At 40.8% G+C, this 122500-nt stretch overlaps 2 protein-coding genes across 2 annotated transcripts; both read left to right on the top strand.

Moving 5' to 3' along the window:
* The first annotated feature begins 3401 nt into the window (after positions 1 to 3401).
* LOC145408780 (organic cation transporter protein-like) lies at positions 3402 to 58683 on the top strand. The gene is made up of 17 exons (XM_080279430.1): positions 3402 to 3497; positions 4169 to 4256; positions 4524 to 4626; positions 5480 to 5756; positions 6045 to 6193; positions 27614 to 27744; positions 38685 to 38823; positions 41714 to 41825; positions 47057 to 47160; positions 47412 to 47566; positions 49467 to 49635; positions 51327 to 51480; positions 51662 to 51756; positions 52207 to 52466; positions 56687 to 56871; positions 58326 to 58456; positions 58605 to 58683. The coding sequence occupies exons 1-17, from the start codon at positions 3402 to 3404 to the stop codon at positions 58681 to 58683; spliced, it is 2427 nt and encodes an 808-aa protein (XP_080135556.1).
* Positions 58684 to 58964: 281 nt separating this feature from the next.
* On the top strand, positions 58965 to 119968 carry LOC145408779 (uncharacterized). Its single transcript, XM_080279429.1, has 8 exons — positions 58965 to 58995; positions 113737 to 114087; positions 114525 to 114767; positions 114843 to 114917; positions 115014 to 115468; positions 115634 to 115813; positions 117988 to 118747; positions 119913 to 119968. The coding sequence occupies exons 1-8, from the start codon at positions 58965 to 58967 to the stop codon at positions 119966 to 119968; spliced, it is 2151 nt and encodes a 716-aa protein (XP_080135555.1).
* The last annotated feature ends 2532 nt before the right edge of the window (positions 119969 to 122500 follow it).

Raw genomic sequence — 122500 nt, 5'->3', positions numbered from 1 at the left:
CGTTTTTATTTTTTTCCCGGGCGGCAAAGGAGCCTTGAATAAGGACTGAATATTGCCTTCATCAACTTCTTCGCTAAAGGCTCTAGTCAACGGAATAAAATTGTCCGTAAATGTCAAGTCTATTATATAAAAATACGTGGTCGGACTGAAGTGGTTAGAAAAGTAATGCCTTCGGGTCAGAGTCGAACTCACGGCCTTGAGATTATTCTCATGCTCTGCCAACTGCACCACCGAGGCTTGAGAATAAATATTTGATCAGATAATTAATATCTATTCTGGTCACACACATTGATAGTCAAGACTGTATACCGCATAGCAAACCTCACGGAAGTCGGATAATTTCACTTCTTTGAAATAAGTTAGTTTCACTTGTACCACCACTGTCATAACAATACTTCTATTATCATTAGTAAAATCGTTTTCTTTTGCCACTGGGTGTAATAAGTTTAAATGCTGGAGGCAAATATATGCGGCAATTTAAATTCAAATATCGCAATACCTTTACAAGATATTCCCTAGTAATTACTAGCGGTGGAAAAATGTGGATACGTCAGTACAATGATAAATTTATACGGTACGGCTTGTTCTTGGTGCGCTACTGTCCTGTCATCATTATCTAGGTAGCACAGGAGACATCCTAGCAATGTCATCTTAGCGATTTATTATACATTGCACACCTTCTCATTAGCTTTTATATAATCCATGTATTTGTAGTATCGACATAGATTGCCTCAGTAACGTACAGTTGGATAAATGGGTGTAATATGCAAACAATCGCCGAGGAAGAGATGACGCGAAAGGATTTTTTTTTTTTTTAAGTGACATTTTCTAAAACAAAATTGCAAACTATTATTCTGTATGTACTAAATCTCTTTATTTCGCTACTGAATGTTCTCTGTAACGTGAGGCGTAGACTAGTAAGCGCTGGTAACCAAAAGTGAATCAAATGTTCGTTAAAAATTAGAGGCTGGTCAACACCATGTTTCCTGTTAGTTTTACTCTCGGTGGCAGGAAATTTCACAGCCCCACTTTTTCAAATATATTTTATATAATATTATTTGCTTCAGCTTTTTAAAAATCTTACCGTACCTGACAAAAGCATAATATGTCAACATTAGAATTGAATCACAAAAAGTACTTGATGTAGTGTTATAAGCATTCACAAAAGACAAGGTGTTACGAATCTCCAGTGCCAGTTAGATACAGGGTCACGGTGACAGCATATGCCCCCAGAAACGCTCATAAAACAAATATTCTCAGCATATGTGGGAAGTACCTGCGTAAATATTACTGTATGCCCCTCGCTGCAAAACAGCTAACTAAAAAAGACAAACAATATGGGCAACATGGAGGCGATTGTTTGTGGCCACCCCTTACGGGATTAATGGATCCCTCTATAGATGGATAGATGTGTGAGAGGCGGCAACACTGATTCAGCACTAGTAGCAAAGAGGTAAAACTTATTACGGTACTTACCTACCACACACACACACACACACACACACACACACACACACACAAACTGATTACTTTCACTGTACTAATATACAGTATATGCATACAGTTGAGCTTACTTGCTCTTTCGTTCATCAATTAGCAAAGTCCCTCCAGTTCGAGGATGAAAATTTTTATGCTCTTGCTTACTCAGTTTTCTAATACAAACAGCAAGAGGGAAAAAATATACCTATTTCTATCTGATATCAGCTCCACAAAAACTACAAAATGCTAAGTAATTTATCCAGACACGACGCTGGTAACCCAACCTGCTTCTACCGCCCAGTGTTATGTATCATGTAATGTTACCAAGATCAACAGTGCTTTAACCAACTGCCTTATAGGATTTCTCTTGTCGGAACAAAATAATCTGGTTTTGCCTTCATAAAGTTCGTAAAAATGAATAAAGAGATACAAATATGAATAAGCGAGATGTTCTTAGGCACTGTATTATACTTCCTCTAATCAGTACCACAAATACTATTCGTTATTACTGCAAAGTGTTTACCTTACGGCAACCGTAACTGATATTTTATGAAGCGTCTTCCACCCTCTCAAAGACGTAACGAAATGCACCATCGTTCAGGCAGTTGTGTCTTCATTGTACCGTATATAAGTTATACAGTATAGTGGAGTTCTGCTAAGTCATACGTGAATCATTGTTTATATGTGAATCGTAAAACAACTGAAATCGTGTAGTCCCTGACCTTTTATTCGAATCACCCGTGAAGTGTAAGACCTTGCCATTTATGCCTAAGGTGACCAGATTTATTGGAGCTATAAACGGCACACTGTCACGTGTGTGTGTGTATATATATATATATATATATATATATATATATACTCACCCTGAGCTGATTATCAAACACTAATGTCACACGAATTCCGAATATAGGCTACCGTAGGCTACGGTACGGTGAATGGGCCAAACAAAGTTACCGGTTAGTATTACACACTTTATATTAACAATTCGGTATTTCATTTGGTTTGGATTATGCATAGTTTTACTATTTCATCATGATTTCATAAAAGAAGCTCATGTTATATCTAATGTAACAGCAGTTTTCTAAAACCGGGACGTTTAAGATAATTTGCTTAAAAAGCGGGACATTTGAGTCACAATGAAAAAAGCGTGACAGGCGTGAAAAAAGCGGGACTGTCCCGCCTAAAAGCAGGACTCTGGTCACCTTATTTATGCCCCGTGATATCAGTGGAAGTTATTGACACTTTGCTCCCCAAATGTGCGATTATAGCTGCCAGTGTAACAAGAGACACTGTGAGTTTGTACTGCCTCTCCCAGTCATGCGAGGGAATACCATACAGTGTGACACATTGTAAGTCCGGCTTTGGGGTGGGGGTGGACGTTGGGGAGTAAGCCCCTCTCTAACTGTGGTAGACAAATAATTACTTATCTTAGAAGAAAATGGTTATATACCAAAATGTATGCAATAAACATCTTACTGAAGTTGCGTTTTCCATGTAAGTGTACTTCAGTGATTAATGCAAGAAAAATATAAACGCACTCTGATTATTTTCATTGTTTTAATGCACAGTGGTAATTTTACAAAGACTCACCCTCCCCCCCATTTTCATAGTGTTGGATGCGGTCCTGTACTGGCAACAGCAAGGAAGCTTTTACGGCATGTCTGTAGGCGAATGGGGAACCAATGAAACTAGTTACAATCCAAATGACAGTGGATTATCTCCCCTTCACACAGTGGGATTCAAGCTGATGATATTAGGGTAACAATCTCAGTAATACCTCCCAATCCCACATTCTCCAGCAGTTGTAACTGAGAAAGAGAGGCGGAGGTCAGATTTTTCCTTTAAGTTTGATTCGCACTATAACCAGCACATAAACGGACCGTAACCTGACCTTCACCTGATCGTCACCGGACGATAACAACATGTTCATTCAGGCTGCACCGTCTGGGCTCCAGCAGTATGGTCGCAGTACAGTCCTGTTCGTGTACCCGGAAGGATCGTATCTCAATGATGGATATGTTTGAAAATTTTAGTATAAGTGACTTGGCAGTAATGACTTTCCTTTTGGAAGAGGAAGAAGAGGAGAATCAAAGAATCAAAAGAACAAAACAAAAGCGACTCTGGGTGCACAAATCATTAAAGAAATGGAAAACAGAAGGAGAGTATTTTACACTATATAAAGACTTGCATGATGAACTAAAATTTCATCAGTACTTCAGAATGTCGAAGGATCAGTTTAATGAGTTACTAACTATAATTGAGGTGGCTGTCAGTAAAAGGAACACTTCCTTTTGGAAGGCAGTATCACCAAAAGAAAAGTTAGCTGTTTGTTTAAGGTAAGTTTATTATGAAATATTTAGTTCTATGTTTCAAAAGTAATTTTTTAAACAATGACTTATCAGTCAAAAGGAATATTTAGTACACTAGTTTAAGTGATTTTAAAGTAAATTTTATGTTTCATGTAATAAAACAAAATGGCTCATATTCATGTGATAATATGGTTCTTGTACATGCAATAAAATAAACTATGTTTTATGTCATAAAGACACTTGTGTTTCTGCACAAGTGTAATCAATTTTTCCTAGTCCATATCGAAAAAAAAAAGCGCGATCTCAGCCGAGGTAGCTCAGCTGCTGGTGCCGGTAGGCACCCCTGCCGGTTCCATGTTCACACTATCCAACATGTACAGGATCAGGACGTGAACGTTATCGGACAGACACAGCAAAATATTCTCGTCGAGAAACGTGACCGACAACTGCTGGTGACAGCCCATGCAGGTGAGATGCAGGTCCGGTGTAGAGTGAATGCACCAATGGTTATATCATTGAATTATATTTTGTCGGTCCGGTACGGTACGTTACGTGCCGGCAAAGTTACGTATAGTGTGAATCTGCCCTTACTGGCCACTGTTCGGCCACAAATCTGGGAACTGACCATGTGAAACCACTACCTCGACCGAACTGTGTGAGCTTCTTTTCTAGGGAACCAACCACGTGAATGTTGATCTTAGCCGTAACTTATCTTGGCTGACCTCTGTGTTGGAGCTTGGAGAGTCAGAGATGATAAGGATCAGCCAGTGTTGAATCATGAGGACACAAATGAGGTTGAGCTGAACTCAAGTGGTGAGGATCGCCCCCATAGAATGCAGTAGCCAATCCTGTTAGAATGACCTGACATGATTGCCCCGCTTAAAAGTTGATTAGAAATAGATTGAGTGCTGCTGTCAGAGGGGTCAGTGAAGGATTATACCAAGAGTGGTTAGTGGTGGAAGTCACTTCTCTCAATTCCAGACTCCAACAAATCCCTCTTTTAGTTTACAATGTAGTGTATGAAGTACCCCAAGACATCAAGTCCTAAGTTAAGATTTTCTATCTAACCTACAGTAACTGTACATAGCAGATAGCAGCCTCAAAAGTATTTGATTAGCGCTTGTGCAGGATCTGGTTCTCCCTGAATCGTCGCGAGACTTTGAAGCTGGAATAATAATAATAATAATAACAGTGAAAACAGTATTCTCCACCCATGTAGTAGGTGGAGACTAATAATACCAGAGAAAACAGATCCCAACTATGTAGCCTAGTAGGTGAAGAATAATAATGAAATGAAATAAACTCTTAGGAATCACTCCGCCAAGCTTCGTCTACTGTTCTCCAGGCGGTCACTAGACTCCTGTTGCTGTTTCTTGCAATGACCTTGACCAATTGGGGAGATTTGAATTTCTTTCTATCACGAGAGTCTCATTTTGTGGAGAGGCAACATCTCATTCAACAGTATATACCCAGCAAAAGACACCGTTTTGGGTTCAAGATCTTTGCGATGTGTGACTGCAAGACTGGTTATGTGCAGGACTTACTTTTGTACACAGGCACACAGACAGACTTCATAGAAGATCGAAGTATAGGACCTCAGGTGCGGTGGTAAAAACAATGACTGAGGAGTACCTTCATTGTGGTCATGTGTTGTACCTGGACAGTTGGTACACAAGCCCTCTTCTCACTAGGTACCTGCACCAACATGACACTGGACTGTGTGGCACTGTCAAGAAAAACCGTCGCCACATTCCCAAGATAAAGAGGAAGCTTCAGAAACACGAAGTGGTGTTTTTCAGCTCACATAACATCCTCGCCACTGCCTGGTACCACAACCACGAAGTCTTCCTCCTATCGACGGTACATCGGCCCCTGGTGCATCGCACACAGTCAGTAGAATACAGCAGTGAGAGTAGGAGAAATGTCTGGAAACCTGAGCCTGTCATTGTATACATCAACATGCACCAGGTAGACCAATCAGTCTCAGTGATCTCCAGTGTTGATTGTGCAAGGACCGAGATTAAGTGGTACAAAAAACTCTCTTCCACCTCCTGGATATTACCGCACTCAATGCCCACTACCTCCACACCCTTGTGACTGGATCGTCGGAGACTTTCGAGGGGTTTATCAGGGAGTGGGTTCGGGAAAAAATCGCCAAATACGGCGAGGATCAGCCCCATCATCGCCACTGCGCCGCTGCAGTGCACAACCTCCCCTGCGCCTAGCAGGACGGCACTGAACCCCTCTCTCCAACAGCGACCCATGCCAATCCCCAACGCAAGTGCCAAGTGTGCAACCACTCCAGAGTTTGCCCAAAAACTCAGAGGAAGGACAGTAGATATCAGTGTGGGGAATGCAATGTTGGACTGTGCTTACATCCCTGCTTCAAAGAATACCACACCGTTGTAAACTACTCATAATGTGTGTACTTGCGATTTACAGTATGACGCTCTATATAATTGTAAGGCATTGTAAATATGTTGAGACATTAGTGTAAGTTGAGAAAATATTATTTAGTATAAGTAGAAAAGACAAATGCAATCAGTGCAATTTGCGACATATTGGTGCTCTGTCAGTGAACGAATACTTATTTACCTTATATTTGAGTGTGAACACGTGAGATTGTGTGTACTTGCGATAACTGACGCTCTTGCAAGGTCTTGTAAATATGTTTGAACAGTGTTTTTAGTTGAAAAATGAAATACTATAAGCAGAAAAGACACACGCAGTCTGTATACTGTGCGAGAAATCAGCATTCCCCAGGTGGTTTGCATGTGAACTTACGGTTATTTACCCTATTTTTGACTGCGAAAACCATTATTTCCATAATTATAAGAATTATAAATTTATACAAAATGGACCTCTTTATGCCTTCCCGGAGTGAGTTTGGGTGAGTGGCCACTTGGACTGGCGAGTGGGAAAACGTAAGGACGGGGCCTCCGTAGAAAACGATCGTCGCACCTGAGACTCCAGTACACTTGTTTATACTCAAAGGTGAGGTCTTATAAGGTGGTTTTCTATTGTTTCACATCAAAAGCGAACTTTTTAGGCAAAAAATCCGGGGCCGAAAATTTGACAGGATGGAAGTTTAATTCCTGTCAGAATGGGCCGGGACGCGATGGGCTAATTCTGAAGGGTAGAAGTGCCTGTCACAAACAAGAGAGAAAGAATAGAAGAAGAAAGAAAGAAAAAGAAAACATGACTTACAGTAAGGACAGCTTGGAGCTGGCCATTAAACAAGTAATCCGTGATTGGACTTTAAATTTAAAGTTAATTTATTTTACCTTGACGGAAATTTTCGACCTTTTGTACTATATTTCCCGTAGCCCAGTGGCAAATTAAGACAATACTAAGACTCTGCATCCTTTCCATAGCACTTCTTCGTGACCAGCACCGTATTCCAGTGTTAATACTCTATCCACAGCACAGCATTCATGACTGAGGGATGACATTTTTATTCCTCCTTAAAGTGAACAGAGTATAGATAATCTGTAAGCCCTTCAGCCTGATGACTCATGAATATTCTACAGAATATGTCATCTTAGTTAAAATGTGAAAGATATACGGCTTTTTACAGAGAACATAAATTTTATTGTATTATTCATCAAAGAAAATATGAGGATTTAGGGGACACTTGCTGATATCTGCATTTATGTTCCACTTGGTCTCAGTACAAGGTCGCGAAGTATCAGAGACAGTAGAGAGGTGGCTTGCAGTCGTATTGGAACCAGGATCGAATACCGGCTGGGGCAAGGAACATTTTAAGAATTTGAATTTCACAAAGCAGACTTTACTGACCTACAAGAAGACCCACCGACATGTCGCAAAAACACCCTCGCTAATACCAATACACCAGTCCAGTGTGAGGCAGCCCAAACGTGTATTTAATACGGACGGTGGGTGTTAGCGCTGAAGTGTTGACATGTGGAGGTGTATGGTATGTATGACTATTGGTCCTTGGGAACAGGCCATGAAGCCTATGCCCAGAGTCGAACACACACACACACACACACACACACACACACACACACACACAAACTCTTTCCACCAATATTCTTCCTAGCACCCATATTATCGCTTTATCTTTCATCTTCCGTCCTTCATTTAACCCCAGCCTAGATTTCCCTATTCCATTATGTTCTTTACATTTATGTTGGTACATACGACTTCGTAGCACCTCTTCGCAAGTGATTTATTTCTCCTGTTAATATTATTTTGTATGCTTGTTGACATCTTTTAAATATAGACATTAGTCAGCATCCATAACATACAATAGGATATTAAGGGCTACTGAGATGTAACAGGTAAAACAAATTTCTTGAAAAGAGATATAAAACGGAAACTCCTATTCGGGCCACTGTGACTTCTAACTTCAGAATGATCTTTCATCTCCATCGATCTTAACTACAGTATACCCACAAAGCTGTTTGGGGTATGTCTGGGGTGTGTTTGGGGTGTGTCTGGGGTTTGTGTCTGGAGTGTGTCTGGGGTGTTTCTGGGGTGTGTTTGGGGTGTGTCCGGGGTGTGTTTGGGGTGTTTCTGGGGTGTATTTTGAGTGTGTCTGGGGTGTGTTTGGGGTGTATCGGGGTGTGTTTGCGGTGTGTCTGAGGTGTGTCTGAGGTGAGTTTGGAGTGTGTTTAGGGTGTGTCTGGGTGTTTCTGGGGTGTGTTTGGGGTGCATCTGGGGTGTGTCTGTGGTGTGCTTGGGGTGTGTCTGGGGTGTGTTTCGTTTTTTTGGCAGGAGTGTTTTTGGGGTGTGTCTGGGGTGTGTTTGGGGTGTGTTTGAGGTGTGTCTGGGGTATTTCTGGGGTGTGTGGGATGTGTCTAGGGTGTTTCTGGGATGTGTTTGGGGTGTGTCTGGGGTGTGTTTGGGGTTTGTTTGGGGTGTGTCTGGGGAGTGTCTGGGATGTGTCTGGGTTATGTTTTGGGATGTGTCTAGGGTGTAGTGTACATCTGGGGTGTATCTGGGGCATGTCTAGGGTGTACTTTGGGGTGTGTTTGGGGTGTGTCTGGGGTGTTTCTGGGGTGCGTCTGGGGTGTTTGAGGTGTGTCTGGGGTGTGTTTGAGGTGTGTCTGGGGTGTGTTTGAGGTGTCTAGGGTGTGTTTGGGGTGTTTCTGTTGTGTGTTTGGGGTGTGTCTGGGGTGTGCTTTGGGATGTTTCTGGGGTGTGTCTGGGATGTGTTTTGAGGTTAGTCTGGGATGTGTTTTGGGGTGTGCTTTGGATATGTTTTAAGGTGTGAGTGTGGCGTTTCTGAGGTGTGTTTTTGGGGGGGGGTGTTGGGGGTGTGCTTTGGATATATTTTGGGGTGTAGGTGTGGTGTACATCTGTGGTGTGTTTGAGTGTTTTTTGGGGTGTGTCTTGCGTGTGGTTGGGGTGTGTCAGAGCTGTGTTTGCTGTGCATTTGCGGTGTGTCTTGGGTGTATTTGAAGTGTGTTTTGGGGTGTGTCTGGGGTTTGTTTAGGGTGTGTCTGGAGTTTGTTTGGGGTGTGTCTGGGGTTTGTTTGGGGTGTGTCTGGGGTTTGTTTGGGGTGTGTCTGGGGTTTTATCATTCTCTCTGCTTGAAGGTTCTTACATTTTTTTTTCTTTAATTATAGGTGTTTGATTCTACAAGTGTTACCGACTCTACAGGTGTGACTTGCAGAAGGCCACATATAATCTCATCAGATAAACACTAAGTGTTGCAGGGTTATGTTCTGTGTTGAAGGGGAGCCAATGAGAGACTGGCTAATGCAGAGAGGGTCTTTTTGGTTGGCCAGGTGGAGTGGCATTATGAGAGAGAGAGAGAGAGAGAGAGAGAGAGAGAGAGAGAGAGAGAGAGATGCTGGTGCAGTGGAGTGAGTTAGTTCACGTGATCAGTAATCTGGGTGAGTGTGCTGCTGAAGGGGACGTTTTGATTGCCCAGGTGAGGAGGCATTTGATAAAGAAAGAGAGAGAGGAAGACGGATCTGCTGGTGCCAAGATTAATTTAACGTGGTAAGTTGGGTGAGTGCGTTGCTACGTGTACTTTATTTATGCCTGGGTGAAAAGGAAGAAAAAAAAATCGATTTTTAAAATTTTAGTTTTATACTTGTTATTTCCAGATGTTAAAGAAAAAGTTTAGGAAAACCTTTTCATAATGAAAGTGTTGGAAACAGCTACTAGATCCCTGCTCCTAAGCTGAATATAGTCGTCCATCAGCATCAAAAATGTTAAAATTGCATCATGAAATTAGAGGAGACAAGGCGTTGTCTACCTGAATACGTGTATCATAGTGAATTGCTTAACCATTTTACTTCGATGACGTGTTTTTTTTTTTTTCCTGTTATCTGCATACGATTTTATTCCACATGGGAAGGACCTGTATTATTGAAAGGATTAACTAAGGTTATATCTAACACCTTCAGTTCGAAAATTTTCCAAGTAGCGTAAGACCGTCTAGAGGTTGTAGGAACACACACACACACACACACACACACACACACACACACACACACACACACACACACGTCGGAGTGAAGGGGTTAAGCTCCGGATCCATTAAACCTCGGATCAAATGCCTGGATGGAGCAAAACTTCTTTCGCAATATCGATAATCCCGAATTTCGTTTTAATAATGGTTTTACGTTGTTTTTCTTATTGTTACGTGTGTGTGTGTGTGTGTGTGTGTGTGTGTGTGTGTGTGTGTGTGTGTGTGTGTGATTTCTTATGATTGATGTCCACCTACCTACCTGCCATCCTGCCTACCTACGTATATACCTACATTTCTACATACCCTCGTACCTATCTACCTTCCAATCCTACCTACTTACCTACCTACCTATCTCTATATGTCTATCCGCTCTACAGCCTACCTACCTATCTACTGACCTATTTACCTATTAAAGGAGCAATCAATATTCTCTACTTCTATTTACCTATCTATCTATCTGACTGCCAGGTCTATCTCCAAATTTCTCCACTCTGACCTCTTAGCCCGATGTGTGGAATGAGAATGTTGTGTGGTGGTTGTGTGTTTGTGATATTTTGGTGATATGGGATGCTCTCTCTCTCTCTCTCTCTCTCTCTCTATTTTCCGTAACCACTTCCGTGATTATGTGTGTTGACAACGATAATAATGCTCTTTGGTGCCTAGTCATTGTGTGGGTTGTAATTCTAGAGTGTTTTGTGCTGATGGTGTATGATTAGGTATAAATGGTATGTAAATGCTGTTGCTGCATGTTTGTATGTATGTATGTATGTATGTGGATAGACAGATAGACAGAGGGATGGATGGAGACAGACAGACAGATAGACAGAAAGATAGATAGATAGATAGATAGGTAGGTGGGTTAGTAGGTACATTGACAGATGGACGGATGGAGGGATTGATAGATAGATAGACAGACAGACAGACAGACAGACAAATAGACAAACGGACAGATAGACAGAGAAATTAAGCATAATGTTTCTGATACACCAGTTATGCAGTTGTAGTCAGAAACAAAAATTTGACTTCCGTACGGTTCCACAGTATTTGATTCACACTTAGAACAAATTAGCTGCCCCTTTGATCCTATCAGTCTCGTTTAGCTGTCAGTGGTAGACTGAGTTCTTCGTGATACTGACCTGAAAATCACACCAACGTAGTCAATTTCGCCTAAAAAAAATACAGTAAATAAATAAATAAATAACCTCTGTTGTGCTCTTGCTGTGGCTCAACCAGTGATACCCAAATAGTAAACAAAAATACTTTCAACTTTGTCACGGAGATTTTCACCCTACTTTTAATTATACTTTTAAGTGCTTATTTTGTTTTAATCACCTGGCTTGATAACTCTCGCATCTAACTTACTGATTCGATCGACAATGTGCTGCGTGCTACAATAAAGGTGCTCGGGAGGGATGCCTTTATGTGGTGGTACCAATATTACCAGGTTGCTCAGCTGCCTGGTTATACAAACGCGATACGGACATGATACGGATGGTGACCTGGAATGTAAGGGGTGCAAATGATGAGGTGAAAGAGAGCGAGATTGTCCAGGTGGTTGACCCCTCCATGGGCAGCCACCTTGTCGTGGTGGGGGGGCTTGCGTGCCCCTGTGATCCCACAAGCCTGCCCGTGGATGTAAAGACATCTTTCAGGGTCTCCCATGCGGGTAGGGTTGTGGGAGAGGGGTCTGACTAAGCGCTGCCCGAAACGTAGGTTACCTGTATGGGTCATCGGTACCGCCCTCCAGAGGGATCGCCTCGGTGCTGTCATTAGTTGGTTGGTTGGGTGTCTGGGCTGGGAGGTGTTGGGGAAGGGGGTCTTTGCACTGGTGGGAGCAAACTTTCGTAGCACGGGGTGTCCTTTTTGGGACACCTTCTGGGGACGAGGTACCCCACTCCCATCAGACCACGCTTGGTCCCCTCACTCCCTGGTAGGCGGTTTCCCTTGGCTCATGGTGCCATTTTGTCTAAGGCATGTGTGTATGGATACATCCCAAACTTCTTTAACCACTCGTGTGGTCGGTGACAAGCCCCACGAGTTGGCATCACCTGATCACTCTCTGGCCGATGACCCTGTACCCCCATGGTCATCTGCCAAAAATACGAATGAAGATGCCCTTCCTATCGAGGTATTACCTGGTGTTTTTGTTAATAACTCTTACACAAAATACGTAGTCCTTAAAATGGATAATGGTACTTCCTTCCAGAACCTGAATTGTTTTCAGATTCACAGTGGTCTAGTTTCAGCATGTGGATTTACTCCCAAGGTCTCTTTTCAGGGTGATGGTTCTCTATTGCTAGAAGCTAGGAATGAAGAGGAGAGTTCACACATCCAGTCCCTAACTATGGTCGCTGGTTATCCTGTATCTGCCTCTTGTCACTTGGTCCTAAAGCAGTCCCGAGGGGTTGTGTATTCTCGTGACTTGATCTCATATTCTGATTCTTCCCTCTTAGAGGGGCTGGCTCTTCAGGTGTTGTAGCAGTACGGAGAATTATGAAGAAAGTTGATGGGGTTTTAACCCCCACGCCCACTCTTATCTTGACATTTGACCGTCTTACCTTGCCAGAGGTTATCACTGCTGCATGGTGGAAGCTAAAGGTTAAACCTTATGTTCCCCGACCTAGAAGATGCTATTATTGTCAAAGATTTGGTCATGTCCGCCGTTCTTTCAGGCGGGAAGCGTCTGGCCTTCCTGAGGTCTGTGGAAATTGTGGTGGAATTTCTCATGGTATAGATGATTGTTCTCAACCCTCTAAATGTTTGAACTGTGGAGGAGCACATGCAGCCTCCTCAAGTGATTGCGAAGTATACAAATACGAATAAGAGATTATTTTTGTCCGAACGAAGAAGAAAATTTCCTTTTCTGAGGCAAAGGCCAGGGTATGGGAGCGGTTCATTTGCCCTGGGGTTACCTTTGCTGCTGCGTTGTCTCGCCATAAAGCTACCCAGCAGGTGCCCTTGCCATCACACAATGCCCCATCAAATTCTCAGGGTTCTACTTCCCGGCCTTCTCGCCTGGGGGGTTCCACTGAGGGAGTGCAGCCTGGAAGCAGCTGTGCTTCCTCCAGGGAGGTGCCTCCTGTCTCTGGGGGTGTCCCCTCTGCGGTGGTTTTTCCAGCGTCTGAGAGTGCCTCCCCCATCCCAGTTCCTCCGGTTCCTCCTGTGACAAACACCCGTGTCGATGCTACACCTTGCCTTGACACATCCAAAACTCCCGATGTCCTTCCTGTGCATCCTTGTCCTGACATATCCAAAAAAGACAGCGTCTCTCATACTTCTTTATCGGCTGCTACTCCCGTACCGACTGCTGCTCCTGAACCATCTGCCCACTCTGCTACTGTTGCTCACTCTTCTTTACAGTGTGGCACTGTAGTTTCTAATGCTTTGAGTTCTGGTGCAGAGATGGAGGTTGCATCTGCCAACCTCAAACGAGTGAGGAGTGAGGAGTTTTTGGGTGACTCCCCTCCTTCTAAGGTTCAAACTTCTGTACTGCATGAGGATTCTGAGGGGGCTCTTTGCTCGACAACCCAGCCAGTGGTGGTGTCTAAGTCTGTGGGTGTTCATGATGGCCCTTCTAGGATTCCCGTCCTTGCCTCTTCCTCAGGTGTGGTGGGGCCTGGGTCATAGATACTCATAGAGCTCAGTCGCTTGCTCCCTCTGATCTGTCACCCAGCGGCCAACCTTTGGTTGATTTGGTTGGGGGGGGTTCAGTTGGCCCCGAGGTGCCAGCTGAACCCTCACATGGGTGTGCGGATGGGGTACGTGGATCTTCCAAGAAGGTCTCTGTGCTTCGGACTCATTCTGGCGATGGGCGGGACATGTCTCGGGGTAAGGGTACTTCCAACCATGGAAACTAAATCTTCATTGCCTTCTCGGTTGGTGAGGCAGAGCTCCATGCCTAGGAAGAAGAGCTTTCACTCCCTTCCCAACGAGGTTGCTACATAGCTTTCTAAGTTCATAATATTTAATACTAATCACTATGGCTCAATCGGTACCAATCTGTCTTCAGTGGAACTGTAGAGGTGCCATGGCAAATTGGGAGGAATTGCAGTTATTACTCTCTGCTCTGAACCCACTATGTGTGTGTCTTCAGGAGACAATGGTGGGGGACAGACAGTTCCCTTCCATTAGGGGGTATAAGGCCTTCCATGCATCTCCTCCTGGTGGTCACAGCGGTGGATGTGTAATTTTGTGTCGTTCTGATGTCCCCTTTATTTCCTTTGAGATTCAGTCCCCCTTTCCAGTTCTAGCAGTACAGATGCACGTTGGGAGGTGCTATACCATCTGTTGTCTGTACCTTCCACCTTCCATTCCTGTTATACGTGCTGATCAAGAAACCCTTTTCAGCCAACTTCCATCCCCTTTCCTACTCCTTGGTGACCTTAATGGTCGCCATCCTTTGTGGGGTGACTCACTTTCAAATCCCCGGGGTGATCTTCTTGCCTCTGCTTGGGGATTTAGATTTGGTTGTCCTAAATGATGGAAGGCCGACCCATTTTCATGTTCAGACTGGCATGTATTCTGTCATTGACCTTACCATCTCCTCCTCTGACTGTGCCCTTGATTTTTCTTTGGAGGTTTTGGATGATCTACATGGTAGTGACCATTATCCTGTAGTGGTCCAGCCTACTCGCTCTGTTCCTGTAGCCCGTCTGCCACGCTGGTGTCTGGACAGGGCTGATTGGTCTCTGTTTGAGGAACTATGTGTATTTGCCAACAGGGTTACTGATTTTTCAACTATCGATGATGCCGAATGTTATTTTACTAAGACCATTTTCTCAGCAGGGGTTCATTCTATCCCACGGACTTCTGGTGTTTTTTCCCGGAGACCTGTGCCATGGTGGAATGATGACTGCTCCATAGCAAAGGGAACTTACAAAGCAGCTGCTCGTTGGTATTTTGCCAATCGTAATGTTGTTTTTCTAAAAATACAGTTTCGCAAAGCATGTGCTCACTATAGATGGGTCATGAAGAATGCTTGCCGTAACTCGTGGAGGTTGTATGTTTCTACAATTACATCTTCAACTTCAATGTCTGTGGTGTGGAAAAAGGTGCGCAAGATTTCTGGTAGGTTCTCGTCCCCCTCCCCTCCGGTGTTGCGCCTTCACGGAGAACTTGTGTCTGCACCAGATGCAGTAGCCTCTGCTTTTACAGATCAGTTTTATGCTGTCTCCACAAAGGATCCTTACAGCCATTTGCTACCTTTCATAGGAATCAGGAGAGGCTGGGTCTTGACTTCCGCTCTCGTAGCGGAGAGCCGTATAATTTAGATTTCAGCCTCCGTGAGCTGCGTGCTGCCCTTTCAGAGTGTCGTGACACTGCTTCTGGGCCTGACGATACTTCATATACTATGCTGCGTCATCTTCCAACTGATTCACTTCAGTTTTTATTGGACCTTTTTAACAGGGTTTGGAGTGAGGACTCTATTCCGAGGAGTCGAAAGTTGGGTATTGTCCTCCCCTTTCCCAAGCCTGGTAAAGACCATTCCCAAGTCTCCAACTATCGCCCTATCACTTTAACATCATGTGTGTGCAAGCTGTTCAAAAAGATGGTCAATGTCAGGCTTATGTGGTTTCTGGAGAAGGGCTGCTTTCTCTCTCCATTGCAGAGTGGTTTCCATAAATTACGGTGCACTTCAGACAACCTTATCAGGCTCAAGGCATCAATCTGTGAAGCTTTTGCCTCCAAGCAACATCTTGTGGCTGTGTTTTTTGACCTTGAGAAGGCTTATGACACTGCCTGGCACCATGGCATCCTTCAACAATTTCATGCCTTTGGTTTACGTGGTCACCTGCCTTTGATGCTTGGAGACTTCTTGACTGATCGTGTATTTCGGATCCGTGTGGGTTCTACCCTCTCTGCGCCACTGTGCCAGGAGGAAGGTGTCCCACAGGGGAGTGTCTTCAGTGTTTCCCTGTTTGCAGTGGCCATTAATGGTATCATTGACACTGTGCCTGCTGGGGTATCCTCATCCCTTTATGTGGATGACTTAGCTATATGGTTTTCTGGCTCCCGCATGTCTGCTATTGAGCAGCGTATGCAACTTGCCTTGGACAAGATTTCTGCCTGGGCCACTTCCAAGGGTTTTCGGTTTTCCCCTTCAAAGACTATGGCTATGCACTTCTGTAGGATGAGAGAGGTACACCCGGACCCTGATCTCCAGCTTTGTGGCAGGAGACTCCGTTATGTGACAGAGACGAAATTCTTGGGCCTGACTTTTGATTGTCATTTGATATGGGTCTCACACTTGGCAAATCTTAAAACATCATGTATGAAGGCTCTCAATCTATTGAGGGTTCTGTCCCATACCTCTTGGGGTGCTGATCGAAGGACACTCTTGCATTTGTTTCAGGTATTTGCAACCTCTAAGCTGTCATATGGCTGTGAGGTATATTCCTCTGCCACAGAATCAAGACTAAAAACTCTAGATGCTCTCTGTCATGCTGGTCTTCGCCTTGCAACTGGGGCTCTTCGGTCCTCTCCAATTCCCAGCTTATTGGTGGAAACTGGTGTGCCTCCCTTAGATCTACTGCGTCAGTCTGTTGCAGTATGGTGCTGGCTCCGGATTCGTCGCCTTCGAGACTCACTTGTCTGTGAGGGTGTAATGAAACAGTCTTGTCTTTTGTGTTATAGTAGACACCCTCGCATGCCTCGTCCATTTGGCTATAGGGTTCAGGATATAATGGAGGGGTTTGGTTTGTCGGCAGTACTTGTCAGTCCTATTCGGATCCCGAGGGTTGCGCCTTGGATATTGCCCAAGGTAACTTTCTGCAGGCCTATTGCAGGTTCAAAGGATTTTGTCACTCCTCAGTGTCTTTTAAGGTTATTTTTAGAACATTCTTCTAGTCATGGTGATTCTGTGCCTGTGTATACTGATGGCTCTGAATCCGCATCAGGTGTTGGTTTTGGAGTGGTATTTCCCAATTTTAGCCATGGAGGTAGCCTTCCTTTGGTTGCCTCAGTTTTTACTGCAGAGTTGTCAGCCATCATTTTAGCCTTGAAATTGGTGTTTGTTCACCCTGACAATTATTTTACTATTTTTAGCGACTCTTAAGGGGCGCTTTTGTCCCTGGACTCTTTTAACTCTTCCCATCCCTTAGTTTTAGCTATTATGGAGTGGCTGTTCCTCATTCGTCGTCGGGGGAAGAGAGTGGATTTTTGCTGGGTTCCCGCACATGTTGGTGTGGTGGGCAATGAGACTGCAGATGCATTGGGCAAGGCTGCAGCTACTCAACAGCCCCCAACAGAATATCCGCTTCCTGTATCTGATCTAACACCTTACTTGCAGGACAGAATGCATGTGTGTTGGCAGAGATGCTGGGATGGTGTTGCTCATAATAAGCTGAAAGAGGTCTTCCAGAGAGTGGTTGTGCCAAGGGTTCTCCCTTCAGTGCCTCGGCGATTGGAGGTATCCCTTGCTAGGCTTCGCATTGGGCACTCTCGGCTTACACATTGGTTCCTGATGAGTGGCGAGAGACAACCGTACTGTGATGATTGCTTTGTTCCCCTTATTGTCCGTCACTTGCTAGTCAAGTGTCCAAGTTTGGGGGACCTGCGTCGGAGATTCCTCCATAGGTATACAGGGGTGGATGGTGCCTACTGTCTCTCCTCGATGCTTGGTGGAGCCCATAGCGATTTTACTGATGTTTTTGGTTTTCTTCAGGAGGCGGGCCTCCTTCCACTTTTATAAGAAATTGTTTTCTTTTAACTATTCTTTTATTGTTTTCAGTGTTTTATTTCAAGAAAAAGTTATTAATTTTATATCGATTATGCACTATTTATTTGCCATGTGTTTTAGCTTGTTGTCCAGTGCATATGAACTTAGCAGTTGTACTGCCAGTTTCTACTACAATCAATCAATCAATCAGTCCAGGTGCTTGAGGGTGCGAAAGTGGATGTATGTGGATTAACTGAAACTAAATGGAGAGGTGAGAGTGTGAGAGAATGGGATTATGGATGGGGTATATGTACACGAGTAGGTGAGAATGAGAGGGCAAAAGAAGGAGTATATATTGTTGTAAGTAACAGATGGAAGGAGAATATAAGTGAGTATGAATCAGATGGTTCAAGGATTGTGTGGGTAAGACTGAAAGTTGGACTACAAATGTGGGTGATTGTGTGTGTGTACGTGCCAACGCAAGATCGTGCAAGCAGAGTGAGAGAAGAGTTCTGGACAAATGTGGAAGTGTGCATAGAAAAGTTTGAAAGGAATGAGAGAGTATTTTTGATCGGTGATATGAATGGTAAAGTAGGTAATATGAAGGTGGATGGAGTATTTGGTGAGTGGGGTGTACCTGCTGAGATAGATGAGAATGGCAGTGCTTTATTGGATATTTGTGCCTGGAGGGGGTTGATGACACCCAACATCCTCTTCAGGCACAAAATGATCCACAGGTATACATGCCGAGTGATGAGAAGGGTGGATGGAGAACTGAATGAAAGGAAGGCAATGACTGATTATGTATGCGTGGATGAAAGGATGCAAAGATGTGTAATGGATGCAAGTGCATATAGAGGTTGGGGAAGTGGACTTTCTGACCACCACCAAGTGGTGGTCAGAATCGAGGTGCAAGTAAAATGGAGAAATAGAAGAAAGGAAGGATGGGAGGAAGGAGTAGATGTAAAAAGAGTGGAAAGGTTACAAGAGGATGAGAAAAAGGCAGAATATAAGAGAGAAGTGGAGGAATGATTGGGTAAACATGAATTGGTGTAGATGGGGGACGTGGAAGGTGTGTGCAAGATATTCACAGAGGAAATATGTGCAGCATGTGAGGTGGTGTGTGCGGTGAAGAGAAGACGAAAGGGGGTGCAAGGAACAGCATGATGGAATGAAGAGGTGAAACGGGCTGTGGCACAGAAGAACAGAGCATACAATGAATGGATGGGAAATAGGGGCGTGGAAGAAGTTGAGAGAAAAAAGAGAGAGTTATGTGTAGAAAGGAAAAGAGAAGTGAACAGATTAGTAAGAGAGAGTAAGAAGAGAGTGGATGAGGAATTTGGAAGGAATTTGAGTGTCAGGTGGAGGGACTGTACCGGGTAAAAAAATGTTCTGGAAAGAGGGGAAGAGAGTCAGACAGTGTGGCAATGAAGTTAGTAGGAGAGTGAAAGATAAAAATGGTAGATTACTAAATGAGAAGGGAGAAAAAGTGAGCAGATGGAAAGAACACTTCAATGAATTGTTGAACATAGAGAATGAAAGTAATGCGAGTATAAGTGGCTGAGGAGTGGCTGGGAGAAGGAGGGAGGTGAGAAGACAGGAAGAAATCAGTAGGATAGAAGTTGTGAAAGCAATGAAGAAAGTCAAAATGGGGAAAGCCACAGGAATTGATGGAGTGTTTGGTGAAATGCTGAAGCAGGGGGGAGAGATAGTAGTAGAATGGATGTGGACTATGTGCAGATTGGCCTGGGAGGAAGGTAAAGTCCCGGATGATTGGAAGTCAGGTACAATTATTCCCTTGTAGAAAGGGAAATGGGAAAAAGAAGTGTGTGGTAATCACAGGGGCATTTGTCTTCTTAGTGTAATAGGCAAAGAATACGGTAGGATACTTATTGACAGAATTAAGGAAATAACAGAGGAATTAGTTGGAGAACAGGGAGGCTTTAGGAAGGGAAGAGGTTGTGTAGATCAGATATTCATTCTTAGATCTTTAGTGGAAAAGTGTCTAGAGAAGGGAAAGAAGTTGTATGCGGCCTTCATGGATTTGGAGAAAGTATATGACAGGGTGGATAGACAAGGATTGTGGAAAGTATTAAGAATATATGGAGCTGATGGGAAGTTGATGAATGCTGTGAAGAGTATATATGAGGGTGCTAAGGCTGCAGTGCATGTGGATAGCGAACTGAGTGAGTTTTTCTGTTTGAAAGTTCGGTTGAAACAGGGATGTGTCATGTCTCCGTGGTTGTTCAAGCTGTATATGGATGGAGTTATAAAAGAGATACAAGGTAGGGCAGTGGATGTTGGAGTGGCCCTAATGAGAGATAGTGTTTGGAAACTCTCTGTACTGTTGTTTGCTGATGATACTGTATTGTTAAGTGAAGACGAAGGGAGCTGCAAGGTTTGGTGGATGAGTTTGGAAGAGTGTGTAAGAAACGGAATTTAAAGGTGAATGTTGCGAACAGAAAAGTTATGGTCTTCGAGAGAGGTGAAGTCAGTGAATGTACAGTGAGGCTGGATGATAAGGAAATGGAAAATGTGAGTACGTTTAAGTACTTGGGTAGTGTGATGAGTAAGGATGAAAGTTTGGAAGGTGAAGTGCTTGAAATGGTACAACAAGGAAGAAAGGTTGCTGGTTCCTTGAAGGTAGTGATAAGAAACAGCGAAGTTAGCATGGAAGTGAAAAAGTTATTATATGACCGTATTGTGATTTTTTTTTTTTTAATAACAGAACGGAGGAAGGAAAAACAAATAAATAAAAAAATAATAATCCATACACCAGATTACTGGTGTCCTCTGTTCAAAAAATATCTCTAACAGTTATTTGAACAGCTGTGGGTTGAAATTTGGAGGGAAGCAACTCTGGGGAAGCGAGTTCCAGAGAGATGCATTTTGGGGAATGAAAGAATTCTGATAGGCAGAAATTCTGCAATATGGCTGAGTGACATTCCAGTCACGAGCGCTACCAGATGCCCGTGTAGCACGAGGGAAGGCATGGAGAGGAGGCACTATGGACGCAACTTCGTCTGAGCATTTGCCAAGAATATCTGTAAAATAATGCAAAGGAGGCAACATTTCTTCTTGCTTGTATGGGAGGTAGTTTATTTGTAATGGCAGGGTTGTTAATAATTCTAACAGTTTTGTTCTGAATTTTGTCTAGTTGTTTTAATGCAACCTCTCCACATCCATTCCACAAGGGTGAGCAATATTCAAGCTGAGAGCGCACATGACTCTTATACATTATAGCTAACTGCTCATCAGTGAAGATGTTACAGACTCTGTACAATAATCTAAGTTTTTTTGAGGCGGTCTTAGCAAGTGATCTAACATGAGAGGTCCAGTTGAGGGCATTGTTAAGTGAGATGCCAAGAATTTCAATGCTCTTGGAGATGAGAATACTAGTAGCACTGAAGGTAATGTACGAATCTGGCAATATCTGTCTATTAGTAAATTGTATATATTTAGTTATACTAGCATTAAATGAGACAAGTTGTTTTGTCCCCATTCACTGATCGTAGATGGATCTTGATTTATGGAGATGGCTGTACCGAGTTGAGAGGTAGAGATATCAGACTTTGTAAATGGGTGTCTAAGTGTGAATGAACTATGTAGTGTTGAGTCATCTGCATATGAGTGGATGGGATTGTGCGTGACAGATAAGAGATCATTAATATGAACAAGGAATAGGGTTGGCACCTGAACTGATCCCTGCTGTAAGCCGGCGTTATTTGACTGAAAATTGGAATATACATCATCTACTTTTATATTCCTGTCACTAAGCTATGAAGAAATCAAAGGAACAAAATACATTAGTCCATAGCAAGGAGTTTGGACAGCAGGGAACGGTGCCATACTTTGTCGAAAGCTTTAGAAATATCAAAATCTACTGCATGAGTTTCTCCATGTAGATCAATTGATTGATGGATGGTGTGAGTCAGGAGATTGAGTATGTCAGTGGTGGATCTTTCGTGGGGAAAATCATATTGTGTATCACTAATTACGTTGCTGGATTCAAGATGATTAATTATGTGCTTATTAATAAAAGTTTCAAATACCTTATCAAGAGAAGATGTGACAGCTATTGGTCTGTAATCAGAGGGGTCAAAGGAACTTCCGTTCTTCGGAATTGGGTGGATATTGGCTTCTTTCCATGAATTCGGGAATGAAGAAGTACGTATGCATAGTCTGAATAATTTAGCTAGAACAGAGGCAAGTTCACGGGAACACTTTTTCAAAACAATTGGCGGAATTCCATCTGGGCCTGGAGCTTTGTTGGTAGGTAAATTGTCTAGGATGGATTTCATGTATCTTGTCTGTATTTTAAGTGGGGCAATTTCGGGAGAGTCATGTTCTAGTTCTGGGACATTCTGGCTGGCATCGTCTATGGTAGAATTTTAGGCAAATGTACTGGCAAAAATATCCGCTTTCCCACGCGGGTCATTTGTAATGTCACCATCTGAAGATTTTACTGGGGGAATGGATGAGGACTTGTTAAAGTTATTATTGAAAGAATTAGGAGTTGACCGAAATATTCTATTGTCATTAGGGTTGTTAAGCAGTGCTGATGCTTGCTTTTGAAGAAAGTTAGATTTAGCTAGATTTATTACAGCTTTTGCATGATTTCCAGTAATTTTAAATTGAGAGAGTGATTCAGATGTTTTTGATTATAAGTATGAGTTATATGCTAATGACTTATGGGCTGTTGATCTGTCACAGTTGTCATCAATCCATTTTGAAGAGTTCGATCTTCTAGTAAACTGTTGACTTGGTATGAATAAATCCATACCAGGTAGTATTAAGTCGCAAATGTGGGAGTGGGTAGAACTGGGATCACTAGAGACGAAAGACTGCCATGGAATGTCACCAAGATAATTTCTAAATCCATTCCAGTTTGCCCTATCAAAGTGCCATCGGGTCACCCTGACAGGTTCAGAACGGGGAGGTGTGGGAGGGTTAACTAATGAGGCTTTGATGAGATTGTGGTCAGAGGATCCAAGTGGTGACAGTACCTCAATCCCAAATTGATCTGGATTATTTGTCAAGAATAAATCCAAGAGATGGGCATTATGGTCAGGATTATCAGGTATTCTGGTCAGTTGCATTACCAGCTGGGTGAGATTAAACGATTCTGCAAACAGCTCACACTCTAGACCAGCGTCGACAGTCCTGGCAGAATGCAATAACCATTCAACATTATGTATGTTAAAATCACCCAAAATGGTAATTTCGGTGCTAAGGGCAAGGGTAAGGTTACCCAACTATGTGCATGTGGAATCAAATACACTGGGTTCCGAAGAAGCATTGGGGGAGCGATAAACTACAAATATAAATTTGGTAATATTTTGACAATTTAGTTTATACAATAAGTAATCAAAACTGGATGAAGTGAAGTTTAAAATAGTGTCAACTGTATATTGGGATTTAATATAACAGGTGCTGCCCTTGTTAGGGAACTTTGTAAGGAGTTGGTAACCGGGAAAACAAAATGGAGATATATCAGTAGAGGGTGAGATTTGAGGTTCTGTGAGGAAAAGGACCAGAGGGGATATGGACGGAAGGAAAAAATGAAATGAGTTTAAATTTGTGCTAAGGCTGCAGATGTTGGTGAAGAATAAGGTCGCACTCTCACTTCTTCTATGACGAGCATTACTGGAAATTGTAACAGTCGCTGCTGGCACAGTGGCTTGATGGTGACCGGGAGGACCCTGTGCCACCAACCCTACCCTGCCGGTGGTGGCAATCCGAGGTACCACCTCATTTCATAGTAACATTGCAACGGCCATTACTAAAGAGATTTAATATTAGGTGTGGTATATCATGTGCACGTAGTGTGGTGTAGACAGTTGAAGATAGAGGTATTAAGAGAGCATGCTGGCCTACTCTCTGTGTAAGTGAATGCACTGAAAATGTTCAGCAAAGGGGGATGGTCAGGATCAAGTCCTGAGGGCTGGTGAAACGGGAGCTCCAGCTCTCCCTATCACCAGCTTGCCATCCACCTCGGGAGTACTGCCCTGTTCGACTGGTGCTACAGTCTACTCCTCACACAGGAGTACCACCTCTGACGTATGGAAGTGAAACTTGGACCTTGTTTGAGGGACACAAGTCAAGAGTGAGAGACGTGGAAATGAGTTATTTGAGAGGAGCCTGTGGAGTCACATGGAGAGACAGACTGACAAATGAGGATGTGAAGGAGCGTTGTGGTGTGGATGTAGATGTGATAGGAAGCATTAGGAGAAATGCACTGAGGTGGATGGCCATGTGGAGAGGAAGGAGAGTGAGAAACTAACGAGGAGAGAGTATGTGAGTGAGATGGAGAGGGAGAGAGGGAGGGGAAGGTCAAGGATGAGATGGAGGGATGGAGTGGAGAGGTATATGAGAGAGGAGGGTGTGAATTGGGAGCGGGGCAGTGAAATGGCGGGGGACAGGGTGACGTGGAAGCGATTTTTTTTTGGCCACCCCGTATAAGAGATTAAGGCGTCTGGCAATAGATAGGTAGATAGACTGGCCTCAGTACTAACAAGGCATACGGGCCTGATGGGGTCCCTCATTGTCCTCAAGCACTGAGTTTCTGTGCTTACACCCTGCCTAGGTAAACTCTTTCTCCTTTGTCTGTCAACTTGTACCTTTTCGTCTTGCTGGAAATTTGCTCTCATTCAGCCAGTCCCAAAGAAGGGTGACCATTCCCAACTCTCTAACTATCACCCAGTTACTTTAACATGTTGTATCTCAAAAGTTTTAGAGTCTATTCTTATCAGAAAAATTTAAAAGGATCTTTCCTATGACAACCTTCTTTCTGATCATCAGTATGGGTTCCGTCAGTAATGCTCCACTGGCAATCTTCTCACCTACCTTTCAGACTCCTGGTCATCCTTCTTTCGGGACATTGGCGAAAGCTTTGCCATTACACTTAACATCTCAAAGGCTATCGATCGAGTCTGGCATAAATCTTTAATTTCCAAACTGCTCTCTTACTGTTTCTATCCCTCTATCTGTGTCTTCATCTATAACTTCCTTTCTGGTCGTTCTATAGCTGCTGTTGTAGACGGCCATCGTTCTTCTAGATGTATTAATAGTGGTGTTACTCAGGGCTCTGTCCTATCACCAACTCTCTTCCTTTCATTCATCAGTGTTCTTCTAAGCTGGACATCCAATCTTATCCACTCATATGCTGATGATTCCACCCTTCACCTTTCCATTCGCTTCCTGCAGCGTCCATCTCAGCAGTTACTTCAACAAACAAAGGAAGAAGCTATGGCACACCTAATGTCTGACTTGGCTCTTATCTCTGACTGGGGTAAGAGTAATGTTGTTTTTAATGCATTAAAGACTCAGTTCTTATACCTATCAACCCGACATAATCTTCTTCAGGAGTACCCACTAATGTTTACTAATATCCAGCTCAATCCTGCATCACCCTTAAACACACTTGGGGTTTCATTCTCTCGGGATTTATCTTTAGAATGATCGTATTACATCCCTTGTAAAATCTGCCTCCAAGAGATTAGGTGTGCTAAGCCAACTCTGCACCTTCTTTACCCCTGCACAGTTTTGTTCACCCCTGTGTAGAATACAAATTTCATGTGTAGGGAGGCTCCCCACATACAGCTCTTCTCAATTGGGTGGAGTCAAATCTTTACGCCTCATTAACTTTCCTTCTCTTAGTGGCTTCCTTCAGCCTCTGTCTCTTTGCTGCACTGTTGGATCTTTATCTCTTTTCTATCGCTACTTCAATGGTTACTGCCCCTCTGAAGTGTCTGCTTGCATCCCTTCATCCCTACGACGGGCGCATTGCACCCATCTAGCAACAAACTCTCGTCCCTTCTCTGTCCAACTCTTTAATGCAATAGTTAACCATTACTTCCATTCCTTCATTTTTGAAACAGATCAGCTCTGGAACTGTCTCCCTCTGTCTGTATTTCCTACATCCTACGATCTCCAGTCTTTCAAATACAGTGTGTCAAGGCATCTCGAAATGAACGGATGTTGAATTTGACTCTGTCGTACTGTTTTTGTTTTTTGTTTTCTTGGAAGGAACAGTTTGTGGGCTCCTGGCCTTTGGTGCCTACCTCCTTGCATAACATATATATATATATATATATATATATATATATATATATGTATATACACATATATATATATATATATATATATAGATAGATAGATAGATAGATAGATAGATATAAATATATATATATATATATATATATATATATATATATATACAGAGAGAGAGAGAGAGAGAGAGAGAGAGAGATATGAGGTCCCATATCAGTTTTTAATTGGTACCATGACCTTTGACCCTAAGTGACCTTGAAAGGTCAAACTCAAGGTCATCGATATTCAGGGGATTGTAACTAGAAACTCGTTGAAGACAGAGATATTTACTCTTATCAAGGTATTGGAAGTCTCATATGGACTTTCATTTGGCTGCATGACCTTTGACCTTGATGGACTTTGAAAGGTCAAGTGCAAGCTCATGAATTCTGAGATGGCATAACTTGAAAACATGTGCTCCATTATTTTAGACTTTAATTGTATACTGACACCAAATGGTAGTAACGATTAAGTATTTAATAGTAATAAAATAACTGTTGTCGGGCAAGGTTTGTTGTGCCTGGTACCACTTGTTGTTTTGGTGGTTATTATTGTACTGGAGGTTTTTCTTGTTTTGGTGGTGGTTTTTGTTGTTTTGATGGTTATTATTGTCTTGGTGAATATTCTTGTTGTTTTAGTGGTTTATATTGTTGTTTTGGTTTATGTTATTGTTGTATTGGTGGTATTGGTAGGTGGGGGTGCTCACCATCCACTCACTCACTGTCGTGCTGCTCTCGGTTGACTCCCCCTTCCTATCTTCCTTCCTTCATTCCTTCCTCGCTCTTCTGTCTTTCTTTCCTTCTTTTTTTCCTCTTCCTTCTGTCTATGGGTGACTCTATTCTGAATGACAAGCCAAATGGTTTTCGGTACACCAGGAAACCATTTACTACGCTGAGCGAAATCAGTTTAACCAAACTATGACGCCTGGTGGTTTAGAGGGTAATTAAGGCGCTCCAAATGGATTGATCCTGTGTGGGTTTATATCTAAGGGATGGTTGGGGTTTATTGCTCACGTAATGCAACTCAGGGATGTGTGAGGCTGGTCAGCCTAATCTTAAATGTCAAGCTCAACTTGCCTAGCCCTGGACTTCTATGCTCCTCATTGGGCAACAGAGGATTAGATGATGTATGTACAGTACTGTACATATGTATGTATTGGTGGTTGTTATTGTTGTTCTGGCTGCTGTTATTGTTATCGTGGTTACTGCTGTTTTGGTTGTTGTTGTTATGGTGGTTATTGGTTTAGTGGTTGTTCTTGTTTCAATGCTGTTATTGTCTTGGTGTTTTGGTGTTGTCTTGGCCGTTGTTGCTGTTGTTATGGCAGTTGTTATTGTTTTAGTGACTTACTGTTGTTTTGGTGACTGTTATTGTTGTTTTTGTGGTTGTTCTTGTTTTTATGGTGACTATTGTTGTTTTTGTGGTTGTTTTTGTTCTTTTGGTGATTGTTTTTGTTGTGCTGGTGTTGCTTTGTTGTTGTTATGGTGGCTGTTCTTGTTTTGATGGCTATTATTGTTGTTTTGGTCCTCGTGATTCCTTTTTTGATAATTGTTCTTGTTAACGTATTTTTTGTCATTTGGTGATCATTCTTGTTGCTTTGGCGATCATGCTGGTGACCTCTCATGTCCTCAGGTGGTGGCCCCGTGACTTAGAGGGCGACGCAGAAGTTGGCAAGATGGTGATCACTGACAAATTTGATTATCTCCTCACCAAACTGGGCACGGGATGGTGGAATGCCATGTTCATCTTCGCTACGGGATACTGTGAGTATTATACCTATGTTTGTCTGTTGATCTGCGTGTCTTTTTGTTGATCTGTTTATCTGCCTGTTCACACACACACACACACACACACACACACACACACACACACACACACACACACACACACACACACACACACACACACACACACACACACACACACACACACACACACACACACACACACACACACCGCTCGCTGGTGCAGTGGTAACGTTCTCGCTTGCCAACTGGTGGACTGGAGTTCGCGCCTCGCTCAGGTTGCGAAAAGTTTCACTGACGAAGTAGGTGGTTACTGTCCCCCTTGAGCAAGGGGACGGGTGTGTGCGTGTGTGAAGGTCACAGTCTTGCCCTTAGATCGGACTATATGAGCTCTCAGCTCCCTTCCGGGAGGGTAAAAAGCTGACGATCACGACCATCAAGTGATCCTGACCGACCCGGTGAATTAATTACATATATATATATATATATATATATATATATATATATATATATACAATCTTTCTCCCTGTCTATCTGCATGTCAAGCAGTCAGATTTGTTGATCAGTCAGTCAGTTAATCAAATAAACAATATATAAACATTCAACAACGTCTATCTGTCTATTTATCTACCTATCTATCTACCTATCCAGTCACACATTAGACCTTGCTTAACATATTTCTTCCTTATTAATCCATGCATTATATAGCTTGTTATATATATATATATATATATATATATATATATATATATATATATATATATATATATATATATGTATATAGAGAGAGAGAGAGAGAGAGAGAGAGAGAGAGAGAGAGAGAGAGAGAGAGAGCACTTACTCCAATGGAGCAAAGAAATGGCGTTCCTATGTACAGTCAGGGAAAGTTCCGTATTACCCACCTCCCGAAGCACTATGTGAGACGGGTGAATACGAAGCGGCAGCCAGACATCTTGTGTCTGGTAACCGTGAGTGTGAAGGAGGGGGAAGAGGGGGATTGGGGATAGAGGAAGGTGTTGTGATAGGTTTGGAATCACGTGTAGGAGTGCAATGTATGACTTGGACGGTGTGTTTGAGTTAATTTCGTAAGGATGGATGACAATATGAAGCTACCATTATATTTCAAAAAATACCTACTTGTCTGTAGAGTCTTTGATGTCTAGAAAGGTATGAATGTTTGCTGGGTTCGGACAAAGGAATGAATGCTTTCATTCCCTCTCGACCTTAACATGAGATGTTTCCCCAGGAGATAATTGTATATATATATATATATATATATATATATATATATATATATATATATATATATATATATATATATATATTTTGTTACGGAACAGAGAAAGATAACGTACACTTTAAGTGAGAATACTAAGAGTCACTACTGTCCCGTAAAGTTCCAGGTTCAAAACAAAAGAGTTAGGTAAAATTACAAGTTAAAGTTTAATGCTCAAACGAACAACAAAACATTCAGGACTCATAAGGATAATGTAATGGCAAATGAACAGGTTAAATATATGGTTAACTGCAATAGCCTCTATTAACACGAAATTAGCAAGAGTAAATTTATCTAAGTCAGCCCTGATAAAATGAGATACCAGATAATACTCAGTGAATGCCAGATAAATTATTACAGATACAAACTATTATCAAAAATGACTGACATAAAACCCAACATTAATCAAAAACCTCACTAGGCCTAAGAATTAACCTAATGCTACACAGTACAAGAAAAAACACAACAGTTATACCCAAATTACACACAGCTGCTAGATGTTTGGAGATTTCTTGAGCACTCACAATAATAATATCTGTACAGGGGAGGACAGAGATGTGAACAAAATGAGGAGCAGATCTAAGTGGCAATGATGCAGAGACTGAGCTCATTATATAGGGGCCAGGAGAGCTTGATACAACTTGTAAGAAGGACGCGCAAATGAAGCCATGGGGACAAAAAGTTGAAAATCCCGCTCTGAATAACAGAGAGAACGACTTACTCTACTATAACGGTAGAAGGGGGGGACTGAGGCAGAACACGCTCGTGATCAAACATGCAGCATACTGTGCGTTAAAATTACACAAAGGATGATGAAATCATAGGCTATGTAACACCTCCCCACAAAGAAAAAGAAATTTACAAAGGAAATTTCTTATTACTCTAAAACAATCTGTCTAAAGTCTAGATAAGCAATCTGCAATAACATTTTCTTTCCCCTTGACATGTTGTATGTCTAATGAATACTCCTGAAGAAGTAGACTCCATCTTGTCAATCTCTGATTTATATCTTTAAACTTACTAAGGAATTTCAGTGGGTTATGATCGGTATAAATGACTATGGGGTCAAAACCAGAACACAAATAAAATGAAAAATGCTGTAAACCCAAAATCAAGGCCAAAAGCTCTTTCTCAATAGTTGAGTAGTTCTTTTGAGGTGGAGTGAACTTCTTACTGTAATAAGATACAGGATGTTCAATACCCTGATCATCCTCTTGCAGCAAAACAGCCCCAGCTCCTGTATCACTTGCATCAACAGCCATCTTAAAAGGCTTAGCAAAATTTGGAGTAGCGAGCACTGGCTGACTCAACAGAATAGCTTTAAGTTTGTTGAAAGAGGACTCACAGTTATCAGTCCAGACAAATTTAACTCCCCCCCTCAGTAGGTCTGTAAGTGGTGATACAAGAATAGAAAAGTTAAGAACAAATCTCCTGTAATATCCTACCATTCCCAAAAATCTTTGTAGCTCTTTCCTACTTTCAGGACTGGGAAGATCACTTATAACCTGAACCTTAGCTCCTGGTGGTGCAACATGTCCATCACCAATTACATACCCAAGGTACTGAACTTTAGCATGACCAAACTCACACTTTGATAAATTAGCTACAAGATTAGCGTGAACCAAACGCTCAAGAAATTTACTGACATGGCATAGGTGATCTTTCCAGTTGTCACTGAAGATTAATACATCATCAATATAAACAACACATCCTGCCAAACCCTCTGTTACAACATTCATGAGCTTCTGAAATGTGGCTGGTGCATTCTTCATACCATATGGCATTATTGAACATGCAAAAGTCTTTCCTAGTGTTACAAAACATGAGATCTCCCTAGCACGTTCAGTCATAGGTACTTGCCAGTATCCCTTTAACAAATCAAACTTACTTATGTACCTAGCCTTTCCGATCTTGTCTATGCAATCTTCCACACGAAGGAGAGGGTAAGTGTCTGTTTTGATTATCTGATTAACACATCTGTAGTCAATGCAAAGCCGCTGTGACCCACCTGGCTTAGGGACCAGAGTGACAGGAGAACTCCACTCGCTCTGACAGGGCTCAATCATCTTGTGGTCCAACAGGTAGCCAAGCTCCTTCTGGATGAGAGGAACTTTCACTGGGTTCACACGGTAAGGAGGCAATGTAATTGGCTTTGCGTCTCCAACATCGACATCATGCATCAACACAGTGGTTCTTCCTGGAGTGGCACGGAACACTTGCGGGTACTCCTGCAGTAATGCCGAAAACTCCTGCCTTTCCTTGGGAGGTAGATGAGAAAGCTTAGTCTGGAGATCATTCATGATATCAGGATTCTTCCCCAAACTATCACTCAGGCTCATACTGCATGGGAGAGCTTCACTTGCAGACTCGGGTGGAACAGCTACAGTGTGACTGGATTATTTTCGTCCCGCCTGTGATATAACTTTAGCATGTTGATGTGACATAGTTGCTTGCTCTTTCTACGATCTGGTGTGGCGATGACATAGTTGACATCACTGAGTTTCTTCTCCACGAAATAAGGACCACTAAACTTGGCTTGAAGAGGTTGCCCATGAACTGGTAGCAGAATCAAAACCTGATCTCCTGGCTGAAAGTGGCGTAACCTGGACTTCTTATCATACCAAGTCTTCATCTTCTCCTGAGCAGCTCCTAAATTCTCTCTCGCCAGCTGTAAAGCAGTGGACAGCCGTTCTTTGAACTTCATCACATACTCCAGCAGGTTGACGTCATCTTCCTCCGACAGCCAGCATTCCTTGAGTAACTTAAGGGGTCCTCTTACTTCATGGCCAAACAGTAGTTCAAAAGGTGAGAAGCCCAGTGATTCATTTGGAGATTCTCTTGCGGCAAACACAACGAATGGAAGACCTTTATCCCAGTCTTTCTGATGTTCCAAACAGTATTTCTTGAGCATCGATTTGAGTGTTTGATGATATCTCTCCAACGCTCCTTGGGTCTGGGGATGGTAAGCTGAAGACGTGATCTGGGAGATGCCCAACTCCTTCAGAGACTGCTTGAAAACATTCGACATGAAATTACTTCCCCGGTCTGACTGTACCTCCTTAGGCAGACCAAACTTTGTGAAGAACCCTAACATTTCCTTAACCACGTTCTTTGCTGAGATATTTCTAAGTGGAATGGCTTCAGGATAACGAGTAGCCATATCAATCAGGGTCAACACATAAGAAAATCCTGAAGAAGTCTTAGGAAGAGGGCCCACAATATCCACCAACACACGGGTGAAAGGCGCCTCAAAAGGAGGAATGAGAACTAGAGGTGCAACCTTTTCAGTCTGATTACACTTCCCCACAACTTGACAGGTGTGACAAGACTTACAATACCAGGAAACATCCCTGAAGATACCTGGCCAGTAGAAGTGTTTCAAAATGCGTGCCACAGTCTTCCTCACTCCAAGGTGTCCTGCCAAACTGGAATCATGAGCCACTCTAATGATATCCTGCCTACAAACACGAGGGATGACAACTTGATGTACAACCTCCCATTCACAGTCGGCTGATGCTGTTGGGGGTCTCCACTTCCTCATAAGTACTCCTGACTTTACATAATAACAAGTAGAAGCACCGGCTGACTCTTCTTCACTGTAAGCAGAGTTAGCTAGACCTTTCAACTCAGGGTCAGCAACCTGCAACTCAACCAACTCTTGACGAGACAAATTATCAACACTACGGGGTACTGCCTCATCTGGAGAGTGGTCCAAATTAGCAAGAAAAGTGTCAGCTAGGATAACATCATCATCATCATTATCCTCTAAATCACCAGTAACTTTAGACTTAGCCCTAGTGACAGCACATGCAGGGAACACATCAGGGACATCACAATCCTGGGACACAGCCACTGGCTCACTAGACAACTGAGGAGCTGGACACACTTGACTTCCACCAATATCATTTCCAAGTAAGAAAGTTACACCTGACATTGGGAGTGTCTCAACCAACCCAACCATAACGGAACCATTAACAAAACCAGACTCTAAATTCACTCTGCACAGAGGGACAGAGAAGTAATTATTCCCTACACCTTGTAAGATTACAGTTTCATCAGAGGAATTAACATTAGAGCCTAGAACACTGGTCAGCATAAGGGATTGGCAAGCACCTGTATCACGATATATTTTAACTGATTTCCTGTCATTACTGTCCAGAGGACTGACAAAACCATCAGCCAGGAAATTAGCACATGAACTCTTGAGAGTGTCACCCACGTTACTGCTCAAAAGAGGAGCTCCATCATGAGAATTTAATTTACCCCTCAAAGCAGGTTCAGTTAACTCAGTTAAAGAATTCTGGGAACTCTCAAGAGTGGACACTAGACCAATTGACTGAATATTTAAAGACTCCCTTTTGTTCACATCACGCTGTCTCCTGAAACATCTCTCCGTAGTATGACCAAGCTTACTACAATAAGTACATTTACTTTTCTGAAATCTAGAGGTGAAGCTGGTATTTACTTCCTGAGAAACATCATCTTTATTCTCTTTCCTGTTACCTGTACTCTGAGTAGAGGCAACGTACTTACTCTCAGCTTTCCCTTTTTCTCTAGAATATCTCTTGTGAGTGAGAACATATTCATCAGCTAAAACTGCAGCATCAGACAAATTATCTATTCTTTTCTCATCAAGATATAGGCTTACATCTTTATAAATACACCTTTTAAAGTCCTCCAGCAAAATCATCTGCTTAAATTTGTCAAAATCAGAATCCACATTCTTAGAATTTAACCACTGCTCTAATAGATCTTCTTTGATTTTTGCATACTCAACATGGGATTGCTTATCTTGCTTGTAAGTTGTCCTAAATTTTACTCTATAGGCTTCAGGAACAAGCTCATAGGCCTTAAGAATCAAGCTCTTAACTACATCATAATTATCAGATTGATCCTGAGGCAAAGATGCATAAGTTACTTGAGCTTTACCGGTGAGAACAGTTTGAAGGAGTACTGGCCAATTCTGTTTGGGCCAATTAAAACCTGTAGCTACCCTCTCAAACAACTGAAAATACTTTGTTAAATCAGATTCATTAAAAGGAGGGACAAGTTTAACATTTTTAGCCACATCAAAATCATCAGAGCTAGATGATCCAGTTCCACATTGTTTCATGCGATACTCATGGTCTGCCTGAATCCTAGCAATTTCAACTTGTGCCTCAGCCTCCTTAGAACGGGCCTCCGCCTCCTTAGCCTTAGCCTCCTGGAGGGCTAGCTGTAACTTAGATAATTCAATCTGCGTTTGCTCATTTGGAGGAGTTACATTAAACAAGCTTTCATTAATTATGTCAACAATTTGATCTTTAGAATGATGAGAGCGAACAGCAATTCCCAATTGTTGAGCAACAAGCTTAAGTTCATTCTTTGTTCTGTTTTCTATATCACACACTGTTTGCACATTTGACAAAAATCCTTTGGCTTCATCAAGTGTAGTAATAGTAGACATAATTAATAAGTAACAGTCACAAAATATCAAACAATATCCTTATGATAATATCCTGAATATCCTGGCGAGGTCGCCAAAATTTATGTTACGGAACAGAGAAAGATAACGTACACTTTAAGTGAGAATACTAAGAGTCACTACTGTCCCGTAAAGTTCCAGGTTCAAAACAAAAGAGTTAGGTAAAATTACAAGTTAAAGTTTAATGCTCAAACTAACAACAGAACATTCAGGACTCATAAGGATAATGTAATGGCAAATAAACAGGTTAAATATATGGTTAACTGCAATAGCCTCTATTAACACGAAATTAGCAAGAGTAAATTTATCTAAGTCAGCCCTGATAAAATGAGATACCAGATAATACTCAGTGAATGCCAGATAAATTATTACAGATACAAACTATTATAAAAAATGACTGACATAAAACCCAACATTAATCAAAAACCTCACTAGGCCTAAGAATTAACCTTATGCTACACAGTACAAGAAAAAATACAACAGTTATACTCAAATTACACACAGCTGCTAGATGTTTGGAGATTTCTTGAGCACTCACAATAATAATATCTGTACAGGGGAGGACAGAGATGTGAACAAAATGAGGAGCAGATCTAAGTGGCAATGATGCAGAGACTGAGCTCATTATATAGGGGCCAGGAGAGCTTGATACAACTTGTAAGAAGGACGCGCAAATGAAGCCATGGGGACAAAAAGTTGAAAATCCCGCTCTGAATAACAGAGAGAACGACTTACTCTACTATAACGGTAGAAGGGGGGGACTGAGGCAGAACACGCTCGTGATCAAACATGCAGCATACTGTGCGTTAAAATTACACAAAGGATGATGTGTAAAGGCAAGGGTGATAAGTATGAATGTACTAGCTTTAGGGGTATAAGTCTGTTGAGTGTTGTAGGTAAGGTGTATGGTAGAGTGTTAATTATGAGAGTTAGAGAGGGTACAGAGGGAGTGATTAGTGATGAGCAGTGTGGCTTTAGGAGAGGGAGGGGATCCGTTGATCAGGTGTTTGCTGTGAGACAAGTGTGTGAAAAGTATTTAGCGAAAGGCAAGGATGTGTTTTGGGCATTTATGGATTTAGAGAAAGCGTATGATAGAATTGATAGGGAGGCTTTGTGGACTGTTTTAAGATTGTATGGACTTGATGGTAGGTTACTAAAAGGGGTGAAAAGTTTTTATGTAAATAGTAGAGCATGTGTAAGAGTGGGAAATGCTGTGAGTGATTGGTTTCCCGTGAGAGTGGGGCTGCGACAGGGATGTGTGATGTCACCTTGGTTGTTTAATATTTACATGGATGGTGTTGTAAGGGAGGTGAATGCAAGAGTTTTAGGTGGTCTGAGTCTGGTAAATGTTGATGGTGGAGATTGGAATCTGAAGCAGCTGCTGTTTGCAGATGATACTGCACTGGTGACTGATTCAGAGGAGAGATTGAGACAGTTGGTAGAGGAGTTTGGAAGGGTGTGTGAAAGGAGGAATTTGAAAGTAAATGAGAATAAGAGTAAAGTGATGAAGTGTACGAGGTTGATAGATGGTAGGGGGATGAATATAGTTTTGAATGGTGAGTTGCTTGAGGAGGTAGATTGTTTTAAATATCTAGGGTCACATGTTGCTGTGGATGGAAGAATAGATGCAGAAGTGAAGTTTAGAATAAATGAAGTAGGAAAGGTGCTGGGAGGAATGAAAAAAGTGTTTAAATGTCGTTCGCTTAGAATGGATGTAAAGAGAAGGCTGTATGAGGGTGTTGTGGTACCGACTGCATTATATGGGGCTGAAACATGGAATATGGGTGTAGCAGAGAGGAAAAGTTTGAATGTAATGGAGATGAGGTGTCTGAGGAGTATGTGTGGAGTGACGCGTATGGATCGGGTGCGAAATGATGAAGTGCGAAGGAGAACTGGAGTTGTTCAGGAGATGGCTGGTAGAGTTGAGCAGAGGGTGTTGCGATGGTTTGGGCATATGGAGAGAATGGATAATGAGCGATTGGTGAAAAAGATAACTAGATCTGATGTGAGAGGTGTAAGGCTGAGAGGAAGACCACGAATAGGATGGATGGATAGTGTGAAGAGAGCGCTGGATGCGAGAGGGATGTCTGTCGAGCAAGGAAGAGTGGCTGTGCGTGACAGAAATAAATGGAGAGAAATTGTGAATAAATAAGTGATGACGCAGCCCTGAGGGGATATTCTCCTGCATTTGGTCTGATCAGCTAGTCAGGTCAGGTGCGGGTAAGGGGATGGGTATGTTATGATGTGGCAGGGGTAAACCAGCTCTGCTGTCAGGCCCTGCTGCGGATGTCACTGATTGCATTGCGCAGTTGACCCTTGTGCGGTGTGGTGCGGTGAGGATCTGTCCGTTCTCCCCTTTGGGGCTAAGATGTGAATGAATGTGTTTAAATGGATGAGTAAATGGAGAGTGTGTCGTCCTGTCTCGGCTACCTCCCTTTCCTTGGGGGAAGCAGCCTAGGTATATAGATAGATATATATATATATATATATATATATATATATATATATATATATATATATATATATATATATTTGTGTGTGTGTGTGTGTTTGTGTGTGTTTGTGTGTGTGTGTGTGTGTGTGTGTGTGTGTGTAAATTCTTATAATTTTTTTTTTTTAATAATTTATCCTCTGTCATCCCAGTATAAACATTCGCCTGCAAACATTTCCAGTGTTATTCTGGTAATTGTTCATCTCAAACTAGTCTAGGGTAGTGTGTAATCATCATCATCATCATCATCATCATCATCATGATAATCTATATGATTGACTAACAGACTTTTCGTTTTCCATTAGACAGAATGACATAGAAAGTCCTAATTATAAGATCAGTCTCTATCATTCCTATCGAACATTACAAAACGAAGGCAAAGATGCATTCCATTGACAGTAAACATGTGTTATATATGCAGTAAAGTAGACAGACTCAGAAAACAGTGTGATACCATACAAACAACATACGTTTTTGCACTTTGAGAGTGTGTTGGACGCACTATCATTGGCTATTGATACTGTGACGTAAGCAACTCTCCAAACCCTCCCCCCCCCGGCCACCCTCCCTCCCACTCAACAGTTACCAGACATGTTGGGTCTGGCTGCAGCTTCGTGACTATTCGTCGACCACCAATGCTCCGAACAGTGGGTAATGCGGAACTTTTCCTGACTGTACAAATCTAAACTGGCGTCTAGGGTGTGGCGCGACCCTCTGTACAGTGTGTAATGTTTCCCAAACTCGCGATGTGAAACGGCTGTTATATATGTAAAAGGCATCACAAATAAGATAAACATGCATGAATACACTGTTAACGTGTGTATTATAATATATGAAAGAACAGTAAACTTATTATGCATGAAATATTTATACGGCAAATACAGAAACGTGGCATAAATATTTTACAGTGTTGAAAAAAGAAATGTAGTCACTTTTATTGGCTTTTACCGTATTTCTGGGGTGGGTAATAATGTCACAATTAGGATTATAAGATAATGTGCAGGAATATAAGTAAAAATATGCCAATTTCTTAGTAAAAGAAAAAATAATACATTAAACCCTCGTGAGCGGCAACACTCACACAGACCCAGACTATCCCGGCCAGAGCCTCCTCGCTTCATTTTTCTTTGTGTCCTTAACCCCTGGGTGGTGTGGCATAATGTCAAATTTACACTATGTACAATATAATGTAAAAGAAAATAACCAAAATGTATCCTAAAACACCATAAATGAGAGAGAGAGAGAGAGAGAGAGGGGGGGGGAGGCAGGCCAGGGGAGGTGTTGAGGATGAAGGAAGGGAGGGAAGGAAAGAGGGAGAGAGTGATTGAATGAAAAATCATGGCGCCGCACCAGCGAGGTCATCTGGCGACAAATGTAAAACAGTAATAAATATTTTTAAATATAACTAGATATAATAAAAAAATACAGAAATGAAAGCATAAGTTTATATGTCACTCATAAAAGAAACAAAATTCTCCAGGGTGACGCACATCAACCTCAGGAGAGAGAGAGAGAGAGAGAGAGAGAGAGAGAGAGGGGGGGGGGGCATCGCGCGTATGGAAAACGTGGCAACACTGTACAGAGCAGTTTAGATTTGTCATACCATAGCACCTGCTCTTAACTACACCTACTTATCATATTTTTATCTACCTTATTTTTTTTTTTATCTTATTTATCCATATGCATTCCCTCATTATTTACGTGTTTCCCTTCGTCTTTAATCCCAGGGCAAATGCACCTCGTCTCCAACGTCCTGTCCATTGCCTTCGTAGCCCCTGCTCTCAACCACACCTGCGTACCACCCAATAATGGATACACGCTCACCTCTACCACCTTTAACCCCTCCGGCAGCAATACCACCACCGTGTATGTGCTTCCAGGCATGAGTAGATAAGATAGATAGATAGACAGACAGAAGGACAGATTGAATAGATAAGGAAAACAGAGGATACACACTCACCTTTTCCACCGTCAACCTTTCCGGCACCAACATTACCACCAGCGTGTATGTATTTTCCGGGCATGAGTAAACAGATAAGTAGACAGTTAAGCAGTAGATAGGTCGATAGGTAGACAGACAGATAAGAGATAAGAATGTGGATACACGGTCACCAGAACCACCTTCAACCCCGCCGGCACAATATTACCACCGTGTACCTATGTTCATGGAAGAGAGAAGAATAAACAGATAGACGGATAGACAGACAGCCAGGCAGATAGATAGATAGATAGATAGATAAAGACAGGTAGACAGATAGATAGGTACAAGATACCTCAACTACAGCTAACTACAAACATCGAGCCATAGAAATGGAATAGGTATTATAACCTACACGTGACAGATAAGACACAGATAGGGCAAAAAGGGAGGGACAGACAGAGGAAGGTTATTTCTCCTTAGATACCAGACAGATAAGACACAGACAGGTTAATAAAAGGAAGGATGGACAAAGGAGTGAGAATTTTAACTTCCAGATATGACGATAGGATAATAGAGGTAGGGACAGACAGAGAAATGCATATTATAACTTGGAGATGTGAGAGATAAGACAGAGATACTTAAATTAACCCTTTCCCTACGAGGTTGTATTATTTAAATTATTCTTCCTTCCACCAGACAATAATCTTTAATGAAGGGGAGACATCCAGCAGTGAAGGGGGTAATGAAGGCTGTATCTAACGCATCCAGGTCGAAAAGTCTCCCGTAAGGTCTGGTGGAAATAGTAAGAACAACTAAGCAAGATGTTCCTGGATTCAAAGGGTTAACTCCTCCCTGATATTGATTACGGGGTCCTAACGTTACCTTATTTGACCTCTGCCTCGACATTATTCAACCCCCCCTTCCCTCATCCCCACTTCCACTGCACCCCCTTCCCTACTCCCACTGCCATCCCATCACCCACTCCCACTGCATCCCCATCCCCCATTCCACACCACGCCAAATTCCGTTCTACTCTACCCCGTCCCCACTTCACCCTACACCTACCCCAACTCCATCCCCACCCTAATCCCCACTCCACCTTACCCGATTCCCATTCCACCCTACTCCAGCTCTACCCAACCCTGACCCTCACTCCACCCCACCCACACCTCCTCTCCTCTCCGGTCACAGGGTCTAAAATGGGGGATAGTAATACATGCAGACAGGAAGAGTTGATGAAGTCGCTGGGAAGTCAGGGATGCTTTAATAAATATTGTAAGCGAACTTATCATGGAAATATAGTCGCACCATCCGTAAAAAAGGATGCTCTAGTAAGCTGGCTCATTTAATAATTTCATACTTTGAGGGTGTGTATTGGCGACCATCTTTGTGTGTCACTTGACTATATTATGAAAATCTCAAAGACTAACCTAAAGATACACATTGTAAAGCTGTATCTCGATTAAGTACTTTTTCAATAATCTATTTACCCACTATATGATTCCATGTAACCATTCAGCTAAGAGATCCCTAGGTTATACACATGCACACATGCATACATACATTCATATACGTACATATTTACATACATACATACATACATCACTTACACAATTTCAACTCCGATGTATGTACAGTAAATCATTCATCGTTGACCTGCCAACAATAAAAATTTTTTGTGTTTTCTGTTTTGTGAAGACCAGTGCAGACGTGTGAATTATTAATTTTGATCGCGCTGTATAAGGCTTTAAAAAGTCTACCTCCTTGTTCCCACAGACACCCCTCGATCTCTTAAGGCTGTCCTCTCACTTCCCTATTTTTTTTTTTTTTTTATACCTTTGATACCCATACTGCTTCCTCTCTCTCTCTCTCTCTCTCTCTCTCTCTCTCTCTCTCTCTCTCTCTCTCTCTCTCTCTCTCTCTTTTCCTTGAAGCTTATCGAACATGTACAGCGTACGATACTTCTGTCCATTTTTCCTGCAACTTGTTTTCCTTCTTTTGTACATCCTCTTCTTTCTCTTTCGCTTATGTCATTTTATTATTCTCTGTCATCAACGTATTTTCTTTGTATATATTTCCCCTGATATTATGTTCCAAACATTCCAACGCCTCCCCCTTCCCACCCCATTTCTTCTCTGTCTCTAACATTCTACTTTCTTCTTTCTCTTAAAATCGAGTAACGTATCCTTTGTTTTCAACTTTTGATTCCTTCATGCTGATGACGTTTTTGAATATCTGCAGCTATTTGGAAATTCTGTATTGCTTCAGAGAACACATTAGTCTTGGTGGGATTAATGATGGTTGTATGTTTTCACAAGCCACTCCACGGCTGAATATAATCGACATGAAGCTTAGAATTATCTTAATGAAGCGTCACTGTAGTAACAGGAATATATTTTTCTCTAATGCCCCGCTTTTTGTCTGTTTCTCCCATTATTAAGGGATTTCAGCAAGAATGGGATTTATGGCTATTTCTCGAAATGTATACACACCTGAGAGTACTTCACAACACCTAGAATTCTTCAATAATAGTTTGAGTGCTGATGGTATGTCTCAGAGAAAGAAGAGCAACCAAAAAGAAAAAGAGAAAAAGACTCAAGTCATCGTATTTCAGGGATCAAATAAATGATAGTCCTCTGTGAACTCTTTACCTATCTCCTGTAGCTGCCGAGATACTAAAGGTTGTAGTTGGCTTAATTAGGGACTCTCTAACTCTTCTTACATGGTGTCTGAAGGCTGTATAGCCCTTTGGTTCACCTTGATAAATACATCTTGATAAATTATACTAAAGCTTATGGCAGTACAGATAGCCTAAATGCAACTCTGCCATTTCAGAAACAACTGCCACTACTACACGAATAACACTGAAGAAGGCGGGTTTGAGGAGAAGGCCTGCAGTGACTGGATATACGACAACTCCACCTACACCCTCACCCTCACCTCCCAGGTACTACACACTCTTCTTCATTACACATTAAACGTGTCCATGATAATCTCCGTGTATACTGGATATAGTTATTGTGATTCAGTAGCCAAGAGTTTTCTTCCTTGTGCTAATGCAGGCGTATACATATATGGCAGACATTGACAGCATTTATTTCATTCGCAACTTGTTACTGTTGTACAGTCAAAGACAGAGCTTATTTATTGTTGTACGGTTCCACTATGTCTACTTTATACATAAGGTATGTACATTACTTTCTCCTTGAAGCATCGTACTAGAGAATCACCTATGGCCAGAAAAACATACTGATCCTTCCTCAGCCAATGAAATATTAGCCAAAAGAGGTAAGTTGGTAGCAGCAGAGGTGAAATCTTCGGAGATCGTTCGTACCTGATGTACATAAATATGACAGATTCATACTGCTGTAGAGGATAACGCATAAATTTTCAATATTAGCTACTTCGTTTCGAGAAACTTGTCTTGGGAATGCCACTGAACTTATGTACTAACAGTGCTGCATGTTCATGAAATTTCATTATATATATATATATATATATATATATATATATATATATATATATATATATATATATATATATTCTATTCCCCCCTGGGGAAGGGGGGATAGAATACTTCCCCAGTATTCCCTGCTTGTCGTAAGAGGCGACTAAAAGGGACACTTTTATCTACATTCTTTCATTTAGTTAATTTCCTCTCTCCACTGTCTGGTTCCTGCGAGTCACTGGCATTGGCTCCAGGGTAAAATATTTTTCTGCCTAAGAAATCTTGATGAACTCTGGTGACGAAGCAATGGCCCTCAGTCCCGTGCAGCCCTTAAGTGGGCAGGGGGTGCTTAGAATCCCACGGTGTAAAAATAAGTTTATACATCCAAAAAGTACCTTAAGAATGGGAAACTGGAATGTTCGATCTCTCAATCAGGCTGGTAAAATGGAAGAACTCATTTCAGTGTTCAAGGAATACAAGATGGATATTTGTGCTCTTACAGAAACGAGATTGCTTGGAGCTGATAAAATGAATTTGGAAGATGGTATTACTATGTTGGTTTCTGGTAGGAGTGACGGAAATCATTACCAAGGAGTAGGCTTACTGCTGAGTAGAGATGGTTGTAAGGCAGTATGTGAGTTTGAACCAATTAATGAGCGCTAGCTTTATGCTCGTTTAAAATCTAACCATGGTAATATCAGTATGGTTGTAGGGGCCGCTGATGAAATGAAGGATGACTTTTACCAGAAGCTGCAGGATGTAGTGAATAGAGTGGCAAGAATTGATGTGTTAGTTTGCATTGGTGATTTTAATGCGATTGTTGGCAGTAGTAGGGATGGCTTTGAAGATTGTATGGGTAAGGAAGGTGTTGGTATAAGGAACGAAAATGGGGTGCGACTTGGAAGCTTTTGTTTGGCAAATGACCTTATAATTGGTGGAACTATCTTTGAGCATAGAAAAATACATAAGACTACTTGGATTTCACCATGTGGTAAATATTGTAACCAGATTGACCACACTGCAATTAGCAGAAGGCATAGGAGTTATTTGCAAGATGTTTGCGTAAGAAGGGGGGCAGATATAGGTAGTGATCATCAACTTGTTGTGTCAAGGATTAAAATAAAACTTAAGAGAAACGTTAATGGTAATTGTACAGGTGGTAATAATTATGATCTGGATGAGCTGAGAAGTGATGAGAGCACGAGGGAAAAGTTTCGGTGGGAATGTAGGAGTAGGTTTCTAGTCCTGCAGACTTTGATGGAATCTGAAGACAATGATATTAATCAAATGTGGAGAGAGGCGAAAGAGGTTTTGCATGAGAGTGCTAAGGTTACTATTAAGAAAAAGGGAAAAGCGAGAAGGAAAAAGTGGATGTCAGATGAAACATGGAATGCAATTCAGAAAAGGAAAGAGGCTAAGTTAAGAAGTGAAGAACAACATGTTGATGGCCAGGTAGTTGAAGTACTTAGAGCAAAGTACTGGAGTTTACATTCTGAAGTAAAAAGACTCGTTAGACGTGATAAGAGGAGACTATATGATGAAAAGGCGACAGAGACAGAAATTAAATTAAGTAAAAATGACTGTCAGAGCACAAGAGCAGCGTATCAGGCCATAAAGGAGTTAACTGGGACTGAAAAGAGAAGGAAGGAAATACCTGTACGAGATAGAAATGGTAATTTGATGACTAAAGATTTGGATATAAAAGGAAGGTCGAAAGAGCACTTTGAATCTATTCTAAATAGACCAATCCCAGCTGAAGAGGACATTTTGCCAGCCGAGAGAGATTTGCAGATAGAAACAGGGGATATAACTTTGGAAGAGGTAGCAAAATCTATAAAGGAGTTAAAGAATTTTAAGGCCCCAGGAGAGGATGGAATATTCCCTGAAATGCTTAAGGTGGAAAATGACGAGTTGATGAATGCGCTTTTGAAACTTTTTAATGTGGCTTGGGATAAAGGTGGAATTCCAGAAGAGTGGAAAAATGGAGTGATTATAAAAATACCAAAAAAGGGAGATTTAAGTGTGTGTGGCAATTGGAGGGGGATAACTTTGACACCTGTAGTTGCAAAATTCTATTCCAAAATCTTGATGAACAGAATAGAGCCAGTAATTGATAAAATTTTAAGAGAAGAACAAGCGGGATTTAGAAAAGGTCGAGGTTGTAATGATCAGATTGTTATTGTAAGGCATCTAACGCAACAAGCTAATGAGATGAAAATGCCACTTAGTATGTGTTTTGTGGATTTTGAAAAGGCGTTTGATAGTGTTTCACGTGGAGCTATGATGAAAATTATGAGATTCTATGGTATACCAGAAAAGTTTGTAAATATTATTAGAAGCCTGCATGAAGGTACTTTTTGTAAGCTAATGGTGGGTGGTTCTTTGAGTGATCCATTTCAAGTTAGGTCAGGAGTGATTCAAGGAGGAGTTCTTTCGCCATTGTTGTTTGTTTTGGTTATGGATTATGTTATGAAAAAGGTTGTAAGGAGAACAGGTGCAGGAATTAACTGGAAAGAAAATAAGAAGCTGATGGATTTGGACTATGCTGATGATATTGTACTGATTTGCGGAAGTATTTACGAGATGCAGAGGGTGCTTGATTGTCTGGTGGAGGAAGGAGAAAAAGTGGGATTGGTAATAAATTGTGGAAAGACTGAAATTATTAATATGAATGTGGAGAACCAAATCGATTGTGTAATTGGGAATAATGTGGTGAAGAATGTAGAAAACTTTAAATATCTGGGAACGATTGTATCATCTAATGGATCATTAAACAATGAAATTGAGGAGAGGATTAGACAGGCTTGGCGAGCTGTTGGAATGTTGAAATCTGTTTGGAATAATAATATGCTTTCGGTACATACTAAAGTGAAAATTTACAAGTCTATGGTTAGACCAATTTTAATTTACGGGCATGAGTCATGGTACAGTACAATTGCAACAGATCAGAAAGTATTAGGATTTGAGAATAAAATACTGAGAAGGATTCTTGGGGTAAAGTGTCAAGACAGAGTTACAAATGCAATAGTAAGGGATATTACGAGATTGGAACCAGTTAATGAATATGTGAGACTGTCTCGCTGGAAGTGGCTGGGGCACATATACAGAAAAGAAGGTAGTTTAATACAAGATGTGCCAGAGTGGACTGCTAGAGGAAGAAGAGGTAGAGGTAGGCCGAGGGAAACCTGGTTGAGGACAATGAAAAAAAGAAGCAGGAGAGGAGTGTTGGTTGGACCTGAAGGCGATGGCAAGAGACAAATATTGGTGGAGAGAGTTCATTGAGGCCCTATGCATTCTGTGGGGTGCCACAGGAAATGATATATATATATATATATATATATATATATATATATATAAGCAACGCAATGCTGTTGCAACCTTCCAGCTGAAGAAGCACATACCCCCCATCTCCCTGCACACCTAAGTACATAACTGCCCTTACCTTCCCCCGCCTTACAAATAGGCATTATAACTTTAAAATTTCAGTAGTTTCTCCATGATAATAATGAAGTTATGAGCAGCTCTGATGAAATTATGACTCGTGCTTTTTTTTTTTTCATTTAGGCAGCCATTTTTTATGATTACATAATAGGTTCAGTCATGAAACTTCACACGTACCTGGATATTCATATACTCACTTATCATAAACAATTTCTGCCTCCTAAGTGTAATAGTTGCAAAGTTTTAATAGAAATATGCATTGGGCCCTTCAGATTCCTTGCACAGGTCGCATTGAAATATCTGAGAATTACGTATGTTTTCTTTTTCATTAAAAAAAATAAAAAACTACTTAAGATGCAGCATTCTATCTATTAAAAGCATAACTTCACTGTAAGACAAATAACTATGTGAAATTTCATGACTCTATAGCGAATACTTTCTGAGTTCTGGCCCAGAATCAAAATCTCTACACCACCTATTGTTGTTGGTCCCAGTGATAACAGTACACTCCTCTGACTTCGTCAGGTGGAGGGTAAAAATGCATTGGACCTTTCAGATTTCTCGCACATGTCGCATTGAAATCTAAGATTTTTTTCTCTTCATTATAAAAAAAAAAAAACCTACTTAAGACTCAGCATCTACCCATCAAAAGGCACCAGTTCACTATAAGACACATATCTATGTGATATTTCACTACTCTATGGTGAATACTTTCTGAGTTCTGGCCCGGAAAGGAAATCTCTATGCCACCTATTGTTGTTCATCTCAGTGATAGCAATAGCCTCTGACTTCATCAAAAGAAGGGTAAAATTGTATATACAGAGTGGTCCATAAGTGGCACTCCACTAGAGACCAAATGGTGGTATCTTATGTAATGTGGGGACGGCTTAGTCTGTTAGTGTGGGCGTGGGTGTGACAGTGGGAGGAGGATATGAATAAATGATGCAGGGTAGACAGTTAAAATTCAGACTTAAACGTACCTGCAACACAAGAGAAATAGCCCGGTAGACCGAAAAAGAAGCTATATATACGGACCACTCTGTATATATACGGTATAAATAACGTACAGTACAGTGGATTTGTGGTGCTGGAGAGGGACTCCTTCAGCTGTCAGCACCGATATAGCTGCTTATACAAACGTACCCCAGCTTCCTCCCTACCCCTTGCAAGGGGGATTGCGGACTGCAGAAGGGCAGCCTTAACCTGCAGTCCACTGGGTTTACATTCACATGAGTCTGGGGATGCAGCTACTAATACTATAGGTGATTTGTGTTCCGCTCTTATGTCAGTACGATCTGGTGTGCTCCAGGGAGTACATCCGCGCCACCTACCAGAGCCTCTACATGTTTGGCACCTTCGTCGGGGCGCCCATCAACGGCCTCACGTCAGACAGGTTAGCTCACGGTTCCACGTGAAGCTTTACTTATTTAGATGCATCCAACAGCGTTTCTGTGTTTTCATTAGCTGACTTAAGAATTCCAAAAAAAAAAAAAAAAAAAGTGATCCAGTATGCCCATGCACACGTTGTTTCGGACAAGCAAGAATGTAGATCTTCTTCATTTTTTTCTCTTTTTCTTCTCCTTATGGGTATAGGGAAAAAAAAAAAATCCTGTTCGTCTTCCTGTTCTTCTTCTTTACACACAGGTTCGGGCGGAAAACAACGCTAAGCCTGGGGGTACTGACGTATTTCTTGATCGCCATATCCAGCTGTTGGCTCACCTCCCTCCCGGCCATCCTCACCTTCCGTTTCATCCTCGGTTTCATCCATCCTGCCATCCTTCAGACTGGCTATTTCCTCGGTTAGTCCGTATCTCCAGTACGTTATTTATCTATTAGAAATCCTAGAACCAGTTTATTGCCATCATAACCCCTTCACTGCTTTGACGTATTTGATTATTTGTCTTCCTATCTCCAGACAAATTTACTGGACTTGGAGGAGACTTTTGGAACTGAAATGGTAAAACACACACACACACTCACACACACACACACACACACACACACACACACACACACACACACACACACACACACACACACACACACACACACACACACACACACACACACACCGCTCGCTGGCTCAGTGGTAACGTTCTCGCTCGCCATCTGGTGGACGGGAGTTCGCGCCTCGCTCAGGTTGCGAAAAGTTTCACTGGCGAAGTGGGTGGTTACTGTCCCCCCTTGAGCAAGGGACGGGTGTGTGCGTGTGTGACGGTCACAGCCTTGCCCTTAGATCGGATTATATGAGCTCTCAGCTCCCTTCCGGGAGGGTAAAAGCTGACGATCACGACCATCAAGTGATCCTGACCGACCCAGTGAATTACACACACACACACACACACACACACACACACACACACACACACACAAGTAGAATCCAATAACGTCTACACAACGAGGGGTCTTTCTGAAGCTAAACAGTCTAATAAAAAAATAAACAGGGTCATCGGAGTGAAGTGGCTAAAAAAAGTTCACACTTCTAAATTACTTACATTGGGTTAACAGCCTTGCTTAGATCATTATCCTCTTTTCAGCTATTAATACTTTAGTAATGTGTTTCTTGATCACCAGTGCTCTGTATAGCACTAGAGGTATGTGTAAGTCCAAGTACAGGTCCCAGATTGCAGATCCAGAAAGGTGAGACATATTCCATCATCATTATGTGCTCTAAAAATTATCATGAAAATAGATAAAATAAATAAATAAACAAATGAAATAATAATAATAATAATAATAATAATGATAATAATATAATAATAATCTATCTATCTATTGCCAGACGCCTTACTCTCTTATACGGGGTGGCCACAAACAAATCGCCTCCACGTCACACTGTCCCCCGCCATTTCACTGCAACGCTCCCAATTCATACACCCCTCTCTCATATACCTCTCCAATCCATCCCTCCATCTCAACCTTGGCCTTCCCCTCCCTCTTTCCCCCCTCCATCTCACTCACATACACTCTCCTCGTCGGTCTCTTACTCTCCATCCTCTCCATATAACCAAAGCACAGCAGTGTGTTTCTCCTAATGCATCTTATCACATCCACATCCACACCACAACGCTCCTTCACATCCTTATTTGTCAGCCTGTCTCTCTATGTGACTCCACAGGCTCCTCTCAAATTACTCATTTCCACTGCTCTCACTCTTGATTTGTGTCCCTCCAGCGACGTCCAAGTTTCACTTCCATACGACAGAGTTGGTATCACAATACTGTCATGTAATAACTTTTTCACTTCCATGCTCACTTCCCTGTATCTTATCACTGCCTTCAAGGAACCAGCAACCTTTCTTCCTTGTTGTACCCTTTCAAGCACTTCACCCTCCAAACTTCCATCCTTACTCATCACACTATCCAAGTACTTAATAATAATAATAATAATAATAATAATAATAATAATAATAATAATAATAATAGGGGTTATCTACACTTCCACGCACTCAATTTTAACAATACGTACAGCCATGAGCAAAAGTTCGTTGACGCTTCTCTGACGTGTGAGGCAAGGGAAGGTGTTACATGAATTATTTTGATGTGAGAGCAAAATGAAACAGAGAATGGAAGAAGGAAAGAAGCTCTCTATCGTTTGGGGAGGAATGAGAAATTTGGAAGGCAAAAGACAATGTTGGCAGGGGAGTGAAGGAGACTATTTGCTCCTGGTTGCATCTTAACCCCTCGTACTTTTGTACAGCGCTGGAGGTATGCGAACCCAAATACCGGTCTATCCTGGGCGTGCTGACGTGTTTGCCGTGGGCGATCGGCACTATGATTTGGGGCGGAGTGGCCTACCTCATCAGGGACTGGCGATGGCTCCAACTGGCAGTCAACATACCCGGCCTTCTCATCGTCCCGATTCTCGTGTACGTTTTTTTTTTTCTTTCTTTCTTTATGAGTCAAATTTTCTTCTAGCCTTCATTAGGGTTTAAGCTTTGCCATGTATTAAGTTACTCGCCTTCTTAGCGTCCTATACTCGATTTAGTTCAAGATTCAATTAGGAATTAGCTTTTGACACGCTTTTAGTTTTTACCTTTTTTTTCCCCTTGATTCAGTTAAGCCTTTGGCAATGTATTAAGCCTCTAGCTGGGTATAAATATACTTTAGATTCGGCCTTGGTTTAACATTTGGCACGTATTTAGTTTTAGTTGAGCATACATATTTCAGAATTCGTTAGGTTTTAGTTCTTCGCATACTCGTATATTGTCTAGTTGGGCATAATTATATTTCAGATTTAGTTAAATTTTAGCTTTTGAGACGTATTTAGTTTTTGTTTGAGTATTTTTTAAAGACTTATTTCCGGTTTAGCTTTGGCATTTATTTAATTTTGGTATGTTACACAACCATACAGCAGAACTTCAGCCTATCAGAATTATTTTATTCCCCGAACTGCATCTCTCTGGAACTCGCTTCCCCAGAGTTGTTTCCCCCCAAACTTCAACCTTCAGCTGTTCAAGTCCAACTGTTACAGATATTTTATGAAAAGAGGACGCCAGTAATCTGGTGTATGGATTATTTTTTGTAGTCATTTATTTTTCCTTCCTATGATCTGTTATTTTATAAAAAGTGTATAGTCAAATTAAGGACAATTATGGTTTAGTTTTGGTAAGAATGGAGGGAGGAATAGTTTTATTGCATAATCAGTTATGGTTGAACTTTTGGCATTTATTTAACCTTGACATGGTTTTATTTTAGATTCAATTGTGGTTTAGCTTTTGACCAACACTGAGTTTCAGTGGTTTACCACAGCAGTGCCAGTTAGCCAGAAAATATCATTGTAGCTGAGTAGGGTCTTCCTCCCTAGAATTTTCTGCCAAGTTCAGTACTCTCCTGTACAGTACATTCCATGATAAATTTGACTTGCCATGCACTGATTTCATAACTATTTTCTTCAGTGCTTTAGACACTAGTAGTATTAGTAGTAGTAGTAGTAGTTGTAGTTGTAGTAGCAGTTGTAGAAGTAGTAGGCCTACTAGTAGCAGTAGTAGTAGTAGTAGTTGTTGTAGCAGTAGCAGTAGTTGCATCCCAAGGCTAAGCTTAATCCGAACCGTGGGCTGCAGTCTTAAGTTCTTCTTCTGCAGTCCACCATCATCATTTCAGGGGAAAGGGAAGTAACTGAGAGACGTTTGTATAACTAGGTAATTTAACCCAGTGGTTATATCCTATATCTCTGATTAAACCATACGTCATATATTTCTCCATCCCATCCACTCTGTCCTCTGGCATTAGGTTCCCCTTCCCGCGACTCACACACCCCATCTCTCACATATAGTTTATCTCTCCATCCAATCCCTCCATCTCATTTTTAGTCTCCCCTACTCTCTTCCTCCTCTCGTAGTAAAAAGAAAAAATACACTCATTTAACCTTTTTGCAATAAACAATTCTCCTGCATGTCACCTTGTCTTTCAACGTTTGGGTGACTTCCCTCCAACTCACACCACCCCTCTCTCATACATCACTCCACTCCATCCCTCCATCACAGCCTCAGTCTCCCCTTTCCTCCTCGTAATAAAAGGGAAAAAGGGTCTATCATTTTCTTTTCTTTGCCACACACAGGTTTCTGGATGAATCTCCCCGTTGGCTCATCGTGCAAGGGCGATTTGAGAAGGCGACCAAGACGCTGGACAGGGCGGCTCGCTGGAACCATGTCACCCTTCCGCCCCAGGAGGAGTTACACTCACTTATGCATGCTATTAGACAAGAGGTGATTGTCAGGGGTATATGAATAAAACACACACACACACACACACACACACACACACACACACACACACACACACACATACACAGCAGAATGTATGCATGTAAAAGTAACTAAACGTCATTAAATTCCCTTTTGATCCCCATTCGAAAACACTGTGTAAAATAAATTTAAACTTCTTTCCTGGAAGGCTAACATGAGAAAATCTGGGGTGGAGAAACAGGTGAGGAGAGCCTACAGGGAGAAGGTGACGCACTTCCTCCTGCATCTGCTCATCCTCTTCAGGTAAGTTTCAGGAGTGAGAAACAAGAAAAGCAAATGAAACATGAGCAAATACTTGTGCATTATTTGTACTTCTGAATATTTCTCGCTGTACAGTCAGGGACAAAATTTCTTCTATTAACCGTTCAGAATGCAAAAATTTTGCGTAATGTGTCATAATCCAAGCAGCAGCAGCGGCAGCAGCATCAGTAGTAGCAGTAGTAGTAGTAGTAGTAGTAGTAGTAGTAGTAGCAGTAGTAGTAATCGTAGTAGTAACCTCAGGTTCATCTGAACTGCAGCTTGATGCTGGCCTTCTCTTGCAGTCCACCACCTTCCGTTCTGACGAATAGGGTTGAACTTGATGGACATTTGTAGAACCAGGCAGTGGAGTCTGCCCGTTATATCAGTGCCACAGAGTGAAAATGTCTTTCTCCAGGACCTATAATTCAACACACTCCTTCCTTGTCTCCACAGAACACACAAACTACGCATCATCACTTGCATCCTGTGCCTCAAGTTCTTCCTGATGGCCCTCATCTTCTATGGGCTTGCCCTCAATGCAGTCAACTTCAGCGCCAACCCCTTCCTCTACATGGTTCTCTCGGGTGTGGTTGAGGTGCCTGCCTACGTGGTCTTGGCGCCCATCGTGGCCCGCTGTGGGAGGAAATGGCCCATCATCATCCTCTACTTCATCAGCGGAGTGGTCATTATGGCTGTGGCATTTATTCCTTCAGGTATGGTTGGAAAAGGGGGAGAGGGGATCAAGTATAGGCTAATCCCTTTAGTTTGGTGACATATAGATTTTTAGCTTCTGTTGTGGTATTTTTTCTAAAATTCATAGGGTCCTTCACAATTTGTCATGCCAACTTCGACTGGCTGGAGGGTTTGATGGGTGAGGGTAGAGCCTTCTTGCATTATTATCCTTATCTTTAGCTCACCGAATTAGCTGTCATAGTCATAGTCTTCTCTGTAACAAACAGTTATGAAAGAACTATTAGGTCTGTTGTTGTTGTCAGGACTCTAAAATATCTTAATACATAATACCTAGCAACATACATATATAGTTTAGAGGTTAGATCATTGTGAAACCTAGGGGCCAAGAGGAAATGACATTTGCACCTCTCCAGAATGTTGCCCACAAACAGCGCCTCATGACCATACACACACATACACACACACACAGGCTTCTAGAACATTTCAACAACAGTATAGCCCATGTGACACGACCCCTGCTAAACGAGAATGTAGGAATCAGAGCTCAGAAAAGGACTAACCATAGAACCGGCAGGTAGTAGGGAGAAGGAGGCTAGCAACAGGGGAGAGAGTGTGGCAGAGAGAGAGAGAGGCCGAGAAAGGGAGGTAGCTAGCGGAACTCTTCTCTATACTTCACTCGTGTGTTTTTTTTTTATGCGAGGAAGAAGGAACCAAAGGCCATGAGCCTGCAGTAACAGTTCCCTCCAAGAGAAAAACAAAATACAATAGAGAGCCAAATTCAAGATCCGATCATTTTGAGATGCCTGGACACACTTCATTTGAAAGACTGGAGATCATAGGCAGCAGGAAATACAGACAGAGGGAGACAGTTCCAGAGCTGACCTGTTAATATTTCCAAGAAAAATTAAAAGTCCCATACTCATCTTTACCTCTCCTGTCATTACTTGATAAAAGGGAACGAAGATGACCTTCATGCAAAACTACTCACGTATAGCAACCACTCGTCCACGAGTCTAATATATTTATAACTGATCTACAAAACACACCACAAGAAGCTACGAAGTTTCCACAAGATATAGTGGCAGCAGTGGGATACAAACCTCGTCCTCAAATTACAGTGAATTTCTACAAAAGCAGGCAAGACTGTAACCAATATCAGCTTCAGTTCTACAGTTGATTGTGCACTATCAAGAAACTACAATTCTATGATCAAGTAACCACAAGCGAGTATACAGCAAGAAGAATGAGTTTAGGCTACGAGTCTACAAGTTCACGAGTCGGCGAGTCTATGAGTCTACAAGCCTACGAGTCTATGAGTCTACAAGCCTACGAGTCTACGAGCCTATGAGTCTACGAGTGTACAAATGAGTCTACATTATCAAGATAGAAAACAAACAATACCTTTCACAACCAACAACTCACAACCAGCTCCTGACCGTATTCTTCCAACCCGCCTCCGTCTCCCCGATCATCATGCTGATGCAGAGGAGAAGAGGTCACACAACGCCTTCCCAGTAGTTTAACAAAATATTGATACAGTCTTCCAGTTTCTACGACGAGCCAATGAACTACAACCATCTACGATCAACTACAAGTAACAAGTCTATGAGTCATCTCTATAATCTTCTACACACACCTACAAGTAGCGACAGTCTTCATCCCACAATGAGTAAATCACAAGAGGAAAGGACCGAGAATACATTGAGAAAGAAAAACTAAACAACCAAACGAAAAGCAAGACCAAAGCAGCAAGCACCTACGAAGTTTCTACACAACTCACAAGTACATCATCCCCGTCCTGACCCCACCCTTCTCTCCAACCTACCCACTACCTCCCCCAACCTCCACCGCTGACGCAGGAGTGCGAGAAGGTCAAAACGACAACAGCAGATACAAAGCCCATATTCACAACTCATCTTACTCACTCATCTTCACTAAAGTTACTCGTCGCTACTCATTTACTCACCACAGCTACCAGTGTGGGAAGTCGACGTCACCATGCGTGTTTGCTGAGACGACGCCACGCCTATCAATGTGTGTTTGACACCCCACAACAAGTCAATCAACTCTTGAAGGACAACACTATCACCACGTGCAACACCACTCACACCTTTACCACCGCGGTAAAAATTAGTAAGTTACAAAGTTACTTCATTTATACAATACACAGTAATAGACACAGTGGTAGACATCTTCTCCACAGACATATAAAACGTGCTGTATAGTTACAACTTACGTACACATACTTACTTCAGATATCTGCATAATTCAACCACCAAATAATCACCAACAATAAATATTCTACACTGTTTATATTCATTCATTTATTATAGCATTTATTTACTACCAACGAGTATTACCATTTATACCTACATAAAACACGTGTTTCATACATACAACTATACATCCACAAAGTAATAAAGAAAATATACTATCACAGTTACTCAGTAAGCGATTAAAAGAACTGTATTAAACATTTATTAATTAAAGCTACATAGTGGAAACACACACATTAAGTTACAAAAAAAAAAAAAAATGGGCAACACAAATGACATTAGTAAGAATGAACAACATCTTCCACACAATCGTGAAGACAAAGATTTCCACACAGTGTTGACAAATATATTGCCCACGATAGATAAAGTGAACAATAAGTCAGTGTACAGTATATAGTTAATACTTTATATAGTGTATATGTATTTTTTATATAAAATAACAAAATATGGGGCTATATAATATCATTTTCAGTAATATCTGTGCAATATAAGCTAAACCTTAAAAAAGGGTGGCAAGGAAAATAAGCAGCAATTATGCAACTTTGGACAACACCGAAAAAGCTTAGTCAAACGAAGAAAAACAAACTATAGAAAATCAATACATACAAAAAAAAAGAAAGAAAAGAAAAGAAAAGAAATACAGTCAGATCACATAACAGACAAATGAAAATAGGTGTTAAGTGTTACTACAAATGCCAAAATACCACATAAACTCCTATAAGTGAAACAATATGTTCTCCACGAGCCTGTGGCAAGACACATCATCACTATCATCGACCGCAGCATGGCCGGATTCGATGTCAGGACTGCAGTTATTACAATTATTTAACGACAAACGATTGCATTATGTTACACTTGCTACAACTATGTAACTACAAACGATATGTAACAATTCATACAATGTTACAGTTATGCATTACCACAATGTAACTACAATATTATGTAACAATTCATACATTGTTACAGTTATGCATTACCACAATGTTACTACAATATTATGTAACAATTCATATAATGTTACAATTATCTATTACCACAATGTTACTACAATATTATATGTAACAATTCATACAATGTTACAATTATGTATTACTACCACAATGTTACTTCAATATTATGTAACAGTTCATACAATGTTACAATTATGTATTACTGCCACAGTGTTACTACAATATTATTTAATAATTCATACAATGTTACAATTATGTATTACTACAGTGTTACTACAATATTATGTAACAATTTATACAATGTTACAATTATGTATTACTACCACAATGTTACTACAGTATTATGTAACAATGTTATGTAATGACCTAGCAATATTACCATTGCACAATTATATGCGTATGTCTGTTATACATACACATCTTACAATATGTCATACAATAACCAATTTAACCATATTGGATTTGTTCAGTTATGTATATGACTTGTTTAAAATGTAATATTACTGGATCATTGGAATATTAACATGAATATTATATTTGTACAATATTATAATCAATGTTTTGTATTAATAGGTTAGCATATGTCAATGATGATTGCTGTCAGAGGACCGCCAGCTGCGTGACCAAGGGGAGAGGGGATCAAGCATTTGTTAACCCCATTAGTTTGGTGACGTGTAGATTTTTAGCTTCTGTTGTGGCAATTTTTCTAAAATGCATAGGGTCCTTCTCAATTTTTCCTAACGACTTCGGCTGGCTGGAGGGTTTGATGGGTGAGGGTAGAGCCTTCTTGCATTATTATCCTTATCTTTAGCTCACAGAATTAACTGTCATAGTCATAGTCTACTCTAACAAACAGTTACAAAAGAACCATTAGGTCTGTTGCTGTTTGCTATCCTTTGTACCCCTTTACAGACAAACAGACAGGTTAACAGATAAACAGACATACAGGTAAATAAATAAACAGACAGAGAGACATAAAAAACATTCCTATTCACCCAATCTATTCCCTGGCAGATATGAAGGTACTGGTGCTGGTGTTGGCACAGATTGGGCGTATGTGCATCAGCGCGGCCTCCGTGATCCTGTACCTGTACTGTGTGGAGCTCTACCCCACTGAGGTGCGCCTTCAGGGCCTCGGCTACTGCACTATCCTCTCTCGCATCGGTTCCATGATCTCACCATTCATCACAGAGCTGCTGGTTGGTATACTTCCACGCACATCTTGGCCCGTTCACAAGTATCCCACATACGTTCACACACTAAAATAATTATCGATACCCCATGCTTCGATACCCTTTGCAACTATCACTGGCACAGAAGCTGTGACTATGCTGTATGGGTTGGTACACCTGACTCCCTCCTGCCCTCTCTCTCTCTCTCTCTCTCTCTCTCTCTCCATATATAGTGTAACTTCCACAGTTTCATGTCGTGTATAATGAGTATTTCATGGCAATGGCCATAATGCTTAAAGGAAAGTCTCAAAGCATTGTGAACTAGATAATATAGAAATCAAAGTGCTATGATCCTGTTTGGCACCCATCCTATCCGAGGTTACCACCTTAGGATTTTCTGACACGTTTTCATACAGTGACAACCACCATTAGCATTTAAAGAATGGGTTGATGGCAAACTCATCACGTCCCCTTCCAAAGAACTATACGGCAGTGTTATATCTCTGAGCTGCTTCATGTTCTTTCTTACATCTGCAGCCTTCCCCTTTAGGAATTTATTGTTCTCTCTTTACTACCAGTTTTTACAATCCATTCTCCGTTATCAGCCATTTCTCTTTTAATGTTCTGTCGTATTCTACTATATAACAGTATCGTATTTTTATTGAAAGTCTGTGACTGGAGCCAAGCTTTTTATAGGGCCTGTCTTTTATCCTCATTCACACCGAAGATCCTGCATCTCACCCTGTTGTAGCGCTAAGTTTTTATTAGTCAATTATACTACTTCACTACATTAACCTGGGACAGATCGGCCATCTCTCAACCATTAATGTAAAGTCATGACAAGAAATCACCACAACAGTACAATATTAGCCACAAAGAAATGTTCTGGAAACTATGGTGAGTCATCTATTAATTATGCCATTAATGTGAAGAAAATAAAATTATTAAAATGCCGCGAGATGAATGAACATCAGCTTTAGATACGAACTTATTGCATTTTTCCTTTAATTAAGTAGCAAGCCAAAGGCGTGCAGTATGGCAGTCTTGTTTCGTTAAGCATTCAGCCAACTAAAACGCAGGTATTAGTTTAAAAAGTTGCGCAAGATAACGCGCTAGCCACAGTGTCACATATGTGTAAAATACGCTAAATGAAGTTTCAGTGTGCTAGAAATTGGGATTTCCATGCCAAAATGGCAACGCTTCCAGTTATACAATACGGAGTACTCGAACCTAAGGCTCATATTGAAAGTGGCTTTAGGTTCTTTTGTAACACTTCTGATATAGGGATTCATTTTGCACATTAAACAACATCCGGGTTTATAATATTTATGAAGATGATGTTGCTATTCAAACTCTCTAAGTAAGGCAAAATACCGATAATTATAGACAAAACAAATTACTTAGTCAACAGTGCTACGAAGCCTCCGATACCACAATGAATAGTGACAAAGGCTCAGCAGATCTCTCCCCTCTTTCCCCAGGGCCCAGTCAACCGCTCTGCCCCCTCTCTGGTCTTCGGTCTGGGTGCCCTGGTCGCTGGTCTGGCCACACTTCCGCTCCCAGAGACCCTAAACAGGAAACTGCCAGACACCATCGCGGATCTCGAAAATAATCCCTTGGAACTCATGAGGTATAAAGGAAAAAAAAGAAAGAAGGAAAGAGAAAAAGATGATGGTGATGACAGTGAAGTATTTATTGATTTATTGATTTGTTTATTTATTTATTTATTATGTATTATTCATTTGCAGGCTGGAGAACTGTGGAGCGGAGAAACAGGAGGCGGAAGGCGAGGAGGCGATGGAGGACGAGGAATCAGAATTGGCCAAGTTGCGGGCTTAGGGCAGGAGGAGCTTCTTTCTCTCTCTCTCTCTCTGCCGTTAATCTCTTCTGTCCAGTGACTTTTTTTTTTTTTTTTTTTTGAGGGATAACTGAAGGCTAAATCATTTTTTTTTTTTTTTTTTTTAAATCGTTCCTTAAGCTGTGGAAATTCGCTGAAGGAAGGCGGGAACCTTACAAATTATATATACTTCGTCGGACTGAAGGGCTTAAGGAATGTAGCTGAGCATTTCTATTATTATCATTATTATTATTATTATTATTATCTTATCCTGTGTTGCGCCATGAGAAGCCCAAGAGCCGGGGGCCAGGGAAGTTGGTCCTGACATTTAAGATGAGAGTGACCGGCCTCACTCATCCCCGAGTTTCATTACGTGAGCAATAAACATCAACCATTCCTTGGATGTATAATTATACAGGCTCAATCCTGCTGGAGTGCCTTAATTACCCACTAAACCACCAGGCACCAGCATTTGGTTATATGGTTACCACCCAGCACTGTAAATGGTTTCTTAGTGTAAAGAGTTTGGCTTTCACTCAGTGTAGAGTCACCCACAGAAAGAAGGAAGAGGAAAGAAAGATGGAAAGAAAGACAGAAGAGGAAGGAAGGTAAGATGGAAGGAATAGAGGAAAAGGCAGTCACGCGAGAGCAGCACTACATCGAGTGAGTGCATGGTGAGCGCCACAACCTATTATTATTATTATTATTATTAGTGCTGTTGTTGTTGGAAAGTTTGAAAATTGCAATGGGTTGATTGATTATTATTATCATTGTTATTATTATTATTATTATTATTATTATTATAATTATTATGAAAAAGAAGGGAAGAATGGAAATGAGTTGAGAATAATAATTATAACTTCCCTACTGTCCTTCGCCTCCATGAAGCCAAATTATGCAATAAGTTTTATATATATATATATATATATATATATATATATATATATATATATATATATATATATATATATATATATATATATATATATATATATATATATATATATATATATATATATATATATATATATATATATATATATATATATATATATATATATATATATATATATATGTATGTATGTATATTAAAGCGTCATTTCATGCGTATCAGTAAAGCGTTGTCATATATAGAGAGGTTCGTAAATAGCGCTCCACTAGACACTCACTTGACAGGACAGTAGCTGGCGTGTTGCAGAGACGTCTCAGTCTGCTGGTGTAGGTCAATTGAGGTAGATGAAGACTAGATGACAGAGTAGACATTGATAAGGATTGGGTGTACAATGAGGGGCAGGTGAAGACTAGATGACACAGAGTAGATATTGATAGGGAATGGGTGTACAGTGGGGGTCAGGTGAAGAATAGAGGATGATAAAGCTGAGCCGTCCCCCCAACACACGAGAAAACGCCCTGTGGAGTGGATAAGTGAGCGTTGTATATGACCCAGCCTTTGTTTGTATATACCGGTATATGTCCTATATTTGCACCTCTCATAGTACACTATATCTTGTACTATACGTGTTAAGTTCGTTATTACACGTTGTACTTAGTAACATACTGTATTGACCCAGTGTGTGTGTGTGTGTGTGTGTGTGTGTGTGTGTGTTTTGGGGGGCTTTATTTTTTCTGTTCTTTATTTACTCTAACGGCCTACAATTATCATCTCTCCACCTTGAATGCTGAGCTACAGCCATGGATTAACATTAGTTTATGATGCTGCTCACGAGGACGTGCTGTGTAAAGGATGTAGAGCCGTAGTTTTTTTTTTTTTTTCTGCCACTGAGCCACGTGAAATGCGCTGCAAAAGGACGAAAACTTGGACCAAGTTGGAGTAAAAACAGCCTAATAGTCGCATTTAATGGTTTTGTAGACTGCATAATACCTCTTTCATTGTGATTTATTCTACTCCATTACATCTCGATTTCCTCTTGTATATTTCTGATCCAAACTATATCGATATTAAATAGACGGACATTACTGACCAGATAATAATAAGACGTAGGATGCAAAAGACATCGCTTAGGAAGAGATGCTACAAACACCCCTGTTCCGCCTATGACCCTGAAAGTGAGACCAGCGCCACCTACAATAATTTATAACAACTTGATTTGTAAAAGATAACTGTTGAAAATTTTGACATAATATTCAGCGTTTTATATAGATTGTTTTTTACGTTTAATTATGTACTCTCCTCTGATTTTTTTTTTTAACAGTGAATGCTTAAGTACTGTATATTGGAAAAACTCTCTTGTTGCATGTAATAAAAAGAGGAGGGAAAGAAGAAAAGAAAGAGAACGAAAATTAAGCATAATGGAAGAACTCTCATGCTGTTGATAAGGAAAGAAGGAAAGACAGAAATAAGAAAAAAGAAAGAAAACAGAAAGGAAGAAAAAGAATGGCAGACAGAAAGAAGGAAATAAAAAGCATGTTATACTCTTCTTTCTCTAGCTTGGCCTAAAATTACTGCATCCCCATCGTGAATGCTGATTTTTAAAAAATAAAGGAGCCATGGAATGTGATCCTGGTCATAAAAATGTATCATGGATATGATGTAGACCTGTGGCATTGCCTTTCCCTTTCGTTTCTTTTTTCCCTGCCACTGAGCTACGTTAAAATAGGCTACAGAAGAATGAAATTTTGCGCCAAGTAATACTGAAAAAATTACAGTTATCTAATAACTTATTTGTTTATTAGTAATCACCTGTTACCCTTCAGACCTCCCAATGACGAAGGGTTTAAAAGCTGAGAATATAGACAGTTTAATATTCTCAGTCTACAGTTTTGTTGGAAATTAGCGTTAAATATGCTCAGTCTAAAGATGTGTGGATAATGTTTAATATTCTCAGTCTGAAGCTGTGTAGATTATTATGGATAATTTTCTCAGTCTAAAGTTTTGTAGATAATTAATGTTAAATATTTTCGGTCTAAAGATGAGTACATATAGATAATGTACATATATAGTATCTAGAAAGATCTTTTTATTATAAAACAAAACATTTCAATATGTAACAAATTACACAACTCTCATTTTACGTTTATTTTTTTTTAATAGAACAGAGGAAGGAAAAACAAATGAACAAAAAAAAAAAAATCCATGCACCAGATTACTGGTGTCCTCTGTTCATAAAATATGTGTAAGAGTTAGACTTGAACAGCTGCAGGTTGAAGTTTGTAGGGAAACAACTCTAGGGAAGCGAGTTCCAGAGAGATGCAGTTCGGGGAATGAAAGAATTCTTATAGGCAGAAGTTCTGCAATATGGCTGAGTGATATTCCAGTCATGAGCGCTGCCAGATGCTCGTGTAGCTCCATGGAAGGGATGGAGAGGTGGCACAATGGACGCAACTTCGTCTGAGCATTTGCTATAAAAATATCTGTAAAATAACGCAAGGGAGGCAACATTCCTTCTTACTTGTAGGGGAGGTAGTTTGTTAGTAATAGCAGGGTTATTAATAATTCTAACAGCTTTGTTCTGAATTTTGTCTAGTTGTTTTAATGCAACTTCTCCACATCCATTCCACAAGGGTAAGCAGTATTCAAGCTGAGAGCACACATGACTCTTATAAATTATAGCTAACTGCTCGTCAGTGAAGAAGTTACGGACTTTGTACAATAATCCAGGTTTCTTTGAGGCGGTTTTAGCAAGTGATCTGACATGAGAGGTCCAGCTGAGGGCATTAAGCAAGACGCCGAGAATTTCAATACTTTTGGAAATGGGAATGTTTGTAGCATTGAAGGTAATATACGAATCTGCCAATACCTGTCTATTAGTAAATTGTATATATTTAGTTTTACTAGCATTAAATGAGACAAGGTTATTTTGTCCCCATTCACTGATCGTGGATAAGTCTTGATTTAAAGAGATGGCTGTACTGAGTTGAGAGTTAGAGATATCAGACTTTGTAAATGGATGTCTGAGTGTGAATGAACTATGAAGTGTTGAGTCATCTGCATATGAATGGATGGGATTGTGCGTGACAGATAAGAGATGATTAATATGAACGAGAAACAGGGTTGGTGCCAGAACTGATCCCTACGGCACGCCGGCGTTAACTGAGTGGAAATTGGAATATACATCATCTACTTTTACTCTTATTTTTCTGTTGCTGAGATATGAGGAAATCAAAGGAACAAAAGAGTTTAGTCCATAGCAAGGGAGTTTGGACAACAGGGAACGGTGCCACACTCTATCGAATGCTTTAGAAATATCCAGGGCTACAGCGTGAGTTTCACCATGTAAGTCAACTGATTGATGGATGGTATGAGTCAGGAGATTGAGTATGTCAATGGTGGATCTTTCTTGGTGAAAACCATACTGTCTATCACTAATTAAGTTGTTGGATTCAAGATGGTTAACTATGTGCTTATTAATTACAGTTTCAAAAACCTTACTAAGAGAAGATGTGACAGCTATTGGTCTAGCTGTAATCAGAGGGGTCAGAGGAACGTCCTTTCTTTGGAATTGGGTGGATATTGGCTTCTTTCCATGAATTAGGGAATGAAGAAGTACGGATGCATAGTCTGAATAATTTAGCAAGAACAGAGTCAAGCTCTGGGGAACATTTTTTCAAAACAATTGGCGGAATTCCGTCTGGGCCTGGAGCTTTATTGGTAGGTAAATTGTTTAGGATGGATTTCACGTACCTTGTCTGTATTTTCAGTGGAACAGTTTCGGGAGAGTCAAGTTCTAGTGCTGGGACGTTCTGACTGGCTTCCTCTAAGGTAGAATTTCAGGAAAATGTACTGGCAAAGATATCTGCTTTCTCACGTGGGTCATTTGTAATGTTGCCATCTGGAGATTTTAGTGGGGGAATGAATGATGACTTGTTAAAGTTATTATTGAAAGAATTGAGAGTTGACCAGAATATTCTATTGTCATTAGGGTTGTTAAGTAGTTTTGATGCTTGGTTTTGAAGAAAGTTTGATTTAGCAAGATTTATTACAGCTTTTGCATGGTTTCTAGCAATTTTAAATTCAGAGAGTGATTCAGATGTTTTTGATTTTAAGTAATAGTTATATGCTGATGACTTTTGGGCTGTTGATCTGGCACAGTTGCCTCAAACCCTTTTGGAGAGTTCGATCTTTTAGTGAATTGTTGACTTGGTATGAATAAATCCATACCAGCTAGTATAAAAATTACGAAGAAAAATGCCTACATAATGAGCATAAGAGCTAAATTGTGCACCTGGAGTGAAAATATTTCATTTTTAATCTTGAGTTGATGAATTTGCTCACTTAACTGGGTCATATGTCAGCATCTGTATTTAACAAAACGAAAGATTTGTTTTTCTGACGATCTAAAAAAAAAAAAAAAGAAAAAAAGCGAACTCATTGGACCGCTCTCACCTCCCCCCTCCCCCACTTTATCCGCCACTGTGTCTATACACTGTTCACTATGACCAGGCGTGAAACTAGTCTTTCTATCTCGAATGCGTAGCTGTAGCAGGAGATGAGGAAAAGAATATGATGCTGTTCAAGAAGAAGTGCTATGGAAAGGATGTAGAGCCGCAGTATTGATTGATTCTGCCACTGAGCCACGAGGAAAAGGCTGCAAAAGGACGAAAACCTCCGCCAGGTTAAAGTGAATGATCCATAAGCTTGCTGGGGTGGCACTGCAGGTGGCACTGATCTCACAGCTGACAAATGACGACTGCTCTGTGAATAAATCCTTATGAGTGCTAGAGAAGCCTATTATACTGCTTTGAAAATTATTTGCATTGCCATATTAAACCGAATGAATAACCTTTCTTGGTCTTCCTTCAGGTGTGTCGTAACTGCCAAATCAGATATTTTTACATACACACACACACACACACACACACACACACACACACACACACACACACACACACACACACACACACACACACACACACACACACACACACACACACACACACACACACACACACACACGATCCAGCGTCTTCTGGAAACCAGTGTCCATATCTGTTACCGTACAAGAGATGAGACAGCATATCAACATCAGCCAGGTGTCACTAAACTACCTGACGAAAGATAAAACATGATTGCAGGTGCAGAGTAGGCTAATCAAGATTCTGAATACCATATGTCATAAGCACTGATATCGCTCCTCTAATAAACTTATATTTTTACTGAGTCCTAAATTTGAAGTATACAAGTAAATCGCCAATAATGCAGTGACTATGAGGAATTTTTGCCTCATTATGTACGGCGACGACACAGACAACCATAGAAACCACTGAATGAACGACAGGAGTATAAAGTCACTGCAATAGCCATCAGAATCAGTGAATAAGGTGGGTGTAATACCACTGCAGACAGTAAATGACATAAGCCACTTCAAAATCCATCGAATAATGAGACAAATTGACAGGCACCGCACAAAACTTTAAATAAGTGATAGTGATTAATGTAAAGCCAAAAAAAGAAAAAAGAAAACTAGAGTAAGTTAATAAGATTAATATAAAGCTACTGCAGAAACCGCTAAAACAAGTCAGTACGATGAACATAAAACCACTGCAAAATAAGGTAACTGGTAATCTCTAGCAGGCTGCGTAAGACAAGCCAACGTAACCCTGAATGCAGTGAGTTGCGGTGGAGGGACTTGTTTCAGAGAGAGGAAGGTTTTGTGGTCTAGGCGTAGCGTCTCGTAGGCATTGTCTCATTACCAGGCATTCATGAAGTACTCAGTACCACGCTGTAAATAAATGTAAGTGTAAAGCGTGGGGAATAGCCCAGGCCATCTCAAGTTCATTTCTTTATTTCTATTTTGAGTATCCACAGACAAGTAAGAAAAAAGTATGTAGTATTTAGAGGTCTGGCTAGTATAATATTGATGGATAAATAAGAATCACAGAAACCAGTAGGCGACGATGGCCAGCTCCATGCAGGCCGTTGCAGTACAGCCTGAATGCACAAAGAAGAACCTTATCTGGCTAGAGTCTAAAAATACCATCTCTCGCCTCTCTTTGGACACAGACTAAACCACCCAGGCAACAGAAATAACTAGATACTTGCATAAACAATAATAAAAAATAAAAAAACGAAAAAATATTATAACATTTTTTGTGTGTGAAACCTGCCACATTATATACTAATTCTGTTTGTAACACACATATCTAGTAATTTCAAACCATTTCAGCACCACTGAACAATTTTGGGGAGAGAAAATACGAATATATCTTGGTGCAATGTTTTTTTTTTTTCTCCTGTTTTAATTTCACTGGCGTGTATGCAGTCATTTTGCGAAATTTTTCGTGCTTCATTGCAAAGCACAGGATGGGTTTAAGAAACTAAAAATTGCATTGCCAGGTTTACCAGACGTTTCTCTTCATTTTGGTAAGGAAAGAAAATCGATTTTCGAAATCTGAAAAAATGGTACTAGGGCAGGCGACTGGGTCCCGACAATTTCCGGCCCCACAGCCACGGAGGGACTAAGCGGGCCGTTGCTAGGCAATGAGTAGTTGCCTAGCAACCAAAACCTTGTGGACACAACTAGATTATAGGCTGGTCATTGTGTCCACATTTGGCAGTTTAACAAAACTGCTAGGGATGCTGAGGTCAATCTTCACAGGGTTACCATGTGAAAACTAGAGAGACGAGGAAAATGTATTGGACAATTCTGATAGGAAATGACCTCAAGGTTAGGCCTAAAGAAGTCAGAGCTTTCTTCCCCTGCTAGTAATGCTCCCATAGCTCCAAATGTGAAGAATATGAAAAAAGCGGTTTTTCGGCCGTTGCTAGGCAACTACTTGTTGCCTAGCAACCAAAATGTTGTGGACATAACTAAGTTAAAGGCTGGTCATTGTGTCCAGGTTTGTTTGAAATCGATTAATTCTAAAGGGTAGAAATGCCTCCCACAATTAATCATGACACACAGTAGGTGACAATGGCTAGCTCTAAGTGGACTGTTACGATTCAGCATGTACAGTACACACAAAGGATGACTCTTATCTAGTTAGAGTGTAAAAATACCATCCCTCACCCGTCTTTGAACATAAACTGAACCACCGAGATAACAGAAATAACTCAAAACTTGCATGAACATAACATCAAAACTGTGAAAAATATATATATATATTTTTAATGAAACCTCCCATGTTATACACTGGTTTTGTTCGCAAATAAACATATCTACTCATTTCAAACCATTTCAGACCATTAAAATCTTTTTAGGAGTGACTGCAATGTTTTTTGCTCCTTTCCTTAGCTTTCACCAGGATGTATAGTTTTTTTTTTTTTTTTCCTGCAATTCATTGCAAAGCACAGGATGGGTTTTTGAAGCTAAAAATAGTATTTATTGGTTCACCAGGCATTTATTTCAATTTGGTAAGAAAAAAATCAATTTTTGAAATTTAAAAATATGGTGCCATGGCTGGCCACTGGGTCCCATCTATCTGTGGACCCATGGCCACAGAGAGGCTAGGCAGGCTGCTGATAGGCAATGAGTGGTTGCCTAGCGACCAAAACCTTGCAGACACAACTAGGTCACATGTTAGTCATTGCGTCCAGCCTACGTAGGAATCAGTTAATTCTGAAGGATAGAAGTGCCTTCTACAATTAATTAAGACTGCTAGGGATGCCGAGGCCAAGTTTCTCATAATTGCAACTCGAAAGCTAGAAGAGAGAGGGGGGAAAAATGGATGGCACACTTCCAATAGGGAATGACCTCAAGATTAGGCCTAAAGAATTCAATGCTTTCTAGACTCATTAGTAATGCTTGTAAAACTCAAAACGTGAAAAGTACGAAAAAGCAATTTTTCGGCCATTGTATGGCAACAAGTGGCTGCCTAGCAACCACAACCTTGCAAATGCAACTAACTCATAGGCTGGCTATTGTATCCAGGTTTGGTTGGAATCAGTTAATTCTGAGGGTAGAAGTGCCTGACAAAATTAAACAAGAAAAGAAGATAGACTTTAAGAAGGAAAGAAACACTACTAACAGTAGGGACAGCATGGAGCTGGCTAAAGGAAAGAATAAAAGAAAGAAAGAAAGAAAAGGCAACTAACAATCATGGCAGCATGGAGCTGGGAAATAAGCCCTGAACAGGACAAGATGTTAAACACCAGAAAAAAAAAAAAAAAGGCCATTACCTCTTCATGGTGATTTGCTTGGAAATGACGATGATAATGATGATGAAAATAACAGCTAGAAATCTGTAACTGTAATACGGACAGTCACCTCCTCCACCTATTGTTTCTTACAGTGACCCTGGCCCCATATGGGAAATTTGCATTTTTTTTTCTATCAGCAATGTCCAGGCTAGGACACATAACCTGGGCCCTTCAGATTATCTGAGAGTCTCCGGTTCTCAAGGATTCGTCGGAAGATTCTGAAGTTGGAATAATAATAATACAACCAAAAACAATAGTCTCCACCTATGTAGTAGGTGAATACTAATAATAATATTATTAAGCCCTGGGCAGGACAAGACATTAAATTCCAAGAAAATAAAATAAAGGACCATACCTCTTATCCCGCCGCGTGCCAGTGCTGTTTTAAAATGGTCTGGCATATTGCCGCGGCCAGTGTCAGTGCTGTTTTAAAGCAGTTTAAAATAAAAAACTTCACTGTGACTGCATTTTTCAAGATTCGTGGGTAAAATTTGGCAGGCATGTAAGGTAACTGTTCCTCTACCATCCCCCAGGCTGTCAAGACAGTACACTCACTTACTCTACCCCTCACGCTAGCTCTGCCACACTCTGCCTGTGTGCCTCACCCAGTGCTGTACATAGCGAAGGCATATTGTAAATAATTTCATGTAAGTGTAAGTTGTAACTATTTTCTTGTAAGTGTAAGGAATATATAGTGAAGTCAAGTTGTAAATACCTTCTGGTAAGTGCCAGGACCGTACGTTATGAAGTCAGGTTGTACCTATCTTCAAGTAAGTGTCAGATAATGCATTCACAGTGAGAAAGACACGCAAAATGTGATAGATGCTGAAGTAATAAGTAATCAGAAAAGTGTACTAAACATTGCCATACCTTCCCAGCATAAGTACCTGAGTATACCTTACATAGAAAACAGCTTTCCCTCACGTACGTGGTGAGCGTGAGAGAGCGGCTATACCTGTAAACGAGTATGCAGGACTCAACAATACTCATTTCCGAGCCTCGGTAAGCATTTTAATGGCGAAACTCGTTGTTTCCACATCAAAATCTATCATTTTAACCAAAAAAAAAAAAAGGTTGAAAAATGGCCGGCACTGGGATGACCCATAGGGCTAAAAATAGCCGGGACACGACGGGTTAATGGTGGTTTGATTGATGAACACAATGATGATCATAATAATAACTATAACTATGTAGCTGTCATGCAGACAGCCACTAGTTTCCTTCTACTGTTTCTTACAATGACCTTAACCCCATTGAGGAGATTTGGAACTATTTTATATCAGCAATGGCCCATACCAGGACGCATAACTTGGGACATTCAGATTCCTTCCACAGGTCATGTTGAACTCTCCAGTAGACATGACCAACTTATCTTGTCCACAACATAATACTGATATGACTTTTTCTGACGTGCCCTTCGACTGCGTGTAAAGGATTTGGATTATTTTTTTTTTTCTATCATCAGTGGTCTATGCCAGGAAAGATAACCTTGGCCCTTCAGATTCCTTGCACAGTCTCCGGTTCTCCTGGAATTGTTGTGAGACTGTGAGACAGGAATGATAATACCAGGAAAAACAATAGTCTCCACCTATGTAATAGGGGGAGACTAATAATAATAATAATAATAATAATAAGTAGAGCTCTAACTGTCCTACAGACAATCACTAGTCTACACCTACTGTTTTTTACATAAATCTTGACCCCATTGGGGGGATTTGAATTTTTTTTTTCTATCAGCAATGGCCCATACCAGGTCACGTAACTTGGGCTATTCAGATTCCTTGTGCAAGCAGTATTGAAATCTACAGTAGACACGACCAACTTACCGCACCTCATTCACAACGTAATATCAGGACACTAAAATATCATGACACACTAAATAATAGCCAGTGACATATATGCCAATATGCAATATACAGGTTTGAAAAAAGTCGTGCCTAAGCTCGAGAGACCTGGAGGAAACAGCAGTGCACATTCTAGCTAAGGAATGTCGCACACAGCACAGTATGATGCCGGATGGAAAACTCCACAAGCATGGAAAGTTCCTCACACACACACATGCCCTCACAAATGACCCAACCAATCATATACAGGGGAAACTGGAGCGACAAGGCAGAAGGAGTTAGGACGCAAATAGGAGAGAGAAGAGGCACGGTGGAAAAGACAGGAATAAATGGCATAGAGTTAGGTAGCATAAACCTCTCTCACCTTAGCACTGCGTTCCTCTGGAGAATAAAACTGCAGTCATTCCAGACTCATCTTTATCTTTCTCCTGCCATCCACGACATGACCAACTTGAACATTCTCTCTTCTTACAAACCCCTACAATCTAACATTTTTGAAAACGCACGGCAACAGCTATGATATTATTTGGTGGAAGTAATCATACGAACCACATCTACAATTCTACAGTCATGTCTACATTATCAAAACAGGAAACAAAAACTACTACAAGTTTCTGCCATACGACACCTCACAACTTTATACTGGCAGTGATTCAACGATCTCCCTATCTCTCAACGTCTACATAAATCGACACCGGGGGCATGCAATGAACCAACGAACCACAGTACAATCTATTTATGCCTCACGATTTTATCAACAATCAACATTCAGCTATGACAATTTCATTCAGCTACGAGTTTCAGTTCTACGATTCACGATCAACTACAAGTATCTACGACTGCCAAGAAACAAGCCACATCTACAAGCAACAATCATCAATCAAACTACATCTATGCAGCAAAAGACTCTTCTGAACCGCTACAATGATAAACAGCTATAAACGAAGTCAATTAACGCGTCTATCAACAGTTAATTAACAAATTAAGAATCAACTCTACAGTACAATCAAAATAAGGTATTACGATTCTACAAGTAAACTACAAGCAGGTGAGATGGTGACAAAGATCAGCTACAAGTTCGCACCATACAGCAATAAACTACAGTTAAATGCTGTATAAGAAACCACAAGCAACTCAAAAAGCCTACAGTTCTACGATCAAGTAACCACAAGCGAGTAAACAGTAAGATACAATGAGTTATAAGTGAGGAAAAACAAGCTCTACAAATAACTACAAGTAACAAGTCTACGAGACACCTCTATAATCTTCTACATGCACCTACGAGTAGCGGCAGCCTTCAGCAATCAATAAGTAAATCACAATAAGAAATGACCGAGAATAAACTGAGAAAAAAAAAATAAAGCAGAGAGCGAGAGCTGGCGAAGCAACAACGCTACTTACCATCACCCCTAACAACATCTAACCACTCCTAACCACAGTCTCCCCAGCCACTCTTCATCACCATCACCACCAACAACATCACAACTACCAGAGTGAGGGGGTCGACTTGCGCTGTACAGCGTTTGCAACACCATAAAGCCGGGTACACACACGCGAACAGAACACCGTATCGTAACAAGGCCGTGTTGCGCGACGAAGATACGCGTAATAAGGTGTGGAAATGATGAGTCCTTAACCGAACCTCGTCGCGTCGCGAACTTTCATGCGTCCCACCTCTATCAGTCGGAGTCAGTCCGTGTTTGGAGGTTGTACTGACAATGGCAAGTTTACCCGTCGCAGCTGCCGCGTATATTTATATACATTATCATACAAAGGAGAAAGGAAAGAAAATGGTGGCAGTCACAGTTATACACAAGAAGAATGGCATACAGTGGTCGGGAATTACTCGCAGACATGAGGTTCCTCCATGTACTCGAACATGACCGATCCCTGTGGTACATTACTCTAAAAACCTGTGTTATATATTTTTATGTTTAGTGACCAGCCTAACACAGATTACTGAGCAGACTCAGTGTAGCGGCTGTACCCAGTTGATAGGTGTCGGACACACGTCCCGTCCACACATTGCGTAACCTCACCCTGTTCCATCCTTTGATGCGACGCGCAAAAACCGACAATTGGTGGATCGGGAGCGAACCCCAACGCGTAACATATATGTTCGCTCGGCTGTTACGCAGTGACGTTACGAGGTCCCGTCCACACAGGCGTTTTTGTTACACGGCGGAGTTACGTTACGATGTTCTGTTCGCCTGTGTGTACCCGGCTTAACACGTCAGTCAACCCGTGTCTGACACCACCATCACCACCACATTCACGATTCCCATCACGGTTAAAATAAGTGAGTTGAATATCTACTTTAATTATAAACAGTACACAGTGATAGACACAGAGATAGACAGACATATAAAACGTGTTTTATAATTACAACTTACGTACATATACCTCCTTCAGTTAACTACATTAAGTCAATCACTAAGTACTTGCACCAGTAATAACAATTATATACTGTTTATATTCATTCATTTATTATAGCATTCAGTTATTCGTAACGACTATTGCCATTTATACATTTGGCACATGTATAAAATGCGTGTTTCATGTAGCCAACTAGTCAACATTCCATCTGCAAAGTGATAAATTAGATATACCATAACGTTAACACAGTGAGCGATTAAAAGAACTGTAATAAGCAGTTATTAAAGCTGTCTAGTGGGACCAGACAAATTAAATACAAAGAAAATCCAGAAGAGAGAGAGAAAAAAATGGGCAACACGAATGAAGTTAGCAAGACTGAACTACCTGTGACACAAAATCGTGAGGACAAAGATTTCCACGCAATGCTGACACATACATTGTCCACCATATGTACAAACGAAAACGAAGTGAGTGTATAATGTAGAGAGAGAGAGAGAGAGAGAGAGATAGAGAGAGAGAGAGAGAGAGATAGAGAGAGAGAGAGAGAGAGAGAGAGAGAGAGAGAATATATATATATATATATATATATATATATATATATATATATATATATATATATATATAATCACAAATTATGGGGTGACATATAATATCATTTTCAGTATTAACTGTGAAACATAACTAAGCCTATACATATTGTGCAATATTACTACAGCAAGTGTTATATATGACTGATTCATAATATAATTGATTGCTGTACCTTTCTATTGTCTTACTCTTGTGTAATTATATGCTTATGCACACAGTTATGTCCCAGCTTACTGTACAATGTAACTTAACATTGTAACTGTACAATATTAATACAGTTACTATAATTACCTACAGTACTACTCCATTTACTACAATTACTTAAAATATTTCTGCAATTATGTAACATTTGCAGAGTTACTACAATTAAAACTACAATTATGTAACAATTACATTCATACGATGTAACTACAATGGCCCTACAATTCTGTTACCAGAGATATGTATTTCATTTAATCATCAAACAAGTTGAGTGTATTATTAGGCATTACTATAGGCATAAGAACATATGTAATGTAATGACCTGGCATTATTACCATTGCATAAATATATGTATATGTCTGTTGTACATACATATTTGTGCTACTATATCACTACAATATGTTATACTATATTCTATGTTCAGTTTTACTACCATGTATATACTCCATTGCATATATTACACATACAGTATGTTACTACAATATGTTATGTTTCTACAGTATTGTGATAAATACCATGTATTAATAGGAAAAGGGGAGAGAGAAGTATGTGGTAACCATAGGGGTATTTGCCTTCTTAGTGTGACTGGTAAAATATATGGTAGAATACTCATTGATAGGGTTAGGCATATGACAGAGGAGCAGCTGGAGAAGAACAAGGGGGATTTAGGAAGGGAAAAGGGTGTGTAGATCAGATATTTGTTCTAAGATGTTTAGTGGAGAAGTATCTAGAGAAGGGAAGGAAAGTGTATGCTGCCTTCATGGACTTGGAGAAAGCTTATGACAGAATAGATAGGCAAGGTATGTGGAAGGTATTAAGAATATATGGAGTGGAGAGGAAATTGTTGAGTGCTGTGAAGAGTATGTACGAGGGAGCTAGGGCTACGGTGCGAGTGGATGGTGAGCTGAGTGAGTTCTTTGATCTCAATGTGGGACTGAAACAGGGATGTGTGATGTCTCCATGGCTGTTTAATATATATATATGGATGGGGTTGTAAAGGAGGTGCAAGGTAAGGCAGTGGATGTGGGGCTGGCCCTAATGAATGAGGGTGAGATTTGGAAGCTTCCTGTGTTGCTGTTTGCTGATGATACAGTACTGTTGAGTGAAGATGAATGGGAGTTGTAAGGTTTGGTGAATGAATTTGGGACAGTGTGTAGGAGGAGGAAGCTGAAAGTTAATGTAAACAAAAGTAATGTTATGGTGTTTGAGAGGAATGAAGTCACAGAGTGTGCAGTGAGGTTGGATGGTGAGGATATGGAGAATGTGAGTGCATTCAAGTACTTGGGTAGTGTGATGAGTAAGGATGGAACTTTGGGGGATGAAGTACGTGAAAGGGTACAGCAGGGAAGGAAGGTTGTTGGTACACTGAAAGCAGTGATGAGAAATAGGGAGGTGAGTATGGAAGTTAAGAAGTCACTGCATGATGGTATTGTGATCCCTACTCTGACGTATGGAAGCGAGGCGTGGACCTTGCAAGAGGGGAACAAGTCAAGAGTGAGAGCAGTGGAAATGAGTTACTTGAGAGGAGCATGTGGAGTGACGTGGAGGGACAGGTTGACGAATGAAGAAGTGAAGGAACGTTGTGGGGTAGATGTGGATGTGGTTGAGAAGATTAGGAGAAATACACTGAGGCGGTTTGAACATGTGGAGAGAATGGAGAATGAAAGACTGACTAAGAGGGTGTATGTAGGTGAGGTGGAGGCAGGGAGAGGGAGGGGTAGACCGAGGATGAGGTGGAGGGATGGAGTTGAGAGGTATATGAGGGAGGGGGGGGGTGAGTTGGGGGGAGGGTAGTCAAATGGTGGGTAACAGACTGACTTGGAGGCGTTTTGTCTGTGGCCACCCTTTGCGGGATTAGGGCGTCGGGCTATAGATAGACAGATAGATAGATTAATAGGTTATGACAGAAAATGTAATTTGTTCGTACATGCTGTCGTAGGTACAATAGCTTGGCGTGATCGAGTGATGCCAGGTCACTGAAATATCATAACACACTACATAATAGCTAGTGACGTATACAATATGCCCTAAATATGCAATATAAAGGTTTGAAGAAAGTTGTGCCTAAGCTCGAGAGAGCTGGAGGAAACAGTGGAGCATATTCCAGGTGGGGAATTTCGCACACAGCACAGTATGATGCTGGATGGAAAACTCCACAAATGTGGAAAGTTCCTCACACACACACACACACACACACACACACACACACACACACACACACACACACACACACACACACACACACACACGCACGCACGCACGCACGCACGCGCGCCCTCACACATGACCCAACAAGTCATGTACAGGGGAAATCGGAGAGACAGGGCAGAAGGGGTTAGGATGCAATAGGAGAGAGAAGAGGCACGGTGGAAAATTTACAGGAATAGGCCGATACTGGTAGTAGTTATGGTAGTCGCAGTGGTAAATATGGCAGTGGAAAGTGTTGTGGTAGTTATGGCAGTCATGGTTGTTGTGGTAGCCGTGGTATTTGTTATGGTAGCTGTTGTGGTAATAATATTATAGTTATAGTTATGGTAGCTGTTATCATCATTGCCGTAGTTATGTTTGTTCTGGTTCTTGTGTTGTGGTGGGTGATGTGGTAGGTGTTGTGGTGGGTGTTGTGGTGGGTGTTGTGATAGGTGTTGTGTGGTAAGTGTTGTGGTGGGTGTTGTGGTAGGTGTTGAGGTAGATGTTGTGGTGGGTGTTCTCGTAGGTGTTGTGGTGGGTGTTGTGGTGGGTGTTGTGGTGGGTGTTGTGGTGTGTGTTGTGGTGGGTGTTGTGGTAGGTGTTGTGGTGGGTGTTGTGGTGGGTGTTGTGGTGGGTGTTGTGGTAGGTGTTGTGGTGGGTGTTGTGGTGGGTATTGTGGTGGGTGTTGTTGTAGGTGTTGTGGTGTGTGTTCTGGTGGGTGTTGTGGTGGGTGTTGTTGTAGGTGTTGTGGTGGGTGTTGTAGGTGTTGTGGTGGGTGTTGTAGGTGTTGTGGTGGGTGTTGTGGTAGGTGTTGTGGTGGGTGTTGTTGTAGGTGTTGTGGTAGGTGTTGTGGGTGGGTGTTGTGGTAGGTGTTGTGGTAGGTGTTGTGGTTGGTGTTGTGGTGGGTGTTGTGGTACGTGTTGTGGTGGGTGTTGTGGTAGCTGTTGTGTTGGGTGTTGTGGTGGGTGTTGTGGTGGGTATTGGTCACATATATAATTTCGTCTTCATAAAATGGAATATTAACTCATGAATAAGAAAGGCTGTTCAGGAAAAATTCACACACACACACACACACACACACACACACACATTATATATATATATATATATATATATATATATATATATATATATATATATATATATATATATATATATATATATATATATATATATATATATATGTGTGTGTGTGTGTGTGTGTGTGTGTGTGTGTGTGTTGGAAAATTAGACTCTTGGATATTAAAGAAATTGAAATTCATGAAGATCTATGTATACAATGTAAGAAGCCTCGCAGAAGCTTACAAACTCGGTAACCTAATGACTGAACTGGAAAACATTGGTTGGGATGTTGTAGGTTTGAGTGAGATCCGCAGAAAAGAAGAAAAAGTAATTCAGCTCAAAAACAGCAACAACCTATTTTACTACAGAGGAAAGGAAAATGAAAGATTTAGTGGTGTAGGATTTCTAATTAACAGAAATCTTGCGACAACATCGTTAAATTCAGCAGTGTATCTGACAGAGCAGCATTTGTTGTCATTAGACTGTGCAAAAAATATACCCTGAAAGTAATACAAGTCTATGCATCAACTTCTCAAAGCCCAAGTGAAGAACAGAAACATTCTGCGATGACATCTCCCAGATTATGCAACAAGAAAAAACAACCTATATTATACTCATGGGAGACTTCAATGCAAAAGTTGGGAAGCCGAGAAATGGAGATGCATGTATGGGAAAATTTGGAGTGGGAGAAAGGAATGAAAGAAGAGAAATGTTGGTAAATTTTGTTGAAATGTTTAACATGAGAATAATGAACACATTCTTCCACAAAAGAGCAGGGAGAAAGTGGACGTGGAGAAGCCCAAATGGAGAAACAAAGAATGAAATCGACTTCATTATAGCAGATAAGAATAACACAATCACAAATGTCAGTGTTATCAACAAAGTAAATATCGGAAGTGACCATAGAATGGTGGGTTGCACAGCAAGATTCAAATTCAGAAGTGAAAGAAAGAAGATGATTAAAGATAAAAAGATATGCCCAGTAATAGTAAACGAAAACAAGAGCAGCATTTCAGTTGGAAATAAGGAACAGATTTCAGGCTCTAAGTAATGCTGAATTTGACATTGATGAGCTGAATGACAGGCTAACAAAAGTGCTAAGAGAATCAGCGGAGGTAGTAGGAAAACCTAAAACAACCAAAGGCAAGAAATAATCAGAAAAGACACTCGAGCTTATGAAAAAACGAAAGGAAATGAAAGAAAAATCAAAGAAAGACGAAATAGAAAGAGTGGAATTAAATAAGCTTATAAACAAAAGACAAAGAGAAGAAAAGAGAAAGAGAAACATGGATCAGATCAAAGAAACCATCAAAAAAAGAAAAAGTCTGAAACAGGTCCGAAATAAAATGGCACTAGGAAAGCAACAAATGACATCACTGAAAGAAAAAAACGGTGAAATCATTAAATGCAGAGATAAGATGGTGAAGAGAGTTGAAGAATTTTACAAAGATCTGTATGCATCAAAGACAGCAGTACCAATAGCTAACATTTCAGTTGACGCAAGTGAAATACCTGAGGTAACACCAGATGAAGTACATTAATATTTGTCTTAAAAATATAAAAAGAGGAAAGTTCCGGGAGAAGAAGGAATAGTAACAGATTCACTGTTGGATGCAGGAGCAGAAGTACAAAATAGGCTTGCTCACTTATTTACCCACTGTATAAAACAGAAGAAAATTCCCAAAACATGGTGTAATGCAATAGTTATTTTACTTTACAAAAAAAGTGACTCAAAAGATCTTAGTAACTATCGACCCATTAGCTTATTATCAGTCATTTACAAACTCTTCACTAAAGTCCTTACGAACAGAATAACAATAATTTTGGAGGAAACCCAACCTCGTGAACAGGCAGGATTCCGAAGCGGGTATTCAACCACAGATCATCTACACACAATGAATCAGCTAATTGAGAAAACTATAGAATATAATAAACCACTGTGCTTAGGTTTTGTTGATTACGAAAAGGCTTTCGACTCAGTGGAGCACATAGCAATTATAAGTTCATTGCGAGAACAAGGAGTGAATGAGAACATTATAAACCTGCTCAAAAACATATATAAAGAGGGAACTGCTACAGTTAAATTACGTAAGGACTCAGAAAAAATTAAGATTGAGAAGGGAGTGCGTCAGGGAGATACAATTTCACCAAAATTATTTACATCATGCCTAGAAAGTATTTCAGAAAGCTAGACTGGGAAAACAAAGGGGTAAACATAGATGGAGAAAAGCTAAACCATTTAAGATTTGCAGATGACATTGTCCTAATCTCAGAAAGAGCGGAGGCATTGCAAGAAATGTTAAATGACCTGAACAGAGAAAGTCTGAAAGTAGGACTGAAGATGAACCGGAGTAAAACTAAAGTAATGTTTAATCCACAAACACCAAAGAACGTCATCAGAATAAGTGACGAAATTCTTGAAGAAGTTGAGGAGTACAACTACTTGGGACAAATACTAAAATTAACGAAAGATCATGATAGCGAAATAAAAAGACGCATTACAATTGGATGGAAAGCTTTCGGTAAACATAGAGACATTATGAAAAGTAGCTTGCCAGATTGTATGAAACGAAAAGTATATAACGAATGTATAATTCCAGCTATGACGTATGGTTGTGAGACTTGGAAACTGACAATATCAATGGAAAATAAATTAATCCGTTCTCAGAGAGCAATGGAAAGGTCAATGTTGGGAATACCTTTATGAGACAGGAAAAGATCAAGCTGGATGAGAGAGCAGACTAAAGTCAAAGATATTATAGAAGTTATAAAAGAACAGAAATGGAGATGGGCAGGCCATATAACAAGAGTAAGCGATAACCGATGGAGCAAGAGTGTACCCCCTCCACAATATGTCTACCCCCGATGTATATATGTCCCCCCCCCAATGCATACATGCCCCCACTAATCTTGCTAGGTCAGCATGCTTTCCCACGTCTGAAGACGGCGTTATTGCATCAGTTGATATCAGGCAGCCGAGAAGGGCAGACTATTTTACTGTGAGCTTGTAATAAACTCCTTATCTAGCTGTTTGTACACGGAGTTTCTATTACCAAAGTATAGCAAGTTACATTTGGTGGCAGCAGCCGAGAAGGGCAGACTATTTTACTGTGAGTTTGTAATAAACTCCTTATCTAGCTGTTTGTACACGGAGTTTCTATTACCAAAGTATAGCAAGTTACAAGAGGCTGACTGACTGGACACCAAGAGAATGTAAGCGTAGCAGAAAAAGGCCAGACAGGAGATGGAGAGATGAGACAGAGAAATTTGCAGGGATAACGTGGCAAAGATTGGCTCAGTCAAGGAATTCGTGGAAAAGGTTGGGGGAGGCCTTTGTTCAGCAGTGGACTTGTAATGGCTGCTGCTGCTGCTGCTGCAGATATATATATATATATATATATATATATATATATATATATATATATATATATATATATATATATATATATATACATATCTATCTATCTATCTCTCTACTATATATATATATATATATAGAGAGAGAGAGAGAGAGAGAGAGAGAGAGAGAGAGAGAGAGAGAGAGAAAGTGGTTGATAGAAAAACAGAGAAGAAGCCAAACAGAGATACAGAAAAGGAAAGACAGGGAGATGGAATGAGCATTGACCACACAAAGCTCTTTACATCCCACGTTAAGTCAGCCCAGAGAAAGTTAGAGAAAAAGAAAATTAGAAAGAGAAAGGCAAAAGAGCTGCACAAAAAGAGAGAGAGAGAAAGAAAGAGACAAGGATCCACGTTAACTCAGGCGGTCAGGCACCTTCTATACCCTCGTTAGCTCGACCCAAAATTTTCCACCGATAGACATTGACTGAAACTGACACCACGGTGTCATTTATCTACCAGTGGAGAGAGAGAGAGAGAGAGAGAGAGAGAGAGAGAGAGAGAGGGTGGGGGAGGAGGAAGAAAAAGAAGAAAACGAGTAAAGAAGAAGAGAATTCTGTAGAATGAAGGAAGAAGACGAAAACGCCAAGGGATAGGAGGAGAAGGATGGGAGAGGGGAGAGGAGAGAGAGGAGGAGGCGGACTGGGAATGAGTGAGGGGGTGAGGAAGGAGGGGTTGGGGGAGAGGGAAGATGGGTCTTTTGACATGAAGGGACAATATTCTGACGTCTCTCGTTTAGTCTTTCATTATTTTTTTTTCTGAGTGTCTGATATTTCCGTTTTGTACTTTCGGATTTATATCTATATACACACTGTATTTCATTTTATAGCAAATATTTTTCAATGGAATTAGTTTGTCACTTGGGGGCATTTTTTTTTTACGGTTAATAAATCTGATAATTCTTCTAATTCGGAGCTTTTTTCTATTGGTTTGTTTCTACCTATCTGTCTATCTGCTTATCTGTATTTATTATTTGTTTCTCCACTTACGTGTATCGATGTCTATCTACATATTTACCACTCAATTCCCTCTCTATATAAAACTATCTATCTACGTATATATCGATAGATCACTCTATTTATCTAAGTTACTCTATGTTTACCTATATATATGTGTCTGTTCCAGTTGGGACGGACACCTAATATTAAAGAATTAATAAAGGTTATATCTGTCAGTTTTGTAATTGATTATATTATAGTCGTAGCCCAGCTGTAGGTAATAGTGACTAGATATGCGAGGAGATAAACTCAGTTCACTTGTAGTCGGTGACAGGAGAAGATAAAAGATGAGTCTGGGGTTGATTGTAGTTTTTATTGCCATCAAAAGGGAAAGCTCAAGATTAACATGGAGTGTATTACACTAGAACGTTTTGTGCTAGTTAACTTCTCGCAGTCTCTTTCGCCAGACACCCCTTCTCGCTCTCCCTTCCACAGCCTCCTAATTCCTTCTTTCTTCTTCTCGCTTCTTTCTCGTACTGTATATGAGAACTTCTGTCCCGTGGATTATACAGTTGTCGAATGTTCTAGAAGCATGTGTGTGTGTATGTGTGTATTCCTATCAGGCGTCAGAGGTGCAGACTGCACATCCATCAGATGGAAGGTGCAGACGATATTTCCTGCCATGACTGACTTAACCTTCTAGATTATAATTATGCTACCAGCTATTATTTATGGTATTTTAGAGTCCTGAAATATCTAACCCGTCCAGTTGTAGAAACACACCCTAAAAGTTAAATGACGTCTTTTGGACAACATAAGCAAAAACCAAGAACATTCATAGCGCTCGTAAGAGCCTCACAGCCCTACCGGGCCACTCAACACTTGTCCAGATTAGATTCGTCTCTGCGCCACACTTTCTATTGGAACAAGGGCATTCAGGCTGCAGATCATTTGGACCGTCACAGCTACCACTATCATCATCACAGCTACTATTATCACCACCACCACATCACCTGTGATGGTGATGATGATGGTTCTGGTAGTTGTGACGATGGTCACAATTACCTCGTTCTGGTGGTTGGGATAATGGTCACAATTACCATCACCATCACCGTCACTATCGTCACAACTACCACCACTTCCGTAACAGCTACCACCACCATCATCACCACAGCTAGTACCACCACCACCACCATCATCACAGCTACCACCACCACCACCACCATCATCACAGCTACCACCACCACCACCATCATCACAGCTACCACCACCACCACCACCATCATCACAGCTACCACCACCACCACCACCATCATCACAGCTACCACCACCTCCACCACCATCATCACAGCTACCACCACCGCCACCACCATTATCACAGCTACCACCACCGCCACCACCATCATCACAGCTACCACCACCACAACCACCATCATCACCACAGCTACCACTATTTTCTGCTGAATAAAATGGTCTGTTCATAGCAAAAGTGCAGTAATAGACATCGGACTTGGCGCATAACACCCTCACTCCCCTCTTCTCTCTCTCTCTCTGTGCCAAGGCATATGAAACTGCACGGGAATGCCCAGCCTCTTCTTCTACATGTGCATGTTGTAACACCAATGGAGACAAATATTGGGGCACAAAACATCTCCTCAGAAAATTTCAATCGACATCAAATCAAAAGTCTCCCATCTGGCATCCGATTTCAACCATCTTGCCAAGTTTCATCAAAATTCTTTTCCATTTTTGGCTGCAACACACACACACACACACACACACACACACACACACACACACACACACACACACACACACACACACACACACACACATGGAATTATAATTACAATATAGTAGCTACCTCCATCAAGGTAACACCATTACCCCTTTGACCCTTACCTTTGAAACTTCTCACCTCAAATTTAATCTTTATATCCTCTACTCTTCCTCAGTTTTTATCGCAAATTTGGTGCAGTTCCATCCAATAGTTTTCCATGATATTGCTAACAGACCGATAGACAGACACAGATGGACGGATAGACAGATAAAGAGACACAGCTGGACGGACAGATAGACAGACAGACAAACAGTTTGAAGAGGCAGACACAGAAAGGTAGACAGACTGACAAACAGGCAGACAGACTGACACTGATTAACGAATAGACAGTTAAACGGGAAGAGCTGGACGGGCAAGCATACAGACAAACAGTTGCAGGGAGACAGAAGCAGAAAGATAGACGGACTATCTGACAGACAGACAGACACATACAGACGACCCGAACTAAAAACAGAATTTCCTTGGCCAAGGTAATGATAGAAAAATAATTCTAAATGAATAATGTGTGGGTTAAGTTGAAAGTTGGAATACAAATGTGGGCGATTGTGTGTGTGTATGCACCAACGCAAGATCGTGTTAGAAGAGTGAGAGAAGAGTTCTGGACAAATGTGGAAGTGTGCATGGAAAAGTTTGGAAGGAATGAGAGAGTGTTTTTGATCGGTGATATGAATGGTAAAGTTGGGAATGTGAAGGTGGATGGAATAGTTGGTGAGTGGGGTGTGCCTGCTGAGATAGATGAGAATGGGAGTGCGTTACTGGACATTTGTGCTGGGAGGGGGTTGGTGATAGCCAATACCCTCTTCAGGCATAAAATGATCCACAGGTATTCATGGCGAGTGATGAGAAGAGTGGGTGGTGAACTGAATGAAAGGAAGGCAATGATTGATTATGAGTGTGTGGATGAAAGGATGCGAAGATGTGTAAAGGATGCAAGAGTGTATAGAGGTTGGGGGAGTGGACTTTCTGACCACTACTTGGTGGTGGCCAGAATTAGAATGCAAGTAAGATGGAGGAATAGAAGAAGGGAAAGACGAGAGCAAGGAGTAGTTGCAAGGAGAATGGAAAGGTTACAAGAGGATGAGAAAAAGGCAGAGTATAAGAGAGAAGTGGAGGAACGATTGGGCAAATATGAATTGGAGCAGATGGGAGACGTGGAAGGTGTGTGTAAGATACTTACAGAAGAAATATGTGCAACATGTGATGTGGTGTGTGGAAGGAAGAGAAGACGGAGGGGGGTGCAAGGAACAGCGTGGTGGACTGAAGAGGTGAAACAGGCTGTGGCACAAAAGAAGAAAGCATACAATGAATGGATGAGAAATAGGGGCGTGGAAGAAGTTGAGAGGCGGAAGAGAGAGTTATATGTGGAAAGAAAGAGAGAGGTGAAAAGATTAGTAAGAGAGAGTAAGAAGAGAGTGGATGAGGAATTTGGAAGGAATTTGAGTGAAAAGTGGAGGGACTGTAAGAAAATGTTCTGGAGAGAAGTGAAAAGAGTAAGACAGGGTGGAAGTGAAGTTAGCAGGGGAGTGAAAGATAAAAATGGTAGATTACTAGTGGAGAAGGGAGGAAAAGTGAGCAGATGGAGAGAACACTTTAAGGAATTGTTGAACGTAGAGGATGGAAGTAATGCGAGTATAAGTGGCTGGGGAATGGCTGGGAGGAGGAGGGAGGTGAGAAGACGGGAAGAAATCAGTAGGATAGAAGTTGTGGAAGCAATGAAGAAAGTTAAATCGGGGAAAGCCCCAGGAATTGATGGAGTGTGTGGTGAAATGCTGAAGCATGGGGGAGAGATAGTAGTAGAATGGATGTGGAAGATGTGCAGATTGGCCTGGGAGGAAGGTAGAGTCCCGGAGGATTGGAAGTCAGGTATAATTATTCCCTAGTACAAAGGAAAAGGGAAAAAAGAAGTGTGTGGTAATCATAGGGGCATTTGTCTTCTTAGTATAATAGGAAAAGTGTATGGTAGGATACTTATAGACAGAGTTAGAGAAAGTACAGAGAAATTAGTTGGAGAAGAACAGGGAGGCTTTAGGAAGGGAAGAGGTTGTGTAGATCAGATATTCATTCTTAGATCTTTAGTGGAAAAGTTTCTAGAGAAGGGAAAGAAGTTGTATGCGGCTTTCATGGATTTGGAGAAAGCATATGACAGGGTGGATAGACAAGGATTGTGGAAAGTGTTAAGAATATATGGAGTAGATGGGAAGTTGTTGATTGCTGTGAAGAGTATGTACGATGGTGCGATGGCTGCAGTGCGTGTGGATGGTGAACTAAGTGAATTTTTCTCTTTGAAAGTTGGTTTGAAACAGGGATGTGTCATGTCTCCATGGTTGTTCAATCTGTACATGGATAGGGTAATAAAAGAGGTACAAGGTAGGGTAGTGGATGTTGGAGTGGCCCTGGGGAGAGAGGATAGTGTTTGGAAACTCCCTGTACTGTTGTTTGCAGATGATACTGTGTTGTTGAGTGAAGACGAAGGGGAGCTGCAAGGCTTGGTGGATGAGTTTGAGAGAGTGTGTAAGAAACGGAATCTAAAGGTGAATGTAGGGAAGAGTAAAGTGATGGTCTTTGAGAGAGGTGAAGTTAGTGAATGTACAGCGAGGTTGGATGGTGAGGAATTGGAAAGTGTGAGTACGTTTAAGTACTTGGGTAGTGTGATGAGTAAGGATGGAGGTTTGGAGGGTGAAGTGCTTGAAAGGGTACAGCAGGGAAGAAAGGTTGCTGGTTCTTTGAAAGCAGTGATAAGACACAGGGAAGTGAGCATGGAAGTGAGAAAGTTACTACAGTACATGACAGTATTGTGATACCAACTCTAACGTACGGAAGTGAAGCTTGGACATTGTTGGAAGGACACAAGCCAAGAGTGAGAGCAGTGGAAATGAGATATTTAAGAGGAGCCTGTGGAGTCACATGGAGAGGCAGGCTGACGAATGAGGATATAAAGGAGCGTTGTGGTGTGGATGTGGATGTGATAGGAAGCGTTATGAGGAACACACTGAGGTGGTTTGGCCATGTGGAGAGGATGGAGGGTGAAAGGCTGACGAAGAGAGTGTATGTGAGTGAGGTGGAGGGGGGAAGAGGGAGGGGGAGGCCGAGGATGAGATGGAGAGATGGGGTGGAGAGGTATATGAGAGAGGGGTGTGTGAGTTGGGAGCAGGGCAGTGAAATGGCGGGGGACAGGGCGACTTGGAGGCGATTTGTTTGTGGCCACCCCAAACGGGATTGAGGCGTCTGGCAATAGATAGATAGAATAATGAAAGCTATTGGTAGGGGTATTTCAATATTCGTATATATTTTTTTTCAGGCTAACGCATCCGTGTGTGTGTGTGTGTGTGTGTGTGTGTGTGTGAGAGAGAGAGTGAGAGAGAGAGAGAGAGAGAGGGGGGGGGGAACGTGACAAAATAAATATATAGCTATATCATTCTTCTGTTACTGTTTAACTACCTCACCAAAAATGTTGAAAGTTTACACCAAAATGAAATTATGATGACAGGCGTATGTACAAACGCTCCCTCGCCCGTCACACGCTCACAAAGTGCAAGCTACTAGTATACCATCAATACATAACACTTAGGTATAATGAAGTCACAGATATATTTCTGTTTTATACAGAGTTTAAAGTTATTAATAGTTTGTTAATAATGCACTTAAATTTTATATATTTTTTCTTATGCAGTGGTAAAGTTAACAAAATAACACATTTGGCTTAAACAGAATATACTCGAATTATGCTCGCTTACCGTTAAGTATCTAAAACATCTAGTTTATTTTTTTGACCCGTATATATATGGATATCTATATCTCTCTCTCTCTCTCTCTCTCTCTCTCTCTCTCTCTCTCTCTCTCTCTCTCTCTCTCTCTCTCTCTCTCTCTCTCTCTCTCTCTCTCTCTCTCTCTCTCTCTCTCTCTATATATATATATATATATATGTATATATATATTTATATCTATATCTATATCTATCTATCTATCTATCTATCTATATATATATATATATATATATATATATATATATATATATATATATATATATATATATATATATATATATATATAAATCATTAAAGACCAAGGCGTAGCCATTGTTCACTATTTTTCTGTTGATCTTTTCGAGTTTTCTTACACATTGTTTTACACTATGATTCAGGTTGTAGATAATATGTCCAAGATCCATGTCGTAACTATATTTTATTAATTATTTATTTTCATTTTTCGTAGGACTTTTCGTGTATCCTTACACATCATCAGCGACTGTAATATAGATACAATACACTATAAAACATGACATATACAACATAAACCTATACAATATATATACTGAAATGTACAACAACGACTAATAAAAGTGTAGAGTTACAAGAGTATGGATAAAAGAGACAAACCCTTTAGGTGAAGTCAAGTATGAGCTACAGTTAAAAGTGTATGGATAAAAGAGACAAACCTTATTGGTGTAGTCAGCTATGAGCTACGTGGTTGACTGCGAAGGTTGTATGGGTGAGTGGGTGTTTGTGGCTGTGTAGTGTTGCCAGTTGTGTTATTGTGTGTGTAATGTTCATTTGCAATTGTCGCTGCTTGTGGTCGGGCCTTTGTGTATTTAAACAGTTTGAGGGTACGATCTAGTCCGGTAGTTTGGTTGTTTATGGCCGGCGTGTTTTCACGTATGAGAAGTGCTTCTGCCAGTTGTAGTCTAATGTGGTCATGACATTTTTTTTATTATATTAGTATTTTCTATTAGAACTTGTCTGTTTATTGATGTGTGATGTTGAGTCATATGATCTTTTATAGAGCCGGATTGTAGGTGCATGGTTAAACGTCTGCTTAGTGTGGTTGTGGTCATACCAATATATTTCATGTGACGAAGTTTACAACCTTCGTGTGGGCAAGTGAATTCATAAACTACATTGGTATGTTGAAATTTGTTGGTTTGTTGAGCTGTGTTGTTTTTCATAATCATGTTGCTAACTTTCCTGTTTTTATAGTAAATAATTAAACTGAGCTTGTCTGAGGGGATAACACATGATGTGTTACGTGTCACAATCTCTCTAAGTACACGTTCATCCGTTTTATAAGCAGGGGACATCTGATTACCATAATACACATTGTGGGTAACAGTATGGGGAAGCGGTTGGACATTTGTGGTTGAGACTTGTTTTGAAATAAATTGACATATTTCTCTGTCAACTATTTGATTGGAATAACCATTGTTAATTAAGATCTGCTTTAATTTAGTTACTTCTGAGTGGAAGAGTTCCCACGATGAGCAGTTCCTATGAGCACGACGTAAGTATGACCTGATAACTGACAATTGGTACCGCTGCGGACACTCACTCACAGCATTAAGGCATCTACCCAAGTCCGTAGCTTTACGATATACGGAGGTTTTATAGTTACCATTCTCCTCTTCTATTAATACATCAAGAAAAGGGATTTTGTTGTTTGCACTTATCTCATAAGTAAATTTTAATATTGAGTTATGTTCCATGGCAGTTCTTAGTTGTTTAAGGTGGTTTTCGTCTCTAACGACCACATAGATATCATCAACATAGCGACAATACGTGGTTGGACGCAGGTTGGTATCTTCTAACACTTTGTTTTCTAAGTGACACATGTAAAAGGCAGCAAATGAAAAACAACACAGCTCAACAAACCAACAAACTTCAACATACCAATGTAGTTTATGAATTCACTTGCCCACACGAAGGTTGTAAACTTCGTCACATGAAATATATTGGTATGACCACAACCACACTAAGCAGACGTTTAACCATGCACCTACAATCCGGCTCTATAAAAGATCATATGACTCAACATCACACATCAATAAACAGACAAGTTCTAATAGAAAATACTAATATAATAAAAAAAAATGTCATGACCACATTAGACTACAACTGGCAGAAGCACTTCTCATACGTGAAAACACGCCGGCCATAAACAACCAAACTACCGGACTAGATCGTACCCTCAAACTGTTTAAATACACAAAGGCCCGACCACAAGCAGCGACAATTGCAAATGAACATTACACACACAATAACACAACTGGCAACACTACACAGCCACAAACACCCACTCACCCATACAACCTTCGCAGTCAACCACGTAGCTCATAGCTGACTACACCTATAAGGTTTGTCTCTTTTATCCATACACTTTTAACTGTAGCTCATACTTGACTTCACCTAAAGGGTTTGTCTCTTTTATCCATACTCTTGTAACTCTACACTTTTATTAGTCGTTGTTGTACATTTCAGTATATATATTGTATAGGTTTATGTTGTATATGTCATGTTTTATAGTGTATTGTATCTATATTACAGTCGCTGATAATGTGTAAGGATACACGAAAAGTCCTACGAAAAATGAAAATAAATAATTAATAAAATATAGTTACGACATGGATCTTGGACATATTATCTACAACCTGAATCATAGTGTAAAACAATGTGTAAGAAAACTCGAAAAGATCAACAGAAAAATAGTGAACAACGGCTACGCCTTGGTCTTTAATGATTTTTGTATAAAAGAAAACATTCTGCCTAAATACACTAATATATATATATATATATATATATATATATATATATATATATATATATATATATATATATATATATATATATATATATATATATACTGTATATATATATATATATATATATATATATATATATATATATATATATATATATATATATAATGAACTCCATTCTTTTGAGTATATACAACATATTCATTTTTCTATTGCTTAAAGACTCATTTTTGCAGGGCTTTTCATGGTTCATTTTCTTGTGTGTGTGTGTGTGATTCACCGGGTCGGTCAGATCACTTGATGGTCGTGATCGTCAGCTTTTACCCTCCCGGAAGGGAGCTGAGAGCTCATATAGTCCGATCTAAGGGCAAGGCTGTGATCTTCACACACGCACACACCCGTCCCTTTGCTCAAATGGGACGGTAACCACCCACTTCGTCAGTGAAACTTTCCGCAATGTGAGCGAGGCGCGAACGCCCGTCTACCAGATGACAAGCGAGAACATTACCACTGAGCCAGCAAGCGGTGTTAGCAAGGGAAAATGTAGAAAGGGAATGACAGAAGGAATAAACGAGTGAAAGGAAAAGTTACAGAAAAATGAAGAAAAGTAAGACAAAACGGGAAGTTTGCGAGGCTGGTGTCATGCAAGACTGCATTCCAGTCTTCCTTCTCTTGCCTTCACTTCCGCTTCGCTATACAGAAGAAAGAGAAATATATTTTTTTTATTTTTATTTCTCAGCAAATTTATCACAACACACACACATACACACACACACACACACACACACACACACACACACACACACACACACACACACAAAATAACAACAACAACAACAAAATCTATTGGAAAAATCACTCCATACTCGGTTTACTTGGAGGAACATTATTGAATGTTTATTCATTAGTCAATCTATCTATCTATTAAGAGTAGTTATTCATTTACATATCTGTTGGTGAATGCTTACGTCTAAGCGGTTCGGTTAGTGGAGAGGGAAGAGATGGACGATGGGCAGAAGAGTGAGATGGGAGAGAAGTGGTAGAGGAGATAAAATGAAGTCGAGTGAGAGGAGAAGGGAGAGGTACAGGGAGGGGAGAGGACGGGTGAGGAGGACGAGGAGGGGAAGCGGGTGAGAAGTGAAGGGAAAGAGGTGAGGCACAGGGAGAGGGAGAAGAGACTGGGAGGAAAGGGAGGAGGGAAGAGATGGAGGGGTAGAAAGGTACCAGGGCAAGAAGAGAAATTGGGTAGGATGAAGAGACAGAGTTGGTGTTCGATTAAGAAAATAAAATAACTGCAATGTTTTCAAAATTATATGACGTTCATTTGCTGCCTCGTAAACAATCCATGAATGTTTATTCGTGTTCAATACTGTTGGAGTTACAGTGTTCACAAGTATTACAACACACACACACACACACACACACACACACACACACACACACACACACACACACACACACACTGAGCAATACAATACTCCTAAGCACTCCGGCGAGGGTGTAAAGAGAAAAAGGAGTGATAAGCTATGAGAAAGGGAGGTACAGCAGGCGATATGATTTTGGTGAAATACTGACTGAACAAAATTAATTTTTAGTGTTTTCCCCCCTACTAATTGGCTGATCTTAAGTGCTTGGAGGCCTGTGTTAGAGAGAGAGAGAGAGAGAGAGAGAGAGAGAGAGAGAGGGGGGGAGAGAGAGAGAAGTTTCCCTGTCTATGGTTATAGCATTATTAAACGTTTTACTGCAGTAAATAGATTTCGTTCGGTTGAATATAGACGTCTGGCATTAGCTGAACATAAATACAAAGTTCTTCATTCAGTGTCAGGGCGTTAGCTAAGTCACGATATATTCTCATTTTTTTTTTTTTTCTAGACAGGGATTGCATGAGGAGAGCAATAATGAATTAGTTTGTGCACTTCTACCTTACTACAACAGGTTCATCTTCACCTGAGGAAAGTGGGCGTCTCCCATAACTTAAACAGACATGAAAAAAAAAAAATTGCAAAAAGCATGAAGAATATAGAGAAAGAGTAGTACCAAAAATAATAGGAACTAGAGCCCTCCCCCAAAGGGGGAGAGAATCACGCCAGCCGTAAGCAAACTCATATCAAGCGAGGCTCGGATTATGACCTTGACCTTGACCTACTTTCACCAATTTGGAACTCGTTGAAGATTTTCATCCCTAATACACACCTGTAAGATTTTGTGGTATTTTCAAATGTTGCGAAGTTAACGTGCTAACAGACACACAGAGAGACAAACTTAATACTCGTAGGAGCATCTCATACCTACTACACACATGTAAAATTCTGTGCCCATATATCGATCTGTCTATCATTCTATCTATCTACATACCTGTCTATTTATGTATTATCTGTCTTTCTGTTTATCTATCTAATTCTTGGTGAACAACATAAAAAGATCTCTGACCTAAACCTTTACTCTCTCTCTCTCTCTCTCTTACATGTGGAGTCCTTCATTCCATTACACACATTCCTCTTGCTCTTGCTTACTGAGAAGCTGAGGTCCAATTAGCATTCTCAGGATCCCATTACCCACGCACAGCTCAGCGAAAAAGTCTGACGTTATTAAGAAAATTTAACACAGGTGTACATTAAAAAAAACTTGTTTGATTATTTCATATGATATTTATATTTTGGGGAGCACTGAATTCATAAACGAAAATAGTTTTTCCCCATCACGTAACATGTTTTCATCAAACAGTTTTTTTCGCTTTCTATTATAAATATTATTTTTTATCATTCTGTAGTATATATTTTATTATATAGAGATACTTCACTACAATTATAAAATGTTTGAATTTTGTATTTTCTAATATCAGAATCCATTTTTAAAACCAAACGTTTTATTTGATAAGAAGCCAGAATATAGCTGGTACACAACACAGTGATGAGTCATACCAGTAATGGAGTGCAGTAAACATGTCTCAGCGTGACTCAGTTGGCAAGTGCACTTGTAAATTATTTCTCAGTTGAGTGTTTCTTATTTTATTACAATGATATTTATTGAAAATAGTCCTTCATTGTTCTGTCATGAACGCCTTCAAAGCTTAGGGTGTTGTTTGATATCCTTGGAATTAATTTTGTTTCAGTTAGGGGAATAATATGAGGTTCCACTTCTTTGGTATAGTCTTTTATCTCTGATAATTTGGATATAATCCTCCTGCATTTGAGTACATCAGCATAATCATGTTTACATATTTGACATAGTGTAAGTCTGCTACCTTCTTTTTTCTTAGTCCCTGTTGTTTATGTACCATTTTCTTATTTGTAATCGCACTTTCTTGGGAAAAAAAAAAAAAAAAAATGCTCCTCTCTTCCTCTGACAATTCCTCATTTTTTGTTTTTACTTCTCCCCCCTTTTCCTTTAGTAATTCCCATTCCTCCTGAGTTTAGGATCTTTTTAACCATCCTTTTTTTTTTTTTTTTAATTCCTCATGTTCTATGAGTTCACACTCTGGAAAGTTACTTTCACTGGTCTTGACTTATTTCTCTCATATTTCCATAGCCTTTTGCGTTTCTCTATATCTTTACCACAGATATCCTCTGTTACTTCCTTCAATATGTTCATTATATTTACTATCTCCATTTTATCTCTCGAGATTCTGTTTATTATTTCTTCTTCATCTATACCAGAAATTACTAGAGATTTGTTGATAATTGCTGATTCTTTAACCAGTTTTGGGTTGTTTTTAATTATTTCTTTCAATTCCTTTCTAATGCTTTCTCTTCGACTTTTGTTTGTAAGTCTTTCCTAGCTTTCACCATTTTATCAAACGTAGTTTGTACTTTATTTATGCAATTAATCATTTCTTTCATGGTTGACAACTGTACTCGACATTTAACTAGGCTTCTTTCTCAGTGAAACTACCTCAACTGACAGCTCATCAATTGTTGCGTTTTTTTTTTTTTTTGTTAATTCCATTAATAATTTTTCATTTCCTTCTTTCTGCATGCGTAGTTCCTTTTAATTTCATGTATTTCCATTTGAAAAGTTTTCTTCAATATTCACTTTCTCTACTACTTTCTAATATGTTTCTATTTCAACCAGTTCTGGGCAGAAATCATCATCCTGTTTTCTACCTTTATCCCTTCTGTTAACTCCATCCATAGACACTTTACTAAAGATAGTATTCATCCTGCAGAAAGTTATTTCTTACTTAGAAAGATAACTTTTACTTTCATGTTTGCATCTCCCTGCTACCCGCCTGGTGATTATGACAACACCCAGCTGATGTTTACGCTGTATCAGCGGATTCCTTTGAATGCAACGACTTGGATGTATTCTTGTATTTGGACAACACTTTTTTTTTTTTTTTCTGCTATATTAGAACATCACTTAATTTAGCCTAGTGCAGAGCTTGATTCATATAAACATACTACTAGGTGTAAGTAACGGAGCGACTCGACGTGCGCCCCCCCTCTTTCGCGCCTCTCTCTCTCTCTCTCTCTCTCTCTCTCTCTCTCTCTCTCTCTCTCTCTCTCTCTCTCTCTCTCTCTCTCTCTCTTTCTCTCTCGTGTGTGTGTATGTGTGTCTGTAAACATTCTGAGAAGAGAGAGAGAGAGAGAGAGAGAGAGAGAGACGCAGACAGACAGTCAGACAGTGACTGAAGGGTGCGGGGTGTATTCCATGAGAGCGACAATATTAGCATGGTTACTGAGGGCAGCTGAAAGACAGAAATGATTAAAGAATTATTAAATCAAGTAATTTTAAAAAATAAGTGATTTGATGGCTGAATTATTACTGTTGGAAATGATATTGGAGGGGGAAAAAAATACGAATGTTAAATAAATGTATAGATGAATGAAATAAAATAATCTCGCAATACCGCACACATCGAGTGCCCGTCTTTTCTCTAACCTGTACGTCTGATTATGCCTACTCTCTCTCTCTCTCTCTCTCTCTCTCTCTCTCTCTCCACTAGCGCTGTGGTTTTATTACGGTTATTTGGCTGCTCCGGGTGGAAGGGAAGGAACCTGATTGCAAGATTACTGGTGCCCTGATGTGTGGAGTGAGTCAGGGAAGTGGAGGAGGAGTATAGTGGATTAGTAATATAAGAAGCAAATAAATTATATATATATATATATATATATATATATATATATATATATATATATATATATATATGAGCTGTTTGTTTGTTTGTTTGTCCTTCAGTCACACCCAAACCAAGGACCAGACACCCCCAGACACATATATATTCTGAATCAGGGTGTCTCAAGGAGGGTTTGGGAGGGTCAAAAATCTGATCTGGGTCACTTGAGGTCACCAGTAGAGTGTTCGGCCATATGACCCGGGCAACACCGGGTACCCCTGCAACCCAATATTTGGTATACAGACTCACATGACCTCCACTTCGGACACAGGGTATGTGAGGTTGACCTTCGAGGTCATTTGAGGTCACCTGTAATAGTAAACAAGTGCGCTCAACTACTGTGCGTTAGTTTGCAAAAGCTGAAATAAAAAGTTCCTGGACCTCTTATGATCCCTCTTCAAAAGCGTAAGAGGTACATGGTCTTTCTGGAGGAGAAAGAAATTCTGAACTAGAAAAAATAGGATTAATGTTCGTCTTTTGTTGGCCCGGGCAACGCCGGGTACCCATGCTAGGGTATATATATATATATATATATATATATATATATATATGTGTGTGTGTGTGTGTGTGTGTGTGTGTGTGTGTGTGTGTGTGTGTGTGTGGTAGGTGGGGTCGCTCACCATCCACTCACGCAATGTAGTGCTGCTCTCGGGTGTCTGCCCTGTCCTTTCCTCCATCCTTCTTTCCTTCCATCTTCTTCTATCTTTCTTTCCTTCATTCTTTCCTCGTCCTTCTGCCTACGGGTGACTTTACACTGAATGATAAGCCAAATGGTTTCCTGTACACCAGGAAACTATTTACCACGCTGGATGGTAACCATATAACAAAATTTTGGCGCCTGGTGGTTTAGTGGGTAATTATTGTGCTCCAATCGGATTGAGCCGGTGAAGGTTTATATCCAAGGGATGGTTGGGGTTTATTGCTCATGTAATGCCACTCAGGGATGAGTGAGGTTGGGCACTCTCATCTTAAATGTCAGGACCAACTGCCTAGCCCCGGGCTCCTACGCTCCTCATAGGGCAACGTAGGATTGGATGATGGTTGGATGGATATATATATATATATATATATATATATATATATATATATATATATATATATATATATATATATATATATATATATCGTTTTTAAAGGCTCCAAGATGCTGGTATGCGTCGGCCTATATACAGTATATAGATAGATAGATAGATAGATAGATAATTCTGTATGTATATATGGCACGAGTTTCGTTTCTTAATGAGAAAGACTTTATATGTAATCAAGAGAATCTCAGCTGTGTGAAAGCATATGAGGACACATAAAAGGACATACTATTTTCATTATTACTTACTGGAGAATAAGAAGCAGGACGCTCTACAGACCTGACCTCCGATGGCTCCACAACTCACTGTGTGTTTACCGAGAAAATTACGGTGATATCGATCTTGTGAAAACCAATACCTGAGATTTTAATAACGGATTACAACCGTGATTCGTAGGAATGCATCAATTATATTTGGGGTTTGGTGAGTGTCCAATAAATGGAGACTTCTCTCTCTCTCTCTCTCTCTCTGCACCTAATGTCGCCTTCTCGTACCTGTCAATAGCCCATATTATTTCCCTTATCTCAGCACTCTCGTCAAAGACCAAAAATAAATGATGCTCTTATCTGCACTGTGCTTACCCAATATTGGAGAGAGAGAGAGAGAGAGAGAGAGAGAGAGAGAGAGAGAGAGAGAGTTTCCCGTTTTATGGCTGTAGCATTATTAAACGTTTTACTGCAGTGGATAAATTTCGTTTGGTTGAATGAAAGCATCTAGCATTAGCTGAACATAAATATAAAGTTATTTATTCATTGTCAGGGCGTTAGCTAAGTCACGATATATTTTCACCTTATTTTTTCCTCGACAGGGTATCATTGGGAGAACATTAATAAAATAGTTTGTGCACTTCTACCTCACTACAACACGTCTGTCTTCACCTGAGGGAACTGGGCGTCTCGCACAATTTAAACAAACATGAAAAATAATAAGTGTAAAATGCATGAAGAATGCAGAGAAGTAATAGTACCAAACATAATAGAAACTAAAGGACCCCCAGGGGATGAATCACACCAGTCGTGTGCCGATATACTGTATATCTAGCGCTGCTCTGAATAAAACCTTGACCTTGACCTAGTTTCACCAATTTCGAACTCGTAGGAGATATTCATCTGTACTGCACACCTGCAAAATTTTGTGATGATACCTTGAGCGGCTGCGAAGTTTTCGTGGTAACAGACAGGCAGACCTTGACCTACTTTCACCAATTTCGATCTCGTGATACCTTTTTTTTCCCTATTACACACCATTAAAATTTTGTGATGATATCTTGTGCAGTTGCGAAGTTATCTTGCTAACACACACACACACACACACACACACACACACACACACACACACACACACACACACACACACACACACACACACACTCACACACACACACACACACACACACACACACACACAATCTCACCTATCTGTGCCTTACCCTCCTGTTAGCCTAAATAACGAACGAGCCCACCTGCGCATCCATTTCAATTTGCATCCCAACTTAAATGCTCGTGGGATTTTAAAAATTTCCTATTTTTGCATCCTAAAGATTTTTTTTTATAAAATTCTATATCATCTTTCCATAATTCAGGCATATATATATTTTTCATATATATATTATTTTGCCTCCTACATACTTCTCCAGAACACCTTTTCCTTAGTGATTTATTTTAGGAATGGCTGGTTAATACGCTTTTGTACGTTATTCATGGAGAGTATGGCGATAATGGAAGGATTTATGTAACACAGAGGTAGACAGTAAGGTGTAATAAAATAAATCGCTTAGAAGAATGTGTTGGGAAGCTTCACACATATCAAATCAACATTCTTTATACCAAATTTTATTCTATATCTCTTCCATTTTCGTACATAAATTCATTGCATGTAAATCCTTCTACATGCGTCCAATAAAAATCCATTCCGTATAAATCCCTCTACACACTTCATATATAAATCCCTTCCATATAAATCGCTCAACACACTTCCTATATAAGTCCCTTCCATATAAATCTTTCTACATACTTCCTATACTGTATAAATCCTTTCCATACTGTATAAATCCTCTACACACTTCCTATATAAATCCTTTTCATATAAATCCCTCTACACACTTCCTATATAAATCCTTTCCTTATAAATCCCTCTACACACTTCATATATAAATCTCTTCCATATAAATCCCTCTACACACTTCCTATATAAATCTCTTCCATATAAATCCCTCTACACACTTCCTACATAAGTCCCTTCCATATAAATCCTTCTACACACTTCCTATATAAATCTCTTCCATATAAATCCCTCTACACACTTCCTACATAAGTCCCTTCCATATAAATCCTTCTACACACTTCCTATATAAATCCTTTCCATCTAAATCCATCTACACACTTCATAAATTATTTTCTTCCATAATAAATCGCTCTACACACTTCATATATAATTTCCTTCAATATAAATCCTCTACACACTTCATATAAAAATCTGTACCATATAAATCCTTCTACACACTTCCTATATTTATCCCTTTACACACATCATATATAATTTCCTTCCATAATAAATCCTACTACACACTTCATACATAAGTCCCTTCCATATAAAATCTTCTACATACTTCATATATAAATATCATCCATATAAATCCCTCTACACTTGTCCTATATAAATATCTTCCATATAAATCCCTCTACACATGTCCTATATAAATATCATCCATATAAATCCCTCTACACATGTCCTATATAAATTTCTTCCATAGAAATCCCTCTACACACTTCAGAAATAACTCCCCACCACATAAATTCTTCTACACACTTCGTACATAAATTACTTCCATGTAAATCCTTTCATTCCTTTGAAATCAGTCTTTCTACACACTACATACAGTATATAAATCCCGTCCGAACTAATCCCTCTACACACACCCTAAATGAATCATTTACATGTAAATCCCTATACACACTTGATATATAAATCCTTACCATATAAATTCTTCTACACACTTCATGTATAAATCCCTTCCATATAAATCCTTCTACACACTTCATATATAAATCCCTTCCATATAAATCCTTCTACACACTTCATATGTAATTTCCTTCTCTTACATATCCCTCTACGCACTTCATATATAGTTTCCTTCCATAATTAATCCCTCTACATACTTCACACATAATCTCTTCCATATTAATCCCTCTATCCCTCTACTCACTTCATACATAAATCCCTTCCATAAAATCCCTCTACACATTTCACATGTAAGTTCCTTCTCATATAAATCCCTCTACACACTTCATACATAAACCCCTTCATATATAAATCCTTCTACACACTTCATATATAATTTTCTTCTCATATAAATCCCTCTACACACACTTCATACATAAATCCCTTCCATATAAATCCCTCTACACACTTCCTATATAAATCCCTTCCATATAAATCCTTCTACACACTTCCTATAGAAATCCCTTCCATATTAATCCCTCTACACACTTCCTACATAAATCCCTTCCATATAAATCCCTCTACACACTTCCTATATAAATCCCTTCCATGTAAATTACTCTACACACTTCATACATAAATTTCCTCAATATAAATCCCTCTACATACTACCTATATAAATCCCTCTACACACTTAATATATAAATTACTTCCATATAAATCCCTCTACACACTTCATACATAAATCTCTTCCATATAAATCCCTCTACACACTTCCTATATAAATCCCTTCCATATAAATCCCTCAACGCACTTCGTATACAAATTTCTTTGATGCTTTGACCTTTGACCCCCAATCGACTGACCTTCTAGGCCTATTCTTAGCGCAAATCGGAAACTGTTTATTCTTAATATTTTAGGTCATATGAAGCAAATGGAAAGCACAGAGCGGATGACCTTTGACCTCTTCCCTCTCCCTCCCCCCTCTCTTCCTCTCTCTCTCTCTCTCTCTCTCGAGGAGGAGGAGGAGGAGGCGGAGGAGGGGGAGGAGGAAGAGGAGGAGGAGGAGGAGGAGGAAGGTGTTAAGAGGAGAGTGAAGATAAGAAGAAGAAGAAGAAGAAGATGAGGAAGAGGAAGAGATGGAGGAAAGAGAGAGAGAGAGAGAGAGAGAGAGAGAGAGAGAGAGAGAGAGAATGGTACAGATCCACAGCACATTCTTTCCATCGCACTTCTTCGTGACTAGCATCATATTCCAGTGTTAATATTTTTAACAACTCAACATTCAAGATGGAGAGATGGCAATTTTAGACCAAGTTAAATTATTAAATGTATATCAGAATAAATCAATTATGGGAATATAATAAGGTAAGGTAATATAATAAGGTAAAGTAATGAGGTAGTATAGTAAGGTACGGTAATATAATAAGGTATTATAATAAGGTAATACAATGAGGTACACTAATATAATTAGGTAATATAATTAGGTACGGTAATATAATAAGGTAATACTGTATAATAAGGCAATATAAGGTACGGCAAGATATTAAGCTACGGTAATATTAAGAGTAAAGTGCGTGTCCATAGCCAATATTCCCCCTAACACCCCTTCCTAAGCTACTTATTCTAATATTACCATACTCTGTGTAAATAAAGTACGAACTTATATCAAATTGCTGTATCCAAAAGTAAATCGCTAAGGAAATGGTATTAAAGAGAGTGTGTGGGTGGGTAAGTGAATGGGTGAGTAAGTAGGTGGTTGGGTAAGTGGGTGGGTAGGTGGGTAGATGGATGGGTGAGTAAGTGGGTGGATGAGCAGGTGGTGAGTGAGTAGCCTAAGTGGATGGGTGTGTGGGTGGGTAGGTGGGTGGGTAAGTGAGGGGGTGGGTAAGTTGGTGGGTGAGGAAGTGGGTGGGTGTGTGGGTGTGTGAGTGGGTAAGTGAGTGGGTGGGTAAGTGGGTTGGTAGGTGTGTGGTTGGGTGGGTGGGTGGTTGGATGGGTGGGTAAGTGGGTGGGTCATGGGTGGGTAGGTGGATGGGTGGGTGGGTGGGTAAGTGGATGGGTGGGTAAGTGGGTGGGTCATGGGTGGGTAGGTGGATGGGTGGGTAGGTGGGTAGGTGGATTGGTGGGTAAGTGAGCTGGTGGGTGGGTGGATAAGTGGGTGTGTGGGTGGGTGGATAAGTGGGTGTGTGGGTGGGTGGATAAGTGGGTGGGTGGGTGGGGAAGTGAGTGTGTGGGTGGGTGGGGAAGTGAGTGTGTGGGTGGGTGGATAAGTGGGTGGGTGGGTGGGGAAGTGGGTGTGTGGGTGGGTTGATAAGTGGGTGGGTGGATGGGGAAGTGGGTGTGTGGGTGGGTGGATAAGTGGGTGGGTGCGTGGGTGTGTGGGTGGGTGGATAAGTGTGTGGGTGGGTGGATGGGTGGATCAGCTTGCGTGTAATTTAGATACAGGTGAGTGAGATCGACAGGAAAACAGCCAGGTAGCTTCCTTGACCTAGTTACGGCCTCCTCACGTATACACCATCCCTACACATGGACGTTAAACTTAATTCCTACATATCATATTTATAATTTAAGCACACAAATAATTTCTTCACAACCTAACTATACTCCTTTCACCTTAACTTGGCCCAGATTTCAGTCCTCTTGCTAATTCCATGTAACACAGTGGGTTATGTTGGCTCTCTACATCCTTCTCACGGCACTTCTTCGTGACTAGTGTCATATTATGGCGTGCTAGTAATGGAGAGACTAATTATGCATATATTTATCCTTTCCACTTAAAAATATCAAGAATGAAATCTAAGGTAAGGAATAATAATAATAATAATGGTAATATTATTATTATTATTATTATTACTATTAGTAGTAGTAGTAGTAGTAGTAGCAGTAGTAGTAGTAGTAGTAGCAGCAGTAGTACTAGCAGTAGTAGTAGTCGTTGTAGTAGTGGTGGTGGTGCTGTGGTGGTGGTGGTGGTGGTAGCAGCAGCAGCAGCAGCAGCAGCAGCAGTAGTAGTAGCAGTAGTAGTAGTAGTAGTAACAATATATAATAATAATAATAACAGTAATAATAATATTAACAATATAAATAATATCAAACAAACAAAAAACACCATACAAACAAAGCAAAAAGAAAAAAGAAAAAGACGAAGAGTGAAAAATTTAGCACAATTCTCAAATCCAAAATAAAAACCGTCATTTTAGGCCAAGCAAGAGTGAAATAGCGTAATAAAAAAGTACTGCCTTGGCTGATATATGGTGCAAACGTATCACAAAGTACATGGACAATTACAACAAGTACATGAACAATTACGCCACACACCACACCGTCTGGATGATGAAGAGGTGTATTTCCCGCAGTCCCCCCTGATCAACTCGAGCGAAAACGGAGTGCGGCAAGGTCGGCTCAGTTACCCGTGACGAAGATGAGCTTGTGTGCGTGCGTCCGTGCGTGCGTGTGTGTTCTCACTCTTACTAGGTCGTATTACATGTCGCTTCTGAAGATTCCCTAACACTTTTCCCTGATCGAATTATCCTACATATAACTCGTTAAGGGGAAAAGGTCTAGTGACTTCAACAGCCCCGCTCCATCCACTTCTGACCCCTTACACAGCTTCCTTTCCCCCTGCATACCAAATAAAGAGTAAACCGCTCAGTGGAAATAATTCGGTGACAGTAGGAGCAAACGTGAGGTCATTTCTGTCGTGTAAGGTTAAGTAATGTTTCCCGTGACCTCGTTTCAAGCACGTATGACCTTTTCTCGTGTCATCTTGTAGTTTGTTTGCCAAATAAAGAAATATTTGTAGACAGAGATCCAATACATTACTAATATGCCGGGAATCGAACCAGGAACTCTCAGGTGAGAGCCAAGCAGCATACCACTACACTATGACGAGGTAAAAGTTATTTCACATTGTCACTGTCTTGTAACCAATGTCCCTCTGTCCCCAACTGTGGGCCTGAAGAGGATGAGATAACCCCCTGGCACTCGGGCAAGTAGATGCTTTTAATCCATCCTAAGCACTTGCGGCAAGTCAGAATGAAAAGAGATGGTTCTTATTTACACAGGAAAAATCATCCAATATATATTAATAATATGCCGGGAATCGAACCCGGGACTCTTAGGTGAGAGCCAGGCAGCATACCACTACACCACAACCAGGTAAAAGTTAACTAACATTGTCATAGTCTTGTAACCAATGTCCCTCCGCCCCCAACTGTGGGGCTGAAGAGGATGAGTTAACCCCCTGGCACTCGGGCAAGTAGATGCTTTTAATCTATCCCAAGCACTTGCGGCAAGTCAGTGCTTGGGATAGGTCACTCTAACTATATATAACTCACTCTAAAGCACACACACACACACACACACACACACACACACACACACACACACACACACGCACTTTCCCCATCGTCATTATCACTTCTACACAATGTTTGTATCTTTCTCACGCCCACTTAGTATCTATTTATCCATCTATATATGTCCCCCTGTCTTCTACCATCAGGCTGCCTTTTCTCCAACTCACACTTCCTTCACTCGTATACTTCTCCACATTCTCCTCCATCTCATCCTTGGTCTCCTTTCCCCTCCCCCTCTTCAACCCACACACCCCTCACTCATACACCTCTCCAAACCATGTCTCTATCTCATCCTTGGTCTTCCTCTTCCCCTTCTTCCCAGGAACTCGCTCATACTCTCCTAGTCAGTCCCTCATGTCCCATTCTCTCCACATACCCAAACATACTTAATACACTCCACATCTCTTTCCACTATCAATCTCGGTTCTATGCCTGATTCTCACTCACCTGTGTCTAGCAATTCTAAGCAGTCAACTTTCAATTGCCACATCTCGTCTGGATGCGCAAAGGAATCCGGATTGATCAATTTGCAACTACACGAACGCCTGACAAATTGCAAACAGACGGGCTTGTGTTTGGTCGCTTATATACCGATCTGTTGGTTTAGTTTTGATGTTATGATGGAGTGAAGGAAGGAAGGAAGGAATAAAGGAAGGAGAGAGGGAAGGAGGGAGGAAGAAAAGGAAGGAAGGGTGAAAAGAGGGAATGTGGAGAGTGAGAGGAAGAGAACGGGTGAGAGCAAGAGACTCAAAACTAGACCCACAGCCAGAATGAGAGAGAGAGAGAGAGAGAGAGAGAGAGAGAGAGAGAGAGAGAGAGAGAGAGAGAGAGAGAGAGAGAGAGAGAGACAGAGAGAGAGAGAATTAGATTAACTACATCTCACAACACTATACAGTAAAACAAACAACACATAATAGGAACAATAACACCTAACACACACACACACACACACACACACACACACACACACACACACACACACAACCCCTTTCCCCCCACAAGAGGCTATGACAGTGAAGTATAAGGCTCCCCCATACCTGCCAAATACCTGCGTAGTAAGGAGTTGGGAGGGGAGGTTGGAGGTGGGGAAGGGGGAAGGAAGGAGGAGGAAGGAGAAGGAAGGGGAGGGGGGGGGAAGGAAGCTGCGGGATATATGAGGACGAAGTAATAGCACTTTTCGATATGGACTACCTCTCAACCTTCCACCCAGTTGGGATTAGATTGAAAAAATAAATCTTAGATACCTCACCGCCAAAACTAATGTGACAAAAATAATCCGAACAACTTGAAGAATTTTTATTCAATTTTAACCAAACTTGGTGGGAAGGTTGAGGGATAGAACATGATTAAACCTACAATTTTTTAGAACAACAGGTTAATTATCAAAGTCATCTATCTATCTATTTTTCTATCTATAGACCGACGCCCTAATCCCGCAAAGGGTGGCCGCAGATAAAACGCCTCCAAGTCGCTCTGTCACCCACCATATGACTACCCTCTCCCCAACTCATCCCCCCCTCCCTCATATACCTCTCAACTCCATCCCTCCACCTCATCCTGGGTCTACCCCTCCCTCTCCCTCCCTCCACCTCACCTACATACACCCTCTTAGTCAGTCTTTCATTCTCCATTCTCTCCACCTGTCCAAACCACCTCAGTGTATTTCTCCTAATCTTCTCAACCACATCCACTTCCACCCCACAAAGTTCCTTCACTTCTTCATTCGTCAACCTGTCCCTCCATGTCACTCCATATGCTCCTCTCAAGTAATTAATTTCCACTGCTCTCACTCTTGATTTCTTCCCCTCTTGCAGGGTCCACTCCTCGCTTCCATACGTCAGGGTAGGGATCACAATACTAGCATGCAGTGACTACTTACCTTCCATACTCACCTCCCTAATTCTCATCACTGCTTTCAGTGAACCAACAACCTTCCTTCCCTGCTGTACCCTTTCACGCACTTCATCCCCCATAGTTCCATCCTTACTCATCACACTACCCAAGTACTTGAATGCACTCACATTCTCCATATCCTCACCATCCAACCTCACTGTACACTCTGTGACTTCATTCCTCTCAAGCACCATAACTTTACTCTTGTTTACATTAACTTTCAGATTCCTCCTCTTATACACTGTCTATTCACCAAACCTTGCAACTTCCATTCATCTTCACTCAACAATACTGTATCATCAGCATACAGCAACACTGGAATCTTCCAAATCTCACCCTCATTCATTAGAGCCACCCCCCACATCCACTGCCCTGCCTTGCACCTACTTTACAACCCCATCCATGTATATATTAAACAGCCATGGAGACATCACACAACCCTGTTCCAGTCCCACATTGAGATCAATGAACTCACTCAGCTCACCATCCACTCGCACCGTAGCCCTAGCTCCTTCGTACATACTCTTCACAGCACTCAACAATTTCCCCACCACTCCATATATTCTAAATACCTTCCACATACCTTGTCTATCTATTCTGTCATAAGCTTTCTCCAAATCCATGAAGGCAGCATACACTTTCTTTCCCTTCTCTAGATACTTCTCCACTAAACATCTTAGAACAAATATCTGATCTACACACCCTTTTCCCTTCCTAAATCCACTTTGTTTTTCTCCAACTAGCTCCTCAGTCATATGTCTAACCCTATCAATGAGTATTCTACCATATATTTTACCAGTCACACTAAGAAGGCAAATACCCCTATGGTTACCACATACTTCTCTCTCCCCTTTTCCTTTGTATAAAAGAACAATTATACATGATTTCCAGTCCTCTGGAATCCTTCCCTCTTCCCAAGGCAATCTACACAACTTCCATATCTACTCCACAACAATCTCACCCCCATACCTCAGCATTTCACCACACACTCCATCAATTCCTGGGGCCTTTCCCAACTTGATCTTCTTCATTGCTTCAGCTACTTCCGCCCTATTGATCTCTTCCTCCCTCCTCTCATCTCTTCTTCTCCCAGCCATTCCCCAACCACTTATACTCGCACTGCTCTCACTCTCTACATTCAACAAATCTTCAAAGTGCTCCTTCCATCTCCTCAATTTCATTCTCTTTTCCACCAACAATCTATTATTCCTATCTTTCACTCCCCTACTATTTCCCCTTTCACACTGCCTTACTTTCTTTACCTCTTACCAAAACAATTTCTCACTCTCCCTGCATTTCACATTCAGATTCCTCCCAAACTCTTCATCCACTTTCTTCTTACTCTCCTTCACCAGTCTCTTCACCTCCCTTCTCCTGCTTACATATACCTCTCTCTTCTCTCTCTCATCTTCTCCCCTACCTCTACTTGCTAGCCATTCACTATATGCCTTCTTCTTTTGTTCCACAGCTCGTTTCACCTCATCATTCCACCATGCTGTCCCTTGCACACCCCTGCATCTCCTCTTCACTCCACATACCACCTCACACGCTGTGCCTATCTCTTCCGTGAATATCTTACACACGTCTTCCACCCCTTCCATCTGCTCTAGCTCATACCTTCCCAATCTTTCTCCCACTATGCTCTTATACTCTGCCATTTTCTCACTATCTTGCAAATTCTCCACTCTTCTCACAGGAGCTGTTTCCTCCTGTCTTCCCCTTCGTCTCTTCAACCATTTTCCTTGCAACTTTACCTTGGCCATCACTAAGTGATGGTCCGAGACTCCATTCCCCCACCCTCTCCACACTCTTGCATCCATCACTTGTCTTCTCATTCGCTCATCCACACACAGGTAGTCTATCATTGCCTTTCGTTCAACAAGTTCACCATCCATCCTCCTCATTACTCTCCATGTGTACCGATGGATCATCTTATGCCGAAAGTAGGTGTTGGTTATTGCCAACCCCTTACCAGCACAGATGTCCACCAAAGCACTACCATTCCCATCTACTTCAGCTGGCACACCCCACTGACCAACCACTCCATCCACTCGTACATTCCCAAATTTGCCATTCATGTCTCCAATCAAAAGCACGCTCTCTCTCTCCTCTCATATTTGTCCATACATTCTTCTACTCTAGCCCAAAACTCATCTTTCACTCTTGCCACTCGGTCCTCTGTCGGAGCATAGGCACATACAATCGCCCACGCTTGTATACCTACTTTCATCCTCACCCATACAATCCTTGCACGCACTGTTCCATACTCTCTTATATTCTCCTTCCACTTCTTGCTTATCATCAGACATACTCCCTCTCTTGCCCTCTCACTCTCATTAACTCCCGCACCTATACCTAAACCATATTCCCATTCTCTCACCCTTTCACCTTTCCATTTAGTTTCAATCAATCCACATATATCAAAGTCATCAGGAGGAAAAAATGAATCCAGATGAGGTAACTTGAATATTTTTAACCAAACTTGGTGGAGAGGTAGACCATGATTAAACCTACAGTTTTTTAGACCAATAGGTTAATTATCAAGGTCACAATGAGAGGAAACATTTTAATCCGAACATTTTTTATTCTATGTTAATCAAACGTGGTGGGAAGGTTCAGGGGTAGACCATGATTAAACAGACAATTTTTTAAACCAATAAGTAAGTTGTCTAGGTCACAAGGAGAGGTGAACTCTGACCTTGCTTTGTGATATTGATCTTTGACATATTATACCGAAAAACACTAAGCTTCCTCAAAACATAGCTCTCAATACTTCCACTAAGTTTGGATAGATTCGGATAATCTGTTTGAATTATGTTAAGGTCGGAACTATTCTCACACTCGCATTACTGTGAGAATAGTTCCGAAAAGGAAATTAGGTCAATTAGATTTTTTCGATGTTTTCCAAGTTTGGGGGAATGACTCCACTCATCTAATTATGAAGCATTTTTTCTTTTCTCTTTTTCTTTTTCTTTTTTTTTTACAATAGGACACGGAGCAAGATTAAATTTGCCACTTAAGTGCGTGATTCAGTGGAGTGTAGGTTGTCACTTAAGTGCTTGATTTAAGTGGCAAGTGTGTACTATTACTTGAGACAGAGGTGTTAGTATAAAATGTACGTGAGTGATGAAGTGTAGCAACTGTCACTTAAGTTCATAGTGAATTGTAGGTATTGCCACTTAAGACAGAGGTGTAAGTGTAAAGTGTAATTGATTAAGTGAACTATGGTAAAGTCTAAGGTTAAAGGGAATGAATCGCTGTAGTGCTGGGGTTAAGAAAGCTGTGGAAGAAGGATTTGAGACCTTAATTTCATTCCTTTAAGTGGGAAGGTTTTCATAACAAGGCCGCTCTCTCTCTCTCTCTCTCTCTCTCTCTCTCTCTCTCTCTTTATCATCCTCCTCCTCTTCTTCTTCTTCTTCTTTATGGTAAGGTCTCTCTCTCTCTCTCTCTCTCTCTCTCTCTCTCTCTCTCTCTCTCTCTCTCTCTCTCTCTCTTTTCCTTTGCTACTCTGTCATTTGCTCTCGTACTGTCTCTGTCTGTCTGTCTCTCTCTCTCTCCATCTGCATATCTACTGAATGTAAGTCTGTATATATATATATATATATATATATATATATATATATATATATATATATATATATATATATATATATATATATATATATATATATATATATATATATATATATATATATATATATATATATATATATATATATATATATATATATATATATATATATGTGTGTGTGTGTGTGTGTGTGTGTGTGTGTGTGTATATCTAGGTGTCTCCCTTTTTTTTCTCTCTCTCTCCATTAATCTATCTATCTATCTATCAATATTCCATTATCATTATCTAAGACTCTATCTATCTATCTATCCATCTATTTGTCCCTCTCCCAGTACTGATATCCAGCAGCAATTTCACAACAAGGCCTCAGTAATATTCCTCTTCCTCTCTGATCTATATTTCCCCCGGACTAATTTCCTTCTTCTTTTCTTCATTTTCTTTCCTGCCTCCTTTGCTCTATGGTCGATTTTTTCTGGTTTGGTGTGAGCAGGAGTGAAATGGAAAATGTGTCACTGTATGGATGGTTGATTGGATGGATGGATGGATGTGTGTGGGAATGGATGCTTGGATGGATGGATGGATGGATGGATGGATGTGTGTATGAATGGATGGTTGGATGAATGGTTGGATGGATGGATGAATGGATGGTTGGATGGATGGATGAATGGATGGATGGATGGATGTGTGTATGTATGGATGCTTGGATGGATGGATGGATGGATGGATGGATGTGTGTATGTATGTATGGATGAATAGATCTGTGTATGTGTGGATGGATAGATGAATATATAGGTGGATGGATGAGTGTGTGTGTGTGTGTGTGTGTGTGTGTGTGGATGGATAAATGGATGGATGAATGATGGATGGATGTGCGTATGTATGTATGGAGGATGAATGTGTGTATATATGTATGTATGGACGGATGGATGGATGGATAGATGGATGTGTGTATGTATGTATGTATGGATGGATAGATGGATGTGTGTATGTATGGATGGATAGATGGATGTGTGTATGTATGTATGGATGGATGGATAGATGGATGTGTGTATGTATGTATGGATGGATGGATAGATGGATGTGTGTATGTATCTAGGGATGTATGTATGGATGGATGGATTGATGGATGGATATACATTATATCTGCTTCTTTATTTGTCTCTTAGTTGTTTTACGGCAAGCATTAGGCCAAGAAAAGTGAACGGAGTATAGACGAAAAATTACCATCTTTCCATCTTGAATATTGAGTTATATCAAAAGATTATGAATAGGATATGGTGCTAGTCACGAAGAAGTGCTGTAGAAAGGATGTGGAGCCGAATTAGTAGCTTCTGAAAATGAGCTAAGGGAAACAGGTTGCAAAAAGGAAGAAAATCTGAGCCAAGTAAAAGTGAATGAACAATAGATGAAAATAACTGCCTTCCCGCCATCTCGTACTGAGCTGTAGAAGGAGATCAATAGTAGAATATGATGCTAGTCACGAAGAAGTGCTGTGGAATTAATGTAGACCACTACTAGAAATACAACATGGTGCAACAGGGTCATAAATCTGAGCCAAGTTAAGGTGAAAAGAGTATAGCATCATAATCTCGTGTTAATCTATTGCTACAAATCAGCATTCAGGATGGAGAGATGGAAATTTTAGGCGTAGTTGGAGAAGAGCAGTATAGTCACGAAGAAGTGCACTGGGAAGGATGTAGAGCCTCAGTACTGTCTTATTCTGACCCTGAACTAAAGAAAATAAGCTGCAAATGGAGGGAAAATTTTGGGCCAAGTTAAAATGAGTGCACTATAGTTGGTTTTCGCCTCTCAATGTATGCCAGGATTTTCGTCTCTCTCTTGTTGATCTGGTTGTTTTGTTGCCAATTTCTGTAGTAAAATATATTACTACGATTCTACATCCATTCCACAGCACTTCCTCATGACTAGTACCGTAATCTAGCTTTAATCTATTGCTATAAACTCCACAACTGAGGCCAACCAGGGAAACAAAACACTATCGCTAGTTATGTCACTTATACTTCTTCTGTCACTTATACTTTGTTCTCAGTGTAAACAAAACAATCCAAGATGGAGAGATGGCAAGTTTAGGCCAAGTCAGGGTGAAACGAGTATAGTTAGGCCTTGTTTCTCCTCTATCTATCGCTCCATCTATCACTTCCCTATTTGTCTATCTTGCAAATTACTTTCGTTAATATTCAAATCTCGGTTCCATTTTCTGTTCATCCTTGGCGTCCTCTGTTTATGTATTTCATTGGTTGTGTTAATCTTCCACTCCTCTCACTTTCAGGCCTTCATCATTATCATCATCATTATCATCATCATCTTCATCATTATCATCATCATTATCATCATCATCTTCATCATTATCATCATCATCAATACAACTACCAGCACTGTCATCATCACCTTCATCATCATCACTACCACTACCATCATCGTCATCATCATCATCATCCATGAGGGAGGCTATCTTGTTTTGCTATCCCTATCCTCAGCTCAAAATCAGATATGATAGGCACACTTTTAAAAAAAGGCCTATTTGATGTATTTATTTTTTTACAGAAGATAAATAGGGGAAGGAGAAACCAACGTAAAAAAAACCATATACTAGATTACAGGTGTCCTCCATTCATTAAAAATCTGTAACAGGTGGATTTGAGGTCCTGTAAGTCGAAGTTTGGGGGGAAACTGATCTGGGGAAGCGAGTTGCAAAGAGAGGCAGTTCGGGGAAATAAAGGAATTCTGAGAGCCAAGAGGTGTGCTATATGGAAGTAAAGGAGTCTTTAATTGTGTATTCTGTTCCGACTAAAACCTATTGACTTTACTGAACTGGAAAAAAAGATCGAAAAAAATCTTTACCCCTCACAGTGCTGGAGGCCTTCGTGTAATTTCTTGCATCATACTGAGGCAAACTATTTCCATATCAATGTGCTATTAATAACACTAAGTAAGCTAAGATGTAATATGTACTCTATATTACTCCTAGATGTGCAAAGTATTCTAAGCCAATCAATGTGACTGCAAAGTATTCTGTCTCTCAAAGTAACTGTGAAAAATGCTCTCCTTATCAATGTAGCATTATTTTATCTTGTTCATGTTCTTGATTTTGCTTTATTTTCTGCCTTCCTTAATTTTTTTCTTCTCTCTCTCTCTCTCTCTCTCTCTCTCTCTCTCTCTCTCTCTCTCTCACTCTCTCTCTCACTCTCACTCTCTCTCTCTCTCTCTCTCTCTCTCTCTCTCTCTCTCTCTCTCTCTCTCTCTCTCTCTCTCTCTCTCTCTCTCTCTCCTGCCATTAACCAAATTCTCCTATTTCTTAACCTCAGTCATTATCCAATCTTGCTTTCCATTTTTCATTCCCCTTTGCTCTCTGTCTTTCCCATTCCTCTTCACTCCATCCATTTTGTTATCAATATTTGCTCTCATTCCTTTTTATCTATTGCCCTCTGTCTTTCCCTCCTTCTATCTGTCCAGTCCTGTTTATCTATCGTTATCAGTCCTTGTCCTCATTCCTCCTTTATCTATTGCCCTTCATCTTTCCCTTCTTCTATCTATCCAGTCCTGTTTATCTATCGTGTTGTCAGTACTTGCCCTCATTCCTCCTTTATACTCTGCCCTTCCTCTCTCCCTCCCTCCACCCCATCTTCCCTCCTTTCCCTCCACTGAGAGGTATTGCGTCACTGCCGAGGTCCTCACAGTCAGTATATAAGGCGCTCGCTCTCCTTTCCAGGCATAGTCTTCAGCTCCCCTCCTCTCCTATCACAACTACCTGCTCCTCTCCCCAAAGCTCCCCATCCCATTAATTGCCTACACTGGTGGCTGGTTCTCCGTCTTGAGCTTTAGTTTACCCTCAAGTCGTCTTCGAAGAAGACATGACTAAGAAAACGAGGCAGCTGATATTTGCTGGTAAGAAAATGGATTAATATAGATAGGTAGACAGGCAGATAGATAGGGAGATAAGCATAATATATTTTACATGTAAGACTGATAGTATATTTTCAAGCATAGCGATAATATATGACATACTTTTCTTTGCCCTTGGACTCATTAAGTTTATAATTAAATATTGCTTCAGTTATATTTTACCTTTAGGCAGCATCCAAAAATATACCTGTTACCATAATGATATATATGTTCTTATTAGCTGTTATACTGTATAAGCCAAACCTAACCCAGTTCTAACTCTAAAATAAGCTGGCTCTAACTCTCTACATTTTTTCAGCTTGACTTTGTGTGTGAGTGGACAGGACACAACTCTCCCTAGGCGTCTCTATTACCCCCCCGACCACAACGACAGACAGCCACTTCACTGTTCCTAGTTAAGCCACTCTTCCGGGTCAATCCAGCCACTTAAATGCGAGGTGGTAACTGTAGTGGTGGTGGAGGGGAGGGGGAAGAACTACACTCACGCGCAACTGTTTCTGAGGATGTACAAGCGAGCACAATTGTTCGGGGTCACGGGAGGGGGATGTAAACTCGCGCGCACTTGTTCCTGGCCACTGGGAGGGGATATACACTCGTGTGCACTTGTTTCTGGCCACTGGGAGGGAATGTACACTCCTGAGCACTTGTTCCTGGCCACTGGGAGGGGATGTACACTTGTGTGCACATGTTCCTGGCCTCTGGGAGGGGATGTACTCTGGTGCTCACATGTTCCTGACCACTGGGAGGGGATGTACACTCGTACGTACATGTTCCTGGCCACTGGGAGGGGATGTACACTCGTGCGCACTTGTTCCTGGCCACTGGGAGGGGATGTTCACTCGTGTGCACTTGTTCCTGGCCACTGGGAGAGGATGTACATTCGTGTGCACTTGTTCCTGGCCACTGGGAGGGGATGTACACTTGTGCGCACTTGTTCCTGGTCTTAGGGGAAGCGGTAGTACATTTAGCACATCCAGCTTGTACTCACAGTAGCCTGAAGGACTTTTAGACGAGAATTTAAATGTTTTAGAAATACATGTCGTTGGACCATCTTCCTTGCTCTCGACATCTTTTTTCTTTTCATTATCTATTATTCTTTTTTGGAGGGGGATATTTATAGTAAGGAGTTGTGAAGTTCAGTTTAACTCTATCAACCTATCTATCTATCTATCTATCTATTGCCAGACGCCATATAGTTTCATTGCTATCTATTACCAGACGCCCTACGCAGCATCTCTATTGCCAGAAACCCTATACCATCTCTATCAATCTATAGCCAGACGGTCTCAATATCCTCTCTATCTATCGCCAGACGCCCTAATTATCTATCTATCTACCTATCGCCAGACGCCTTAGGTATAATCTCTATTGATCTGTTTCTCTATGGCCAGACGCCTTTCAGTACCTGACCTCTACTACTACTACTACTACTACTACTACTACTACTACTGCTACTACTACTACTACTACTGCTACTACTATTATTACTACTACTACTACTACTACTACTACTACTACTACTACTACTATTACTACTACTACTACTACTACTACTACTACTACTGCTACTACTATTATTACTACTACTACTACTGCTACTATTATTATTGTTATTATTATTATTATTATTATTATTATTATTATAATTATTATTATTATATTTTGCGTATACTTAGCAATGTTATTTATTTTTTTAATTCTCTCTCTCTCTCTCTCTCTCTCTCTCTCTCTCTCTCAGCCCTGTTGGGAGCGTGTCTGGCTCAGAATACCTACCTACCGCCAAGCAACGGTAACGGAATCAACGGAAACGACAACGGAATCAACGGGATCAACGGAAATGGCAACGGTGCTGTTAACGGTTATGGCGCAAACGGCAGTGGCCTTAACGGTAATAGAGCAACCATTGGTAACGGAGCAATCAACGGTAATGATAACGGAGTAATCAACGGTAACGGAGCAATCAACGGTAATGGTAACAGAGTAATCAACGGTAACGGAGCAATCAACGGTAACGGTAATGGAGTAATTAACGGTAACGGCTATTCTTACGGCATTGGTAACGAAAACGGAATCATCAACGGAAATGGCGCAGTCAACGGTAATGGTAACGCAGTAATCAATGGTAACGGAGCAGTCAACGGTAACGGCTATACTAACGGCAACGGTAACGGAGTAATCAATGGTAACGGCTATACCAACAGCAACGGTAACGGAGGAATCAACGGTAACGGTAACGGATTAATTAACGGTAACGGCTATTCTTACGGCATTGGTAACGGAAACTGGGCAATCAACGGTAATGGTAATGGAGCAATCAACGGTAACGGTAACGGGGCAATCAACGGTAACGGTAACGGAGCAATGAACGGTAACGGTAACGGGGCAATCAATGGTAACGGTAACGGGGCAATCAACGGTAACGGTAACGGGGCAATCAACGGTAACGGGGCAATCAATGGTAACGGTAACGGAGCAATCAACGGTAACGGTAACGGATTAATTAACGGTAACGGTTATTCTTACGGCATTGGTAACGGAAACGGAGCAATCAACGGTAACGGGGCAATCAATGGTAACGGTAACGGAGCAATCAACGGTAACGGGGCAATCAATGGTAACGGTAACGGAGCAATCAACGGTAACGGGGCAATCAACGGTAACGGAGCAATCAACGGTAACGGGGCAATCAACGGTAATGGTAACGGAGTAATCAACGGTAACGGAGCAATCAACGGTAACGGCTATACTAACAGCAACGGTAACGGTGTAATCAATGGTAACGGCTATACGGTAACGGAGCAATCAACGGTAACGGAGCAATCAACGGTAACGGGCCAATCAATGGTAACGGTAACGGAGCAATCAACGGTAACGGGGCAATCAACGGTAATGGTAACGGAGCAATCAACGGTAATGGTAACGGAGCAATCAACGGTAACGGAGCAATCAACGGTAACGGCTATACTAACGGCAACGGTAACGGTGTAATCAACGGTAACGGCTATACTAACGGGAACGGTAACAGTGTAATCAACGGTAACGGCTATACTAACAGCAACGGTAACGGTGTAATCAACGGTAACGGCTATACTAACGGCAACGGTAATGGTGTAATCAACGGTAATGGAGCAATCAACGGTAACGGTAATGGAGTAATAAATGGTAACGGCTATTCTTACGGCACTGGTAACGGAAAAGGAGCAATCAACGGTAAGGGAGCAGTCAACGGCAACGGTAACGGAGCAATCAACGGTAACGGAGCAATCAATGGCAACGGTAACGGTTATTTTTACGGTATTGGTAACGGAAACGGAGTAATCAACGGTAATGGTGCAGTCAACAGTAACGAAGCAGTCAACGGTAATGGAGCAGTCAACGGTAACGGAGCAGTCAACGGTAATGGAGCAGTCAACGGTAATGGAGCAGTCAACGGTAACGGAGCAGTCAACGGTAATGGAGCAGTCAACGGTAATGGAGCAGTCAACGGTAATGGAGGAATCAACGGTAACGGACTCATCAACGGTAACGGTAATGGCTACACCAACGGTAACGGAGCAGTCAACGGTAATGGAGCAATCAACGGTAACGGACTCATTAACGGTAACGGTAATGGCTACACCAACGGTAACGGAGTTATCAACGGTAATGGCAATGGAGCAATCAATGGTAACGGTGCAATCAACGGTAATGGAGCTGAGTATGGTAATGGTTACTCCTACGGCAACGGAGCTGTCAACGGTAATGGTAACGGTGTCATCAATGGCAATGGAGTAATCAACGGTAACGGTGCAATCAACGGTAACAGTGCAATCAGCGGCAATGGGTACGCTAACGGAAACGGTGCCATCAACGGTAACGGTCCAATCAACGGTAATGGGTACGCTAATGGAAACGGTGCCATCAACGGAAACGGTAGAACAAGCATCGGTATTGGCTTCACAAACGGTCTCAACGGTAACAGCATCAACAGGATCAATGGTATCGATGGTAACGGTATCAACGGCATCAACGGTAATGGGATCAACGGCTTCGTGGACCCCATCACCGCGTTGAGCTCTGCCATCGGGGGGGGCGGCGTTGCAGGCGTGGACTATCCCATCCTCGCCTCCGTCCCGCTGACCGGCTTCACCTGCGCTAACACACAGGTGCCCGGATATTATGCCGACGCCACCCCGGAAGCTGGATGTCAGGTGAGAAGTTACGATGATTTACTGTTTTGTGGCATCGTATCTACTGTGTATGTCCTCAGGTATCATATGTACAGTCCTTCAGTATACCGGGTTCACCTGCTCCAACACACAGTTCTCTACTACCTTGACATCCTACTGTACCTTAGGCTGGATGTCAGGCTTCATTAAGACTTCTTTTTGAGCGATTTATTAAACCTACTGCATCATAGTATTCCCTCATACATTACTAGTAAAGTTTTAAGATCTACTATTGATGCTCATGAAGGGTCAAAGCTACAAGAAGCAAAATAAATAGCTGAGGAAGATAGGCAACGAAATCTGTCACAATACTAGCCCTCATATCCATAATAATAGTTACTCAGTCCTTTACTGCACTATGTTCACCTTCCCAGACACTGCAGCCATGACTGTCAGGTAAGGATGAATGCAGCTTATTACCATTGTGTATACTGTTGATTCCTTTATACACTCCTTCATGGTACTAAATCATGGAAGGTCTCCATGCTAGTTTTTGAGGTTAGCCCCTTCACGATCCATCTGTGCATTCCTTCACGGTACTAAGGCTTTTTCATGGTAGTATCTTAGGCTAGACCCCTTCATGATACAATTATGCACTTCTTCATGGTACTATATACTTATGGGAGTTCTTCGTGGTACTTAGCTAGTCTTTTCACTACACTGGGTATAGGAGCATCAATACACCTTTTCTGACACCATTTCCAATTTTTCAACACCAATAATGCCCTGAAATCTGGGTGTAGCGTGAGGGTACATTATTATGCCTACTGTTTAGGGTGTGTATATTTAGCCAGTTCCTTCACTACACCCGGGTTAGCTACACCAACACAGAAGTCCATGAATACCAGGCTGATATTACACCCAGGGTAGGTTAGGCTATAATAAACAATCACGAGAGGGAAAGTAAAAATATCGACCAATTTTAATAATTATCTGGGATATATGACGTTTGCTCCTCATCACGGGGATAATAATTAGCAGGTTTCATTCCTATACGTTGTGGTTAGAGGAGCACGCTTTCAAAAGGAGATCTGCATCTATGAGCTATTAACATTTTGCCTCTCATAGGACAGATTTTGAAGAGATAAAGACACCAAAATCTGCCTCATGTCCAATTCCATCTAAGGTCAAAATGACCCGAAATATTACACCAAAAATTATTTCCAATACATTTGAAGTCCTTGTGCATTGGAATGTGAAAGAAATGAGCTAGCTTACTTAAAGACATTCCATTCTCCCTCACTTTTGCCACAAACAATGCTCTCTCTGGAGAAATCTACAAATACATCACAAAATAAAAAGCTTTCCGATATAGCCTTAAGTCCTTGAGCATTGAAAAGTGAAAGAAATGAGCTAGCTCACTGAAAAACATCCCCTTCCCTCTCACTTTGGCCATAAATCAGCCTCCCCTTGGTGAAATCTGCCTCTCATCCACGAATTACACTAACCTTAAAATCATACAGAGACTTCGCAGTCATGACACGTATATAACAACTTCCTCTTGCATCTTCAGCCTTGATGTCTAAACAGTACGGTCGTTCTCCCTGACCTACCTAATTACCTCTTAATGCCATCCTCCCGTATGCTGAAGGTGATGACTGGGGCTTCTTCCTTACCGATTTCTACTACTACTAACACTTCTTCTTTTTCTTCTTTCACTACCACTACTAGTCTGCTACTATTACTACTACTTATTCTCCTCTTTCATCTTCTATTCCTCCTCCTTCTTCTTCTTCATCTTCTATACTACTACTACTGCTGCTGCTGTTACTACTACTACTGCCTCTAATACTACTGTTACTACTATTTCTTGTTCTTGTTCTTTATCTCCTCCTGCTCCTTCCACTACTACTGCTACTACTACATTTATAGTTCTTCTACTACTACTACTACTACTCTTACTACTACTACTACTACTACTAGTTCTACTACTACTACTACTACTACTACTACTACTACTACTACTATTTCCACCACTACCACCACCACAACCACCGTTACTACTACTATGACTATTACTACTATTACTACACTAATTCTAGAGGTCTTCCACACTGTTACTACTACTAACACCACCTCCACTATCACCACCGCCACCACCACCACTACCACAACCACCACCACTACTACTACTACTACTACTACTATCTCCACAGGTCTTCCACATCTGCCAAGCTGATGGACGTATGGATTCCTTCCTTTGTCCCAACGGTACTGTTTTCAACCAACAGTACTTTGTGTGTGACTGGTGGTACAACTTCGACTGTGCCACCGCTCCCAGTTTCTATGGTCTCAACGCCAATATTGGACTCGTCAACGGCAACGGTGTCAACGGTAACGGTGTCAACGGCAACGGTGTCAACGGTAACGGTATCAACGGTAACGGTGTCAACGGTAACGGCATCAACGGTAATGGTTATGGTAATGGTGTAAATGGTAACGGTATCAAAGGTAACGGCATAAACGGAAATGGTTATGGTAATGGTGTAAATGGTAACGGTATCAACGGTATTAATGGTAACGGGATCAACGGTAATGGTATCAATGGTAACGGTATCAACGGTAATGGCTATGGAAATGGTGTGAATGGTAACGGTATCAACGGTAACGGTGTCAACGGTAATGGTTACAATTACGGGCGTCCCAACGGTAACGGAGCCATCAATGGTAACGGTGTCAACAGAAGTGGCCTAATCAACGGTAATAGCAACGGAAACCGCTACACCAACGGTTACACAAACGGTAACGGTGCAATCAACGGTAACGGTGCAATCAACGGTAACGGTGCAATCAACGGTAACGGGGCAATCAACGGTAATGGAACAGTCAACGATAACGGCTACACAAATGGGTATACAAATGACAACGGTGCAATCAACGGTAACGGAGTAACCAACGGTAACGGCTACACAAACGGTAACGGTAATCGAGTAATCCACGGTAACGTTGAAATCAACGGTAACGGTGCAATCAACGGTAACGGTGACGGTATAACTAACGGGCTATACCAAACTCCCAGTTTTTAATAGTACAATCTATATAAATTATTGCCCTATAGATGTATATATAAATTTCTATATAAATAATGTAAATAAAATATATATATAATTATTTACAGGTAGATGCCAGGTAGACTAGACAGGTAAGATACTAATTAATTTCACTTGTGTTGGATTTCTTCACATTTTTGCTATTTTCAGACGGTTATTCTCAGCTTAAAGGGATTTCTCGGGCTGAAGGGGTTAAGGGAGGCTTGGGCTGCCTTCTCGTCGGTAAGGTATTCCCTAACACCTGTTGCTAAACGACTTATTTTGCTGATTACACCTTGCCTTCCTGTTACTTAAGTCATTCTGAAAAATAAATCGGTGAGGAAGAGGTGCTACGGAGTTAACTGCCGAGAATACGAACTTGGACTCATAAGGAAGCTCCCTAACACCTCTTCCGTAGCGATTTATTTTTTGGATATGGCTGGGTTTAGCACGTTATCCATGCAGAGTATAGCGATATTGGAAGGGTTTATGGACCACGGGATGGGACAGTAAGGTATAATACACAAAATAAGTCGATTGGGAAAAGGTGTTAGGGAGCTTCCTTAACCGAGAATACTGCCTTTGATTGAACCCCTCCACACCTGAGAAAACCGTCTGAACAGCAAGAATAAAACCCTAAGCCTTTCACTGCTATCTGGGCTGACTTCAGATGCTTTTTCTCAGCTGTAAAGGGGGAAAATCGTCTCTATGAACCTCTCAGTGGGAAGACGATTTTTGAGTTTACTTCAAATGCCTTCAGGGGCGAAAAACCGTCTTCACTTACCCCTCAGTAGGATTATTTTTTTCAGTTAATTTCAGCTGCCTCAAGACGATTTTATTCAGCTATGGATGGACTTGGTGTATTCGGGGGGGTTGAGGAAGGCTTTATATAATCCCCCAGCTCCACCTCTCTCTCCCCGGCTGCATAAAATCGTCTGGAGAGCAAGAAGAAAGTCCTACACATCTCCCTAGCTCAAACCACTAGGATATATAGACGGTTTTCCCCATCTGAAGTCTAACAGTGAAAGAGTTAAGACTACCCTGTTCCTCAGATCTGACTCAGTACTGCCTACCAGCTGAGAAAAAGCGTCAGGTGAAGCCTAATTAGCAGCTGGGTTGAGCTAGCGAGGTGCACGTAACAGGTCAAAGGTCACGAGGTCAAGGGGTCAATGATTACTTAGTGTCTTCTGGATATACTTACGTTAATCACACCAAAGATAATTATTTCGGGCCTAATTTACGTAATATATTTAAGTTTGGTTTGAATATGTTTTTTTAAATTTATATATACAGTTTTTACTAATGGCCTATATTCTTTCAAAATTTGCAATCATTTTTTTTTTTTTTAATTCTGATCTTATACGGCAGTCATTTTTTTCCTTCTTTTTCTTCTCTATCAAACTCACAGATAGTATTCAAGATTCTGCCTTAACATCATTTATTTATTTATTTATTTGGCTGTCTGTTCTCTCATTATAATTAGAACACGTTTAACTCCTTTTAAACAAATTATATTCTTAATGGTAGCCTACTTCATGATTTACAAATTTACCTAAAGTGCTCCTTAAATTTATGCCGTAAAAAGGTATTCCATTCACTGCTTAAAATTTCTAGTTCAAATCTAAGCAATGCACTTAAAATTTTGTCTTGAGATGGTCTATTTTGATGCTTAAAAACTGGGGGGCCAAAATTTGTGAAGGAAAAGGGATATATAATTTTTAATACTCACCATTCAGGAGATTATTGCTTTTGTCTAATAATCTATTCAAAATATTCCCGCCAGATGTCAGCCTATTCCTAATTCTCATTTTTTAAATTCTACAGTATATGCATTTAGTCAAAGGGATAATTGTATATATTTTCAAATTAATTTCTAAATCAGTGTTGTCTATTTAAACTCTTGCCTGCAATGAGCAAAATATTTCCTGCTTAATATTTTGATGTTTGTAAGTATTAGGACACTTACTTCTAAATATAAGTGAGATAGCTACTGCCTAGACGCTGAGGAAGACTGATAGTATGAGTGAAAGATTACCTGTTGTAGTGTATCCTCCATGCTCTCTTCCCTCTCAGTATTTTTCCATCTCTTCCAGTGACCCTAGGCGCTAGTTATCTTCAAAGTGTATGGAGAAATATATGGACTGGTGAAGAGTTATGGCCTTAATCTACGATCACGTCTTGCTGTAATTCACTTTGCTACCTCAAGACGGCTTACCCATTCCAAGAAATATCTCTCTTGTCGAAGGAATTTGATAAGCTTACATCCGACCCCACCCAGTTCGAGTACCCTCACCAAATTCGATATCTGAACCTCAAATTTCCAAAAAAGTCTTTCTCAAACATCTCTCTGGCCTCCTTTAGTTCAAATGTCTATCCTAAGTTCGAAATTTGAACTTCAAAAGTTCAATATATTTCACTGAAGCATCTATTTGAACCCCACCAGCTCGAAACGTCTCCCTGAAGAGTCTCTTTGAACCCCACCCGCTCGAAACGTCTCTCTGAAGCATCTCTCTGACCTCCTCCAGTCTCTCTCAGTGAAAATAAGTGTCTGGAAGTAGCAAAGAGTAATATACAAAGATGTTGTCGTACTGAAAGGCTAATCTAACGCTAGGATCTATTTCTTGTACGATAGGGGCTGGGGAGGGACGCCTTAATGGGGTGGCACTGATGTAACTGAGCGGTGGAGCTGCCTGGTTATACAAAAGCCCCTCAGCTCCCTCCCCATCCACCAGAGAGTAGGATGGTAGACTGCAGGAGAGGGGAAATTTCAGCCTGCAGTTCACTGGGTTCACATTTATATGAGCTAGGGTTACTACTACTACTACTACTACTATTACTACTACTACTACTATTACTACTACTACTACAATCACCTCCATCCATTGGTGAATTATATTGTGAAGATCAAAACCAACCTTGCAAATACAGTTCACCATTTGAAGTTGTAATGTGAAGGTTAACACTAACCCTCATATTACAATCCGTTGTCCCCAAGCACGCCAATGGCTGTGGTTACCAACCATCTACTATTACTATTATTATTTTATTTTTCTTTATTGATATTACAGTGTAAATAAAGACATTAAACTATTGGAGTCGCTGGTCTATGCGACTCTCCACCAATGTAGTTTCGTAATCCATACCCGCCAGAGAGACAGGCCTGAGGGCTGATGATCTTGTGCCTCTGAGACATAGCAGAGCAGACCTCACGAGGGAGAATGAGAGTCGACATCTCATCCAGGCCATAACAGAACTCTGCGGTTGACGTTTCTTCTCAGAAAGAACCTCTGCCAGTCTCGAATAGAGTCTCACTGCCTCTGGACCCATCCCACCTGATGTCGTGAACACAAGGGGAGTGAATCGACCGTGGTCCACATGTTGGATTCTTTCTTGATAATTTCTATTTTTTTCTTGCTCATTCCTCTTGTGTGCAGCTTCGAGAGACAGTTCACGATGACATGCTGCCATGGGATCGAATATCCTGATGTCGAAGAACGCCCTCTGCCCACGTGTCCAGAAACCTCGAGTACTGACATCCACTCTTGCATCATTTGATGTGTTTGCTGTTCTGTGGGTGAAGTGCTCGCCGTCCAGAGATAGCAGAGCTGGCTCAATCGTGACATCATGGCATATTTCCTGC

The sequence above is a fragment of the Coenobita brevimanus genome, chromosome 78 (assembly GCF_032717465.1).
Source record: "Coenobita brevimanus isolate Jiangsu-jjx chromosome 78, ASM3271746v2, whole genome shotgun sequence".
Taxonomy (NCBI): Eukaryota; Metazoa; Arthropoda; class Malacostraca; order Decapoda; family Coenobitidae; genus Coenobita; species Coenobita brevimanus.
The sequence above is the reverse complement of the archived record's forward strand: the minus strand, read 5'-3'. Positions and strand labels throughout refer to the sequence as shown.

Bases quoted from the DNA above. Each gene is read 5' to 3' on its own strand.
- LOC145408780 (XM_080279430.1), top strand. From the start codon at position 3,402: ATGTTCATTCAGGCTGCACCGTCTGGGCTCCAGCAGTATGGTCGCAGT. The intron at 5,757-6,044 runs GTAGACCAATCA...TCTCTCCAACAG, and splicing joins TATACATCAACATGCACCAG to CGACCCATGCCAATCCCCAA. The intron at 56,872-58,325 runs GTTGGTATACTT...CTCTTTCCCCAG, and splicing joins CATTCATCACAGAGCTGCTG to GGCCCAGTCAACCGCTCTGC.
- LOC145408779 (XM_080279429.1), top strand. From the start codon at position 58,965: ATGAGAAGCCCAAGAGCCGGGGGCCAGGGAA. The intron at 114,088-114,524 runs GTAACGGAGCAA...ATGGTAACGGAG, and splicing joins CGGGGCAATCAATGGTAACG to CAATCAACGGTAATGGTAAC. The intron at 115,814-117,987 runs GTGAGAAGTTAC...CTATCTCCACAG, and splicing joins CCCCGGAAGCTGGATGTCAG to GTCTTCCACATCTGCCAAGC.